This window comes from Perca flavescens, chromosome 23, assembly GCF_004354835.1.
Source record: "Perca flavescens isolate YP-PL-M2 chromosome 23, PFLA_1.0, whole genome shotgun sequence".
Taxonomy (NCBI): Eukaryota; Metazoa; Chordata; class Actinopteri; order Perciformes; family Percidae; genus Perca; species Perca flavescens.
In genome coordinates this window covers 14,491,198-14,611,117 of record NC_041353.1, presented here as the reverse complement: position 1 = coordinate 14,611,117, position 119,920 = coordinate 14,491,198, and the positions used below count along the sequence as shown (strand labels likewise).

The 119,920-nt window shown below is 40.8% G+C and overlaps 3 protein-coding genes across 6 annotated transcripts; 1 reads left to right on the top strand and 2 right to left on the bottom strand.

Annotated features, from left to right (window-relative positions):
* Positions 1-38,782: 38,782 nt before the first annotated feature.
* Positions 38,783-85,003, top strand: ccdc146 (coiled-coil domain containing 146). Of its 3 annotated transcripts, none has more exons than XM_028570078.1 (23): positions 38,783-38,938; positions 39,928-40,109; positions 55,099-55,181; positions 56,046-56,261; positions 60,259-60,316; positions 62,084-62,166; positions 62,432-62,522; positions 62,687-62,760; positions 63,675-63,902; positions 64,022-64,111; positions 64,531-64,627; positions 65,331-65,423; positions 65,935-66,102; positions 66,845-66,933; positions 68,191-68,355; positions 68,497-68,572; positions 69,689-69,837; positions 70,095-70,323; positions 79,318-79,428; positions 79,655-79,792; positions 80,306-80,431; positions 83,018-83,140; positions 84,496-85,003. In XM_028570078.1, coding segments are annotated over exons 1-23 (2,868 nt in total). In that variant the 5' UTR covers positions 38,783-38,937; the 3' UTR covers positions 84,694-85,003. The 3 variants fall into 3 exon arrangements, with proteins under 3 accessions (XP_028425879.1, XP_028425880.1, XP_028425877.1); XM_028570079.1 differs by having other exon boundaries at positions 62,429-62,522; positions 66,848-66,933; XM_028570076.1 differs by having other exon boundaries at positions 62,429-62,522.
* Positions 40,727-50,666, bottom strand: fgl2a (fibrinogen-like 2a). Of its 2 annotated transcripts, XM_028570082.1 has the most exons (6): positions 49,799-50,666; positions 48,752-48,956; positions 43,931-44,150; positions 42,523-42,693; positions 42,090-42,413; positions 40,727-41,849 (listed from the first exon to the last, which is right to left on the bottom strand). In XM_028570082.1, the coding sequence occupies exons 1-5, from the start codon at positions 50,558-50,560 to the stop codon at positions 42,098-42,100; spliced, it is 1,674 nt and encodes a 557-aa protein (XP_028425883.1). In that variant the 5' UTR covers positions 50,561-50,666; the 3' UTR covers positions 40,727-41,849; positions 42,090-42,097. The 2 variants fall into 2 exon arrangements, with proteins under 2 accessions (XP_028425883.1, XP_028425882.1); XM_028570081.1 differs by having other exon boundaries at positions 40,727-42,413.
* A 5,176-nt stretch (positions 85,004-90,179) lies between the features above and the next one.
* On the bottom strand, positions 90,180-119,263 carry gsap (gamma-secretase activating protein). Its single transcript, XM_028570080.1, has 32 exons — positions 118,777-119,263; positions 117,681-117,751; positions 116,810-116,866; positions 116,633-116,702; positions 115,303-115,350; positions 115,075-115,163; positions 114,530-114,599; positions 114,291-114,340; positions 113,822-113,947; positions 113,644-113,700; positions 113,490-113,536; positions 112,936-113,021; positions 112,122-112,199; positions 111,901-111,987; positions 111,634-111,726; positions 111,257-111,422; positions 110,784-110,874; positions 108,445-108,514; positions 106,836-106,915; positions 106,537-106,617; positions 106,015-106,137; positions 105,671-105,726; positions 103,759-103,790; positions 101,654-101,715; positions 99,805-99,900; positions 96,724-96,794; positions 96,444-96,538; positions 95,225-95,344; positions 93,457-93,518; positions 91,422-91,526; positions 90,580-90,676; positions 90,180-90,290 (listed from the first exon to the last, which is right to left on the bottom strand). The coding sequence occupies exons 1-32, from the start codon at positions 118,862-118,864 to the stop codon at positions 90,190-90,192; spliced, it is 2,625 nt and encodes an 874-aa protein (XP_028425881.1). The 5' UTR covers positions 118,865-119,263; the 3' UTR covers positions 90,180-90,189.
* Positions 119,264-119,920: the final 657 nt, after the last annotated feature.

Below are 119,920 nucleotides of genomic sequence, written 5' to 3'. Positions count from 1 at the left end.
GTAAGCATTACACACACACACACACACACACACACACACACACACACACACACACACACACACACACACACACACATGTAAGAGGGCTGAAAGAGAGAGAGAGAGGGAACGAGAGAGTGGGGGGGGGGAACGGAAAATACATGCATCCGGCGGAATGTCCTGCAGCACCGGAGCAATCCCGGAAGTGGAACGTGAAGGATATAGACTACCAGATGATGAATCTTCGTGACCTTGGTTATCCCCCTTGCTTTTCCTCTGGCACCACCATGAGGATATCAGTTTTGTTTTGTAGTGACTTTGGTGGCCATTTTAACATGTTCTAATACTTTGGGTTATGAGCAAATACCCATGTTGCTAGTTCTCCTTGACATTCTGTGATGAATCCTGTTTGAGCTACTGGTGTCTTGTTGGAGGTACATTCTGTGTAATTGTTTTGCACTGCAAGGACGTGTATATTTAGCTCTGAAGCAGTGAAGATTCCCACAGTGGAGCCAGAGTATAGTAATTCCTGCTAATCGGCATAATGCTACTTGCTCTGTCCTTTTCTTTTCCTCTCTGGATCAACACTGAGTGAAACAGCTCCATATTAGGACCACTATTCTGCACTGGCTTAAATGGATTGTTTACTGCCAAACACTTTAAATGGCTTGAGGGTACTTACACCAGAACAACTCTTGTAAGTAAGGAGAAGCTGAAATGGACATGGGGGGCTTTTACTGCAAAGGTTATAAAACAGTCAACTTGTCTGTTTAGCAGCAGACGGCAGACGTACAGTAACCTCCCCCCCCCCCAATGCAAGCCCCTTCTGTACACACACATCTGCAAAAGCAAAATGTATTTTGTAGCAACAAACCAAACCTCATGCATGTACTTGTGTGTGTGTGTGTGTGTGTGTGTGTGTGTGTGTGTGTGTGTGTGTGTGTGTGTGTGTGTGTGTGTGTGTGTGTGTGTGTGTGTACGTTCATGCCCAGGCTGTGTGCCAGGCCAGCTGTGGTCCAAGTGGGGAGATGAGATGATGAGTGCCTTGTTAAAATGCTTCAAATACATTCTTCAAAGAACAAGGTCGACTTTTGAACCCAATGCATCACTTTAAGACATGTTTATAGCCTATAGTGTACTATATAAATGTCTAAATGAAGCTTTGATGAAAGAACAATGTGTGAATGTGTCTAATTTTTTAAAGCAAGGCAGTTTCAAGGCGTGCTTATCCTATGTGCTAAGTTCACTATCTATAGATAAAATCAAAGCAAACAAAGTTTACAGAATTAGAAGCAAGGTTTAAGTTGCTACATTGAAATGAATGGAAACACAATGGCTTCCTGGGAGGTAGAAATCCATCTAAATACCATTATAATGTATTCTAATTGAATGCTTTTGAACTGGGTGGCAGTTATATAATGTAAACATGAAAAACTGCCCTCTAATTAGGATAAAGCTGCATTTCCTCCATTTCCAGCCTTCACCATAGGGAAAACATGTTGTGAATGGTGGCTGCCCCAAGACTGAAAGAACAACTCCCTAAATCATGTTGGAAAAACTGCTCTCTTCATTCCTTTCATTTCATCAAAATAAAGCTCTAAAACACACTAGGCTACCTGCCCATCACTAAACAGTAGTTGTTAAATATAGTGGAGCATTTAGCTGCTAAAAAGCCTGATATTTTCCTCAAGAGTTGATGGAGACCAAGCCAAAGCCAACGAGCGAATATTAGACTTACGTTCATCAACACAACAGCAAATGAATGCAACTGTTGCTCCATGTCCCCTGGATGTGTAAATAGCCACAACAATATTAATTTGAAAGGTGATATAAATGTTTACGACTTGATTCTGTTGCCTCCGATGGGCCAAAAATTCCATTAAAGTTGATTTAAAGCCACATTAAAGTGCTGCTGCATAAAGTTGAATGAAACTTTTTGTGGCTACAGAGAGAGCTGCAGCAAAATCTCATAAATTGTCTCAAGTGATGTCACTTGAGTCAGCATCAGTTGGGGCTGAAGACTACAAGTTTGAAAATCAGAAAAAAACATCTGGAGATGTGGAGTTACAAAGAAGTGACCTTATTACCAGACCTCTGTAGCCCGCTCCTCATGTTTCTTGAGGCTATCAGCTTGAGGCTATATTAGCCGCTACTAGCATAACACACCCAAATCTCTGACCCAACTGTCATCAAGATTTGTAGAAGAACGGATGGAATTTAAAAAAGCCGATATCTCTGGTTCCGCTGCATCAAATTTGATCTTTTTTGTCTATTGTGAGTCCAACAATGCTATAGCAGTGCAATGCTAAATCAATGGAGAACATTTTTCTTTCCCTTTCCTCTTTGTTTGAGCAAGAAAGAGATGCAGACAGACGAGGAGAACAGTCTGTGTCCCATGCTTCTCTACCTGGCCACAATCCATGACAGGCTGGAAACGCATTGGACAACACAACAACGCACAAACGCAGCCGCATGGATGCAACTATTTAGACAAACCAGATGACCCCATATCTCCATCTGCTATGGCTAGAAACGTAAATCCCATTTATTCAAAACACCGTACACTGAATCCCTCCCATAAAAGTCTGCAGCGCTGATTGAGTCCACGCTCTGCAAGTAATTGCTCACTTCAAAGACAACAAGCATTAATAACTCTTTGAATGAGGAAACCATGTCCGTCTTTTTTTTCTCACGATCAGTTTATCTCATTCTTCTCTCTCTCTGTGTGTGTGTGTGTGTGTGTGTGTGTGTGTGTGTGTGTGTGTGCGCACATGTTCTTCCCCCCTCTTTCCACTCTTTTTTGTGATTTATTTGTTTCGCATAATTTCTTTCTGTAACAGTCCCTACCTTCCTCTCTTTCTTTTTCTCTTCTCTGCTTCGCTGCACCAGAAGAATGGCTTGATGCTATGAAAGTGTCATGTTACACTGAATAATCACTGTGTATTACTACTACAAATAATCTTGCAATTATGCATTACCCTGTGGAATATACGTCTGGAAGGTGTCTGTGCATAGACAAATAAAGGATGCAAAAAAGAAAGATAAGAAGAAAAAGCAGAAGAAGAGAAGAGAAAGAAATAAACAAAGACTCAATCACTGAATAGTCTTTGTATCTGCAGGATCTATTATGTATCACTAAACAAACTTGGGTGTATGTTACAAACTGTTTCTGGGTTCTGGGATCACAACATCTGACCACGGGAGACTGCAAAGACTTATGAAGGCTGGGTGTAGAAAGAACTTTAAATACATCTAAATAAGTGTCAAAGAAGAACATAACAATAGTTCATTGTGCTGTAATGACTGTAACAGTGTGTTAAGAGTAATAGCTGCCATTAATCCAGGCTAACAGGAGAGTGGAAGGGAAATAGTTTGGATACATTTTATCATTTGCCGCTGAGAGCCTCAAATTAATCCCATCACACTGTAGTTATGTTGGAGTTGTGCAACAAACTGTAATGTTTAGTTTTATTTTGCCATACGATTAAAGGGAACCGTCAAGAGCATGTAGAATGGGTAATTTAAAAATAATTAAAGAATAGTGATAAGATACTGGCATGATATTTTGTTAAGAGGAATAAGAAATAGACTTATAGACAATGTATATGACATGTATTGCAATGTAGATGACAGGAGAAGTGGCCTTGCAGCCAGAACAATGTTGGTTTGAGTGTGTACAATACATCCAGACAAACATGAACAAAGGCAGTATGTTGCAGCAATCTATACACTGCATAGTTCATGCCAACAGGATTCCCAAGTGAGTTTTTAAGTGGTAAGCTGATTACTGATATATCGACGACGTCTCATTTCTGGGATTGTTCAGGTGCCGCTGGAAATTCTGCCGGGTGTCCCTCATTTCCGCCGGATGTCCGTGACCTTCCGCTTTCTTTGCGTTGGCATTCTAAACTCTGGTCGATTTATGAGGACTATGGTCAACTGCTCTGGCAATGCGAGACTACTGCTGTCTAAACTTAACTTTCTTCAAACATAACTTTAAGCTGCGCTAATCATTTTTTTTATATCTACAATTAATCAAATGACTATATCTAAAGTGAAAGGGGTAATTTTTAGTGATGAACCCACACAAAATGATTACCAAACTGTGTACAGTAGACCAGTTCCCATCAGCTCTACAAACATTTTAGCCTCTTTTACCTTATATTGTTTGGGGTTTACAGCCCCTAAAATAAAAATAAGTAAAGGATATACATTAATGCCAAATGCATTATCATATACAATGGTGTGCCTTATTATAAAATATGTATCCTGCTATAGCTGCTGTTTATCCAGTGGCTGTGCAGCACAAATAAATCAGTGACAAAACTGAACTCCCCTGTATCAGGTTAACACAGCTTGAAATCATATTTGAAATATGGATGCCGTCCCTTTATGTTGCCTGCCAGGGGCGGACTATGACAAAAATTCGGCCCTGGCAATTCCGTCCCTTACCAGCCCAATTTCAGATAGGGACGTTTTTTGCTTTACAATCATGCAAAAATCAGGCTGACGGGAGATTATGGCACTGGCAGCATGAGGTGCATTTACAGGCTATCATAATGAAATAATACACACACTGTAGCAATTCATAAAACATTCAAATAACCTATCTTAGAATAAAATGGAAATGCTTGCATGTTTAAAACATATGATTACCCAAACACCCAAAACACCAAAGTGCAAAGACATAGCGGACCAGACGTGAGCTTTTATTTTTTAAGTAGAAGCCCGACGGCACCAGACAGGAGCTCCAGGCTGCAGCCGTACAGTCTTACGTATTTTTGTCAAACCAGTGTGAAACGCCAGTGTTGCCAATTTTTTTTCTTTTCTTTTTTCCAGCAGCCCAAATCGGCCCAAGAGTGCACTAACCCTTCTGGCATTCGCCAGAACTGCCAGATGGCCAGTCCGCCTACGCCGCGCAGTCCACATTTTTTTTATTATTATTTTATTTTTCTCAATGCCCTCCAGAGTACAGCTTAGTTAATGATGCCGTGTTTATGTTTTGACTCCTCCAAGAGCAGCACCTTGCAAAAATAACAAACAAACCCTCACTCAATGGTACACTTCTAGTCAGTGGTGCTTGTTGGAGGATGCAAAATATGCGATCAAAAATAAGCTATAAAAATGGATAACAGAAAGCGCAAATGCGTTACTGAAAAGCTCTAGTTAAAGTGATGCGGCCAGATGATCTAAACTGAGGAACTTTTTCATTATTAACCAGCGAGAGTGAAATGCCAAATGAGGACTAGCTAAGCTAGTTAGGAGCATTGCAGGATGATAGCGGTCGTGCAAAACATAAAACGTTGCGTGCAAACCAGCGTCCATGTTAATGAGTCAGACTTTGTCTTGTAGCTCTTCAGCAGCAGCCACCAGTCCAGTTTGCTGCTAACAGTGACAATGAAGAGCAAGTAGGATACCAAGCAGCAGCCATGAGCTCCTAACTCCAGGTGGGCAGGTAGGATTGCTTGCTCATTGAGTAAATATTATAAGAAGAAGAATGAATATTAATGGAGAGTATGGTGTAGAAATGCTCTATATGAAAAAGAAAAAGAAAAACACCCTGAGATAATCAATGATGGCAGATGATTCAGCACTACATTAATGAAGCTGACTTGATCAGAAAGCTTTGTAAAAAAGGAGAGAATTATGACAATGTTTAACATTTGATTTAGTGTCAGAACCAGAGCCAGGACCCAGTAGGGTGCAAGGGAGTGATGCTGTTAGTGTGTAAGGCATAGGTACGCTGTTGGACCACGGTGTGGGAACAAGCAAACTTGATCACATTAGTTACAATATAATCATTTCATATGCCCAAATGTCACTAGTGACCCATTTTGCTTTTTATCATCAACATTAGGATAGTAAATGCACAAAGCCCACAATTAAAAGGGAATGATGAAAGTAATATGACACATTATACAAAAGAGATGATGGGTCATTAGAAAATGCAATACATTTAATTGTATTCTTTATTTCTTTTTTTTAATATTTTTATAAAATTCCTTTTATTTCATTTAAGGGTTTGGATATCTGTAAACACTAATTTGCATAGGAAATATATTCTGGTATTGTTGAACATTACATTGTGTTGTTGTAAAGTGTACTGTTGGTAACTTTTCTAATCAATCTACATTGTAAAGCTGCACTTACTGTGTTTGCACTGAATGATAATTTACAAAAAAATAAATTGAATCACAAGGTTGTGGAGAAGAGTGCACTATTGCAGACTTATATACTAAGGTTTTAATTACATAATTTTAATATATCATATCAGTTGTGAACTAAAGTGGGCCGGTCTAAGGCATGAAACTCCAGGGCTGAAAATGAGCCCCACTCCGGCCCTGTAAGCACCAGACAGAAAGTAATGTCTAAAAACTGGCATGTCAATAATTTTATCATCATGCTCTCTCTGGCCCCTAATGACCATATCCAATTTCAGAGTTATCACCATTAATTCATAGCTCTTCTCCTTAATGTGATAAGATAACACGACGTAGAGAGAATATCTTAGAATACGGTCTCCCTGCGGAAAGAGATTCTTCTCTCTGAGGATCCCGAGTGATAAAATAATGCTGAACAAGAACAAAACCACAACTTGAGGGAGTATTTGGGGTAGAGAGGATGAAATGCAAACGCTTTCCTGGGAACTTTCTTTTGCTGTTGCTGAACATTGCCAAGAATGTCACTACAATTACACTAATCCTACTTTTCTAAATGTACCTGCAGACTTGAACCAAAAGCCTCTGGTAAAAATCCTGGCTGGGTAACCCTTAGCAGACAGGTCAAAAGCCTGAAAGCCTAAAGTCAGCCCTGAGGCTGCATAGCTGTAGCTCCCTGAGGAAAGTGCAAACTGGGGTCACCAAGACAAGTTATCCAGCACCGGAAATTTCCCCTGCCAAGCTAACATTAGTCCAAGGAAGCACCATGTTCTCACAGAAAATAGAGATGTATTCATGTTAAACTCATTTGAATAGAAAGTTTGGCCGCTTCTGGGACTTTGTGTTGAGTTGCCAATCTGGAGGAGCTTACTTTTTCTGTTATTGTATCTTCTTCCAATCAGAGATGAAAGCTGATTATCTGAACTTAGGGAGTACAAATCCCATTTAAATTTAAATGCACTTGTAATCACTTGCAAATGTGTTATCTGAAAGTAAACACTGCATTTATTTCCCCTTTTTCTTTAGTGGCTTATAACTGTGGGTTTAAAAGAGTAAAACTAAGAAGTAAAATGCTTATATTGGCTGTGGTCCGTCATTTAATATTCCACATAAAGAAAAAGTAACAATAAATGGCTTTGTCTTTGAGCCATCAAGGCCAATTCCTTAATTGCTTAAATATGCTCAGTGTTGTTTAATGTGACTAAGTAGGAGTAAGTGTTCAAGGATTCAAATGCTCTTTATTGTGTGATAAATATGGAAACATTACTTAACTTGTGTAGGGAATATGTTTTTGGGGATTTTCTATGTATTTTCTGTCCAAAAGAACAGAGAATACATTGTGTGACTAAGAAGTCTACAAAATGTGAACATAAAAGTAAAAGATGAAGGATTGTGAGACATAAAAGAAAATAGATATTTTAGAGACTTTTTGAGAAAGTCTGCAAGTTGAATACAATAAATACACATTTGAACATCCTGTTCTGTGTTGCTACTTTTTCCTTCTGTCCCTTCCCTTCATTACATTCATCTTGTCAAAATAAAATAAAAATGGGGCGACCTCTAGCTCACCAGAAGCCTGTACTACGAAGCAAGATTTGGCGTTAACAAGGTAACTTCAGGTTCAACCCAGGGTTTTGTGTATCACGACAGTGGATCACTTGTTACCGAGTTCAATCGCCATGGTAACTTATGCTGAACACCTAAGTTGGTCGGGAGCAGGTTATGTTGGAGATTAGACCGTGCGTTCAAGGACATCAGAAAAACGTTTTCCCGTGTGAAAACGTCACCATTCATGTAACTTCCTGTGGGAATCAGAGGTGGGAAACTCGGGCTGGATTTTGATAACAGAGTTCCCCAGTTGGTGACGTGTTGTTGACAACTGACGTTTGATGGAGGCGACTTTGGTTCACTGAACATATTTCAATGACAATAAACTGTTTATTGTGGACAAATGCCTCTGCCAAGAAACATGCACAGACATAACATGTTTACAATTATTCATCAATAGGCCCATATATAAAAAAACAACACATTATCCGTGTCCTTTCCCATTGGTTGTCCTGCAGATAACACAATCAAACACCTGGCGATGTGCTGTTTGGATGCTCGCATAAGAAAACAGCAGAAAATCTTTTGTTATTGTGGCCTCCATGTTTTCACACAGCTGATGCTCTCGGCTACGGCCGACCGTTGGTGGCAGTCATGCAAAAAGTTGTTATGCCAAACGGCAATTTAACAGAAGAAGAAGAACACGCATCCCGACCGTGTGAACGCTGCCAGACGGAAAAACAACGTAACCATGGGGGCGGTGCCTGTTATTCCGAGGTGGCAAGAACGCAGCAAGAGATCAATCGGTGTAAAAGCACCGCCTACTGACCAATCAATACTCAGTTGATAATACCGTCACCGTTCTTAGAAGATCCGGTGGAGCTCGGTGCCAGCTTTCCTTCCTGTTTTGGGAAACAGCGACTGTATTGCGTTTTGCCTGTAAAACCGCATCTGTGTTCTTCATATTTATGTAGAATTATAGTTTGCTCTTCTTATTTAAAATATGTGGCTCTGGTAGATGTTTGCGATCGGTCATGCTGTGCAAACACCGCCTCTTTCATGTGACTGTCACTGGACTGGCAAACCCTGGGTTGATTGAAATCTGTTAAAGGGACACGACGACTTATTGGGACTTTAGCTTATTCACCGTATCCTCTAGAGTGATTTGTATAGTCAAATAACAACGTCACATGAGACACAGCCATCTTCTAACCATATACATACTGGGAACTATATTCTCAGAAAGGCAAAGCACTGCTACTTCTGCTACTTGGGCGGAGTGATTTGCTTGCAGCACCTGAGAAGCCCCGTGGTGAGGAGCAGAGAGTAGCAGTGCTTCGCCTTTCTGAGAATATAGTTCCCAGTTTATATACGGTTAGAAGATGGCTGTGTCTCTTGTGACGTTGTTATTTGTACGCGCTGTGACTATACAAATCCCAACATGTAAATAGGAAAATGTTACCGTTATTTTGTCACTTATTGGGAGCAGTAGGCTAGTTGGAACCGGTTACATCCAGGATCTGTGCTAACTAGGCTAGCTGTGGGTGCGTCAGACAGAGTTACGCACGGAGATGAGAAGGGTATGTATGGACTTATCTAACTCTGGGGGATACGGTGAATAAGCTAAATAACAATAAGTCGGCGTGTTCCTTTAACCACCGTCGTGACACAGCTTATGCAGGACTGCGGTTGTTAGGTTAGGTGAAGCCGGGTAACTGAAATAAATCCTGGGCATGTTGATCTTGATTCGTAGTACAGGCCTCAGGTAGAACGTATGCCGAATAATGAATAATAACACTGCAGTTTGATGCTTCAGATTGTTGTTTTGGATTCCCTGTCCAAAATGGTTGCGTCCTATGGCTTTCACTGTCCCATCCATTCCCAATATACTAGATCACACAAATGTAATGTGCAGTGTGAGCCCCATGTGAAAATGGTTGGGAGCTGGTGGTGACGAAAGTGGAGGAGCCCTGAAGCTAATGCCTTTAAGTGCTTCAAATGAAGTGTTGCTGGATCCTAAAACAGCATTTGAAACCCCCTACCCTACACCTTTTCAACGTCAGAATCTGGGGGGCTGCGTCCACCAATTTCAGTAACTTCTCAAAACCGGCAATCTCTCTGTCAATGGCCACTTCCCGCAGCTATTGGCCATGTATGAAGAGGTGAGAAAGTATGCAAGACTTGAACTTCTCTTTTCTGAAGTAGTTGGAGCTTACTCCAGCCGGATATTTGCCAGATTACTGATTTGCACAGCTGTCCAAGTTTTACCTTGCTCCGTCCATTAACATTCTGGTTGTTTCTGCAACTCTGCCTCAAAGACTGTGTGAACCCTAATGTCCTATCACCCCTTATTACTTTATTACACTGCTGCATGAAGAGTAAACCTACATGACAGCATACTGGAAAGAGTGAAAGTAATATCTTGGCAGTTTCTTCCAAGCCTAATTGCTTTGACTGAGGAATCTTTACCCCCTCTGCTCCACTTAAGAAGGATGATGTGTTCTTTAGGAATTGGAGTCTGTATGGAGAATATCAGGAGTGGATTGGTTTAAATTTGAAAAATCTGGAGAAAAAAATTCCAATACCTTTTCATCTTACAACCCATACTGAGTCAATTTAGTGTTCTCCTAAATGTATCCAAAACTGTTTTATTTCTGTATATGTATGTTTTTGTCACATACTGGCTGAATTTGTGTTGTTAATGTGTTCAACGTCCAGAAAATTATGCAAGATTTGACTATATATAACTGTATCTAACCCTGCCATGAGCTACAGGCTACAGTATCCATACAGATGTGTTCTCTGGCTCTGAATTCTCTTATGTTTAAGTTGAAATTGTTTCACTAACCTTCAGGATCCTAAACCTGCTTCAACTTAAGACCCATAATAAGTAGTCCCGTGTGCTAAATATCTGGTTCCAGTGTTTCCACCCTTTTTCTGATGTAATGGCGTTGTCTGTAACAGGAATCAGCCACAAAATGGAAATCCTCAACTTGGCCTCTCGAAAGAGTAAATTTAATTTAGCTAATGACAAAATATCAGTTGTGTTACAGGGAAGATCAAGTTAGAAGAAACGTTGTTGTCTGAGCCTGTGTAGTACATCAGTTGCAAAATCCTAAATCGAAAGTGAATAATACACAAATGTAAAACATTGAATTCTACTGAAAGGATTAGGATTTGTTCGGATGAGAAAAGAGACATCCAAACCCCTCTAAAAGCCTCTTTAGAAGCCTTTAAATCCCAAACACAATCAAACACTTCTGTATGTATGGATGGAAAGCCAGTGAGTGATTGTGTTTTACTTATTGCAATAATGATTCCTATTGGTTGGTCCGGGCGCCTGGAGAATGGTAGCAGGATATGATGGAGATAATGTAAAGTATTATTCAGCCCAGTTTACAATAACATTGGCCAGTCTCCGACATGTTTCAGTAGCTTGTAAATGACAAAAATAATAAAGTCAGATTGTTTAAATGGAATTATCCACACTGTTAGACAGGCAGATTGACATTTTACCAGACTTCTGTAGTGAAGAAGAAGCTGTGCCTGAGGGCAAAGCTTGTCATTTACTATGTTGATATGTTCAAACCATACAGTCTATGGTTCAAACACTCGTCCATGGTCATAGGCTCTGGGAAATGATGGAAAAAAAAATCAGTTTTGAATACAAGCAGCTGAAATACGCTTTGTTTTGTGTTTCTGGGCTCACCATCAAGGACAGGATGACGAGCTAAGATATCTAGAGGGAAGTCAGATTAGAGGTGCTGCAACTTCAGACACCTGGGATACTTAGTCTGCTGATACCTATCGCACAGCCACAGATATAGCACACTATCATTGCTTTCTTCTTTGTAACGTGACAAAAAACAATTACTTGAATTTACTGCTAATATAGATACCAGATGATACAACTTCTCACTTGCTATTTTAAAGCCATGACTAAATAATCACTCAGTGTAAAAGTATAATTCATTGTTGTTGTCAGCCAAGGCTCATAGATAGGACTGAGACCTCTTGCACATCCTGTTGTAGATTGTAATGTGAAGACCAATATTGTTAAAACTGTTCTTCTACCAGTGCATACCACAGCTGCTAATCTGTCCTTCCACATTCCAAGACTTCTCAGAAGCCCTGTCATTGATTGACAAATGGGAGAGGCTGAGGAAAGAAGAATCTTCTGTGATTGTGTGTTGGCTTTGAGCACTGCCAAAGCACGGCTGATCTACACTCAATACTGTGCCTGAACACTAGAGCTGTCAGTCTTCCTCTATAATACCATTTGAATTCCATTGAAAACATGAAAGAATGGACATTTCATGCTGCATGGTTAACCAAAATAAACATACTGTTATTCTGCAACGCAACATCGTCAAAAGATTATTGAACGCTACACAGCATGTTAACATCAGCATGTCAGCCAGGTCACTCTGGGTTAAACCACCTCAGTAGTTACGGTATCAGACCGAGCTGCTTTTACAATTTTTACTATTCGAATTATATTCGACTTTCGGTATTCGTTCCAACAGCCCTATGTCATACTAACATTATTTACGACTGGTCAGACATCATCCTAAAGTGCTCAGCTGTTGCCCAGTTTCAGTGGTTTCTGGAAGGAGACCTGCTGTCTGAAACTGGACCAGAGCTCTGAATGATGAACATTCAGATGAATCAGAGTGGGAACTACAGCTGTCAGGCCTTCAACAACAAAAATCTGAGATGTGAAACATCTCAGCCTGCAGCTGCCTTTGTACTAAGTAAGTTAGAATATGTTTAGTGAGTTAAATGGCTGGCTTTAAGTTGAATATTTGAATACTTGACTTGCTGCAAACCTCTCTTTACTTTTTATCACAGCACTAGTCTCCAATGTGGCGGTGACTTCCAACAACACACACTTAGTTGAGTTCAGCAGCTCTGTCCTGCTACTCCACTGGATCCACTCTCTCTCTTTCCTCCGGATGAACAGCAGCTCTGATGTTACATCCAGTGACAGAGTTCAGCTCACTGATGGAGGCTCCACTCTCACTATAGTTAATGTGACCCACTACGACCAGGGACCATTAAGGTGCAACGTGTTGAATGGTGCCAGTAGTGGAATCAGCCAGCCGGTGAACCTTTTCATCCAACGTGAGTTTATGGCAAAGTAGTCTACGTATATCCTTCACGTTCCACTTCCGGGATTGCTCAGGTGCTGCAGGAAATTCTGCTGGATGCATGTATTGTTGACTGATCCTCAGATCTCTGCATGGTAAATTGAGACAGCTAGCTAGACAATCTGTCCAATCTGAGTTTTCTCTGGCACGACTATTTTGCAGCGGCTCTGTGCGGAGTTTAGCACCGCCCATGACGATTCTGATTGGTTTAAAGAGATTGCCATTAAACCAGAGCACGTTTTCCTACCATCCCCGAATGCTATGTGGAGTAGCCAGACCATCCTTCAGCGCACATTGGAGGAGGGTCTGGCAAAGTGGGACTAATGGCAAAGGGACTTGTGCTACAAACCATCCCTAAAGAAGCAATTACTCCCAGGTTCCATATAAATCCCAGTTGTTCACTTGTCACTAGGAATGGCAAGACAGAAACCACAACTATGGATCTAATGCTCATAATGCAAGGTCTACACAAAACCTTAAGGCCTGAAACGGCACAGACTTAAATAATGTTACCTAGATGATCATCAGCATACATTTGCAAATGAGTGGAAGGAACAGCACAGCACATTATAAAATTAGGTACAGTATCAATGCCACTAAAATACCAAGGTATTCAAAGTTTGAGGCTTATAGCCTACTATATGTTAGAAAAAAAGAATTATCAATTATATTAATCTTACAGTATCTTCATAGACCATATACGACTCAGTGTACATTGCTTGGTACCTGTTAAGTTGTTTTTCTGAGCTCTTTTGATATAAATTGATATAACTATTTTTAAATGTAATTAGGCTATTTTGGATTTATTACACAAGGTGACACAATACAAACACTATCCAAACAGTAATTTAAAAGTCCTTAATTGACTGCTTATAGTCAATTTATAGAAATGTGTACTCACCGGTCAGAAGCTTCGGTGGCCCTTATGGTTGGCCGCTGATGTGAGAGATTTCTACTTTGAAAAACTCTGGGAAAGCATTCCGATATGGCCGCTTTAATCCCATTTTTCTGCCAATATGATGCTTTACGTCGTCAGATGAAGTTCAGCAGACAGATTATTGTCACTTGCACTTACTCCATAATGTTGTGATATTTTTTTGCTTTGCAGTCCACTTCTAACTTCGCTCGTTTTAGCGGAACAACTCGTTGCAACACACAGCACGTTTTTCTTTGGCCAAACGTCTCTATCTGATTGAGCTTTGAGCAACCAATCACAAGACGTGGTCAATTGGGGTCGATTTTGCATGAAATTACTACAACTATTTATATTTTATAATAAATAAATGTTGTTGGATTCACTTTCACACAAACGTTTAATTAAAAAAATTATTTAATGTGGGGGCCATGCCATCACTTCCAGGACTTCTTGTTCTTCTTTACACTGAAGATAGTTCTTAATGACCTTGGCTATATGTTTGGGGTCGTTGTCCTGCTGCAGAATACATTTGGGGCCAATCATACACCTCCCTGATGGTATTGCATGATGGATAAGTATCTGCCTGTATTTCTCAGCATTGAGGACACCATTAATCCGGACCAAATATCCAACTCCATTTTCAGAAATGCAGCCCCAAACTTGCAAGGAACCTCCACCATGCTTCACTGTTGCCTGCAGACACTCATTATTGTACCGCTTTCCAGCCCTTAAGCGAACAACCTGTCTTCTGCTACAGCCAAATATTTAAAAGTCATCAGTCCAGAGCACCTGCTGCCATTTTTCTGCACCCCAGTTCCTAAGTTTTCGTGCATAGTTGAGTCGCTTGGCCTTGTTTCTATGTCGGAGGTATGGCTTTTTGGCTGCAACTCTTCCATGAAGACCACTTCTGGCCAGACTTCTCCGGACAGTAGATGGGTGTACCAGGGTCCCACTGGTTTCCGCCAGTTGTGAGCTGATGGCACTGCTGGACATCTTCCGATTTCGAAGGGAAATAAGCTTGATGTGTTTTTCATCTGCTGCACTAAGTTTCCTTTGGGCGAGCACTGCGTCTACGATCCTCAACGTTCCCGGACTTTTTGCAAGTGTACCTAATAAGAATTGATGCTGGTTTGAAGGCAAAGGGTAGTAACACCAAATATTGATGTGATTTAGATGTTTTTTTGGTCGCTCACTTGACATTTTGTAAATTGATAAAAAATAATAATAATAATAAAATAATTATTTATATTTTTGAAAGCATTCTTAGTTTACAGCATTTTTTTTTCACACCTGCCTAAAACTTTTGCACAGTACTGTATGTATGTATGTATGTATGTTCAATAAAAACTGGATTCCCAATGCCTCCTGTATCACTGCCTCTGAATGCAACTGAAAACATCAAGTGTAACCATCATGAATTCACAAAAACGTTTGGAAGTTTTTAAGCTTTCTGTCTCCCCTGCTTCCCCTGCTTCCTTTCTTTATGCTAAGATAAGATAAATAAATGTGACCATTTTATGAGAAGAATATACGTTTAGAATTATATATCAAACACAAATGTAACATGAAACATTATTTAGATCATGTATGAGGAAGTAAAACTCTCAATATTAGCCAATATTAGGAATAGGAATGCAATGCAAATGTCAGTGTGTATATATATATATACTGTAAAATTCTGTTTAACTCTATGAAAATCTAATTGTTGACAAAGAAACATGAATGAACTTGTTTCCATATCCAAACCCAGAACTTGGGAAATTATCTATTTGCTCATAAATTTGTCATTAAAACAAATGAATACAAGAAGACCAGAATGCAAAGGTTTGATTTCTAATAGAAGAAAAAGGTTTGAATGTCCAAAAGTCTATTATTCTTCATCTCCAGCTTCTCATCCTTCTTCTTCCTTTTCCTCAAACCAACGTGGTGTCTGATTTTTTTTGAAGGTGTCTTTCTTTTCTCCTCAAGAAGTTCTCTTTCAGCAGTTTAATATCCACGAAATGATGATCTTCTGCTCCCTGGTCTTGTCCTTTTCTTTTTCCAGCTTGGCAAGTTCAGTTCGGAGGTTCTGACTGATCTCCCCCTCAGTCTGGAGTTTATTGATCAGATCCTGTTTGGTTGAGGCCTGACTTCTCTCTCTCAGAGGAGTCTTTTTTCAGGCTCTGAATCACCTCCTCCATCTGATGGACCAGAGTGTCCTTCACAGACTTCAGGTCCTCCTACTCTTTGACAAAAAACTTCTCTCTCTCAGAGGCGTTTTCCTTCAGGGTCTGAATCACCTCCTCCATCTGATGGACCAGAGTGTCCTTCACAGACATCAGGTCTTGCTGCTCTTTGAAGAACCTCTCATGCTCAGAGACATCTTTTTTTAGGCTCTGAATCTCTCCCTCCATCTGATGGACCAGTGTCCTTCACAGACTTCAGGTCCTCCAACTCTTTGACAAAAAACTTCTCTCTCTCAGAGGTGTTTTCCGTCAGGGTCTGAATTTTCTCAATATGCCCATGTATGTGAGTTAGAAGATAAAGAGTTCCTAACTCAACGTGAAAGACTTTCTATGATGTTTTTAAGAGATGATGAAGTTTAAAGGTACAATATGTAACATTTCTGCTTTAAAATGTTTAAAAACGACCATACCTATGTTATATATTTTTATGAGTTGTGTTCTTACACTATCCCAAATGTTTCCACCAAATGTCAAACCCAGAGAAATCTGTTATTTTATTTTCAGACATGGGATGTTTCCTTTAGTCGCCCGTCAGTGGCGTCATATAACCTTTCACTGTGTAGTTACTCTAACTTCCGTCAGAACACTGGCACCAAGATGATACGTTCAGGAGTAATTGTAAATCATACAATGTCACAGAAAAAAAATACTTGTAACCGTAATACTGCTTTTTTTGCCATGTCCTCCTTCACAGACCCCGGCCTGCTGTGAGCTAGATGGAGCTCCGTCAGTAGGGCTGCTCGATTATGGAAAAAATTATAATCACGATTATTTAACACGATTACTCATTAACATTTGGATATAATGGATAGTGTCCAGGTTATAATCTGTTAGTGTCCTTTATCTCACAGAAAGAGTCTTTGGATCAGAATAAAATCTGTTTTACTACTGTGAGTCGGTTCAGCTTTACAGATATCACACATAACGTTACACAGCTAATGAACAGTTTTTGCTATTACTATTATTTTGCTAGCTAACCTCCAGAAAAATCCAGCACATAGACGGTACCTTAGAGTAACGTTACGTGAAACAGGTGATTTAACGTCCCTGCTCATTTACATACAGTTTAACAACAAAACTAAATGCTGAGGAAACATTACTATGTTTTTTCATGTTGGTTTTGAGCAGTATGCCTATGCACCCCCACTAAGCAGGAAAAAGTTTTAAACAGTAAGTGAATACAGCGTGTCGGGGGAATACAATACTACAGGTATACTACAGCGGGGGGGCAAAGGCAGAGGGACCGCAGCTAACGTTAGCTGTTCCCAGACAACTGAGTTGGTTCTTTACTCGCGCTGGGTTTTTAAATTCCAGCGGATGATATGCACACGTCTTGCCTCCCACACAAGACACAAGACAAAATAAGAGTGTTTTTGCAAAACAGAACATGGCAAAATAATCGTTTTTTCTTGATTATATTATTTTGGTGATCGTTGGAAGCCAAAATCAAAATTAAAATCGAAATTAAAATAATTGCACAGCCCTAGCCGGCAGCCCGCGGTGCTCAATACCCGCGCAAAGTCACCCTTTCTGGGTTACTGGACAACCAAACGCCACTGCCCTGACAGAGCTCCAGGGCCTGCAGCTCGCTGTTCTTCCTCCCCTCTTCCTGCTAAATGGCCGTTGTGTGACTGAGAGTGTGGTCAGCAAGCTTGTTACGCCCGCAATCTCTTACTACAGGTCCAGTTAATCTTATAATGGATATGTGTGAGTTATTTAAACAAACAATCCGGGAAATTTACCCATTGGATTGAAGGGACACTAGCAGCTAACAAAACCCCTCATATTCACAAAAATGCATTCAATTGAAATCGGACACAATTCTTAGCTTTGTAAGACCTTGGGTTAGCTGTAATATAAGTGGCAGGATGAAATTCAAACTGTAAATATAGGCTACTCTAGTTATGCCGGCAGCCGGGAAGCTCGGCAGAGCCCCGAGCCCTGGTAGTCCACTAACCCAGAAACAGTGACTTTGCCCTCGGCTCATCAGACTGTGTGGAGCTCCTGAAGTCCTCAAATTTGCAATTAGCCGTCAATTTTCGTAAAACAGCCCATATTTGAGCATTATATAGTTGATTTCTCGCATAAAAAAGTCTCAGAAGTGAATTTAATAATATATAATAAATAATTATTATTCTTTAACAAGTTTGCTTGTGGTTTTGTTTAAATATTAAAATATCAAGAACGTTTTAGAATGTGTTTTATAAAGTGCTATGTAAATTAATGTGTGCCTACAGCTTACTACTCAGATAATTGCATACAGTACACAAGCAATTCACAAAAAATGTATCTTGACTTTTTAGACAATGCTCAGTTTAAAAATTTTGCATCACTTTGCCCATGGCCTCGTAATTATTTTTTAACCAATACTATCCAGCAATACAATACATTGAGCTAATCTTTCAAATGTAAGTCAGTTGGGGAAGAGATATGAATTTTTATCATGTTTGTATACGTTTATCAATTAGTGAATTGGTGACGTGTATCCCACCCCACCCCCCTCTGCCAAGTGTAAGTTGGGAAAGGTTCGAGGGAACGAAAAATAACTGACTGGTCTACTTAGTTATTGCGGCATTGAAGAGCAACCAATTTTATAATTCAATAATTGCATTAGTCATAAAAATATATAGTGTAATTAAACTTCTTTCTTAAAACATCTCTGTTGCCTCATCAAGTCGGTTATGGTTCATCTGTGCAGACTTATGCTGGACTAAAATTGAGGAGCACATAAAACAACCAGGTGTCACCATAATAACCGATCACGTACAAACACAACACAAGCACAGCGCTGCTAATAACTAAACTAAGCTTCTGGAAAGAAAGCAGTCATGTCAAACATAATTTTTGGAGTAAAACCTACATTTGATATTTTTGTTTATTGAAAATAAAGCATGAATTTGGAAGATGTTTCTAAGGAATCTAGTGGTGTAAGGCTAATGAGAAAAAGCAAAGAAGAATTTCTGTGATTTTCATTTCTGCAGTTACTTGATGATTTTTGCATAAACATTTTAAGATTTAAGTGTTGTCTATACTCGTGCTACAGTAAGTGCAACACTCAGACCATGGAACAATATTTAGCCTTGAAATGATAAACTGCTAAATTGAGTTCCACCATCTCAAAGCATAGAGCCTGTGTACACAGCTGCATCAGATGATGAGTAAATGTAATATTAAAATGTACGCAGCTGCAGCTGCAAATCTTATTAGAAGTAGAAACTTAATTAAGTCAAGTTTCAGCTTGCAGAGTACGGGGATAAAGACAGTCTGACAAAGGAGGCCAGAGGCCAGGATCACATCTGGGATCAGTGTCTTGTTCTGTAACCCTTAAACATAATGGACATGATACACATTACACAGCATGAAAGAGGGTTGTATTTACTTGAAGTTTGTAGGAGTCTTTCACTTGAAGCTAGTTGTCTATTTAATAGCAGAATGTGTATTCTCAAAGCAACAAATGGAGGCCTTATTTCAGTGACTCATATCTTCTACCTTTAACTTTTATCACAAGAAGAAATCTATCTTTAACCTGTTGTACAAATAGACATCAATCTCACAATGTATCTATGCAGGAGGTGTAGCGTGAGTAGCTTATTAGCAGAGCAGCAGCTTCAGTCCATCATGTCTACACAGGATGCGTTCAGGCACTGTGTTGAGTGTAGGTCACCCGCGTTTAAGACGACTAAAAACCACAGCTGAAACAGTTTCTGTTCAGACAGGCAGAACAGTTGTTAAAGAAACATCTGTTTAACTGCATGTTTCTTTAATTGGATCTTTTATAGAGGTTCTAACTTTCTCTCTATATTTGCAATCTGTGATTTAATAGGACGACGGCACCATAAACCTCAGCTGCTAAAATGGGGGCTGTGTCACAGTGCTCTGATGCTGTGCCACTCTGTGGGCCATTTATTAATGTCGCCAGCTGTTTATAGCAGCTGTCACATAGTAGTGCATAAACACACACACTCTCAAACTTTGGCTGTCTTCTTTAAGGAGTGACCATAACCATGACGACGAACTACCCCTTATAATACATAAGCGGTGTTTGAAACCGTTCCCTCATTCACTCACTCACTATTGCCAAATAGATTTTATTAAATAGTGAACTACATAGGGAATGACCAAACGAGTCCTTCTGCTTCTTCTTGTCCTCCGGGAAAACACGACCACGTTGCATTGTGGTATACAGGAGTAAACTGTAGGGTACACCGTATGTACACTCAAATTAGCTGTGCATTGTGGATATTTTATACTGTACTATAGTGAATGAAATTAACCGCTGCGAAATCGAACACCACTACAAAATGGCGAAAACACTATATAGTGCACTATTTCCGTGATAGGGGACCGTTTCGAAGACACCTATAGTTTAACCTAACCATACCTTAACAAAACTTCAGTTGACATGCTAGGATATGCTGTTGGAATCATTCATTGTAAACCATTGGCAGTGATCCTTGAAAATATTTTCCATTGAATGTAATCATCTGATATCAATGTTCCATTTGGCAAGTGGGTACTTTACACTTTATACAAATCATTCATCACTGCAGTAAATATAAGCGTGAAACAACTTTAATGTACAGCTATACTTGCAACTAAATAATGACTGCGTTGTCAAACTTTGACAGAGTAATTATTGATTTCATTTCCTGTGGGCTTGTCTGTACGAAGCCAAACTGGATGCTTCAGCTCATTCCATGGAAGGCATAAAATAGATCCTCCTCTATTCTGCAGTACTCTTTACTTTTTTGCTTTTCAGACTTCTCCCAAAACCTCCTTATTCAACCCACATCCCATCTGTGCCAACTCTTCCTCTACTCCTTTCCCCAATCTCAATGTTCCATTTGCACAGCACATAATACATACTGTATATTCAACTCAGATCCCTTTTTTTATCCTTGTTGTCAACCTCATCCTTTTTTTGAGCATCTGTCTTGTCCTTCTTGTCCTCCTCTTTTTCCTCTGCTCTTTGCCTCCCACTTTCCCTGTTATTGTAATCATGACAACAAGGCTCCCCTAACCTTAACTAGGCACTCATTTTAACCCAAATCATAAGCTTTCACAAAGATAAACCAAACCTTAATCATAGTGTTTTTACATTATACAAAATAAGGTTTGTTTTTCAGCTGTGATAGTTTTGGACAGTTTTGGAAGTGAAATGATGTCATCCTTTTGATAGGGGCATTCAATCAGAAAATACTTCTATATTTCGTTCTAGAGAGCATGAATTATGTATTTTGTTGTGGAGTTATTGAAAAAAAATCTAACTTTAAATAAATATTGGATCATAAAACATGGTATAAAGCGGCTCCAACTGATTTTAAGCTGCTTTCAGCTCATCTTTGGCTTGCCACTCTTTTGTGTGTGTGTGTGTGTGTGTGTGTGTGTGTGTGTGTGTGTGTGTGTGTGTGTGTGTGTGTGTGTGTGTGTGTGTGTGGGCAAATTCTTTGTAAGTTAGATTTTTGAAGGCTTTGATTGTTGAGATTTGCCAGTGCAGGCCTCTGGGATGAAGTAATTTTTTCATACGCTTGCTCATATTAATTTTATGGTATTGTATGGCCATTTTTATTCCTGCAGTCCAAAAAGAGGAAGGAAAAGGTTTACCAGACAATGGAGGTCAAGAAGTATGTGTGTGATGTAGTTTAAATACTGATAGTTGTATTGAATTGTTGCCCTAATATGGGGACAAAACCATTTAGAGCTCAGATAAAAATAAAATTATATATATATATATATATATATATATATATATATATATATATATATATATGTGTGTGTGTGTGTGTGTGTGTGTGTGTGTGTGTGTGTGTATATGTGTGTAGTCTACTGCTCACACATACATAAATACCGGTACAGAAAGTCCCTTGATAGTTGTTGATCTTTAAATATTTGCATAGTGAAGAAAACAAATCTCTCCATTTGATGTGGACCAAAAAGTGCCCTCTTTGTGCTGTTTTCAAATCTCGCCTTTGTGATTTATGATGAAATGTACAGTGCAAGCGTTTTGTGTGTGTGTGTGTGTGTGTGTGTGTGTGTGTGTGTGTGTGTGTGTGTGTGTGTGTGTGTGTGTGTGTGTGTGTCGGAATGAAATATGTTGATTGAGGTCTAAAGATGATTTACCGTCAAAGGTTAAGTTCTCATTGAAACATCTGCTTTTCAGCACAGACATACTACAGTGTGATAATTGTGTGTGTGTGTGTGTGTGTGTGTGTGTGTGTGTGTGTGTGTGTGTGTGTGTGTGTTCGTGCATGCGTGCGTGTGCGTGTGCGCGACCCTGAAGAGGCGCCAGCTTCAGAGCTTGCCTGCCTGTTTTGTCTTTAAAGGAACATTCCAGTTTTTGTTTACAGTCTCTATGATCGCGTTATTTTCTATGTTATGGCCCACACAACCCTCTCTAGGCCCCTCTAGGTCAGTGGACATAGTCTATTCAAATTTGCACCATTGTTTTATTTACACATAGCTATCCAAATGGTGTTTTTTCACTGCATGTGTAATATAAAAGATACAACTGGTTAACTTATAATAGTTTTCTCAGGTTGGCCAAAGTCCCACTAGAGTTATTATACCGGAACTTCTTCTCATGGTGGAAAGCCCAAACAGCAGGAAGACTGGAAAGAGCTCTTTGGGTCAGAGAAAATTCACAATCCTTTTGACAGTTAAATACATGCCGTCATATTAGTGGTCCATCAAAGACACCACAGGAGAGCAGCTGATTGGTCAAAGGTTGCAATGATGTCACCACACAAGTTTCCATGCTCCTTGATGGACAGTACAAAGAGAAATAAAGAGAGACAGACCGACCTAGAGGACTGAAATGAAGGAAACTACAGTTGGTTTTGTTTTGCAAGCATCATTAAGAAAAAGAAATTATGAACTAGAAGGGCACTCAGAGAGCGCACACCTCCGCTAAGGTCATGCCCTATCTCACAACGTTAACGAAAGTGAAAAATTATTTTTCACAGTATCCGCCCTGTGATTCAGATCTGCTCCAAAATGTAATAGGTTCTTCCTTGGCCCACACCCTTCCACCAAGTTACATGGAAATCGAGCCAGTAGTTTTTCCATAATCCGGCTGACAAACAAACCAAACCGAAAACATAACCTCCTGCCGGAGGGTAATAAACCTCAAACAAGTAAAATTGGACAAAGGCTGGTTTTGCAAAACGGAGCAGTAATTGAACAAACAAACCTCCATAATGAATGTAAGTCATATGTCTCCAGCTCTAAAAGTCTGCGAGCTAACTATATATAAAGTCCATTATCTGGCAATATAGATGTGTACTATTTCAAAGATAATCTACGTGATTTATAGCAAATATCCATGAATCCAGACGTGCTTGTATTTTGTGTGTGTATACATGCATGATGAATTGCAACACTGGCCAACATTCCACACAGCTGAATGGGGGTTCAAAGGTCACTGAAAGAGCCTGTAGCCAAACCCCGGAGCTGCATATCTTCACCATTAGCTCAGTATCTGCTCATCCTTACTCACCTTCACTCATCAACTGAGCACATGTGTTAACTTGTTGACTTGCTCACAAAATAAATGTGTCATTAACAGCGTCCAAAGATGTTAATTTTTGTTCTTTTTTACTGTCTTGCTGCTCACCACTGTAGGTCATCTGGTCCAGTCATCACTTCATTTCACTAAGGAGAGGTTCACTAAACTGGCCATTAATAGTGGAGTCTGGAGGATTTGAGAATGTGTGTAACTACGTGAGGACGGGGCTCACTGTGGGGGGTCGGTTTCGAGGTCTAAACTGTAATGCTTTTACTGAGACCCAGGCAGAGAGACAGAGTGAGTCATGACCTCTTTCAGCACGCCCGGTTACTGTGGTCTCGCTTAAGTAGTCTCTTAGCAGAAATACCTGCACACACATTTCCTAGTTGTTTCTTTTTCTGACACAACAAACATTGGGCCTAATTCACCAACCGTTCTTACGAAGAAATGTGTTCTTAAACCCTTATTACGAACTTTTTACGAAGATTCTGGCATTCACTAATGTTTTCTTAACTTGGATTTGTTCTTAGCTAAGAACAAAATCTACGAACACTGAAAAGCACTCTTACGCACATTTGAGTGATGACAATTTGCTCCAAATGATTGCTTACTGCATTTTATTTAATTCTACAGTCGTTTACAATGATAGTATTGTACTGTAATGTATTTCTGATCATTTGTTGAAAAAGAAATCATATTATGCAAAAAAAACACTAACACTGCAATTTACATCAGCAATTAAACTGATTAAATCCTGCGTTATTTGGTGATCGATCGCTATTTATAGGGCCAAAATGCAGTGGTAACAAAGTACAAATTCGTCCTAACTGTACTTAAGTAAATTTTTCACGTATCTGTACTTTACTTAAGTAGACTCAATAGTGCATAGCCTACTTTTGACTTTTACTTTGTTACATTTTGCAGCAATTATCTATAGGCCTACTATCTACTCCACTACATTTCTGCAATGTTCCGTTACATTTTCTGATCAGTTTCCCCCCTGCCAAAACGTCTTCCTGACCGTTACATGTATGTCTCACCAGTAAAGTATGGTTGCCGTAGATACTGTATATATGGGGCACCACTGATCCAAGCCGGCTCCGGTGCTCCAGAGCCCGGGCGCATCGCTGCTGACCCTCGGTAATACAGCCTCCGGTAAAAGTGAAAATGAAAACGTTTGTTTTTATTATTCCCGTTTTTAAATCAAAGTTGCTATATCTATTTCTCTCCACAGCGTTGTTTACTCCTCCGCCAGGCTGCGTAAAACGCGTTCATATCTTATTTATTTGGCTGGACCTCTTCACATCTGCCAATTTGCGCTGCTTCACACACTTTATTTGCTTACTTGCATGGTTAAAGAAAATAAAAATGTCTTAAAATACATCCATGAATAAAACCAACCGCATTCCGATTCTAACAACACATTTCCGTTTTATGCTGGTTAGGATAGGAACTTTTTTTAAAAGCCTGTTTGTGGTAGTGGACACATTATACTTTCACTAAAGGAAATTATGTCTCTTGTTATTTGTACTTTTATTTAAGTACTGAGATTCAGTACTTCCTCCACCGCGGCTCCGACATCTCCGAAAACCTGTCTCCCAGGAGGTGCACAGGAAGTGTCATGTCCTTATATGGGAATTTGCGGGGCGTTTTTTTATGCTAATTAGGAACAACTGGCACGCGCTTTCAGTTACGAAGACGTGGGATTCATCAATCCTAAGAACACAGGTGCGAACAAATCTGCTGTTTAAAGAAACACGCCGACTTATTGGGAATTTAGCTTATTCACCGTAACACCCAGAGTAAGACAAGTCGATACATACCCTTCTCATCTCCGTGCGTGCTGTAACGCTGTCTGACGGTTCCAGCATTAGCTTAGCCTAGCACAGATCCTGCAGGTAACTGGTTCCAACTAGCCTACTGCTCCGAATTGTGACAAAAGTGACAAAATAACGCCAACATGTTCCTATTTACATGTTGTGATTTGTAGAGTCATGTTGTTTTTTGTACACGCTGTGACTCTATAAATCACAACATGTAAATAGGAACATGTTGGCGTTATTTTGTCACTTATTCGGAGCAGTAGGATTGCTGGAACCATTCACCTGCATGTTCTGTGCTGGCCTGGAGCCGTCAGACAGCATTACAGCACACACGGAGATGAGAAGGGTATGTATCGACTTGTCTAACTCTGGGGGTTACGGTGAATAAGCTAAATTCCCAAGAAGTCAGCGTGTTCCTTTAAGAACACGTCATGAATCCGACGTAGACTTTTCTTAGGAACCTTTTTAAGAACATATTTAAGAGAAAACTTAGGAAGATATTGGTGAATGAGGCCCATTGTCTCTTTTTCTGTGACATTTTTTTCAAGAGATCCCGATTCATTTTTTCTTAATGCATTTGATGTTTAAAGGAGCTTAATTGTCCAATAGACATGCATCTGGCACATTCATTTGCCAGATGCTTTAAAGGCATTTTATATACAATATATCTTTAGTAAAAGACGAGTGCCTTGGTTCCTTTCTTGATGTCTATTGGATTTGTTCATGCCCTCTACCAAAGAGCACCGCCTTTTAATCACTAGTATTAGTTCCAAGAAGCTCTCCAATCTCTTCTTCTTTGAGCTTAATTGTCAGTTTGAAGGTCAGAAGTTTGCATCATTGTAGTTACATATACCCTCCCTCCCCCTCAGTCTGAGCTATCTACTCTGTAATTTTGGTTTTGGGGTGTAGGCTTCTTCCTGAGGACTAAACAGAAAACCCTCCATACTACATAGAAACAGTTTCTGACCACAGAGAGGAAAAAAGCACAAAAATCAGTTGTGGATATGGCAAATGCAATAAAAATGAACTGCGCCTTGTTTAAGATGGCCCTACCATCCATGGAAAATTATAGTCTTTCTCTGTGGATTTGTAGATTTAGTAATATAGAAATGAAACAAAGGAAAGAAGTATTTTCTTTTTTTCGGGGAGAGGGGAGTTGGAAGCTGCTGAAAATAATGTCATACACTGTATTGTAATTTGAAGGTATATGATGATTTAAAGGTGCCCAGCTCTATGGAGCTTTAAAGCCTTTAAGCTCATTGTTTTGGTTTTCTGACCCACTGTTTTGGTTCAGTCTCATGGCTCTCATCAGCTTCACTTTTCAGCCGTAACAGCCAAATGCAAAAAAGATGTTAAAATAAAACCTCTGTACTCTCCCTGCCTAGGAACAAATGGAACAAAATGTTGCAGCAATAGGGTGGCTTTTTGGAATTGTTTTCAATGACAGTAAATCGTCTTGCTTGCTGCTTTTGCGTTGCTGAGCGCCTCGCATTGAAATAACTTCAACCAACATCATTTAACTTCACAGCAAAATAATGGTTGTCTGAGGATGGGTGATCGATATATGCAAGAATAACAATAAGACGCAACTGGGCCTCTTCAACAAAAAAGGCTGTGTGCCTCACTGTTTGCAACCTACAAAGGCGGATCTGTCTGATCTTAGCGACTACATGGTCAACACTGTGTGGTGGTTGGAGTCCGGCTGGCTGTGAGTTCCTGTTTTTCTTTTCCTCATGTTTTGCTGTCAGTTTGTGTTGCCTCTGTTTCTCTCTGTGTTCCCCCCTCCCTTCCTGTCTGTGCCAGCCAGCTGATTGCGCACACCTGCTCGCCTCCTCACTACCGCTCTTCCCACCATACACACCTGCCGGCCATCAACTCCAATCAAGCCCAGTATATAAACCCCGGATTGACTCACCACCTTCGCTTGATCGTTGCTCCTGCCTACGTGACACGCGTCTCAAGCTTCTGCAAATTCCCTGAGTGTTCTTCTGCTTGTATCTTTGTAATCCGTTTTCTGTCTTTTTTGTTTCAGCCATTGCCTTCCTCGTCACTCTGCCTCCAGTCAGCTGGCTCCTCCATCCAGTTCCCCTCACGGTTTCCTGCACCAGCCTGCCTCAGCCCTCGCCTCTCCAGCGCTCCAGTACTTCCCTGTCGAGTTCTCAGACCCGGTCTCCCGTGCCTCTGTTCCCGGTTCCAGCCCCGTGCCTGTGCTCCCCTCTCTGGCATCCACCTCCCCACTTCCCCATTCACTTTCCCACTTTTCCTAATAAAGTGATTTGTGCTGAGTTCTGCATTTGGGTCCGTTCTGTCCTAACCGTAACAGAGCGATCAAGCCATCATGGACCCAGCAGGCTCACAATCCCCTCTGACTCTCCCAACCCCCGCCCCAGGACTTGCTGTTCGCCGTGTCCGCTCAGGGTGCGTTGCTCGGTCAGCATTCCTCGGCTATTCAGGCCATGGCGAGTCCATTCGCACCCTGACCGAAGAGATCCGGCGTCTGAGTGCCCAGTCTCCTTACTCCGACATGTCCAACCCTCCCATTAATGTCTCTCAGCCCGCTTCTGCGTCTCGCCTCCCACTCACGATCCGGTCGCATCCTCCGTCGCTTCTCCGCCTCTCGAGTCCCCAGTTTCCCTCCCGAGAAATTCTCCGGCATACTGGGAACCTGCGAGGGGTTTCTCGTGCAGTGCGACCTGGTGTTTCGGAGGCAGTCACTAACCTACAGCTCAGGCGAGGCCAGGGTGTGTTGCGTCGCCCGGGTTGCTCCGCGACCCGCGCCCTGGAGTGGTACACCTCTGTGAGCAAGGGGCAGCCTCACCTCCTCTCCTCATACTCCTCCTTTTGGGGAAATGAGGAGGGTGTTTGATCACCCTGTGCAAGGGAGGGCTAAGGCTTCCCGGCTCATGGACGCTCCGGCAGGGGGTTCATGGCGTCGCGGAGTACTCCGTTGACTTCCGCATTCTGGCCGCTAGATCGGGTTGGAACAGCCCGGCTCTCCGTTGCGGCGTTCCTGGGCGGCCTTAGTGGCGGATTAAGGACCACTTGGCTGCCAGGGGCGAGCCGCGGAGCCTCGATGGGCTCATTAGCGGCCATCGATTTTGACAATCGTCTCCGGGAGAGGGATAGAGAACGCGGGTCCCGCGGCTCCTCCTCTTCGGTCCTGCCTTCCGCCACCACGGGTCCCTGCTCCCCGCCTTCCCAGTCGCGCTCGGCGGCACCCCGGCTCCTCCCTCTCCTCCTCCACCCGAACCCATGCAATTGGGCGCGCATGCCTCACCCGGAGGAGGGGGAACGCCCGTCGTCTCGCCGGGTGTGTATTTCCTGTGGTCAGCCCGGTCATTATCTGTCCACCTGCCGGTTCGCCTAAAAAAGTCGGCTCGCCAGTAGCCTTGGGAGCTCTGGCGAGCCGACATTCTCCCAATTCCCGCTTCCTGCTGGATGTCTCCCTATCATGGCAGGAGGGATCGCTTCCTCTGGGGGCGTTGGTTGATTCGGTGCCGGCGAAAATCTTTTAGGCGTTGAGATCGCTCGGCAGCTCGCCATCCCCAAATACCCCTAGATACTCCCCTCCATGCCACCGGCCTCAGTGGTCAGCCCCTCACCACAGTTACTCACTGCACTCCCCAGCTCCGCCTCCTCACCTCGGGTAATCACCATGAGTCGATCTCGTTTCACCTCGTCACCTCCCCCGTCAACCCTATCGTTCTGGGTCTCCCCTGGCTCATTCTGCACAACCCCAACGTAGACTGGGCGCAGGGGAAGATCAGGAATTGGAGCGCTCATTGCCATGCATCTTGCCTATTGTCCGCTCGAGCCCCCGGTAAGCCCACCCAAATTCACCCTCCTCCCGTTCCTCCTGATTTAACCCTCGTTCCCTCAGAGTACCATGACCTTGCCACCGTGTTCAGTAAAGAGCAGGCCCTGTCTTTACCCCCCACCGCCCTTATGACTGCTCCATCTCCCTCCTCCCGGACGCCCCGCTCCCGTCTAGCCATCTGTTTAATCTGTCCCGTCCGGAGAGAAGCTATGGAGCAGTATATTAAAGATTCCCTGGCTGCTGGCATCATTCGCCCCTCATCGTCCCCTCTAGGCACTGGCTTTTTCTTTGTCTCCAAGAAAGACAAATCCCTCCGTCCTTATATCGACTACCGGGGCTCAACTCCATCACGGTCAAAAACAAATACCCTCTTCCCCTTATGGACTCTGTTTTTGAGTCCCTCTCCCGGTCTGCCATTTTTACGGTTAGACCTTCGCAGCGCTTATCATCTAGTGCGGATCCGGGAGGGGACGAATGGAAAACTGCATTTAACACCCCACTAGGGCACTACGAGTATCTGGTAATGCCATTCGGCCTCACCAATGCCCCCCGCCGTTTTCCAAGCCCTCATTAACGACGTCCTTCGTGACTTTTTGCACCGGTTTGTGTTTGTTTACTTAGGCGATATCCTGATCTTCTCCCCGACCCAGTCCAACACATTGAGCATGTCCGCCTGGTTCTGCAGCGGCTTCTGGAAAACCGTCTTTTGTAAAAGCTGAAAAGTGTGAATTCCACGTCCCATCCGTACAGTTCCTCGGTTTCATCATTGAGCGTGGGCAGCTTGGCGCTGACCCGGCCAAAATCCGGGCTGTTGTGGGTGGCCCCTCCCACTTCTATCAAACAGCTGCAGCGCTTTTTGGGCTTTGCCAACTTCTATCGGCGCTTTATTCGTAATTACAGTTCCTGGTCGCTCCCCTCACTCGTCTCACCTCCCCTCTGTGCCCCTCGCCTGGTCCCCAGAAGCCGCTGCAGCTTTCTCCCTCCTGAAAACAAAGTTCACCTCCGCCCCCATCCTCACTAACCCTGACCCCTCCCTTCAATTCGTGGTGGAGGTGGATGCCTCAGATGTGGGCGTCGGGCGCTACCCTGTCCCAGCGCTCCCCCGCTGACCACAAGCTCCACCCTTGCGCCTTCTTCTCCCGCCGCCTGACCCCCACTGGCGCAACTACTGCGTGGGAGACCGGGAACTATTGGCAGTGAAACTGGCCCTGGAGGAATGGAGACATTGGCTTGAGGGCTCTGAACACCCCTTCCTGGTTTGGACGGACCACAAAAACCTGTCATACATCCAGAGCGCCCAAAGACTCAACTCCCGCCAGGCTAGGTGGGCCCTGTTCTTCAACCGGTTCAACTTTACCCTGTCTTATCGTCCCGGATCCCGCAACACCAAGCCAGACGCCCTGTCCCGTCTCCATTCTACTGACGACCCGGTTAACCAACCTGATACCATCTTGCCCCGTTCCTGCCTGGTCGCGTCCCTGGTTTGGGACGTGGAGTCCGCCGTCCGCCGGGCCCAGTCCACAGACCCTGACCCTGGTACCGGTCCCCTAACCGCCCCTACGTCCCCAGCGTCCGCTCCCAGGTCCTCCAATGGGCGCACGCCTCAAAGTTCAGCTGCCACCCAGGAATGGCCCGGACCCTGTTCCTGCTCCGACAGAGATTTTGGTGGCCCTCCATGGAAAGGGACTGCCGGGACTTTGTGGCAGCCTGTGAGGTGTGCGCCCGTGCCAAGGCATCCCATCAGCCGCCCGCCGGTCTGCTCCGCCCCCTCCCGGTCCCCGGTCGGCCCTGGTCCCACATCGCCCTGGACTTTGTCACCGGACTGCCCAACTCCAACGGCAACACGGTCATCCTCACCATCGTGGATCGGTTCTCAAAATCAGTCCACTTCATCCCCCTGTCCAAGTTACCTACTTCCCTGGAAACGGCTCGTCTCCTTGTCCACCATGTCTTCAGACTCCATGGCATTCCTCAGGACATTGTCTCCGACCGGGGGCCCCAGTTTTCTTCCCAAGTGTGGAAAGCCTTCTGCCAAGCCCTCGGTGCCACCGCCAGCCTGTCATCTGGCTATCACCCCCCAGACCAACGGGCAAACCGAGCGGGCCAACCAGGACCTGGGGCGGCCCTCCGGTGTGTGGCCTACCGCAATCCCACCTCGTGGAGTTCCTATCTCCCCTGGGTCGAGTACGCCCACAACTCTCTCATCAGCGCTGCCACTGGGATGTCTCCGTTTTATATGCGCCATGGGGTTCCAGCCCCGCTGTTCCCGTCCTTGGAGGAGGAAGTAACGGTTCCGTCGGTCCAGACCCATCTCCGACGTTGTCGTTGAGTGTGGAGGGAGGCTAGGGCTGCTCTCCAACGAACAGCTGCCCGGAACAAACGCCTGGCAGACCGCCATCGCATCCCGCTCCCTCCTACCGGCCGGGCCAGAGGGTGTGGCTCTCCTCCCGGGATCTTCCCCTTCCGTCCACCTCCAAGAAACTTCGCCCCCGGTTCGTGGGTCCCTATACCATTGAGTCGGTTGTGAACCCCACCACGGTCAGGCTAACACTCCCATCGCACATGAAAATCCACCCAGTTTTCCATGTCTCCCATATCAAACCGGTCTCCACAAGTCCTCTCTCCGTCCCAGTGGCAGCACCTCCTCCTCCACGCATCATCGACGGCCACCCGGCCTACACAGTGCGATGCCTCCTGGATGTCTGACGTAGAGGTCGGGGTTATCGGTACCTGGTGGACTGGGCGGATATGGTCCCGAGGAGCGGTCGTGGATTCCCACTAGCCAGATACTTGACAGGACCCTGCTGGGCGACTTCTACAGGGCCCACCCGGACAAGCCTGGCGGTCCGCCTGGGCGTCCGTTGAGGAGGGGTACTGTGGTGGTTGGAGTCCGGCTGGCTGTGAGTTCCTGTTTTCTTTTCCTCATGTTTTGCTGTCAGTTTGTGTTGCCTCTGTTTCTCTCTGTGTTTCCCCCTCCCTTCCTGTCTGTGCCAGCCAGCTGATTGCGCACACCTGCTCGCCTCCTCACTACCGCTCTTCCCACCATACACACCTGCCGCCATCAACTCCAATCAAGCCCAGTATATAAACCCCGGATTGACTCACCACCTTCGCTTGATCGTTGCTCCTGCCTACTTGGTGACACGCGTCTCAAGCTTCTGCAAATTCCCTGAGTGTTCTTCTGCTTGTATCTTTGTAATCCGTTTTCTGTCTTTTTGTTTCAGCCATTGCCTTCCTCGTCACTCTGCCTCCAGTCAGCTGGCTCCTCCATCCAGTTCCCCTCACGGTTTCCTGCACCAGCCTGCCTCAGCCCTCGCCTCTCTCTCCGCTCCAGTACTTCCCTGTCGAGTTCTCAGACCCGGTCTCCCGTGCCTCTGTTCCCGGTTCCAGCCCCGTGCCTGTGCTCCCTCTCTGGCATCCACCTCCCCACTTCCCCATTCACTTTCCCACTTTTCCTAATAAAGTGATTTGTGCTGAGTTCTGCATTTGGGTCCGTTCTGTCCTAACCGTAACACACTGGAGCATTTGGTGGCCAAAAACACAACTCCAAACTAATGCTAATGTTGCTGCTTGTCTGCCAAATGTGTAAATAGGCAGGTAAATAGGCAATGTTTGCTCACAAATTTGCTATACCAACCTAAAAGATGATAATATGTCAATGTGTTTGTGGGTTGTTTCTGCTGCTCCCAGGTGGCCAAAAATCAGTTGTTGCAGCTTTAAAATTGTTAAATCATTGTCCTTGATGTTATTGGTCCAATAGAAATGTGAGGGCTATTTAATGCCGCTCAACTGAAAAACCTCATAACATACCGTATGATTTCATTTAATAAGAGGTATTATTGTAGCACACGTAGACATATTTCCATAATACTAAACACTAGTTTTCCAAAAGGAAACATCAGACAACATGGGTTTTTAATATGAGACAGTCGCTCTAGAAATATGAAAAGCCTGATTTCCCTTAGAGATTTTGCTGATTTAACAAGATGTGTGTGTGTGTGTGTGTTTGTGTGTGTGTGTGTGTGTGTGCGCAAGTGAAAGAAAAAACCCCAAAATAGAACCTTTGGGAAAACAGACCAAAATTGAAGAACAGACAGAAACAGAGAAAGTGGAAGATGATTTAAATCATAGAAGGTACCATTGACTTCACCATCTTAACCAGCGAGGCCGGCGTTTCCAAGGATGTGGCTGTCTGGGGACTGTGGTTGGGATGAAAGGGAAGGAAACCAGGCGTCTCTGGAGGATTCCTTGCTCACACACACACGCACACACACACACACACACACACACACACACACGCAGACACAGGGGAACATGTATGTATGTAAATGAGAGGCTATCCTCTAGATCTGGTGAACAGATGAAGTTAATTGTTACCATCCTTCTCAACAGGCTATGTGCAACTCTCAGAGAAACCAACTTACACATCATAGAGCTTTTCTTTCTTTCTTTCTTTCTTTCTTTTTCTTTCACCAGACATTCCAGTGTTGCCCATAAAAGAGGTTACTACCCTCAAGGATGGGTCAGCTACAGATGTCTGATGTGATGTAACATGCAAGCATGTTTTCCAACCTTCTGTTGTGTTTTCTTTTACTTCTTATATAATACTGTACAGATAGATGCGGAAAAAATGCTACATATGGTCCATTTGCACTAAACGTACAATTATAAACATTAGTGGAATTTAATTGTGTCTATTTACTCAACTACTATACTTAAGTACAATTTTAATCTTTAATTGGAACAGTCAGTTACATTTTTATTTGCACAATGACGTTCTATCTTGAACGCTTTCTATTGTTGTTTTTATGTATATCTTGGATTATCTTATTACCAATAAGCACCGTTGTCCTCCACAACTCCCAAAATTGATATGTGCAAAGGTAAAGTGAGACTTTCTACCATTTTTAAGACCTTTCTACTTCATTAGATTGTATCCAGTGGTATGTGAAATAAATGAAGTAGGAGGAGAGGATAAAGGATGACATGCAGTAAAGGTCTAATATCATCTTCAGCATTTTCAGTGTAGTTTAATGCCATTGTGAAGGAATGGAGGACTTGCATCTGGGAAGTGAATCCTCTTTGTATAGATACATATTGAGGAGAATTCTTTGCAAAGCTGCAGAAATGGCCATAGTAACACCTGGATTAACTTTAAGACCAAACCAAACAAGAAGATGTTTATCTAACTTGAGTGCATCTCCGTGAGAATCAAGTCAAACGGACTCATCACTTGACAGATTGATTTGCTTTTGCTGCAGTGCAGTAAGACAATCTGACCCCGTCTGTTTATTTTCAATTTGAAACTACACTACAGTTAATAAAATCCTTGACCATGAAAGCCATACAGGTTTTTGGGGCATGGTAAAATAGATGCAGGACTCTATGCTTTCCTCAGTGGAAACAGGAAGGTGCCGGTAATTTCATTCTTATCCCCCTGGACATTTGTAGGGTGTCCTTGGATAAATTCCACCTCAAAGGTCCTGGAGGGTCACATACCTGGAATTAATTAACTTTTGGCACTACTCATCCAAACTTTACCTACAAGTTTTCAGTTTTCAGACTTTAAAGATACAAGCATGGATTTATCTGACTTTAATTTAATCTATTTAGTATGTTTCTCTCTTGTTAATAATGTTTGCGACAGTATTTTCTTTACAACTCATTCCTCTAATTTATTTTCCTGATTACAATCCAAAATCATCCATGTGAACAAAGACTGATTCAGTAGGTTCCAGTAAACTATAATAAGACTGGGCGTCTAAGGTGAAAAGCATTAGCTTAAATTTATCCGGCCTTTCATTTAGCATCATGGAGCTAGACTTCTTGTAATTATCTTTAAAAGAATGTTTTTTTCCATAGATTGTCTCCAGGAATTAGGATTTATATACGCTGACTATAAATACAGTCATTGTTTTAAGTGTCAAAAGTCAGGATTAACTTAATTATATCAAATTTGTTTGCAGCATCTATTTTGGAGACGCAATGGAAACAAAACACAAAACTGATGTGAAAAACCACACCGTGAAGATAGTAAGAACAATCTAGTACTGTAAAGTGTATCAGTAAAGTGGCCCTTAGGCTCAAAGTGCATAATAAAAACTACTTGGAGCTAAAAAAAAATTAAAATAAAGCTGAAGTAAGCCTCCATCCACTCAGCGTATACCTGTACAAGTATTCATATGAAGCATATAGTTAGTAATTTGTTTCATTTTATTGGACATCAGCTTAGTGCACAGGCTAGCTACTGATGATTCATTTATTGTTACATGATCAGCAGCCCCTTAGAAGTGTATAAGGCATTGTGAGGAACACGATCCGGCTCTGTAAAATAACAAGAAAGACCTCAAAGAGGAGAAGAGCCCTTTTCACTGTAAATGGTTTGGTCGCCATATTAGGGCAAATAAACTGACTTACACTGATAACATGGAGACGATCAGTCTGTGACCAGTTACTGTAAGAACAATTTATTTTCAATACAACTTCCATCAGTATTTAAACTACATCACACACATACTTCTCGACCTCCATTGTCTGGTAATTCCTTTTCCTTCCTCTTTTAGGACTGCAAGAATAAAAATGGCCATACAATGCCATAAAATTAATATGAGGAAATGTATGAAAACATGACTTCATCCCAGAGGCCTGCACTGGCAAATCTCAACAATCAAAGGCTTCCAAAATCTAACTCACAAAGAATTTGCCCCTACACAAACACACACACACACACACACACACACACACACACACACACACACACACACACACACCATATTTGATTTAATTGATGACATGGCAAAATGAGGTATGATATGATGCCAAATGGCCCAACATGCTGTGATACATTTAGAATACTTGATGCCAAACAAAAGAATATAATTAAATAAAGTCAAATTTGATACATTACAACACAGCATATGCATTGGCTTCAAATCATTGATGATTTAAACACTCTTCAAAGAGCTGGATTTGTTCCAAATGAGTCAAAATGTTCTTTAGAAAATATGTACAGCTGTTTAGTCTTCAATTCTTAGACACATGGATACTGAAAACATAGAAACTGCTGTCTAGTATTTATGATTTCTTTTGTCTTGGAGAAATATGGACCGTGGTGAGTCAGAGGAGTCCAAGCTGGAGGGGGTCTTCCAGTTCTGGGCTCTGGTCTGCACTCTGAAATACTGTGGAACAATGCCGTGGATTCTCCACAGAGATCTGAAGAATGACATCAGACTCACAGATTGCCAACAAGCAGTTCTCGGTTTCTCAGGGATTTATGTTTAAGGTAGTCCACTAAACTTAGATTTGATTGTGCAAATATTTATACAGAAGGTCAAGAGTATGAAGTCTGATCAGAGTCTGATTCAACAATTAGGTGTTGGATCAAGTTCCATGTTTCCATCCCTCTGGTGAAATGACTTACTGTAACAGTAACCATAACATCTTATACCGCTTCATCTCTTGTTTTTTTTACCTTTGAATAATAAGGCAAAGATTACATAACGATAATTAAAGGCTACAAATACTATTTTAGAAATGCACAAAAGATTCAGTCAGCGCTTCAATAAAAAGCTGATTTTAAGGTTTTAAGAGACTTTAAACATCTGTTTATAAACTGTCTCCAGATGTCTTGTCTGAGGGACAAAGTCTTTGACTAGAGAAATTGTAACAGTGCATTTTTTGCATGGAAAAAGAAGTTTGTGTGTGTGTGTGTGTGTGTGTGTGTGTGTGTGTGTGTGTGTGTGTGTGTGTGTGTGTGTGTGTGTGTGTGTGTGTGTGTGTGTTTTAACTGGGACATTTAAAATGGTAAAATCCCAACACCCACAACACCCAACCACACATGAAAGAAAGGAACCTGGAGGTGAAGGGGGGTGTAAAATTGCCCCCCAATCCCCAAGTTGCTTTTGTTGTAACTACAATACAGCAGTAAAACAATGATTTGGACACTTCACTGTGGGAGTACAGTAACTTTTTCCAAAGGTCTAGTTTGTGCACGGGCTAGAGATCAAACAAACACATTTAGGACATGCACCAATGTGACAGCCACGGTTGCTGTGGTTCTTGGTGTGCTCTTACACAGAGTTAAGTTAAGACACAGCAGTTACCCTAAACGGTTCTGTTTGGAGAAAATTCAGCTTCTTGTACCCACCTGCCCATCTTTTGAACACAATGTATAACCCCAGTCTTCAGCCCTGCTAACTGCCTCTGGTGACTGATTCAACATGCATCATCAACATCTGTTGTAGATTGTTAAACTTCACAGCAGTTACTGTTTGAACTTGTGTGTCTCAAGTCAGCAATTTTAGTTGGGTTGACGGAAAGACATGGTGAAACAGAGTTTTATAACCCATATAGTCAGCCGATTTTAACTGTTGACTGAGATGAAAGGGTAAAGCACCATCTGCAAAATATGTATAAGAACTATAGAATGGTAAAGTTTATGTTTACCAATGACTGACTTGGCAACAAACAGTAACCTGAAGCAAAAACTCTTAAACTGTCATGGTTCTTCTATTTCTCCCACATGTTTGCAATTCTAAGTTGCCCTCACCCAAAATAGCTATAAAACTAGCGCTTATGTTTTATAATGCCAAAAATGGTAATAGTAAGGGCACAAGAAGGGGCATATTTTCACCACAAAATGAACTGGAGTCCGGCCGGATTCAGAAGTTAGCATACCCAGACTGTTGGAGAGGATTCAAGGTTAATTTGGAGACCTGGCTTCTGCAAAAAACATTCATCCCAAAGCGCTGGGTGATTAGTTCAGATTTAACAAGGGGTGGTAAAAAAGTATTTTTAAGTATATCTTACATGTACAAGGAGGATGGCTCTAGCCTTCATTTCCTTCATTAATTTGTATATTTATGTAGACAAGAAATAAGTAACGCTTTTGAAGCCTTTGAAGAGGATGGTCATTTGTGCCACAGTCAGTAAATAAGGAACATAACAAGTATGCAAATATACTGTCTTAAACTGTCTCCCACAATTCATCACTGACAGAGATTCAAGACTGACTATACTATTAAGAATAAGGTCCAATTTTTGCTTGGGTGCACCCAGCCTTTTTAAGAGTTAGGCCTATTTCACGTAGATGTCTACCTAATTAATGTTGACTGAAAAACCTAAAGGGATATCTACCTCCTTCGTAGTATATAGCCTATTCTATGCACACAGAGTAGGGCGTATTTAATACCGGGGACAGTATGAAATGGTCTTATACGTAGCCTAGTTTAGTACTGGGATTTAAATAGAACATGTTTTTTTGGCACTTCTCAAACCAAAGAACAGCAATATTGCATCGTCACCATCACTTTTACATTGAATTCAGGTTAGTTGCGTCCAGTTCCATTTTAGTGTGTTCAGTCAGCTGGTCCCTGTTGGCAATGCACGACACATGTTGATAATGTGCTGTAAGACTACCGTAAATTAGCCTACTATTTCACGCCATCTACTGGACAGTCAGTCACTGCAAGTGTAAAGTGACTTAAGATTTTGGATTGTGCACAACTTTTACATCTTTCTATATGATCAAGTGGTAACTTTAAGGAGCAAACGCTTAGTATAGCTTATAGCTAAATAAGCAATGTAAAAATCAATATAAAGAACATAACCTGACTACATTAGGGACGTATGACGTCGTTGCTATGGTAACCACAACACGCCATTCAACCAGAGAGAAATCTGTGATTGAGTTTGGCTAACAATAACTGTTATCGCTAGCTGTAACGCAGTTTAAACTGTTCAAGGCGTATGGTTTTATAGTTCTGTATGACAAAGGGACGAGTCTTGAAGACGTGTGCAAGGAGTCAAGATATTCAAAAGTAAGACTTTTGCATAAATGTTTGTTTCTTCGTTTAGCAGACAACACCGACCCAAACATGCACAAACATTTAGCTACTTGTAGCGAACTCGTTAGCTTCTGTGTAGCTAGGCTTAATGAGTAACGTTAATGTTTTTGGCTAGCTAGCGGTGGTATGAGCACACATCCACCTGTAGAGTTTTTTTTTACAGAAGAACTCTGTATAGTGTTTTTTGACAATTACGTTGATACGCTCAAGAAAGTTAATCGACTTTTACATGTGCGTGACAGTATCGCTGTCAGTGTTTCAAAGACGTGCAAAGCGTTGTTTTGTAACAATACCTTTGTTAAAGGTGATAAATTGCATGTACCTGTTGCTTCTTGAGGCCCATATGCTTTTTAACTATTACCGCATATAATATAATACAATATACTATATTGGCAGACAAGAGGGCAACAGACACATTTTCTATTTCTTTAATTATTAAGATGCCCAAAAATAGCTTCTTGCGGTTTATCCATGAGTTTATAGCTAGTTTTATATACAGTCTATGGTTAGTCATACAAAAAATTATGATGATTTTGATTTCCGCCAGCAGCAACAGAATCCTTCAGAATAAAAGTGAAATTTCACTCGTGTTTATGGAGAACTACTACAATCTTTCAAAGTTACCTATAAATGTACATGTACTCTAGTGTGCTCTGACTAGTTTGTTAGTATCTCCAGGCAGTTGTGTGGCAACACCTTTGGCACCAAAATACCAGTGTGACCACCCTTCTTCTATTCACCTCTGGGGAAATGACAGAGAGAGTGTGCATATTTCAAGACACCCATCCTGCATAGCCTATTGCTGTTGCTGATGTTGTATTCTTCCACTATACATCCTGTTTCATAATTGCATTGCTCTTTCTCCCGTTGCTGTCTCCCTTCCTCCAATCACCTGTCTACAGTATGTATACCTATCAATAGATTGGTTGATCTACTGTATTTATCTTTATGTTTTGCATTAGTGAGTCTATCTGAGAAGCAGCAGGATAGCAGGAATCCCAATAGAGAAGTGGAGGTGGAAGAAATAGAGGAGGAGAAGGGAATGGAGGACTCCCCTCTAGTGGCCCTTGCACCTGATGCAGCACTCCCAGAGGAGCAGCCCTTTGCTAGTACTGCTAGTCCTGCTTTCCAGTGCCTAGATGAGGTAAGACTCATAAATATTGTTAAATGATCATATTTCTTGTAAATGGCATTTTGGAGCTTTCATAGGAAAGACATCACATTTGGCAGTTGCAGTGACAGTATTTGCTCAAATTACTTAAAACATACCAGGAAATATGAGAAATCCCTCACCATTTTATTTCCCAGCTAAATGGATGTTTAGAATATAACTTGGTACTGTAACATGGATTTGTGTGCCTTACGTTTACCTTAAAGCTGAATGTTTAAACAAAAGGGAATACTTGGAACTTGAAATCATCATGTGGATGAACACAATACTTTATTAACTTGATCATCATACAGTAAACAGACATTAAAGTCACAGGCCCACAGTTTGATCATTCATCTTCTGTGAAGTTGATATGAACTCATTCTTTTATTGAGTAGCTTTATTGAGTCCACACCTCATTAACCCATTTATTATGGGGACGCAGCACCATTTTCCCTCCATTTTTACAGGCGTCAAATAGCCCACACTTACTCATGGTTACTCATGCTAAACTTGTATACATTATTGTATACATTCATTAAGATGATTTCATAAAGATGGAGCAGGCATCAATATGATTTCAAACTACCAAACACTGCAATGTACACAACCATGTTGTTAGAACTTTATTCATTTTTTGATATAAAAAGTGCATATCTTTTGGCATGACAGTTGAATATGAATGATAGAAAAGATCAATATTGTACACACACACAAAGCTCCAAATACACATAATTACTATGAATGGTCACAATAATGCACAGTTATCATTGCTCAAATATCAACAATCATTAGACCTTCTACTGTATGACCTATGTATTATATAAAAGCTATCATAACCTCGCAAATAAAATAAATACTGTACACGTCCTTAAAGTGAAACATTTCTTTCCCCGCCCTTCACATTCACAGTGGGTATAGAATGGATTAAATGATGCTATACTTTTTTTTTAACATTAGGCGGCAGTATTGTACAAGTGGTGAGTCAGGGAGGAGTTTTTCTTTACATGTGAAAACTGGTGTATGACATCAAGAGATGTGCAGTAGTTCAGTTCAGAGAGATAATGGTGGAAACACAATTGTTTTTTCTTGCAGCAGTGTCCTGCTCCGTGGTTGCTGTCAAGAAGAATTTACTAGAGCATCAATAATGCAGAATGTATTTGGGAATGATCCAATAGAAATGTATCTCAGGCTGAATATTTATACTGGGATGTTTTATATTGTATAGGCTGATGATACATTAGCAAAGTGTCAGCGAGTGTAATTAAATAAACGACACAGAAGCTATTACTTGTACACTGCTGCTCAAAGCGTGTTGTATATCACTTCCTGCAGTTTGACTCTGACCACGGCATGAAGTCTTTCACAATGAATTTCAGAGCCACTCAAAACTGTATCATCAGCTCTCATATACCTCACTTGAGTGGCTGCTGTTAATTATGAAACCATTTAGAGTGGAGAAAATGACAGCCTCATTAGTTTTTACCACTACTGTGGGCTGTGCGGTGTCTCATCTGGGTTTACAGCGGGAGGCAGCAGGATAGAAAGTGGAGAAATGTCAGAAAAACAGTGAAAAATCTCTCATGGTAACTCTCCATATAACATTATGGCCCCTGTAGAAGGGTGGCCTTTGGTGAACTAAATGTGTGTTTTTTTTTATTAGCCCCTCATCGTTCGTAGTCCATTGTTCTTTAGTATCATCATTTAAATCCAACATTTTGAAGGCAACACTCACTGCAGTCGGAAAAAGTAATAGCACAGTTAAATTCATTCACAATAATTTTTTGCTATTACTGCATTCAAACTGTCTAGGGCATATATTATTTTCCGGTGTACACATATGCATGTGTAAATGTGTGCAAATGCATGATAATGTGCATATGTATGAGTTTCTGAATCTACTTGTTCGTCCATTTTTTGGACTGTCTTTATGTTTTTCCGTCTATCTGTCTGTCAGATTATATGAATATTTACCTGTCCCCTTAAGGAGCATAGTTCTTGGGCCGTATCATCATCTTGACAGTTTTGAAGGCCTGCCTGTAGTTAGTAGGGTAGTACTCTGTCGACATGTTGTGCCATGTTCCCCAGAAGATCCCGTTTCTGACTCCCTTGTACCTCTTGTGATAGTACTTCCCATTGAGATTGGCGGACATGCAGGCATCGAACCACCAGCCAGAGCTGTAGTAGGTGCCGCAGTTTCCGGAGGGATACATATCGTTGTCGCGGTCGGGCGTGGAGAAAAACTTCTGGTCATGGTTGAAGTGCTTGTTGAAACTGATGGCGTTCCCAGCTGTCCCACTACAATGAAACATTGATATATATATATATATATATATATATTATATGTAGTCCTTCTTTATGAATATTTGGTCGCACATGTATGCACGCACAGAATCTAATATTGTACCTGTATCCACTGACGGACAGCCGGTAGCGAAGGAATTCATTGGCCACATAGAACTGGTCGTACTTTGCATACTCCCGAACACCCTCAAAGTCCTCCAGCTCGATGCGCAGGATCATGTCTTTGGCTTTTGTCATCAAGTGGATATGGTCATTGCCCAGCCAGAACTCACCCCTACAGCACAGGAAAAGTTAGAGGAATGAGGAGATAAGACAAAGCAAAATGAGACATTAATACAACAAGCTAATATCCTTGTACCATTGATTAGAAAGTGGATACAGTTACTTAAACTGAATTAACTTATCGCCAGAGGGGAGGAGAGGAAAGGAGGAGATGCAAGGGGAGGGTAGTGTGACAGTAAAAGAAGGATATGAGGAGATTTTCTTTCAGTGGGAGGTTATACTAGATCTGTAGGCATAGTCATCAAGCCAGGTAACTGTGGTTGTTGCCCATAAAAGAAAACTCCTTCTTACAGTAGCAGAGAGGAGAAAAGAGAAAATGAGCTGAAATTTGAATCCAGTTTTAGTAGAGGCACTGCGTTAAAACAAAATATTGTCAGTGTGAAAAGGCTGCTTCCCTGAACAATCAGTGCTAGTGGGAACAGGTGTGCATGGTTAGGTCCTCTAAGCACTGAGTGACTGGGCACTCTCAAGTTGTGGGAGGAAGGGTAAAACTATTTTGTAACAAATTACTTTCTGTTAAAGTTGGTTCACTGATGGGTCAGTGTGGGTTTCTATATGAGAGAGGACTGTTGAACTGATGCTTTGTTTCCTATTGTGTGTTGTTTTAAAGCTGTGTATCAGTCTAGTTCCCCCCTATGGTTACCTGAGCAGATGGTAGGTTCCAGTTAGGTGAGGCTGAGAAGATGATAAAAGGCCAGTTACAGGCCCACACATGTTGGGGAGTAGGTGGCAGCTTGCTGTGGGGTTATGGGTTATGGGTTATGGGTTATGGGTTATGGGTTATGGGTTATGGGTTATGGGTTATGGGTTATGGGTTATGGGTGTTGATTGTCACCCATCATTTAACCCTTGTATCGTCTTCCTGTCAACGTCGACAGAAATACTTATTCTTTCAATGTTTTTGACACCTTTTTTTCACAGTTTGTTTTTGTTTTACCAACGTTTTAAATTGTTAAATTTTTCTTCTACACATTTTCAGCGCTTATTTCTACATCCCGTATTTTCTGATATAAAACAAAAATTTAAAACCTAAATGACGTAAAAACACAAATACCTCAACCTCCGCTATTTTTTTCTTAAAAAATAAGACCTGAAAATGCCAGCTAGATATAACTGGTTGTCTTTTCAAGCCTCTGAGCAACATTGAAGAGTTTACAGGCTTTAGTTAATAGCGTGTTTTCCCCCATCCTAAAATATCTTTTGAGAGAATTGATACGGGAGCCCGTTACCTGAGGTTTCCGAAGCCTTTCTTATACTCAGCCCAGGTGCGGTTGAAGCTGACAGACCCATCGAGACGTTGCTGTATCACGGTCCATCCACCTCCATAGGACTCCATGTCACAGAAGACCTCAAATGTTCCGTTGCGGTGATCAGGGGTCACACGATAAACACCGTTCTTCCTCGTCTCCAACACATTGTAGTCTGAACAGTCCCGAGGGGCTAAGATAACTGCTGGGAGATAGAGAAAAAGGGAGTGGGGGGGGAGAAGAGAGGGCTGTTTTAAGGGGATGTTATTGGATGATATTAAATAATATTTTCACTTTGCTCTGGCATTTTTCTCTGCCCCACCAAGAGACAGTTATAGAAACAGTCCCTGAGGCTAAGGAAGACTGAAGAAAGAAAAAGAAAATGCGATACGTTAGCAAGAAACCAGCTTTAAGCGTTGTGGAAGTTCTCATTCATGCATTAATTTCCGGGGCAGTCTATTCAAACACAAAACAGTTCAGCGATGTTCTTTAGCCAACCCTGTTACCAGGCTATTCCCCAGTTCCTTGTGTGGATCAAACTAAAGTTCAGCAAGTCATTAAGATAAAACCAAGTATTATCTTTCAATAAGCCTGTCCTCTGCTTCTCAACATGATGTCCCATTTCTTAAAATTGCATTCAGTATCAGGACTACAACATGAAAGAAAGTAAGTTAAAGGACAAGGGCCACTGTCGAAGGATAAAAGTCAGTGACCTTCCCCTGTGCTGCACCACAGGCCCATTTCATACAGCTCCACTGCTTTCTAAGATCTCTTCCACCTTTTTTTTTTATATCTACCCACTTATTTAGCTTTCTTCTTTCCCCTGTGTCGCGCTGCAGGCTGCTGACCCCATCCAAAACCAAGGTCCAAAGGCTCCTGTCAGTTAGCATTTGGGAATTGAAAGGAACAGACTTGTCAAAACGTGGGAAAGTGTAAAACTGGATTAGAGAGGCGTACCCCCTCCCTACACATTTGTCACCCGGGGCCTAAATCATCCTGACATTGGGCAGGCAGCATGTGGACCCCTACTGAGTTTATTTGACGCAGTCTATTGCTGATACAGTTTTGTCATACTGTTAAATCTGTTTAGTGGCTTGGTATATTATAATAGAGCAAAGGTAGGGGGGGGACCATACTGATTACATAGAGATCAGGTTTCTTGAATACAGAAAAGTGTTTTGTGGAGCGGAGAAATGTGCAGTCATGCTACTTCCTGGTACCGTTAATGCGGTGTGGGTTCTCTTCTCTCATTATTAAATGCAAAGGCATTTGTAACTAGTACATGGTGCACATACTAGAAGCACAGTTTGTCTTTTAAATTGCTTTGAATCTGGAGCCATCTGTATTTTCTTGTCAAAATACGCAGAATACTTTGTCTGCAAGATGGTAGATCACTCCACATAGAAAGAAATGTATCCTTGTCACGTTAACGGCTCTGTCGGCACTTGGGTATTCAACCGTCCTGTAAAATCTTTCAGTGTCACCTTCCCTTTAAGTGACTGTAGTTTCTCCACTTCACATCTCCCTCTCCTTATTTGTCCCCATCTGTCTCTCAGCAAAGACCAGAGCCATCTCTTCTGACTACCTCTGGCACTGTGCCTCACCTAAATAACTCTAATATCAGCCACTTAACTGATGTCCAAATTAATGTTGGCTGATTGGTTGTCTGGCTGTTGAGGTGGCTGTTGAGTCAATGGAATGGTTAGTTGGGTGGCTGATTGCTTTGACTGCTAGCCTGCTACCTTAAAGGCTGATAACTGACATGCTTTTATAGACGACTTCTTGACCAACCATACCACATTGCCTGTTTGGATGACTGCACACAGATAAATGATTGGCATGAAAAGGAAGACAACTCTGTTATCAAGGAAGCATATTTTGTGACAACTAGTCTATTTTGTCTATAACGACTAAGATTAGCACCTGTAATGTGTATCCAAAGTGATAGTATAATCTTTCCCCACAAAAACAGCTTACATAGAATACCACTGTCTGTTTTGACAGAAAGAGACTCTCATCAAAAAGCTACACCCTTCCTTTAGGAAGTTGTGTGTCACCACAAGCAGTTCCTGACAGAATTCTTTGTTTATAATTGAGTTAATGTAGCTGAACAGTAATAGGAATTGCTATCAGTTCACCTCAAGGCCCTAACATGTCTTACAGGAGTGAAAGTAAAGATTAGTGCTTGCAGCAGTGACGGGAATTGGCAAAGAGGGTGGAAGAAACGCTTACAGCACTGAGCTTCTTTTGCACCGTGAGTGATGAAAAGCATCTTGGCAAAGGTGCTATTAGTCCTGCTTGATGGTGAAACAAATCAGTTTGGATAAATGGGTGAAAATTCATTTTTCAGAGCATTCTTAGATGCCTTTTTGTAAACATACCCTGAGTGTAAATGTTGTTTGAACTGTGTAGTGTAGCCTATTGAGCTGTGCCAGTGTGGCTGGTTTCTAAATCCTTGCGTATGTCTTGAGTGGTTAACATTTGCTTGCCAATCACTAAACCTCCTACAGTATCTAGATAATACAGTATCTAAATAAAACTTCACATTTGTTTTATATGACGTCTCCTAAAAATGTTTTCTTGATATAATCTCCAAGGTTGTCACCTTAGGTCTGCTTGCTTGTCATGCTTTGGATGAACACCAAATTAAAATTTGGTTTGTACAAATCATTATCAATTATTTAAAGATTTAGCTACAATTTGGTAGCTGGATTGTTTATTCGCGAGTCGGGGGAACCATTTAGCCATTAATTGATTCACTAGTAAGCACTTTTGACATTGTAATAAACAACCGTTAAACTCTATTCACGGCAAGTCCTTTTTTTAACTACAGTGTAGTGTTCGTAGCAAGTAGACCTATGAATTCATCGTCTGGTGTTTTTTTAAGATTAAGAGACCTCACACTGGAAATAAAATGGGATTGGTGTGACATAATTACTGTGAGGAAAACCTTCTTTTCCATCTTTAAGATCTAAAATGTTCAGTTCATATCCATTATTAATGTAGTCTTTTGGAATAAGACGTATCACTTGAGTAAAAAACTTATGTTGTGAAACTGCAGAAGTCTTAGAATTCTTTGGACTATTATTGGTAACAACAGCTGTTTCTTGTCTAGATTCACTTTAGACACCATCAGGCACGATTACCCAACCTGCGGCGAAATAATTTGCCAGTTCTTAAGTTTAACATGACAGATTGATGTACAAAGACAAGTGTTACTGACCCTGTGTGCCATCCGTAACTAATGTCAGGAAAGCTGCCTACATTACTTCTTGTGGTGTTGTCAAGAGATAATGAGAGCTAGTTGTTTTATGTAGGAATGAGCACTCAAGAGCATGACCTCCAGAGGAAGAGAGAGGCAGGGGTAAGGCACCGGAAAGGAGATTAGAGAGAGTGAACAGGGAAAGTTATGGCAAGAGAAGAAGTGAAAAAGAGCTGAGATATGAAGGGAAATGGAGAGATGAAGAGCGGATACACTGAGGATCAATGTGTAAGGGAGAGGACAGGATTGAAGGAGAGTTTGAAGGAGAAAGAGGCAAGTTTATGGGGGAAGAAAACACAGAAGAGAGAAAGCTGGGATTCCCTTCACACCACTGTCCCAGCTAATCTACTTAGAAATAAGCTCACATCTGTTTTCCACATAAAAGCCCCAATATAGTGTCACATTCACATTCACGCATGCAATATTGGGGTATTATTCAATTTCAGTCTAAAGAGTCCTGCATTTCGACTGTACCCTTTTCCAGAAAAGCTTTTGCATCAATGTAAAGTGGAAAGTTTGGTATTCTTTGCTAGTTTGCAATCCCTACTGATAACTTTTTACATAGTCTCCATCATTAGGTTCTAATCACATCAATCTCTAGACTTCCTCTTTAAGGAATTGAACCTGAATAGAAACTGTTGCCTTTTTTAAGGTTATTTTTTTAATGTTCACACTATGTAGTAGTCTAGGGGCCAAGTATCTGTCTCTTTTCTCTCCCCTTTTTTAAGTGTCTGCATATGGAGAGTAGAGGAATGCCAAGGCACTTAATTAGTTATATAAGAGGTAATTTGAATTCTCACTCTGACCCCAGTTGTCATATTGCTTCACTCATGTACAGTATGACCTCAACCCAAAGCTATTTTGTGTGGTAATTTTTGTTATGGCTGTACTAAGCCGACTAAGGCTCAACGGTAGTGGTCATGAGAAGCTTTTGCAGACCCTCACTATAGCATAGCATAAAGCTGATGGAAAATTCCTCTTTTCACAATTGTTCATAATGTGTTCATATCGGTAATGGAGAAGGCATGTCGCAACAAACCACTGTGTGTAGTTGTCAATGTCATTGTCAGCCTGGAAGATTTCATTTCCCATTTCCCAGAGACAAAGGCTTCATTGGGTGAAGGTGACCACCCAGAGTTGGGTTGTTTATAGTGATTACAAGTCACCATATCCACTTAGGCATGATTGGATAGATCCTATGCCAGAAAATTTAAGTCACAACAACCTTAAACTGCTGGGTGTGTATGGTGTGTACTGGAGTTTCATTACCATAACAACATCTGTGGGAAATGTTAAGGAAATATAAAATAGAGACAAAAAAGACCACAAATATTGCAAAAAATGAATATATGAGGAGAGGCATCTTTGAAACAGCAAAGATGGAACAGAATGGAATATAACATAATAGAAAACACATAAAAAGGGGTTTTCGGTGTATTTGGATAGACCAAAAAAATGGAAGAAAAAGATTAGAGCATTCAAAATACAAAAAGAAATAAATTAGAATGCTCCTAAAGTAATTTTAGTGAGAGCAGGCTTACACTGAGGGGCGTTCTGTACTGCACACTGGCTAGTGCAGGTGGAGCTGAGTTTGTTGACCACTCCAGTGATGTTCTCCACCCGCCTGTCCACCATAGCCTGCACGTTGTCCATGTTGAGCAGGTTGAGCCCCTCCATACGACCCTGCATAGCTGAGATCTGGCTCCTTGCGTTGCGCAGACTGGCTGACATCCTATTCAGCTTTACCTGGGAAGGGCCAGAGCAGAGGAGAAGGAAATGATTTCTGTGCACAGAATACAAAGCCGGTGAATTCCTGAAGTCACCAGCCTCCTTCATTGTTTTACCAGCCAATTTGAATTTTAGAATAGAAACAAGTCTGCCTGATGGTTGGCCATCTGCCAAAGTGGCTGGGAGAGTCAACAAACTGTCCAGACAGAGCAAAAAAATACCGCCATTTGGCTGGTGTCTAACACTGATTCCCCAACCTGTTTACAGTGCCAAGAATTTTCCCTGGTGGATTGGTGCCAGGTAGGATTTTACAGGTCTTTTAACATCTGGCCAGTTTACATTCCAGCTGGGTACGTTTGACTGGGCAATTTTAGGTGACTTTGTTACGTTTATGTTACGTTTTTAAAGCACATTCTAGTTTAGTTTATGTTACGTCTTTAAAGCACATTCTAGTTTAGTTTGTTTAGATCAGTGTCACTAAAATCTATACAAGGCTGATAATGGCTTATGGAAATTTTAATGGCTTTGGTGGGAATACAGAATTGGTGCAGTGCAACAAATACACTGTTTGTACAGACCTCTAAATAATGTTTATATGGTCAGAATGTGTACTGATTTTACACAGTTTAAATAATGCCAAAACTTGATTATGCTAATTTGGGTTAGACTGACAAAACATATACAAAACTTTTATGACATCAGAAATTCAAAATGATTTTCTAAAATATATAGTATATGTATATGCCCAGGGTCTTTATCTTTGCATTGAACCAAGTGTTTTTGTAGTAGTCTTCATTCATTCATTCCTTAAAATCCTGCATTTTCCAATTAGAAGCGTGAGACTGAACTGTGTCTCTTACCTGCATCTCCTGCATAGTGCTCGCTGGAATTTTCCCCAAAATAGAACCATGCCCCAGTCCAGCAACGTCCACAGTAGCTCCAGGGACCATCCCATCTCTCCTCTCTTCTTGGCTGGACCCACCTTGCACGTCCTGTCCTGTCAGGTCCAGTCTCAATTCTTCCTCCGCATCCCTCTGAATGGGGATCTGCATCTGTCCCTGGTCAGCTTGCTGATGTCCAAAAGCTCCATTGCCCCGTGCCCCACGGCACTCCTGGCATCCGCTCTTTAGCTTGTTGACCACCTCCTTCAGGCTCTGCAGCTCCTTCATCGTCTTCTCCAGCAGCCTGAACTGCTTGGGCAGCTGGATGGTGAGGGGAGGCAGGGTGAGCTGATAAGGGCAGTCCTCCCCCTCCTCTGCCACGGCTCCGGAGCTCCCACACTGGCCCGAGGGTCTCAGTTTAATGGGGCAGGAGGTGGGAGTCCCAGATTCAGATCCCAAAGAAAATTGTCCTTTAGCGTCCCATCTCTGGTGTGAGTTGACAGGGAGGTCTGCTGCCCGGCTGGCGTGTGGCACCAAGGCGGCTGTAAGCAGGAGAGTTGCACAAACGCAAAGCACAATTGTCCTCATTTTTCTGTGTGAATATTGTATAGGAGAAATAAATGTGTGTAAAGTGAAAGTGTCTGCAACTGCCCCTGATATAAACTCAAAGTGTCTGAATGCGTATAGTAGTGTGTGTGTGTGTGTGTGTGTGTGTGTGTGTGTGTGTGTGTGTGTGAGCATATGCCTGTGCCCGCAGCTGCAGATTCTAAGTATGTGTATGTATGTCCAATATCCTATTGGTTTTAAGAGTGTATGTGTGTATGAGCGCAGCTTGCAGGAGGGAGAGCGCTGGGGAACTGCCGCTGCCTCAGATAGCTGTGTCATTAATATCAGAACGAGGGAGGGAGGGAGAGCGAGGGAGAGGGAGGGTGCGGAGTTAGAGAGGATGGGAGGGGCTATGCTGTTGCGTAATGCACAACACCATATCGGCAGCATTGTGTAAAACCACAGAGATTCAGACATGTTTTGGGAGTTGGCGAGAGAGAAAGGGAGGAATGTAAAGAGAGAAGGTGGGTCCTTTGCCTGCATGTTACCGTCCTGCCTCACTCTGAAGTCTGCTCATTTCCCTGAAGAGCCAAATGACTCAGTACACAGGAACTATCCACTCAACTGATAAATTAGGGTGATGATTTTTCCATGCTGTGCTGTTTTGTGATTTTGGATGTTCGTTCGCAGTACAAAATTTAAAGGCCTCATCCTCCGACCCAGTTCAGTTTCCAAAGCCAATTAGGCTCAGCTGGGCACAATGTAAAATCTGTAGTTTGCCAGCAGCAACATTAAAGAGAGTTTGTTTTAATTGGTACAAACAACTCTTTTTTTTTTTTTATTTACAAGGCTTACTCAAGTGTTTCCAAATTAAGCAACGGAATCATCAGACTTCAGAATCAGTTTTTCCTGAATCCTGATGAACAATATTGAGCACCTGTCAGTACTCTGGCTTGATTTGATATTTATTTTTTTCTATGTAATACAGCTGCAGCTTGCACAATTAACTTAGAATAGATAAAACATTAAAATGAGTAAGGCCAAATCAATTTCCATAAGATATCTTTTGATGGATAAAAAGCACTTCAAAAAGAAAATATAGCCCACATCTCATTGTATCTTCAATGGTTTCCTATATCTTTTTTGTTACATTGTCCTTTCCTGATACAATACTTTCCTGTGTTGTTTAAGGAAAGTTTGGACTGCGTTTAACCTCTCTTCATCTCAAGCATGAACAAATATGGAAATTCAAAAGTGATTTCAAGCCAACAGCAGCAGGTTGACCTGCAGCATGTCACTAAAAGAAATGCAAAATAAAACCCACATTTTTAAATCCAAATGGCTCCACTCCCCTCACAGGCTGTCAGTGTGGATATCATTAATTGAAACTGCTGGCTGCTCTGTGCTCTTTATTTATTTTGTGCTGCTTAATGATTCTCTTGCATTTAGCACTGTGTGAAATAGGCACCAGTTTTTGTAATGAAGGGAACTGGGACATTTTGGTAGCGCACATTGTTACAATAAACAAAGCATCAGAAATGTCTTGTTTTGGGACCCCCTTGAAAACGAAATGATACATCTCAAGGCGTTTATACCAATAGCGACATCCCTAAGAACTTTATTGCCCCACATGACAATTCTTATTTCACTTGCCTCCTCCATGAGAAGACCAAATATCAAAAAACAAGAATATTGAATTGTTATTTTACAGAAAGTGCCTCACTCAAATATACGTCAATATGGCAGATATTGGCTGACAGACAAGTTTTGACCCACCCTTCTCGTCCTCATCACTCCATTCTGTGGCGCCAGCTGTTGGCGAAGTTACACAATGACTGACTATAAAATGTATTAGAACTTTAATTGCTGTAATGTCACCAGTGATGGAACAGATAATAACATATTTATGAACAATACACTTGTTTTTGCCTGTAATGATGATGTGGTAATGTGGTCATTTTTGGTGGTTTTTAGATTGAAATTGCACTCATACTCACCCACAGACATTATTTATACATTGGGCAATTTCATGGAGAATCCTATAGAAATGATTAAGCAATGCAAGCTATTAAAACTAATTGTTTATTCTGCAAAGTAAACAATTATTAGCTTTGGATCCTCACCCAGTGACATTTACAGTCTGGATGTTCCCCTACAGCCCTGAGTCCTGATATAAACTCTTATTAAGTTCATTAACTTGGCACTGATTATTTGTTTCTAGGACATGGCTATTGTTCCAGTGTATTACGGGATTTATAACCACAGGTCATGTAATTGGATTTTTTTTTTATGGGGCGTTTGGAGCGTCTCATGGACATGTCATATTTCTTGAGAAGTGACACAGTTTCGGATAATTGATTTCATCAACTGAAGTTGCTCTCAGCCCTGAAAGAGGAACACGCCAGAAAGGGAAATATTACAGCACAAAACTTTTTTCTGAAAAAGTGATTCAATTTAGCTGTAGGCTCAACTCCAGTTCCAACAGTCAATATACGCACATAAAGGCATAGATACACACAAAGAGGGATGGTGGTTCTCTCCATCACACAGTGGAATCCAGCGCTGTGCCTCTGTAGTCATTATTTTTCTCCCTGAGGGTACAGGAGTATTAAAGCCCACAGGTTGTTTTTGTTATACACTTCACATACCTGCTGCCACACACTCTTACTGGAGGGTGTATTGCTGCAGTATAGATCACATGCTTGGGGGGAGAAGATGGACAGGTATGTGTGTCCATATGCCTGCATAAACATCTTCCAGTGATTATCTCTATCGCACTTGAAAAGATGGTCTGCCACATGTGAGCCTTATGCAGCCACCCTATAAAAGCCTCCAATACTCTATACCGCTGAAGATAAGTCTTGGCACCAGAATTAGAGAGGCTGCCCGAAACCGCTTCAGGCTGCTTCCCTCAGATAAATGCCCAGCGTATGGCCAGAATGTCTGTTGCATCACTGCTATGCTAAAAACACAACACTGCCCATATTTGATGGTGTTATTTAGCCTCAAATTCTGTTTTGAATCGTTATTTTGTTTCAGTGCAATAAGATAATTTCGCATGTTCCCGTAATATTCTTTTTTTTAGGAGTTAATCTTAGATTTTGTGTCAAGTTCCACTTAAAAGATCAATCCGGACCAGATAACCCATTTACCATTTCAAGATGTAAGAGTGAGAGATTTAACCAAACATCAAAATGTTTTAAACACAGATCATGTAATACTTGTCAGGTGTTTTGCTTGTAGTGACAAGACCTTGGGGGACTGCTAATGCAAACTGACTGAAAAACATCTGAATAAATCATATTAACCAGAGCCTTAATCTATCGTTCAGAACATTCATATCTCTGTCCTTCAGCCCTTGGAACGTGGTCCGGTACTTGCTAGAACATTTGACAATAGCTAGATAAACAATATAATGGAATGAATCTAAAAACATCATCGACTATACCTAATGTTTGAAGTTGGGCTGTGGGTGTGTGTGTGTGTGTGTGTGTGTGTGTGTGTGTGTGTGTGTGTGTGTGTGTGTGTGTGTGTGTGTGATCAGAGCGTCTGTGTGTGTTCATTGCCATTAGATTACCTGCTACACTGTCTGACCTGAGATATCCTCAATTCTGCGGCTCTTTGATACAGACAAGGCTATCCCTCATTACTCCCCACTCTACCAGCCTGGCTCTGAAGATAAGAGGGAACAACACCGGTCTTCTGTTTCTATCAGTGTTTACACACACACACAACTAAGTTGCCACAGAGAGAAATTTAACAACAACTCTTTGTGATAATTTCCCCTTTTTGCAATGCTGTTGACCTGATATCTTTCTCTTTGCTGTGTTTTGTTTTCTTTTTACCAAGGTTTCACAGCTGTGTATCTTTTTTATCAACTCTCATCCAGAACTAATGGTACCTGTAATCTACCTGTCGTTATGTATGGGCCATTCTCAATGATTTTTCTTCCCATTTTGAGATTGCAGATAGTTAGAGGTTCGTTTTTATACTGATTGTGAACGGGTGTTCTGATAATTGTGATATCTGCTGTGATGATTAAAGTTTAATTCAGCCCAACTTGGGTTAAATCCTCTTTACAGACATCAGGGAGTTGGGCTTTGTTGTGGTCGATCACACTTTGTGTTGGCGAGCTCAGGCAGATATAAAAGAGCTAACAGAACGGTAACAGAAGTTTGAGCATAGAACAGCAAAAATAAAGCAATGTTTTTTTCAACAAAAAAACTTCTGACTATTATGAAATTTGGAACTCTTTTGGAGTCTCAGTGATTTAGTTTTCAAGTTCTGGAACTTAATTATGTCACTAAACAATATTACAAAAATGCATACTGGTCAGAATTGCAGGGTTCAAAGCAATATCATCCTATTGAATATTCTGTCTGGAAAGAATGGCAACAAGAGATTTCCACAGAATGTGATTTTCTATTAATATCTTAGCTTTTATACAGCCAGCTCTGGGTCAGATCAAAGACTTTGAAATGGTGCATCCTGAGCTGGCAAACCCATGCAGGAGGATATGTTGCCAACTTAGCTGAGCGAAGCCAAGTTTAGGACTGCTGTAATGTCTGGCTGTAGCTAGACTCTTCAGATGTGGATGATTGACACATTTGCTGATAGGAGTTTTTAAATCTTAAGAGTTACTAAAAAACATAAATAATCAATTATATTGGGTAGTACCTTCTGTTTTTTCATGTCCATATGATTTGTAATATTTCTGTTTCCATGCTCCTCAGTTGCTATCATTGGGCAAAATCAGCCAGACCAAAGTAGCCAAACTGAAAATCAGCTACAGGCTACTCCATGATACTCTGAAGAGGTATGTATTCCTGTTGAAACACAAGTTCATTTGTCACCCTCATAATTGTGTGTTATATTTTGAAGGTGCATTATGACTGCAAAGATGTTGAGATTACAGCATAGCAGAGAAGTTCTATTCTTGTGACAAACAGAATATGTCCAATGAAAGTGTCCTTGAAGAAAACTCCTCATCAGATCTAGTTGTGCTGCTCGTATATACCGTTGAAAAAGTGTGGAAGTAGCATCTGTGACAAGCCACTGGTTTCTGAAGAGACATTTTGATTGGGGTCACTTCTGACTCAGTTAGTGGAGCCAGGAATCCTAATTTGAGCAAAGAGGTGAAAGCAAGGTTGTAACTGAGGCAGTACTAACCAACACAACGGACTGTAATAGGCTAAGACACATGTCAATCAAAAACGTAATTCTTTTTAAGCTTTATTAAATCCTTAATGGAACACTGATTCTACAAATCGCCACCAAGGCACACACTAGATAGAGTGAAATTATAACTTTTGAGACCCCAGTTTCTTGTGGAAACAACTAATCTCTGTGTAATTTCTTGTAAAAATCAGAAAAAAACCTTTTTATATGATTTGCCATTTAACTAGGGCTTTATGTTATAGCTATTGGTTAGTTTTACAAAAGAGTCATGAGATCCAGTGAATAGTGATGTAATAGAACATGACAGCTTGCAAAAACAAGTAGTTCTTGGAAAGCAGAGGGTACTGTCATGTTTTCATGTGGAAATAATGACGTAACATTGTCAGTCTACAGTTTTACCCTTGTTTTGGACTGTTAGAAAGCATGTAAATGTACCCAGCAGTTAGGAAAAAGTATCTGTCTATTGCATATCACAAACTTAAATCATTGTTTCATCCAATAGTACCCAGGATTCTGAGATCCACCTTTTGGGAGAGGCAAAGAGGTGTCGTGCTGAGCTGGAGAGGCTGCAGGATGAGCTGGAGAGAACAGAGGAGCAGAGCACCTCTGAGGAGCCTGAGTGTGAGGTCAATGAACTGAGGCAAAAGCTCCTCCAGACATACAATGAACTAAAAGCTTCTGAGGACAGAGAGAACAAGACAAAGCACAAACTGAAATGGTGAGCTGTGTATATTTAAATATATATATATATATATATATATATATATATATATATATATATGTGTGTGTACACACTTTATTATTGTAATCACTCATGCAGCACGTTTCATTTTCAGATATTGTATCAAATGAAAATGACATTTTATTCAAAAAAATACATCTATTACAATCTTCTCTCAAATGTGGCTGCAGCTTGGGCTTACAAACACACACACACATATATATACACACACACACACACACACACACACACACACAGAATAAAAGACACACAAATAGTATTGGTTAGTGTGTGTGTGTGTGTGTGTGTCACTGAAACATTTTTATCAGAAGAAAAAGTACCAGGTTTGAGTGGATATTTATGTTTGCTCTGGATTAGGGCTGAACAATTTTTGAAAATAATCGAATTGCTAATTGCGATTTTTTTTTTCACAAATATTGCAATTGTGATTTGATATGCAATTAGCTAACCGCTAATCGTTGCCAACCAAGCCTTCAGTTTTGCGTGCCTGTATCCATTAACTGCATGTATGGACTCGAGCCCGAATAAAACCCTTAATTTTATTAAAATATCTGTTAGAGTTTTAAACTACAACTCAGAGTTGTTTGAATGACGGAAATCAGCTCAAGGTAAAGCGTAGCGTTAGCGTGCCAAGTTGATGCTTTGGGCCCTATTTTAACGATCTGAAACGCAAGTATGAAACGCAAAACGCAAGTATCTTTGTGGGCGGATCTCGGTTGCTATCATACCAGCGGGATAAATGAATCTTGCGCCCGACGCAAATCTAAAATGGGTTGGTCTGAAGTAGCTAGGTGTGGTTTGGGAGTAACATGAAAATAACCAATCAGAGCGTCATCTCACATTCCCTTTAAGAGCAGGCGTGCTTGTTCCATGGCGGATTGCTATTATGACGGCGGATTTGCCTGGCGCACGCCAGCGGGAGCTGTCTGGGATGCGGCAAAGTAATAAATGCCCGTCTTGACCGGGTGGCGATGTCGCTGCGGCCTCTCGGGCGCATCTCCTCAAGACTGGAGAGGATTGCTGCAGCCATGGAGCGTGGGCCTCCAAACGCACCACCTGCTCCTGTTGTGCCCCTTCCTCCTCCCCCCACTCCATCTCCGTCCACCCGCTCCATCAGGAGCGGATCGCGCATTACTCCCGGACCAGATTCCCCCGGAGTGTCCAATCCCACCGTAGTTCAACATCACGTCTCCTTAAGTCCTCTGATATTTCCTCATTTATGTCATCAACACATCCATTGATTCATGGAAATGTTGTCTAAAACACAACAAGCCACAAAGAATGCTGCGACTTTTTGAGGACTGTACTGTAAAGTTCCTCCTGATCAATCCAAACACCTGAAGCGCATTTTCAGTAATATTTTTCTTTGTAATTATGTATGGTTTGCAAAAATGGGAACTGCTGCGTCTGTGTAGATGAGAGAAGTGTATGCGCGTTGTGCCCACGCTACATTATGGCCAAGCATGCGCCCCTAAAATAGCATCTGAATAACGCGCTACTAACTTTAGACTAGCGCCACTGACTTTAGACCAGGTTTTTCTTGGTCAGTGGCGGAATTGTTTTCTGAAACTGCAAAATAGCACCAATAACGTTTGCGCCGGAACACGGCTCCTCTTTTCGCTGAACCGCCCCTGGGAGCGCAAATACATTCCCTATTTTACCGACGTGCGTCTGTGGAGGGAAAAATCCGCCGTGCGTCGGGTGCAAAATAGGAATGATACATGTGTCGGTGTACAAAGGCAATTGCGCTGAGTGCAAGATAGGGCCCTTTCTCTGCAGAATGCAGACTGATTTGCTCTTGCGAGTCGTGACCAAATCGCAGCCTTTGCAATTAGGAAATCGCATTTTAACATATTGCAATATTATTGCAAATGCAATTAATCGTTCAGCCCTACTCTGGATGTAACATGTTTACTTGTCTGAGCTCTTCACACTGGTTAGTTTTTTGGCGTCAGTCCTGTAGTCTGTTGTCTCTTTTCTCATCGCAACCATTTTCCTCTACAGGTTTCTCTTTTCCTTCCCCTAACTCACTCAACACCACTAACAGTGAGTGTGTCCAAAGAGTCAAACACCCACAGAAATGGAAAACTATCTCCCACTTTTCTGTACACACACTTTTCTTTTCTTTCTCTTTTCCTTCGTTGATGTAATACATTTCAGAGGCCTGAGAAAGTAAAATCAACCAGTAATCCACAAGACAAAAAGCAAAAACTAGAAAACTTTTTGAAGAAACTTTTGCAGGTACAAAGATTGTGAACAGGTCAAAATGTCTTAAAATGTCAGTTGGTGTTGTGTGTGTAAGATGTTAAATAGGAGTTGCAAATTGAATCACTTAAAGCAGTCAGTTGAAATGTCATTTAAATAGATGAAAGCAGTTGAAATGCCATTTGAAATGATGAAAGCAACTGAAATTTCAGGTGAAAATAGGTGCCAACATGCAAATGTCTATGTCCTGTAGGCAGTCAAATTGTCAGACTGAGATGAAAGTAGTTGAACTGTAAATTATGAAAGCAGTTGAAATATCAGTTGAAGGTGAAGCACCCAAGATAGTTTCCTGTGTGCAGTGTAAATAGTTCAAGTGTCAGTTGGTGTGTAAGCAATGACAGCAGGTAAACTATCCCTTTGGGTATGTCAGTTAAAGGGTACCTTTTAGTCACTCTCTGTTGATGTGTCTGTTGAGACTGAAAGCAGTTGAACTGTCAGTTGAAGGATAAGCAATACAATCATTTAAATCAGTTTCAGTGTAGCACTTAAAGCAAGCTTTTAAACAGATCTCTTTTGTTATTTTTCCTGCATTGCATTCAACCCGGGATTGCTTCAGCAATATTAAACCACTTACAGCACGTAAACTCACCACTGTATTGCAAATATATGATCTGTAGGATACAGTGATTTTTAGTGCAGAGCACACACAATGAGGCAGAGAGTTGAAGGTCCAGCCGTAATTGAAATATTAAATGGAAACCACTTACATAGCATTCTCAGAGGATGCTGTATTAGACAGGTTTGGACACTGAGTGTGCATATTGTTTGTGACAGCATTTTGGTGGTGAGCTCTCTTGTCCTCAGGCTCTCATCATTTGTTTCTCCTTCATTTTTCTGCCCTTTCTTTCTTCCCCTCCAGCCTCATATTTCCCCCTCTTTCTGTCTTTTATTCTGTTCTTTTTCCCCACTCCTCTCCCAACCAAATTGCCAGCGGTTTGCATGTGATGAGCAGATGCTCACCATGCATTGCCCTTTATCTTTAGCCAAAGAGGTACACAGGAATTCAGCACTTTTTCCAGTCACATATTTTAGCATTCATGCAGCTTTCTCTGTATATCAGTTAATGTCCAATATATCAACTTGTCAGGAAGATTAATATCATTTACTTTGTGAAACGTGTAGCTGTACGCTATGTGCTATTGTAAGGTTTTTCACAATGACAAAGCTGACTCAAAACTATTTCATACAAACTTTAATCAACTGCACAAAAAGCGTCTGCCGCAGATAAAAAATTCATAGAAATTATGTTTTTATATGCACGTTTATACTGTTTTGGGTACTTTATTTATGATTCTGTGTTCTATGTATGAGAAAGCTTGTGTGTACTGGTTCTTTTATACATATGTGTGTCTGCGGTATACTGTAGCATTTAGATCTTTTTATTCACTCACTAATAGTAGAAAGCTTTCATAGCAACCTATGCAAAGCTTTTGACACCCATTGCATCCTTTCATTTTTGGTGTTTTCTCCTTCAAGTAACACGAATTTGGTTTTGGTTACCTGGAAACTGCACACCAGTATATTTAAAAAAAATAAATAAAAAAAATACACATTCCTCTAATGGCATTCCTCTTTCTGTTTAACCAGGAACTGAAACAGGTTATTTATATCTGTTAATAACACATTTTGTTTTGTTGTTCAACTTTTCCCTTCCTCTCTTTTACCCTGCTCTCTTCTTCTCACCTCACCTCGACCCTTACTTATGCAGTCTGCAGGAAGAGAAGCAGTATCTGGAGAAAGAGATTGAGATTCAGCCGAAACCTGCTGTAAGTTCATTATTGCACCATCCGTGTGTAGTTTTAGAGATGTGGATTACTACTGCAACAGCTGTCTTTAGAGAGGATAAATATGAGTTTTACTTTAAGCCTCCATCCAGACTTAATCCCTCAATATTAAGACTTGCCATTGGCTCTTTTTTGGAGCCATTTGAAAACATTTTATATTACAATCTCCCATTCAGATAAAATTATGGCATACAAGTTTAAAAAGCTTTTATCCTTGTTGCAAATGGAGAGAGGTTTTTAACTTTTGTTTAAGAAAAAAGCATATTAAGTTAGTAACGGCTGGTAATCATTCGCAACGGCAACTGATGTCACAAAAAAACGCTTAACAAAGCATTCAAATATATTATTTAAAAGTAAAAACAAATATACCCTTACAATATACAGACATCTGAGCCTATAATAGGCTGTTTTGTTTGTGATAGCACACTCGCTTCCTCTATGAATCTCTGCTCACATTGTATTATAATATACATGATTCTCTGCATGCTATATATAATTAAAGGAACACATTTACAGTGAAAAATAACAATCATATCATACTTTAATCCCAATATCATCTTGATTTCGACACTGCAGTACTAGGATTGGTCATATTAATAATGTATTACGTTCATTATTTACACTGATCAGAAGTCTACCACAATGTAACGCTGTTTGAGCATTTCCAACACTTGGATGACCAGCACTAAAATTCAGAATCTGTTAAATAAAATCAAGAATGTTAACAGAATTAGGGAAGTCTTAAGACGCAATTTATTCACAATAATAAGAATCATCATCAATCAATCAAAATTCAGTCGCCTGGTCTGCTTATGGAAAAGAAGGTTAGATTTTGAGCTACAGTATGTAGAGCTTGTTGAATAAATTAATCAGCTTTAATTAACTTTCCGATTTTGAATACTTTGGGGGTTCTGTTTTGCAACTACCATTTAATTACTGATCGCATTAACACAACATTCCAAATCTACTACAGTTCTGCTTTCAATACCTTTTAGAACAAGTGACACAAGCCGGTTTGCTTCTCTATACTGTAGGGAGCCATGACAACATGAATTATCAAGTATGGCAGTATTCTGGGCACAGCACCAGGACTCATGAACAATTCTTAAAATGTAAAACATCAGAAGTGTATGGTCAAATAATATTCATACAAGCAATTCCTTCTTCTGTTTATTTGAATAGCAGAAGCTGCTGCCTTTACTAAAAAAGTAGCAGACGTAACATAGTGTATGTGTAAAGGGGCCTTTCCATTTGTTATTGAAACAACAAACAAACAATGTGCCTTCTTCTCTATCTGTCACACACAAACACACTTGTCAAATATGATTAATAAGCTATGTGTTTCATTATAGAGTCCTCACATACATTTTTAATTAAACTAGCTTCAGAGTGCATTGCATTTATCAAGTTTAATTGATAACAGCTGGTTTAGTTGCAATTGTTTGCATTCATACTCAGACTAGAACTAGTACCAGCACTGAAAAATGTGTTACCACTTCAACAACTAAAAGACTTTTATTTTTTATTTTTCATCAATGCATTAGAAGACAGTTTATGAGTCTTAAAAAACAAAACTCCATATGCAAAGCAAAGGCTGTCGGAACTGACAGAGTTTGGATGAGACACTAAGAAATGAGAGGAAAAAAACATTGGTATTTTGCTTGTATCCTGAGCTCAATGAAATTGTCATCATAGACCTGCCATGCTTGATATGTGATCTAATGTTCATGCTGCGGGTGTGTCCTCCAGGAGCTGGAGAACAGAACAAAGGCCCTGCAGGACAAATATGAAGATCTGAGGAAAGAGGTTTCCCAGAGACAACTGGAAGTCAGGTATATTATCTAGCTGTTGTTCAGTGAGCAGGGCACACATGCAGTTTGCTCACGTTGCCCTGCAGATTGAAACAAGTGTGTGGAGCTCTTCATGGCGTTGCCTTTTTGTGTTTCTTTATATCTTTTCAGGTTCATTCGGTGTGCTCTCATTGTCCGTTTTAATAAGAAGCGGTGCAGCTGAATCTTTTAAGTGCTGTTAATCAAAATTCTTCTGATAATAAGCGTTCTTTTTGTGCGTATCTTGCCCTCACTCCCTGCACAGAAGTCTGACAGAAGATGTGGAAGCCCATGAAACGCAGATATTGAAAGAACAGAAAGAGCTGGAGGACATGACGGAGCTCATAGAGCATAAAGAGGTGTGTGTGTGTGTGTGTGTGTGTGTGTGTGTGTGTGTGTGTGTGTGTGTGTGTGTGTGTGTGTGTGTGTGTGTGTGTGTGTGTGTGTGTGGCTTACAGCACACCATCAATTAAATAACAAATTTTGTGCTTTCTTACACGTGTGTGTGTGTGCGTCTAACAAGGCTGAGAAAGCTCAGCTCATCAGCATCCCTGACCAGGTTTTAAAGGAGATTGAAAGGAAACGCTCAAAGAAGGAGTAAGTACATGTAACCCTTCAATGTTTGTTATTGGGGAAGAGCAGAAAGTTAATGTTTCAAAGACCAGAAAGAAAAATAGCTAGTAAGGGTGCTTCAGTGAGACCCAAGAAGAAAAGACAACAGAAACATCTTTTGAAAATTAAGTCACTCCCTGTCGGTTGGCTCAAATCATTCCTTCGTCTTGATCTCCTATACACAAAAGAACTGGATGAGCTCTGAGTTATCATACTGTAGTTATCCTAATGAAAAGAGCAATTGTTTTTGCAACCTTTGCAAAACTGAAACTAAATATTAGTTTCTAAATGAATTTCCCTGCAAGAAGCATCACTTCCAGGTTTATTCTTGTTATACGGTTTTCTCTCTGTAACATGTATTTCCAGCCACGTGCTTTTTGCTGCACAGTAGGCTTTGCAACCCAGCAAAAAGGAAATATGAGGAACTGAAAAACTGGGTAACATTTGTAGCAACAGTCAAATTTTTCTCAAGAATTTAAAGGTTTCAATCCCTCTAATTTAATTTAATTAAAAAAGAAACATGGCAAACATGTGCATCGGACATCATTAATCTTTGTATTCAAGTGCAGCTGCAGTCAAAAGCCTCTTCATCATCAGAGAACTGTTCCACTGGCACTGCAATCTCTTTTATGTTTATTTCAAATTAAATTGGGCTTGCAAGTGATGCAGTGGAACTGTCTGTATGAGCCATGTGAGCTGTGACTTGTAATCTGAAATTCACAAAGCTGAGGGGTACTGGGGGGTGTATGTAAAAGATGGATGCACACATGCTGTTATTTCACAAGATGTGCACTCTTACAGTGCAAGTGAAGAGCAATACACAGACACTCTTGGCCTTATACTTACACTTGTTCTTTGTATGTTTCTGATTTTCTATCAACCCCTCCTAAACACATTAGATCTGCAATGAAGAAGATAGAATCATTAAATACAGATATTTCAGAAACGGAGCAGCAAGTGAAGGAGGTGGACGAGCGTAACCACTCCCTGAGGTCGAAGAAGAAGGAGTTGAATGAGGAGCTGGAGGGCCTCAGGGCTCAAGTAGATGCCAGTCAGAAGGAGTGCAGACAGCTTCTAAAAGAGCAGGAGGTCAACAGGGAGGAGGAGGCTGAATTCATGGGGAACAGGTATAAACTTCTTTTACAGTCACAGTCAAAAATGGACATTATGGAGAGAGTGTTTTAGTCTGAGGAGAGGCTTTTGCTGTGTGTTTTCAAGCAGGGCATTGTGTGTTTTTCATCACCAGAGGTATCCTGGAAATGAAGTTGCAGAACATCATGTTCGACAGGAAGCACCTGTATGAGAGCCAATCTGTGCAGCTCAGGGAGAAAAATAGGTACAGCGTGACGTCAAACTGAGCTCCATCACACATGTAAATGAGTCCCCTCATATCAACACACCTCAATAATTACACACTGTGTATAAAGGCTATTGCACTTATACTTGTACACCTAAAATATACAGTAAATATATAGTTCTTTCATATATATTTGACATTCAGTCACAGAGCTTGTGGTTTTAGTTGTCAGCATGTTGCTGTACTTTTCAGTATGCACACGGAATGTTTCTGGGAATAGTTTAAATATATTAGATATTTAACACCCATTTAATTTGTTCAGAGCATTTCTTTAGCTGCATTCTGCTGCTGTATGTTTGACAGGAATTTATATAATGAGCCTAATTTTGAGTTTCCTCATTTTGTGTAGGAGTCACAGCCTTGTGAAAATGATAAATATTTAAAAGGTTTCTCCTCAGGCAGATGCAAGCCCTCAAGAGGATGGAGCATGTGTTGACCATGGCCACTGAGCAGCTAAAGCACACGCAATCTATCTACGATGAGTTACGGGCACAGGTGACATGTAGATTATTACTTTCAATAGTAATAAGTATAGAAGAAACATCTGCTCCAATTTTAGGCAGTTGGAGTATTCATGAGTGGTCTGGTGTTTTTTAGCATGTGAAGGTTTCTGTTATTTTGTATTTATGTAGACTTTTTGTACATCCAGGGCCTCTAATTGCTGCTTTACCAGTAAACCTCACAATGTTCAAACACTCACTCCTCATTGTGTTTTTACTGATATTGGCAATTGGTTTGGAAAACTGGCTTACAAAAAAAGGCTTACACACAGTTATGGGAACATTTTGAGTGTAAATGTCACGGTGCCAGTAATCAGCACATTAAATCGTTAATCTGCTTTACACCAGAAGCACTTTTCTATTCTTGAGCTTCCTGTAATTTTACTGATGTTTATAGTTTTTAAAACGAAAGAAGAGGAGAGCGAGAGTCATGGGAAATGCATCAGCACATCTCACAAGCACATAACTCTATGAAAGGAAATCACAATGACACATCAGGGAATTCACGCATTAAGGAAATATTGAATATATCAATATTATGTATCCTCTTGGTCTTTACTTTCTACAACTAGGAAAAAAAATGATAATACATTTTTACAGCTTTTCAATAAGAATCAGGTCTGACTATACAGCAGATGTAAGATCTGCTTGCACCCTGAAAACTTGAACAGACTTTACATTCCAACTTGAATTTCTAGTTGGATGCTGTTCCCAAACAAGAGGCCGGTATTCAGCAGAGGATGGAGCTTCAGAAAGAGGTGGATGCTCTCAAAGTCGGCTTCGAAAAACAGGTAGGAGCAATGTGCGTGGGTGGACAAATTATCATTAGCAGCTGTAAAATATAATCAGATTCACTGCAGTAGCCCTCTAACAAATAAATATGGAGCCTATATTTTTATTGTTAAAGTAAGGTGTTGATTTAACTATATCTTAGTTTTAATATATGTCTCAGAACTTTTTTCATGACCTTTTCTAAGTAAATGCCATTTTTATGTTTAAGTTCTCTATTTTTCATTTTCTAGCATCTGTATCTAAAGAGTTAGAAGGCAAAGTGAGATTTCCCGTCACATTTTTATCTCATCCTATGTCATATTGTTAGGCAAAACTTTAGTGATCTCTCTGGGGAAAAGTCTCAACATAACACAGAAAGGTTTCAATATCCATCCTCTATCTATCTTCCTGGTATTACAGGACTTTTAGTCCATTTTGCTGTCCCATTCTGCTGTCAGTAACCCTTCCATTTTAGTCAAATTGTGAGATCTTTCAACTGAAAACTGACACTAAATGTGTGTTCCCAATCAGCTATCAGTTTCTGAGGAGGAGAGCCAGAAGATGCAGCAGTATGGGATGATTCAGGAGCTGCTGAGGGAGTCAAACTGCCTCCGAGAAGAACTCCATAACCTCCGATGTCTGACACGGATCAAAGTGGAGGAGAGGGGCCAGAAGCACCATGAACTGCTGAGGGCTGAGGTGCATTACAAACACACACAGATACATGTAAACACATACACAAAAGTACTTTTAAAATAGGTTTTTAATGTCATCATTAGTGCCTTTTTAATAACATCAAAGAGGAACTAAAGCAGGTTCATATTTTAGGCATCTTGAGTGTGACAGGATAGCAACCAAAAATGACAAAAACACAATTTTCAAATAGTGCAAATGTCTTTACTTTTTTCTTTACTGACCTAACAATATTACGTCACCACAATGTTATCATTTTAGAATGATTAGAAAAAATATATATACAGAGACTAGGCCATTTTAGTTCAGCTAAATTGAAGTAAGATCTTTGGCAGACATGACTTTTATAAATGGTTCCCTGGTTTCCCTTTTCATGTTGGCTCCATGCAATTCTTTCTGTCTAATGGAATCAAAAGTTGCTGCTTTTCTAATACAGTATCACTTGCAACTACAGATTCATGCAGTCTCATACCTGATTAGTAAGTAATGACAGTGTCTAGCTCCAAAATTAATCAATGAATTCAAAAAAACTTCAAACTCTGTATGCAAAACCAGGACTGCTTGATCAGCTACTTTATTGTTGCTTTTTTATGCATTCAAATTGTCAGAAGAGAAGCTGCTACAACATTGAAAAATGTACACCCACAAATCTGATTGAAGATTGATGTTTGTGAGCACACACACATATTTACACACCCACACAGAAGTGATGATACTGTAGTTTCCCCTGTGTAACTCATATCCACAGCAGCTGAACCAGCAAATCCAGCACGAGCTGCGAGAAAAAGACCTGATCATCATGGACCACAACAAGCTGAACGCTATGCTACAGCGCAGGTGTCACTGTTTTCTCTTCTAATTTCCTTATCAGCCACCTTTCATTAAATGCAAAGGTGTGTGTGTGTGTCCTGATGAACAGGATTTTGGTTACGGAGAAGCTGCTAAGCAGTTAATATGTAGTATTAGGGGAAGTATAATCACCTATTCTCCGTCTCATTTGTTTCCTGTCTCTCAGTCTTAGTCTCGCTCTCTCTCTCTCTCTCGCTCTCTCTCTCTCTCGCTTTTACCTTTTATTTCTCTTTGTATAATGTGGACATTAAGATTTAATTGCACAACTCAAGATCCCTTTTAAGATAACCCTTTAAGTAAATACACATTGCTTTTTGCATTATATGCAGCGGCAGTTATGGTGTTCCTGCGTCCAGGGTCAAACCAGTACAATAAGTCCTTGGCCTTAATGATCAATCAGTGTGGGCAGCGAATTGAATTTCTCTACATTATATTGATGTGACTGATAATTGAATCCCTGGTTATTTGTTTGGCTCCTCTGATCTGTGTGGATCACAATTAATTCAGACATCTGCACATCTGCACAGAGTAGAAAACCCAAGCTTACTAATTGGTCATACTTCAGTGTTCAGGCACAGACTCATGCATCTGGAACCACCCAGTACGACAGCAGACTCCATCTACATTCAATTAGTTCACGACTACACAGACTACACTCTGATGTTGATCCGCCCAAAAACTGCACCTAGTCGAGCAAAAACTGAGCCGGATGATAATCAAATATCATGTATCCTCTCTGTAATTGAAATACGAAAACTGTTCTCATATTTAGCAGTCACTGTTCACAATTTGCATGTCTTACATGAATGGTAAATTGAAATGTAATGAAATGTCACACTGCATAAGGCTTTAGTTCTGTCATAATTTGATTTACTAAACATTTGTTATGAACACGAATAAGACTTTTTGCTATGTTAACAAGACTTTAGTTCAGATTTCAACCCATTGATATTATGATGATGGTATAATGATTGTGGCAATAACATTTTCCTCCATATTGCCAAATTTTTATAAGCACACTTTGACCTAAAGCCCAAGAGCAGTTGAATCAGTGACAACTTTTATTGGCTATGGATATGAATACTACATTTCATATAAATCCAAGAGCAGCTCGCAAGATGCTAAACAAAGAAAATAAATTCAATGTGTTTTACAGCTATCACTGGCTAAGTAAATGCAGATGATCAAAAGAACAGATAACTGATCAAGAATGGGCTCATTGTAAATCAGTGTTGTCTCTCTTAGAGTTTTACAGTACTGTAAGCTGTGCAACATGATTACGGAAGAGAAGAAAAAGTACGTCAAACTGAAGCAGATCGCCTCACAGACAATCACAGAGCTGACAGAGCAGGTTAAAGTGCTGGAAAATGAGACAGAGATCCAACGTACCATTGTCATCAACAAGGACCGGTGTGTACATTTATGTTTTGTATTGAATGTAGTCCATGCATTCTTTGGCAGTCATCAGTGAAGCTATATCTCCATCTCCTGTATTGTGTATATTATATATAATACTTTTCGTTTGTGTGCGTTTATGTGTGTCCATTCCAGCTCAGTCACAATGGCTCGTATGAAGATTTCTAATAGCTCCAAAATAAGGGACAAACTGCGCAATGACATCTCCAAGGTCCAGGCACACACACACACACACACACACACACACACACACACACACACACAAAAGATAAGACCAGTCAAGACAACTCTGGGTCTTCTTTACTGTAAGCTAGCTAGTATCCGAAATCTCAGACTGATCTCATGAAATGGTGTATGTATGACACGCCAATTTGTATGCCATTATTGGCGTACTCGCTTTTTAGCGTGTTTATCAACGCCGTTTGGCCTCCATTGACTTACATTAAGTTGAATTGACGCCTTAGTGAGTAGTATGAAAGGGCGAAAATCTGCGTACGGAGGTTGGTCGGGGTGGTGGACGGGTAAAACACAGGACTTTCACCCAGGAGACCGGGGATCGTGTCCTGCGTCTCACGTTTCCTAAACTCAACCGTTGCTTTCTTTTTTTACTAAATCTAACCCCGTTATTCTTTTCCTAAACCCAACCGGTTCTTCTTTTCCTAAACCTACGTGTCACGTTTCCTAAACCCAACCGTAGTTTTCTTTTCGCAATAACACGCCAAGTGACGATAACATGCCAAGTGGCGGGTATGTTTACGTCCGCTGTATACAGTGTAGACATACCCTTGCACGCACGCAGCGTAGACATAAGCTCAAAATGCATACAGATAACACACCACTTGGCTTAAGAAAGTGGGCGTGTATGTTTACGCAAAGTCATGATGTCATGTTGGAAATCTAGCAGTTTAAATATGTCATTAAGAATTACATGATTTAGAGGACCTAGGGTTGAACGGAGGCAAAACCCACATCCACTTTCCCCGGTATTTATCTTTGTGTCTTTTAAATAGTAAGCCATGCACTGTTAACAGTTTACAACAGTTTACAGAAGTATGTATGGTCTACTCTAGAAGTCCTACTGTAGTTGTTTAAGCACCATCAAGTGAAAGCATTCCGTTGCAATTAGGACCAAAAACAGGCCTGTTTTTTTTTTTTTTACCAAAATGAAGCTAAACAAATGTTATGTATGTATGAGTGGTGAGTTTGGGTTTGTGCATCTGTATTTAGAGTTGTGCGCAGTACACGTTTAGTTTAAAAGTATACCTACATTTACACTAAGTTCCCCTTTTATGGTTAAAACATGTAACACTCTTTTTATATCTTCTAGGTGGCCTGGAAGCACCATCAGATCACTCAGGAGTATGAGGAAAACAAACTGGAGTTGATGAAACTCACCCAAATGATCAACATCCAGGAACAGGCACTTCTGGAAATAAACAAGAATCACGAAAGGGCCATACAGCGCCGCAATTCTCTGTACGTATTGTATTTGGAGCTTACATAATGTAGCCTGATTTCAAGTATAGGATCTAAACTACATATGTCAAAGTGTGTGTGTGTGTGTGTGTGTGTGTGTGTGTGTGTGTGTGTGTGTGTGTGTGTGTGTGTGTGTGTGTGTGTGTGTGTGTGTGTGTGTGTGTGTGTGTGTGTGTGTGTGTGTGTGTGTGTGTGTGTGTGTGTGTGTGTGTGTGTGTGTGTGTGTGTGCCTGTGCCTGTGCGTGTGTGTCCTACAGTGGCATCCAGCTCCTGGAGCACGAGGAGGTGTTATTCAACTACTATGAAAAGGTGAACATCCAGGAGGCAGCCATTACTAAGGGCAACATGACACTGGAGGCCATGGACAAGGAGATGAGAGACTTTCATTTAGAGATTAATGAGGAGAAGAGACAGATAGACCTGAAGAAGAAGGTACTGCCCCTCAAGAACAAGTTGGAGGGAGAGATCGCCATGCTGCAGATAGAGGTGGGGATGTATACCGGCAACATAAAACCTACTTATACCTACACATCCAAACACAGATATTAGCAGATACACAGCCAAATTCAAACTAAATTAATAAGTCAAGTCACACTCTGTAGTTCCACACAAGAAAAAAAAATAGGTAATTCCACTAAACTCTCAGAACTGCAAACTACTTACAACGAAAAGTTGAGGGTGGAAATATGTGTGTGTTCTACTTATGATATGCGGTTACAGTTGTTGAGGATAGCGATGTTTCATAGAAATAATCATAGAAATCATTCATTAAAATCTTTTCTACTGTGTGAACAGGGATGAAAGTGTCCTGGTGACATTCTCCCAACGCCTACTTCTCCTTTGTCTCATACCTTACTGACAAGAAATGAAAACACTTTTTATATTTTTGATAAACTAGTATCCACTGTAAAAAGAGCCTGCTGTATTGTTACATCAAAGGTGCACTCTAGTATGAAAAGAGTTTTGTTCTACTTATTTTTGCAAGGGCCAATGTTTGGGCCTCCTCCAGATAATTAATTATATTGAACGAGCATTGCACATCGATGCGTGTGTTAATTTCTATAGGGCCTCTACAGTTTGTCTAAAGTGCATTTGCTCATATACAGTATGCTGTACATTAATTTGCGCAGACTTTGCCCTCAGTATACTGCTGTTCAAAAATCCCCCAGTGTCCAATCACAGCTCATCATGATGTGGCCTAGCTCAAAATCCTATCTGCGCAGTCAGCCCTGTCAATTAGTTCCTCCTAGTGGGATCACATGATCCAAGTTGCACTGAAAAGACTGTGTGTGTGTGTGTGTGTGTGTGTGTGTGTGTGTGTGTGTGTGTCTGTGTGTTTGTGTGTGTGTGTGTGTGTCTGCAAGGTTTTCTTTGGAATCTTCTGGCAAATGTGTGTGTGTGTGTGTGTGTGTGTGTGTGTGTGTGTGTGTGTGTGTGTGTGTGTGTGGGGGGGGAACAACAACAATTTAGACACTTAAGTGATTTATGTGGTGTCAGTGGAGAGTCCTCATAGGATCTCAGCAAGTAGATTGTGTGTGTGTGTGTGTGTGAAGTGAGTTGTATGTGTCTCAGGTATTGCAGACTATTGTTCAACTTTATGTGTATCTTTGTCAAGTTAGGGGAACTCCAAAAGTTCAAACTCCAGAAGTCAATTGTCAAACACACTAGGAAATTCACTAATGAGCAGATCTCTGTTTTTAAATACTTTTAAAGCTTCTCCTTATGTTGAGACTTTAGAATTAGTCTAGTAAATGTATTGTGTTGGAGGATTTTCTTTTTAATCTAATGAACATACTCAATGTTCATATAAGTATTTATTTTGACCACATTCCAGATGAATTTGACTTTTGCACTTGAGAAAAAGTCTCTCCAAAGACTCTCTAGAACTAACACAAAACTACTGCGAGCATGCACAGACCCTCCATCACCTCTCCATCTGAGACAAAGTGTTTTAGATAAAGCAACATTATAAGAATTGTGAAAATGTATTGTGTTTTTTCAGTTTGCACACCATTACTGTAGCTGTCTTTGAACACTCATCAAAAGTGGTCAATTTATAGCCTGGTTTTCAGTGCTGATCCTCTCACTTTGTTTTGTTGAGGTACACTGACTGTGTTCAAACATGCTCAGAAGTTTCAACCAAGACAGAAACAGTACTTTTGCTAATTAAACTCCACAGACAGACGTGCAGAAAGAAGATGAAGATCTAAACCAATAGGGACAAACCCAAACAACCAAACACTGCATGAGTTTCACAGAGACAGACTGAGACATGCATGAATAAACCACATAAAAACACAAACCTATTCCAGTAACTTTGCAATACATAGAGAGTGACAGACGCATAGAAGGAGAGATATTTGAGAGAGAGAGACACACACACACACACACACACACACACACACACACACACACACACATACACACACATACACACAGTTTCCCTGCAAGTAGCTGCATCGTGGGATTGGGTGTGTTGCTGCTCTGGATGAGAGTAACTGGTTTTGACTTGCTGCTGGACCAGACTTCTCATCAGAGTATTTTGCGTTTTTGGATGAACGCAGTGTTGGAACAGACTGAAGCCTGTGTGCTGCTTTTTTGAGAAAAAAAATCCCCTTTTCCTTTTCTCCATCTGTTTACTCCTTCTGCTGTTTATCTGCTGTTTGCTACAACAGGCCTTGTCATTGCAATCATTTTGCTTTCATTCTTATTTTCTACTGTTTCTCTCATTGTTAGTTTATTTACTCTTTCACTCCTTACCTTTTTCCGACCATCCTTCCTTTCATTGTTAAGCGGTTCTTGGGGTTTTAGTTTCATTGAAAGTATCTGTATATTTTCCTACAAAGACCCTTCCAACCTCCCTTCCCTTTTCACATATTTTCCCTCTCCCTTTTCTTTTTCTTTTCTTTTCTGACTGACCTTGCACTTGGCTGTAGATACAGTACATTCCTACCTTCTGACCTTTTTAGCCATGCTTGCAGCACGGCTCTATGGATGACAATTTGGTCCCGACTGAAATATCCCAGCAGCCATTAGATGGATTGTAGTCTATATCCTCCACGTTCCACTTATGGGATTGCTCCGGTGCTGCAGGAAATTCCTCCGGACGCATGCCTTTTCGTAGATGTCCGTTTCATTCTGCTTTCTTTGTGTTGGATCTGCTCCTCAGATCTCTGCATGTTAAATTGAGACAGCTAGCTAGACTATCTGTCCAATCTGAGTTATCTCTGGCATGACTAAAACAACTTTTGAAGTTCCTACCCCAGGCTATTTTGTAGTGGCTTGTGCGGCGCTTAGCGCTGCCCATGACGATTGTGATTGCTTTAATAAAATGCCAATAAACCAGAGCAGGTCTGGCAAAAGCGAGACTAGATGGATTGCAATAAACTTTTGCACAGGCATTCATGATCCCCAGAGGATAAATCCTACTGACTTAGACTTTGGCCCTGACTCTTCCTCTAGCTCCACCATGAGGTTGACATTTGTGGTCTTTAAGTGAAATATCTCAACAAATATCAAATGGATTGCTGTGGAATTTGGTACAGACATCCCCCTCAGAGTACATTGTAATAACATTTGTGATCTCTTAACTTCTCATTTAGCACCACCTTCAGGTCAAAAAGTAATGACATTCCCATAAGCTCAGCTGTACGATGACTTTTGTGCTAATTAGCCTATGTTAGCATGCTTACACACTAAACTAAGATGATGAACAAGGTAAACATTATACCCGCTCAACATCAGCATGTTGGCATTCTCTGCAGCTGCTGGCATGGCTGTAGACTCTTAGTCTTGCTTGGATAGACATGCAACTTCTGGAACTTTCTAACAATGAACAGTTACATCTGTCTGTTCATTCATCCATCCACTTATTCCACATCCCCCCGTTCTCCTCTTTGTATAAATAGCTAATCATTTCTAAATCACTGTTTTTCCTCATACAGTCATCTACCTCCCCTGGCTACAAAAAGTGAATCACCAGGGTCTCTCCTATTGCAGGAGGCTGGCCGGCTCAATTCATTCTCCTTGCAAATTCATCCTCTATGTGAATTCAATTTCTGTGCAACTGCCTTGCTGTCAATTTATTATATATATTGTGTATTTGTATTTATCTGTGACCAGTTTATCTGCTCATTGCAGACAGAACCCCCCCTCCCTTTGATGGGAAATGTTGACAAAGATAGATCGGGCCATCTGTGAGACTATTGAAGTTCAATATACTCTGAGGCTTTAATTTGCTCTGAGGAATTTTAATTGCTGCAAAGTAAACAGGGGTTGGAGTTGGATTCTGAATTTACTACTTGTTTATGAATCGCTGCCATGTTGACATCTCATTTGTTATGTAAAATCACATGCACAGTTAATATCAGCAACATACAGACATGCATACATACAAACATGTCACAGTCAGTATTGGAGTAGGATTTATAACCGCATGGGGTTGATGACATTCTGCACTATCCCTACAGTGCTGAGTCATATTGTTTGTCCCTCTCTTGAATCTTTGGCCAACCTGTCTGGAACTTATTACCATAGAGAAACCACCCAGTCAGGCATGTCTTGAGAGGTGTGCAAGTGACTGTGTGTTGTATGTCAGAGACTTAGTGAGACCGCTAGAGAGGAAGCAGGAAAAGCAAAACACAGACACAAAAGAGGCTGATGATACTGTTACGTGACTGATCATTGTGTGGTATACGAAACTCCACTCTGCAACTGTTGAAAGTCATTCGGTAACTCCCTTTAATCTGACTTCCCTGCTCGCTGCTGCCTAAATAGCCAAGAATATTAATATTCAGCTTTCTAACTCAGGCAAGCCTTCAGACAAGTTGTGATGTATTCCGAATGGAGTCACGGTGCTGCCAATGATGTATTTTTGTTGGCCTACCAGTAAGTTAGCTCTGCTCAAGATTCACACCGTAGATTTCTTTGCACTGGATTTTCAGACATAAAGAAAAAGCTTCTTCTTTTTTTGTACCTTGGCTGCTAATATTCATTGTTGGGGTGATATCTCCAAATCACTGATTACTTTAAAGGTCATGCATGTGCTGGCCCCTAGTTATCTTTCTTTTAAAGTTTCTTATGAGCCTTGATGTAGCCCGAGGTCCTCTGCAGGCAGGAACCTTACCATACCTTATAACTATTCCTGTATCCCAGAGTGAAAGTGAGGGCTTTTGTTGTCAGAGGTCTTTAGACTGTGGAGTGATTTGCCTGAGGAATTCAGCCCGGCACAAGCAGTATCATCCTTGGAAACTCTTCCTACCACAAGATATTTATGTTCCTTAACTTTTAATTAGTTATTTCTAGTGGCCTTATCTGACATTGTGTTTACATTGTCTGCTTTCCTTGTTTTAACGTTTTCATGAAGTTCATGAAGCTTGAGTTTTCTTCCATGACTAAACCCAAGAACTGCCTCGCTGCACATCGTACTCCCACTCAGAGAAAAATCAACAGCTGATTTTTCTCCACAGCAACATTACTTCAGTTTGATATTACCGGTGTAAATCAGTTAACTAATATTATGCGTGTTTCTGATATTGTGTGACCTGCTGTTAAATATTTATGTAGAAACCAAGTTAAAATGCACATTTTTATATCTAATTAAAATTTGTTCCTCATTTTGGGGCTTATGAAAGCTTCAGTTAAGCCCTTACATGTCCTGCTAATTAACCTTATTATGATTATAATTTTTCTGCTGTTTTACTTTACTGACCTTTCTGCTTTACTGATCTGTCCCTTTGTCTTGTATCCCTTTTAATTGTGAGGAACGTTGTAACCTAATTTTGAGAAGGGCTATGTAAATAAGGTCATTATTATACTTTGGGCATGCAGTGTGCCATCTATTATGGGGCTCTTTATGCCATCATGCCAACTACTAACTGAGCGGAAATTATGTAAATTCTATGCAAATTGTATTCTGCGTAGATGCTGTCACACATACAATGCTTTACAGCATTCATGAGCCAAGGAAGCAGCAATTCTTTGTGACAGTCTGATGAAGCAAACAGAGAGGCAGGCAGGCAGAAAAGAGACAGAGACAGATGAATACAAAGGGGAAGACAAACATCAGCGCATAAAAACAGAGGGAGGGGGACGCGTATGAAAATGTTAAGAGCGAGGGCACAACACAGGATAAAAAAAAAAAAGATTGATTGAAAAGCAGAGAGGAGAGTGACAGAGAAGAGCAGCTGTATCCTATCCATCATGTAGTGTTTAAATGGTTTAGGGTGCTTACGTATGAGGGTGGGACACCAATCAATCAGACTCAAAAGTGAGGACTGGGCACACGCAGATGGGTAAGATTCTAATGAAAAGTTGTAAATATCAAAAGAGTAGCTGCAGTTTTATATATTCTCTTTCACAAAAAGTGTGAAGAATTTAAAATTCTGTCTGACTTTAATTTGTACGTAGATTAACTATGATCATTCAAAGTTTAGTGCCCTTCATGTGCATGTTTAGCCGGAACATTTTGCCGGCTTTGTTGCTTGATTTTGGGTTTGATATGAATTAATCATGCATTCAACTCCTTGCACAGTGATCTAGGATTTGTTGTCAAAGTCATATTCTCTGTGAAAACTGCAGATAACCCTGGTCCCCGTTGGTCAGCCCCAATTCCTGTTTCTCTGCATCTCCTGTCTCCCTCTGATTCTGTCTTTCTTGTCTGCTTTCACATCCTATCTCTCCCTCCTTTCCTCACTCTGGACTTTATGCTGCCTCTCCTTTGCTCTGCACTTTATCTTCCTCTTTCTGTCAGCCTTTTATCAGTCTCTCCATGTACATCTGCTCCACTCTCATCTCTATCTCTGCCTTTCAGAGATCAGATGCTTACTGTCAGTGTTGTCTGCCTCTCAACTTTTTTTTAATTCCCTCTTTAGCATATGTAACTTTTTGCCTTAAAAATATTTCAGTTGATCACATGACAGTCATACTAATAAATCAAAACTTGAGTCATATGACGTTGAGGGAGCACTGAACACTGAAGTCCGCTTTAATCAGACTCACTGTCTGTTTGCAGAGGCTTTATTAATCTCTTCCGTGAAGGGAGGAAAAATGGGAATCATCACTTTGTTCCATGCTGTCTTTCAAGTCTGACATATAATTTCTCACATTAGATGCAGGCATGTAAACATGCACAGGTGCGTGTGCGCACGCACACACTGTATGGTTGAGTGGAGAGAAGCTGCTGTTTCATAAGCCAGGTCATGGCAGGTCAGACCCCTGTGTACCACATTTTTTTTCCACATCCTGTTTTTCCTCCACACTCCTCTCTTTACTCTCTGCTGCCTATCCACTCTCTTGTCTTCTCCATATTTTCTCTTTTCATCTGCCATCTGATGGGGTTTTTTTTGTCTTCTTTCTATTTTCGTCTATTTTATTTAAGTACCTTTTATGGTCCCTGTCATGGTTCCTTGATCATCTCAGCTTCATATGTTTTTTTATATATAGACTCCCTTTATTTTGCTGTAATGGAGCATTTGCTGTAACTTCCCTGCTGAGATACTGTAACTACTTTAAATGCTCATTTCCATCTGCAGTCCCCACACAGGTTAAGAGGCAGCTTGTCGTCTTATTTGTCTTTATCTCTATAATCTATGTTTAAAAAGTGGTTATTAGAACCAACTGCTTCTTAATGAAATATCCTCTTCAGAAACAAATTCCCAGAGCAGTTTGGAGCAAGTCTTTAAATCTTGGGTTTGGATTGTTGGTCAAAGCAAGCAATTAACCCCTTCACATGGAGTTTATTTCAATTTCCCCTCTACTGTAAGTAGCCTACCTTTAAAGTTGGAAAAACATGATTCCACTTGTATCACAAATATATTCTGTATCAGCCAACTCTCGCTGTATGAAGTGTATATACAAGACTCCAACATTTTCTTTGTTTCCTGTTCCATCAAATGGGAATGTGATTGACGTCTTGGGCAAAGTTTCATACATAGACAGTATATAAACTGGACCAACCGATCCCGTTGCTCTGGACAGAGACCAGTGAAGGATATTAGAAGCACTTTTCCGGTGAGCGCTGAGCGTTACTAAGCAACCTCCAACTGAGAGAGACGACATAAATGTGACGTGAGCAACCTGTCTGAAAGTTGTAAGTCTTCTGGTAGCTGTGCAGAGACGGAGAGCGTAGGTATATGTAAGGAGGTAACATGGACACAGGCTAATTATTGCTAACTAAAATGCTAGTTAACATTAGTAATTAAACTTAAACAGCTAATGTAAGTTGAAACTGCCTGCAAGCTTCTCCTGTACTGTAATGTAAGTAAACTATGCGACAGTAAGTCGCGTGGTTATGACACAATCGTTAGCCTATTTTTATAAAAACGTCTGCTACGGAGCCATAATGTGAGGTACAAGGTAATGGAGCCTTTTATACATTGTCGTGTTCCTTTAGAAATAAACAATGGACAAAAAAAGTCTTTAAACACTTCAGATGTAAAGTTAGTCGCTGTCAAAGTGACGTCAAAATGAATGGCAGTCAATGGAATGCTAACGTTGGGTGATCGTTTGGTAGCATCAAAATGGCGCCATAGGAGGTTCGAGTTCTGAAGCGAAGCTTACCCCCTTGGTTTCGTACGCAGTTTATTCAGCCTCACATATTTGGTATCTTTTGAAACTTTGGGATCTCCACTACAATTTTAACTGTTTGAACAAAGCTTGGACAAACAACATACGTTTGTGCTGACTGTTCTTCCAGGTTTACAATCATTAAAAGACTGGTCCATAGCACTACTAGACTCCACACAAAAAAAAACTCCACAGGGTACCTTTAATTTCATGTATTAGATGTTAATTTCCCGTCATTCATTTAAAGAGTTATTCAATAAATCATGTCAGCACTTCATATTTTACACTCTAAAGCCCTCACTCACTGGTTGCAGCTGTTTCAGAATAAGAGTGTCAGCTAAGGGCTTGAATCTATTATGCCTGCGCTGTCCCCTCACTTTATTTTAATGTCTTCTCTTGTCCTTCTGCCTGGTTTTCTGTGTCTCTCTGCTCTTTTTACTCATCTTCTTTGTGCTTTCCTTACCTCTCCTTCTATTTCTGCTGTCTTAAGGGATGTCAGAATATTAAAACATAAACAGTCCCTCAGAGGGATCTGGTGGCGTTTTTAGATTTTGGTTTCTTTTATCACACTTTGGCAGTGACTTGTCCTCTATTGGGAAGTAGCTTCCATATATGTAGGCACTACATTAAGCTGAGAAATGTCTCAAGCCTTTTTTTAAATCCCCAGTGCAATAGGATCTTAAATGCCTGGAGGACAAGGCCCTTGAAACACTGACAGGAGCTGACTAATTCTAGATTTCTTTTTTTTCACGTTGTTTACGTATTCATTTGTGTGAAGTGAGCTCTTGTGGGAAATGACTGTATTATTATTTATTACTAGACCTCAGTGACTTGATGACAGCAGTTTTGCCTGTATGTGCAGCACATACAGTACTTGTAGTCTTGTTTTGGTCTCTAATTCTTTCTGTCTGTCAGTTGTCAGAAGCCAGGGACGAAACCCTTGAAGGTCTGAATCGAACAGTTGATTACAAAGAGCTAAAAGGCAAAGACCCCTCAACTGTCGAACTGGTCAAGAAGATTGAGCAGGTACACAACAACGTTACAAGGTGTTTATGTGTGCGTTTGTGTGTGCAAACATTGCATATTAGGATGCATTTGCAATCAAGCGCTGTGCATGATATTTACTTAATGAATTTAATTTAATTTCATACGTTCTTTTTCTTTTATGACACAACTATATAGGACCGTTTGTTGATGAACAGTTTCATGAAGAAAAAAAAAGACCATTATCATTGTGTCTCTATGCATGTAGCTGGAGTTGAATCTGGCAGAGAGCGAGAGGCAGTCGCTGGAAAAAGAACTCCTCGTGGACCAGGTGACCCGGCTCTCCAAGCCACTCGCCCAGCAGGCTGAGAACTGCCAACAGGACCGACTCTCACTGGCAAAGAAGGTAGACAGCAAGATCCACTTGCACACAGACAAGAGACGAGGCTTAGCCCATGTACACACACCGATAGAACAATGTAGACAGAAAACCACACTCCCACGTTCGCACACTTGTTATATCATTCACCTGTTACTTCAATCCGTCTGGTATTTTACCTCTCTCTGTGTGTGTCTCTCTCACGAAACACACTCACACTTTGTTTGAGGAGCATGTGCTGTCCATGTGAGGAGCACGCAGAGTGGGCATTAAGGAGTTCACCGAGCATTACAGTTTCCTTGTACTCTCACTTGCTCGGCCTCTGTCTCTCTCTTTGACTCTCTGTATTTCTCTTGCTTACACCAACTATAAATAGGCTCAAACGCAATGTTCATTATATGCAATAACTTGTGGAAATATGCTATAATGACATGAATGAAGACAAATTTGGCATTGTAACGTTCTGTGTTTGTGTGTGTGTGTGTGTGTGTGTGTGTGTTTGTGTGTGTCTGTGTGTGTCTGTGTGTTGTCTGTCTCCAGTTAAACGAGGTGCGAACTCACATAATGGACACCAACCACCGCATTATGGCCGTCTCTGCAGAACTTTCCATGAAGCAAGCTGCTGCTTTGTCTCTCCAACAAGAGATCCGAGAGAGAGAGCTCCAGGTCAGAGGCGTTGACTCACAACACACGCACGCACCTGGCATCAGTGTGATGCTGGAGTTCCACTGTCTTTGCTGTTATTCCTGTCACTCTCCATTGCAAAAAGTGACTCAACAGTAATTTCTCGCTGTGTCCCGTCTTTCACCTCCAACCTGTTTATTTTGCCTATTTGCACAGTAATGCAAATCAAGAGGCAAACACAGAGACAAAATAATATGCAATAATAATAATTTTCATGTAGAAAACTCCAATGTCAATACAATGTCAATACAATAGAAACAATGCAAGAACAAATTAAGTGAGTCAGTGCTAACCCAGTTAATGAAAGCATCCGGGAATCAGGATTAATATTTAGAAATTATGCTGATCAGTCACAGTCAGGTATTTTAATCTATGTTGTTTGACATAAACAAACTGTTCTGGAGCTTTTGGTTGTATCACACGATCTTCTTCAGCAGATGGAGTTGGAGTTGGAGTCGGAGTTGTCATGGAAATGTTTTTCTGAGCGCTTTAAGGACTTCTCGGCCATGTTTGCACAAAAGTTGACATAAGATGGAAAGCTCCAGAAGAGCCACTGTTTGGACCTTGTGGGGACATTGTTGTCCAAGATCAAGAAGAAACTTTTTTTTTGTTTACTTTTAGGCTACATTTACATTGGTTTAAAAACGTATATCTTTTTGCCACGTTTACACTTTGCATTCACACTGCTGTGGCATTTCAGAGCCCCTAAACCGGAGAAATTTGAAAACACTTCTGACCCCGTTTTGGTTTGGAATCTGCGGGGTTGTGTTGCAGTCTCAACGGCCGCAAACGGAGACCTCTGGCAACACCAACACTGACGCCAATGTTTCACCACCTGAATGGTTCTTATCAGTCATGACGTCTCGCTCTCTGAGACTATCCCTACAGTCACATTAGCTTCAAAAGAGAGCGACACGCACTCGCTTGATGGGCACTCCTGGGCGTGCCTAGCCTAATCCTGGTTGCTTGGCAACAGTAAAGAGAAATTCTCCGGTGCTACCTTCAAGCACATCTTAAAGGTCCCTTCAGAGGTATTGTTAAGTCACAAGAACGATGTTTTTGGATTTAAAAGTAGTTATTTCTCGATAGAAGTAACAAAATATGAGATAAAATGCCAAACATATCGGATATATATACAGAAATGCGATGTCCTGAAGCGTTTATCTTGAATTATTTTCTTTGACTCAAGCAACCAACGTACATACGTCACGCTGCCCTCACGCTGCCTTCATTCCGATTGGCAGTCGCTTTGTCACATCGCTCAGCATTTGCATAACGGCCACTCCCATTGAAAATGAATGGCAGCCTGTCGCTTTGTCACTGTCTCTTGTAGCTAATGTAACTGTAGGGTAAGCTACTAACGTTACCATGGCAGCTACCAGCAACAGGCATACATGCTGCTTCCTGTTTACCCCGACACGCTCATGCCCAGTATACGAGAATGTTGATGAGCTATGCGGTTTAGGCGTGTTAGTTTAAACAGAGATTAGTTCTTCTACTGAAGCTAAAAACATTGTAGTGTGCACGGCGTTCGCATTTGGCTCAAAACTTCTACTTAAAAACCCAAGTGAGCAATGTAAATGTAGCCTTAGTTTACTGGAACTGAAAGTAGCATCTGCAGCCAAAATAGCAAATTCCATATCCATAGCAACCAAGAGAAGTTCCATTGTTATTAACATTTAAGCAAAATGCCATTACCTAAAATATTAGCTAATTGACATAGCTGTCTGCTCTTACCCGTGTTGAACAGAACAGTAAGTTAACCTCTTAATAGTCTTACTTGCTTATCAAATGAGAATATTAAATGTAATGTTACAGTAGGTGTGTAACATTCTTCTGTTGTTGTTCAAAGCTAATTGCTGTATTTGTATATTATACTGCTGCTTATCTGCAAGCTAATTACATATCTGCATAGCCACACTACTATAGTGTATTTTCCTTTAGCTAATATATACTCCTGTTTTTTTTTTTCATTTCCTGTCTTTGATCTGTAAACAAAACAACCAGTCAAGCTTAAAAGCAGCATCTATCCAATGAATGCAAGTCCATCCTCCTTTTAGCTGTGTTTGAGGGAAATCGATGCCTCTTTAGCTGCTAAATGCTCCACTGTGTTCACCATCTAGTGGCTAATTGTGTTTGTTCATTGTTTGGTACGCAGAAAGTGTACGGTGGGTTTATCAGAGCGTTTTAGCTGAAAAACGAGGCTGATAATAGAGGTGCGAGGGAACCCAAAACATAAAGTTGCGACCCAAAACAATGAGCTGAAAGATGCTAAAACATTCCAGTGAACTGAGGGGAACTGCAGATTTCCCCAAGGGCCTTGTAAATGTTTCAAGAGGCGCGTGTTGATAACCTGAAGAACCCCTGCAGCTGATGTATGCCTGCAGCGCGCCACAGACACTAGTAGATGTAGAAAATGCAGAGGCATAACTTTGCCCAAATTCTGACAGTAATACGACCATCTGTTTTCAGGCACAGTTAGAATTGAATTGAGCCAGGAGATTGTAGAGTGGACGGAGTGATAGGAATACAAAGTGATTGTTTCTCGCACTGCCCCTGTGTTCCCAGATGGACAGGTGCCAGCGGCTGCTGGAACAGGGCCTGCCACCATACCCAGAGATAGAGAAGGAGTGGAGGAGGATGCTCCGATACAAGAAGAGGAGACAGCGGGACAAAGAGGAGAGAGAGAGGGTAAAGAAACACACACAGACACACAAAGATCACTGGTCAAGAAGTGATTAAATCACTAAGGGGCATGAAAAGAAGATAGAGTGACAAATAAAAGAAGAAATGAAGCAGGGACGCGACGCTGGGACGCGACGTGGGCCAGGAATCGATTAAGGCTCTGAGGGACAAAAGGGCTGCTGTATACCTGAACATGCCCAGACTTAGACAGAGAAGTGTGTGTAGAAACTCTCCACACACAGACATTAGACAGGATATAGGGTAGTTTTTGCCACATGCACAAACACAGGGCGAGAAGGGCAGATTGGTAAACAAACAGAAGTAGAGGCTGTCTGCACAAGAAAGGCACACAAACAGGGATTTGTGTCTGAAAGGTGTCTGCAGCCTGTCTGTTGTTATACCAATCTATTTTTTTACCCAGCTTATTCCTACTGATAGCCACTAGTCCAAAAAGACACCACAACACTAAGCTTTTTTCTACTTTTGTAGTCATCATTAATCATACATTTTATAATTTTCTTGAAATATAAATGAGTTTCATGAACCTGATAAGAGTATGCTTTTTCCTATTTTATTTATTGGCAGTTCCTGCTATTTGTTTTGCATTCATAGCCATTATTCCTTGTTTTGTGTGCAACTCCTTGGATCACATGCCAGCGGATAAACTGTTCATATGCATGAGAAAATCGCCGTCTCTTTGAAGTCTCAGCGCGTTTAGCCACAGTTCATTTGCATGCGGTTGTGGGGTGAAAGTCAAAGGGAGGACTGTTTGTGTCATGAGGATGCGTGCACAGTGAAAGAGTTTCTTTTTTTGTCTGAGCAGGAGTCTGCCGTGGTTACAATTGATCCATCATACTTCAAAATGTGATGATGATTTATCGATGTTGTTCTGCACGTCACATCCTGTTGGTGTGTCAAAGTGGTCTGTGCATCATAACCTCTCAGTCAGATAGACGAACGTATGCAGCTTACTGTGTCTCGGTATTGTTTTTATTCCAAAAAAAGACAAAATTCTGTATAACAAACCCAGAGCATCTCTAGTATCCCTAATCTCTGTAATATGTATTTTCAATTATTAAAGCTAATATGAAAAAAGAACTTTAATCAGCCTTGTGATTCTTGGCTCATGCACTCAACTGTTCATTGGTGACCTTGCATTTGTCATGAGATGTTAAAAAAATAAATACATTGCAAAATTAGTTATTCCATTTTCATGATTAAAATCTAGGGAAAACGATTTACTCCAAGGGCATGCAGTCTTGCATCAAATATTAAAACTGTGTGTGTGTGTGTGTGTGTGTGTGTGTGTGTGTGTGTGTGTGTGTGTGTGTGTGTGTGTGTGTGTGTGTGTGTGCGTGCAGCTGGCTGAAGAAGAGTGGAACCAGTTGCCTAATGGAGAGTACACCTCAGCTGAAACCCGTCCCAACGCATACATCCCCCAGTCCGGCTCGCTCCCTCTGCCTAAACCATACGGCGCCCAGGCCCCCTTTAAACCCTCCCAACCAGGAGCCAACATGAGACACATCCGCAAACCAACACTCAAACCCTTAGAGATATAAAAACAACACACATGTATTCATAAACCAAATTTCTATCACACACTTGTTGATCCGTTTGCTTCCTCCCTGCTTCTTGTGTATGTTTGTGTCCAGTATACCACTGCTGTTTTGTCATGTGGAAGTGTACTTGTGGACTGCATCTGGATGTAGTTTTCTTTTTCTTTTTTTTTTAAGTTACTGGCAAGACCTTGTTTACACTCTTGTTTGCAGGAACACCAAATACTGTAGGAGAGTGGAAGGGAAGACATTTGGGAGATGAGATGTGTGTGTATTGTTACATCATGTCCACAAGTAAAAACATTTGTATGTACTTCTGTCTTTGGCAACATGTAATTTTCTTCATTCCTTTCTCTTAAAGGTCCCATGACATGGTGCTCTTTGGATGCTTTTATATAGACCTTAGTGGTCCCCTAATACTGTATCTGAAGTCTCTTTCCAGAAATTCAGCCTTGGTGCAGAATTACAGCCACTTTGGGCAGACCAAATTCTCTGGGCGGGCAAAGCAGAGAAAGGGGAGGTAATCTTGCTCCTTATGACCTCATAAGGAGCAAGATTCCAGATCGGCCCATCGGGGCTTTCATTTTCTCAAAGGCAGAGCAGGATACCCAGGGCTCGGTTTACGCCTATCGCCATTTCAAGACACTGGGGGACCATAGGCAGGCTGGGGGAAACACATATTAATGTTAAAAAAACCTCATAAAGTGACATTTTCATGCCATGGCACCTTTAAAGATACTGTAAATTCATATTTCAGGGACGCTGGATTATTTCTGCATATCCTTCTCTTGTAATCTTGCAGCTGATGAATACATTGCAATGGGTGCAAAGCTCTAAGCCAGGCTAAGAGTGCCTGCTTAATGCCTGAAATTATGAATGTAAATATAGACCGGAAGATCAGGCAATGAAAGTGCATAAAGAATGACGAAGAGAGGAGATGAAGAGGATCGAGAGATTGCAGTCGGAAAAAGTCAAAGGATAACATAAATAAAAGTGGAGCCCTTAATGGGATGGAGAGTTGCTTACTAGTGACCAAAAACAAAGGAGTTTGCCTTTGATGCTTCTACAAATTTACTGGAAGTTGTTCTATCTGCTGATCTTGGTTTGAGGGGAAAGTAGTTTTAGTGTCAATGAGCGTATTATGCAGCTTGTGTGTGTGTGTTGTGAACCGAGCAGGGCGATTACTGTGTACATCAGTGATTCACAACTACTTCTGTACTCCTGCAGTTCATAGAGTAGCCCAACTAATGTGGAAAAATATAAATCATATTGTGGTTATGAGGGGGAAAAAAACAATCAAATAGATTTACATTTCTTGCCCCAATAAACAGTAAGCTACCTGCTGCAATAGGCTGACCACATTAATTAGTTGTAACATTGTATTGACATCAGCTGGCAAACAATAACAGTCAAAATAGTTAGTTTAACAGTTTAAATAGTTAGCTGCAAGTTCATGGAGAAGCAGCTGAAACAGCTTAAAGTAATGGAAAAACAAAAGCAATGGATAAACAATTAAAGTAAACTAATCTGATAGGAATGTGGGGCTTGGTAACCACTAGTGTAAGCCTAGAATGCAATACTGGCTGTGTTAGCCAACATCTTAAAAGGTTCAACAAGGGAACAGGTTTATTTTATCTTTGAGGCAGCCCTGTCCACTCTCTGATGTGTGTGTGTGTGTGTGTGTGTGTGTGTGTGTGTGTGTGTGTGTGTGTGTGTGTGTGTGTGTGTGATGGTGGAAGCTGTCAGCTTAGCCCCTAACTGTTTGTGCTTATTAACCGTCTACATAACACTGGCTTCGTAACAGAGTGTGGAGGAGGCAATAGGGCGGGGAATGAGTGATTTATGCACATTTAAAAGACAAATTCCCCAGAAGAGAATTATTTGACATGATGTAACCAAGGTGGTGAAGCTCAAAGTAAAAACAGAAAACAGTGTAATTTGGAACTAATGTAGGTATTGCGAAACAAGCCTGTATAAAAGCGTGATTGGTACTACATCTCGTTAAATGTGACTCAGTGTGCATGATGACTGATGCTGAGATTATTTCCTGACTTCAGTGGAACTCAGCTGAGTCTGTCCAAAACACTCAGAGTTCAAATGCAATCCACTAGAAACAAAGTAAGCTATTAAGGCCTAGTATAGGCTCGCTATTGCCACAAAGTTCTTCAAAAGGCTGGCAGTAAAACAAGAAAAATACAGTAAACTTGAAAAAAGATCTCTTTATTTACAATCCATCTTACAAAACATTTTGTGTAAACATAAGAAACACCAGTGCAGTGATGTGCGTTCAGGGTAGGCTGGGTCGGCAGTGCCTTACCAAAGCTAAAAGGAAGTGTTGAGATTATGATATTTTTTCATTTTCATAATTTTATTTATTTATATTATTTTCATTATTAATCATTTAATTTCATGATTTGTCAAGGTTACACATACTCCAGTAAAATAGTCAGAAAAGTTGTTTTAAAATTATAGTATGCTCCTTTTACCACAGGTTGATCCTAAAAACTACCGTTCCTGAATGCATCAAGTTTAATGCAATGGGCGGGCCGCGTGTTGAGCGAAGAACTGAGGCAGAGGCGTGCGGCCCATGGAAGAGGTTTGGCGAACAGGCCAACATTAAAGTAGATTTGAGCATGCGTAGTCGGTTCTCCCGCTGTGTTGAATCAAAGATCCTCTAAACCGTCTCTGGTTGAATGATCAACGATCGGCAAATGGACCAGCCTCATGTCACGTGAAAAATCCACACCATCTCGCTCGGCCCCGCGCCCTGAACTGCCCTTAGCGGTAGCAGAGAGTGTAGTATAGAGGATCTTCGGCTGTAGCACCCATAAGGTGACGACGTTAGCACATAGCAGCGGATAGCTACACCGGCGGTCAGCACGGAATTTCCATACTTAAAAAATATATTCAACATTGGCTCATGAAGAACAAATAGGTGTGATTACTAATGGGAAACCAACACCTGACCTAGAATTTTACTCAGAAGCAGAAGGGGCAAAATATTAAGTTACTCTGACTTTTCATAGAGTGGCAAAGTTACCAAAAGAAGGACCGAGTGGCTGCCGCTAAACTAGCAAGCTTTTTGTGTTTTCCGTGCCTACTCTTTTTGCCCAGCAGCGACAGAGTGTGGCTGAAAGTCCGAGACTATGTTAGACTTGAACAATTTGCCAAGAGCTCTGCTCAAGCAGGAGAAGTCCACAACCCAAGTCTACTCTCAGACATATATGTTATATATGATATGTGGCCCTACATGAGCAGCCCAGGCTGCATACCAGCCTGCACAACGCAAAGGTAATGGAAAACAGCTGTTCTACTGTACTACTACTGATCGGTGCGCTGACACCAACATTTAGACTGGTTCTGTTTTCTCATCCTGGTGCGCCGTCACCAAAACCTGTGTGGTCGTAGCCTAGGAGTAGGCCTATCAGCCGTGTTAGTGCGCTGACACCAAGCTCTCTCTCTCTCTCTCTCTCTCTCTCTCTCTCTCTCTCTCTCTCTCTCTCTCTCTCTCTCTCTCTCTGCGTGTGTTCCGACTTCCGAGATAAAGGCATGTATATTGTGTTGCTACTAGTTAAAGGTCCCATATTGTATACTGCGTTATTATATAGGCTATAGGGGGCCAATATTCCACATTAAAGGTCACTGCCTACCCACACAAATAATCCACTGCACATCACTGCACGAGTCATTATAAAATCCTTTACTATCAGAGGAATGTAAGAGTCATTTCTCAGATCAAAGCACGACATCAGATGTAAATAAACTCCGGTATTTAGTCTCAGACGGTGCCAACATTCAGACACTATAAAAGTTATTATGAACACATGCCACACACACAAACACAATACCGAAGAATTTCTCGATTTACAGTAAGAGCTCAGTCATGATTACGGAGACACAGGCACCTTATTTAAACCAGACTCTGTGTGTGTGTGTGTGTGGACAGAATTTGATGTCAGTGTTTTCTTTTTTTATAGTTTCTATTCTTTATGCCTTATTATTAACCCTTTACTGTCTTGCTCGATTTGATGATTTGTAAAGCATTTTGTTGACAGATTTTGCAATGTGCTATATATAAATACAGTTTCTATAAAGTTATTGTAGTCAGCTGTTTTCCCTTCATGTCCAGTTAATTATAGTAGGGCTTAATTTAGTAGGGCTGGATGTAGCAAAATATCGAAAACTAATTTGCCCATCATAAGCTACAGGTCATACAGACCAAGTAAGGAGTGTGCTTTATTGCTTATGAATTCAACTTCTGATTTGTATTAGTAAGAATGTGTTATTTCTGTCTAGGTTAAGCAGTCTCACCTTAAATTAAAATCGGGCAGTTTTAGACTAGTTAGCCAAAGTTCTTGTACCACCCACTTGGGTCTAGACAATGTTTTTTCTACAAGGGTTTTGTAGAAAAACATATCTCAAAATGTAAGTTATCAGAAACATAGGCATCTTAGCAGCACTAGTAACAAAACATTTGAGATGATACCCTGCCCATTTGATCCATATGGCAGCCAGCAACAAACATATTTCAGACGTGTTCCTGATTTAGCCACTTGTGTTTAATCCACATCTCAGTTGTCTCAAAATCAGCGGTGTTGGTATAAAGTAACATTCAGTGTATTATTTCCCATGAAGAGTAAGGGTATATGTTGATTCATACATTCAGTTTACAAAACCTGTATCTGGTTGGTGGTTGTCATTTTAAATCGCCCAAGTAGTCTTACTGAGTTATACCGAAGCCCCTTTCAGCTGCGAAGACTGTTTATAACTGCGAGTTAATATCAGATTGAATGCACAGCAGCCGCTGCCTGACTGATCATATCAAGCTACTGTGTCCGCAAAGCGTTTGTCAGCATGTAATCAAGTTGATGGACGGGGGGGCAGCGGCGGCATTACAGGACACACCGGAGAATAAAACAAGTGTGTTTGATTTATAAATACCGTATGCGGTATTTGACATCAATGTTCATAAATTGTATGAGAGAAAATGGAGAAGTTATGGAGAGAACTGTTGCTGCTCCAGATCATATAAATAGCTGCCTGCAGTTATCGATTTTCAATAAAAAAAATTAGAAAACCATGTTTTCCCCAAATTGAATTAAACCCCTACCTGAAGTTCCCTATTGTTTTTTTTTTTTTTTTTTTTTTTAAGTTTTGGTTCATATTGTCCATTGCACACTTTCATATTTAATAGGGGGAAAAAAGTGTGACTTCATCCACTCTGCCCCTCCATCTTTCCTTTCTGGGTGTCTCCATCCATCTTTCCTTCTGCCCCACCCTAATCTGTCATCAAACAGATGAGAGCTTGTTTATGAGCGCTCCTGCCTTTCAATCTGCCCATTCATCTTTCACTTCTCGCCCTCCGTCTCTCCATCATCCATTCATCTGTTACTTATCCTCAAGGCCCAGTTAATGATTACTGTTCTCTCAAACACATTTCCCCCCTCGATCCATCCATCCCCCAGCCCCTCTCCGCCCCGGCGCTCCCCTCCACATGCTTCATTTTTCCTCAAAGCCCAGCAGTATTAGTGTCTGTTTCAGAGCTGTCTCCTCCACAAACCTGGCATCCACGTTCTCCTGCTCCTCGAAAGGGTTCAGAGCTGCAAACACAGGAAGAGGAGTTAGAGGGAGATGCAGGATATAACGCCAGACACAACCATGCACTTCCTTCCTGGCTCCTTCATGATGGAGCTACATTTGGACCAAGCATGCACATAAACGCACATATTCTGTCTTGATGCTCCAAAGGCCTCTGTGTCTAAACCAGGCAGGATACACACACACACACACACACACACACACACACACACACACACACACACACACACACACACACACACACACACACACACACACACACACACACACACACACACACACATACACTACCTTGTTCCTCTGTATCAGAGAGAATTTTTGCCAGGTAGGTAAGAGGCAGAAATTCAGGTCTGAAGCCTGGCTTGTCTCTGCCAGTGAATGCAAATCCCTGAGGAGGAAGAAAAAAACAGAAACACTACTGTGGATTCTGCAGGTTTTCCAGGATACACACAGTCAAAACTAATCTGCAGCAAATTACAAAAGAAGTCACCTTAACTCATTTTCTTCCTCTTTTGGATAAAGTTAGTTGCAGTTTAACTTTTTAGGCAGCCATACATTCTTATCTTGTCATTGCACGAAATGCCACTGGCTTTGCTTGCCAATTAGCTGACTGAAACTGGCCAATAGCAACATGAAGTGGATAGATGTATGGTCACTGTTTAAAGACTTAATAAAGAAGCCCGAGGCAGACATTTTTTTCTGCCAGTGTGTAACACTGGCTGAAAAAGAGTTTCTGAAGTTAACATGTTTTAGGGCTGCAATGATTCCTTGTCAGAAAATTGTGATAATAGCCAAGCGCAAGTTTCCAGAGCCAAAGAAGATGTCTTCAGAAAGCTTGTCTCGTCTGAAAAACAGTCCAAAACCAAAACATTTTGAATTTACAAAGATAGAACACTGAGAAAAGCTCTACATCCTCACATTTGGGGAGCTTGAACCAGCAACTCTTTTAGCATTGTTAGCTAATTTGTCCAATACAGTGGTTTATGATCAAATACCTGCAAAACTAATGACATTCCATTCAGCCTCTGCTGTACTTTTGTGTTTATTGCTAATGAGCACATTGTGTGTTTGCTAGTCGGCAGTGTATCAGCATGTGCTCTCTGCAGCATGGGTGACACACTGTGCTGTGTTACCTTGTTTTTGTTGAGCTTCTCTAGCAGCGTCCTGGTATAATCTCTGGAGATGGAAGCTGAACTGATAGGATGGTCCCACATATGGTAGATCCTCTGCTCCATAGGCTACACACACACACACACACACACACACACACACACACACACACACACACACAAAATAGTTTACATTTTAGGCATGTAGCTTATGTTATAATAAACATAATCCCTGAGGCAAATGAACATCTGTCCCTTTCTATTTTGCCAACTGGAACTCCAAACCATTATTAATGAGTTGACTGCTAATGAAGGGAACCAAGAGAAATCATATTTTTCAGTACGGTTTCAACGGTAATAAATAACTTAAGCGAAATAGAGACTACAGGTGTGACTGGCACTAAGAAAGAATGCAGCTTTTCCTCAAGACTGCTTTCTGTCGAGCTACAAACACACAGCCGAGTTACAAAGCTGCTCAATCACTTCGAGCATTGTGTTATTATCAGACGTGAGAAGAAACAACACAACCTCAGTGTCTCAACTCGTGAGATAATGTCAGGGCCAGTGATTCCCAACATTGGGGTCAGGCTCCCCTACAGGCATCGTGAGATAAATCAGAGGGGTTGTCAAAAAGGGGTTGATTGTCAAAGAAATCAGCAGGGGAACATATTTCTGCAAAAAGAAATTGCTTATTTTCAAACCTCTCACTCAGTTTTACTTTATTCCGTGAAATTAACACTTTAAAATATTCTAATCTTAGAGGAAATAATCACATTTAGTTTGAACCCATAACCTGTTGGTATATGCAACATGAGACGAGGTGAACTAAACTTTTATTTAATGAGCTAAAAGCTCAGGAAAAAAGGGAAATGTAGGGGACCTTGTGATAAGAGCTACTAGTTAAAGGTCCCATATTGTAAAATGTGACATTTACATATCTTTTTTTGATTATAAAGCAGTACAGATGCTATATAAATACTATGAAACCATACGGTTGTGATATCACAACTATACTATATATAGGTAGAAAGTGATGCCACAGTGCCGTTACAGTCATTCCCCAGTTGCAATGACGGTGCAGAGACTCTGAAAGCGCAGATGCCCAAGACCTGGAAATGCTGATCAATCAGAGCAGACCGGGCTTTTTTTAGAGGGGGCATTTATGGCAGTTATTGGGTGTAAATATTTGTAAATAAACAAGTTATCTTGACTAGTTTATGTATATACACTATAACAAGGCTTTGAAGATGACAATTAAGGGGATGCTGGGTTTAGCAAGGATTTAATTCCCTACAGTTTGCCAACATCTCCTGTTTTCTTGCTGTGTGTGTGTGTGTGTGTGTGTGTGTGTGTGTGTGTGTGTGTGTGTGTGTGTGTGTGTGTGTGTGTGTGTGTGTGTGTGTGTGTGTGTGTGTGTGTGTGTGGTGTACCTGCTAAATCTCTCCTGCCTGCCAAACTCACCCAACAAAAGTCTGATGGGCAGGAAACCGAACAGAGACACTAAACACTCAACATTCCTCTGACCACAATGCGGACGGAACACACACACACACAGCTACAGAAGCGATATACTGTACCATCCACATGGGAACACGTGGACGTTACACAAGACTTGGGGATACACATAAACACACACACACACACACACACACACACACACACACACACACACACACACACACTATACAACTACCTACACTACCCCCTCCCCAACACACACACACACACACACACCAGCCAGTTACACAAGAGCTTTGTGATTGGCTTGAGGGGGGCTTGAGGGAGATGAGACCTAAAATAACTTCCAACTCTTAATTGGACCAGAATGGGAAGTTTGGGGAGAGAGAACCATTCGAGAAAAGATCAAACGTCGCCTTCACTAACAGATGGGATCATAGTAGCATCACGCATTGTGTTACTAGCTGAACCACGGACTGCTACGTTTCAGCTCTGCCCTCCAAGTTGGTACACTCAACGTGTCATCATTTGGATGGCAGACTCCTCTGAACTACTCCTGGCCCTGCATTAAAACCTCATGTTTGGTCGCACACAAAAGTACCTCAGGGAGTCTCTTAAGTATGCTGAACTTCAGTCTCTCGTTGGCATCACTGTTGTCCAAATCTAAACACAAAAAGGAAAGAGAGGAGACATGGTGCTAATTACTTTTCTGAAGACAAATCTCACAGGGTAGGAGAAATAATGCAATGTCACACCTTCTCTCTAGATTTATACCAAAATGAATTGCTTAGAATCCTTTGAAAGCAAACATAGGATTACAGTGTTATTATTTTCTTTATCTGGAGACACTTCATGTAAAATAAATGCAAATAAAATCCACAAAATCCCAGATCGCTATAACTCCTTTCTACCCATATGCTAATTTCCATGGATTAAAAAAACATTAGTGGGATATTCCGCTTTTATAAAAAAGATAACAGACAATGTTTTGACAAGCAAGGCTTCACAAATGAACCCCCCAAGCAAAGACGATCCTGAGCCAGCACCACTTTCTTATTTTGGCTTGAAGACACATCCCAGAAGGTGTATTGTTTACGTGTTGCAGTGAGAGCCATCTGTTCAAAAAGGGAAACAGAGCAAAGACCCTCTGACATCCTTTGACCCGGCAACTTGCTTCAGCAGCTCCAGGATTTCTCCCAGGTGTTAAGAAGCATTCTGGGAGATGCATTTTATTTACTGTAGGATGTCCTGGGCATCCAACCTGTCTCAGGGGTGGGTTGTTGTTAGGAGAAAAAAACTGCCTCATCTGACTTCTCAAAATGTGACTGAGCAGATGATAGACTCAGAGTTCTTCCCAGACTATTTAACTCCTTTCTTAAACTTCTTCACCAATACAGTCCAAAACACTGGCATCGTTACTGCAGCTGCTGCTCCTGATTATCTTTTTGTCCTTCAAGTTTCTGAGCTCCTCCACTAGCAGAGATTATTAGCCAAGCTATCGGCGCGGCTCTAAGGATGGTGATGCCATTCGGTTGGACTCAGTACACCTATAATGTCCAGACTTATTTTATTTTATAAACTGGTTAGATTATTTTAACATGAAGTGGCACCACATTTGTGTATTTTTTAGTAGTTTTCGTGATTTATGTAAATTGCAAAACAATCTGAGATATGGGCAGCAGTGCAGAAGTCTGGAACCAAGCTAAATTAGACTAGGTTATATTTGTAAATTCTGGATGAAAATATATGTCTGTGTGTGTGTTTGTAATGAGGCAGAAACAGCAAACCTGTGCAACCAGTTGTCCAGAATAGAATAGTGAAATCTAAATAGATATATATACTTATTTGATTAATCCCTGGGGAGAAGTGACGCAGGAACCCTCTTACTTCAAAGTCCCAAAACATCCTTTTCTCTCACTTTGAAGTTTAACAACCATTTGGACTTAGCCCTTTAAATAATCTTTTCATCTTTGTGTATCTTTGTTTGTTCTCTCCATGAGAAATATCCATGTAAACTACAACAAGATCAAGAGTGAGGATATTTTAGGGATATTTTAGTTCTGTTGATCTCAGTGCCAAGTCACAATGTTTGGCCTTTGAACAATGTACTTTCCATGGTATGAAATCCACACAGACATACAAAATAAACAATATCAATTTTTTTGAGTGAGGCACTGAATCCCCATGGTACCTAATCTCAACCTCTGACCTCTCTGTACATACAATGAAAAAAGTATACAAAGAAAAGGAGCAATGCTGCGTATTTAGTGTGTGTGTGTGTGTGTTTGTGTGTGTGTGTGTGTGTGTGTGTGTGTGTGTGTGTGTGTGTGTGTGTGTGTGTGTGTGTGTGTGTGTGTGTGTGTGTGTACCTGTCATGAGCCGAGACACAAAGGTCTCAGTTAGCTGCAGGAAGCCGTGGTCAATGTACTGTAGGAAGGTGTGATGAGGGAGGCAACGCACAGCAAACACTGCTAACAGAGTGTGATAGCCTGGAGAGAACAGTGGGGCAGATGATGAAAAAGAAGAAGAAGAGATTTTAGCTTTTGATGTTCCTGAAAACAACAAAGGAGAAAAAAAAAGGAACACCAAAGATTCTACAGGCATGCTAGCAGCTCTGTGAGGTTGTATTTAGACACAGCGGTGCTTTGAGCTTAATGCTAACGTCAGCATACTAACATGCTCACATTGACAATGCTAAAGTTGATTTTTATTGGTATATAGTGTCTTAGTTTAGCGTGTTAGCGTGCTAACATTTGCTAATTAGTACTAAACACAGTTCGGCCAAGACTGATGGGAATGTCATTACTGTAGTTTAAAAAGTATTGGACAGAGAGCTGTGCTGCTAGCATGGCTAAAAACACCTCCTACCTGTGTAATTGCTTTGTTTTTTTTTTACTTTGATTCACCATAAGGAACCCATGCTCACTACGCCTGTTGTTTTACAGCTGTTATACAGCCAGTATACACACATTTACACCAGCAGCGTCAGTGTTAGGGTGTGCTGCCTTGCTTCAAGGCATTTCTCGTTTCCTCTCTCGTTCGTTGCCAGACGGTTTGGGATTCTATCCCACAAGCCTTTCCTGTGTAAGCTATGACTAAAGTCATGGGACTGCATAACAGGGGGATTTATACCGCAAACACTGGAAAATGAATTCAAATTATTGAAAATGTATTCACACTCTGCTTTACCCATGTCTGCGCTATGCTAATGTTAAACATATTTTTGGTTACATTAGTGCTGAAAAGAGCTGGTTTGTTGTCCCTCAGTGCAAACACACATTGTTATTCTTGGTGAGACAGAGACAGACTGGATTATAACGTGTGTGTGCGTGCGCTGCAGTTGTTTTAAGTAAGTGGACCATGCTCCAGCTTGGTTACTTACAGATACATTATTTTATACTTGCATACACAAATTACACACATTATCATGTGATCACTTTTACACACATGCAAGAAGCTGGCCTTTTTGATGTTACAGCGTAAAACAGTAAGAGCTCAGTCATGATTATGGACACACAGGCAGGGGTAGGCAGAGAGACCCCTTGTGGCGTGTGTGTGTGTGTGTGTGTGTGTGTGGGGGGGGTGTACCAGGTGGGAGGGGCAGGCAGAGACCCCTCGTGGCTTCCAGGATCCGAAACATGAAGTGAAACACGGACCACTCAGCTGGACTGCCCTGTTGTGTACTGTAATACACAGAAAATACGGACAGGAATGTTACATAACGGGAGCGCACACAAGAAGAGGGGTCATCTACTGTTTTCACATGTGGACATGCACACACAAACACACACATTCTGTCAGCCCTTTACACTTCACATTAGTGACAAACTTTAAAGGAGAAACACACTCATGAGGGAGGGCTACTCACAAGCACAAAACACGAGGGCCAAGTTTGTACTTCAGCCAGACTGACTCCAGCATGTGTCTGATGAGCTCCAGCTAAACACACACAGAAACACACACGTGAGTGCTTAGAGAAGGAGATGCTCGATTAGATTCAAATGCAACATCTTCATCTGAAAACAAGACATTTTTCTTCTATGACGATGTTTTCTTCGTGGAAATGTACACTTGATCGGTTTACTCGCTTCCCTCTTTTTTTCTTTCCTACTTCCCGTTTTCATTTCCAGTGAACAAGAGCAACACAGTGGATCAGGATGTGAACATAGGTTTCACAGTCGCCCACATCATTTCACCACACATCTGTCAGCATATTGGATCATTTCAATGAACTTGACTCATCTGAAACATGCTGGAACACACACATTACACACTCCTTTCCACAAATGACCACTCTCTCATCTCCTGTCGAATAACAGGAAGACGATCTGCCACACTCACATCTTGCACACCAGACGGAAACTCTCCACAAGCCCTAGCCGGTAACGTCCTCCATTGACCACGGGGTGGGAATTTCAATTAGTTTCACTTATGTAATGGACTTGCCCAAAAATAAAAAATAAAGTGTCAAGACAAATGGAATAATAAGCTACTCTGGGTTTTGTTTTGTTTTGACTTTTGCTTTGCTTTTTAAACATCCTTCATTAAGTTTATCACAATGGAAAAATCAAAAAAAAAGATCCATCTAACATATTTTCTATGCAAAATGTCTAATATTGTCTGTTCACAAGAGAGGAAATGGATTCCCAAAAAAATCAAGGAACACTGGTTAAATTAAAAGTCCCATGGCATGAAAAATTCAGTTTATGAGGTTTTTCAACATTAATGTTGGCACATATGGGTACTTCGCTAAAGGTCAAGGCCGCGCCCTCTTTTGGGGGATAGAAAACAGACGATCCCATAGAAGTCAATGCAATTTGATGTGTTTTTAGATAATTTTTACAAATTTTTACAAAGTTTAGACAAATTTGTGTGGATTTTTTTCTTGTTAAACAGATGGTTTGTTTTATACACATGTCTAATGTTTATTGTGTGACTTTGACTTTGACAAGTGGCATGTTATCTGTACGCATTTTAAGCACCGTATACAGCGGACGGGTTGGGATTAGGAAAAGAAGAACCGGTTGGGTTTAGTAAAAGAAGAAAGCAATGGTTGAGTTTAGGAAATGTGACACGCAGGACATGAAGGAAACGTGACACGTTCACACGCAATCGCAAAGTAATGTAAGTCAATGGAGGCCAAACGGCGTTGATAAACCAAGCTAAAAAAGCGAGTATGCGTCTTGATAACACGCCATGAGATCAGTCTGAACAAAAGCCAAACATTGATTTTAAGACACAGACTCATACGCAGTATCCCCTATGTGACTTTCTAAAATCTGGAATCAGCGATTTGTCTTCATGAGCCTTAGCCCGACAAAGAGACTTTACTTTTTACTCAGTGTGGCTCCCCTGCTGTGAAAAAGGTTTAATAACCTTGGGTATAGAATACATTTTCTGCATAATTAAAAAAATATTGCAGCCTATTTCAATTAATTCCGTAATATGTATTAGTGCTTTTAGTAATTCACATTAAGCTATTTGTGGGTTGTTCTTTGCTCCGACGTTGGCTATGTATAAAAAGCTATGTATCTTCGTTGTGTGTAGCAACAGGGATAGGAAATATACTATGACTATGACTATAATGTGCAGTGGTGCTGTAATTTATCATAGCAGAAGTTCCCTGGCTTTTAAAAGCTGTAATCTATTTCACCCCCCAACTTCTCCCGTGTCAGCGCAGCCATTAGTCTCAATAAGCACTGACAATAGTGGGAGATGTTCTTTATTTGTGAGGGGAATTCAGCCTTCTTTGAAACACTACCTCCCTGAGTTTTTAAAGCATGAGTCAACTTGATATGTAAGCACATCACCCAGCTGTTGAGTTACTTGACTGCTCTTTAAGTAAAATGTCCCTGAAGGATGATTCTTATGGGTCCTTTTGTGATAATAAGTCCAGCTCCCAGGATGAGAAACTTTTTCACTTTCACTGCGCTGAATAAAAATTAAATAATGTCCTTGTTTGCCTGTTGCAGAGCGATGCCAAAGCGATTACAGACACGCCTATTTCCATTACTTCCATTTGGAGTCTGAAGGCGCAGGTTAAAACTCATGAGCCTGTCGCACTGAGCTGAGCCATCGACCGATCAGCTGAGAGCAGGGAGGATTTCTTTGGTCTTTTTTACTCTGTCATTTGCAATTCCATAAAGTCCCGAAACGTGGTGCTTCCTGCTTCCTATTCAATTCCAGCCTTACCCTTGGCCTGATTTAATACTGTTGTGTTGATATATGCTGTATGTCTTTTCATTCAGAAGCTCCTAGCTGTGAAGGGATTTACCTCCCAGGAATACTAAAGACTGACTTTACAGAACCAAGTACCTCTGTAGGGTACTGAGAATGAGACTGGTTACGTCTTTCCACTTGGTTATGCAGATGCCCCCGCCGCTCTTCGAGTGGGCGTAGGGTTGGTTTCTGAAGGAAGCATTAATTAATATTTATATACATGTGCATTCATATACATTTGAATCCTTCTGTATTGTTAAAGGATACACTTTGTGCCTCCCCCCTCCCCCCCACATCCTCATATAAAAAGTCACTGAGTGGTTGAGGATACATGTCTTAACAAGAGAACTGCTGTTTGTTTTAGGGGACTGAAGCAGCGACCGGATAGCTTGCAGCAACCTCTCTTATCTAAAGAGCACACATCCATCTGTGAGCTCTGTCAAACCATTTAACTAAAGTGGAAAACTTGCTGCCTTTTGGGCCGAGCGATGCTCGCTGAGTATCACTTAACCTTCCCAAAAAAGAGTAAGGGCAAACATTAAATAAACATAACGTGAAGAACGATGTACCTTGAAAAAAAAAAAAAAAAAGAGATCACAGGAGTATGCACAGCAACCTCCATTTATCTCACACACACACACACACACACACACACACACACACACACACACACACACACACACACACACACACACACACACACACACACACACACACACAGTGTACCAACCAGTTTGGCTACATAGTTGACAACCAGCAAGTCAATCTTCTTCTTCCCCAGTCGAGGCAGGTGTCTGTTGAGATGCTCTCGGAGTTTGTCAACCGTCTGCAATGTAAAAAAACACACTGATTATTTTCTGTGTGTAGCTTGAAGTACAACTTAACTTTGTGTTTATGTGTTTTAAGAACACTTCACTGTGTACTCTGCAGGGTCAAATCAAGTTCAGCTAGACTTTTCCCTAGACTACAGTGTCCCAAAATTGATTTAACCATGGAGAGGAGAGGAGAGGAGAGGAGAGGAGAGGAGAGGAGAGAGAGGAGAGGAGAGGAGAGGAGAGGAGAGGATCAGTGAAGGTCTAAAAACAGTTGACAGCATGACCTGATATCCTTCTGGGAGGATAAGGGAATGAGGAGAAGAACGAAGGAGAGAGGGAAGGAAGTGAGTGCAGAAAGAAGGAATGACAGGGAAGAAGAGGAGAGAGGTGAATAATGAAATAATTGATGGAGTGAATAAAGAGAGAAAGACGGGAGCACTGGGTCTTTCTAAGAATAGCTGAGAGACTGGTAGCATCTAGCCTGAACTCCATTAAATTGAAGCTATCTGCTCTTTAAAAAACTATGCTGAGCACAGGGAAAACTGGAGGATATGAACTTGTCCATCAAACAGCATACAGTAAAAAAAAAAAAGTGCAGGACAGGGACCTTAAGATACCCTTTTTTTAAAGTGTCGACTCATCTAAAGCGTAACAGGACTTTTCACCTAAAAGATGACTATGGAGGGAAATGATCGGCCGTCAGCATTTCACGATGGATCTTTAGTGGTCTATATATCAACCCATGCTAGAGGAAGAATCTAACCCCGGGGGCTGTTAAACTGTTAAACGTCAACAATCTGGGATTCTCAATGCATCTAAGGAGGGATTTAAGAAGTGCTTTACTATGCACCCACTTTTTTCACTTTGCCCCATCTACTACAGTGAGTGACAGTGGAGAGGAAATACACAACAACCATTATTTTCTATTCTGCTCCTGCTTTTTGATGTTGAGTGGCAGGATATTAACTACTGTAAAGGACTTTTCTGCTTTTAAAATATCTGCAGGTTTTGTCATGACTGACTGAAGGACTGGTCCTTTAACTGAATGATTCATTTGGCTGACAGCATTTCAGTAGTGATGCTTTTAAAAAACAGGCAAGTTAAAACCAAAATCCTTTCGAAATCTTCTGAGTCATTTTTTACTTCAAACCAGAGGATTCTGATGCTACATTATGGCGAAATCTATGTGAATGCAGAGCTGTTTCACCTTCAAGAAGGGTGAAAACATTAATGCCAATGAACACGGTTGTATAGCCTATTCTATGCTTATGTATAAATTAGATAAAAGGTACAGAAATTAAACAGTTTTGATACATCCAATTTAATGCTTAATAATACCGAAAAGCCTAAAAGCTAAACAAACTTTGGTGCCTCATATCAACCCAAAGTTTGTCATTTGGCATAATAAAAACACAAATTGAATGCTACATTCTCAAGGCATGGTATTTTAACACAATCTCAGTAGTAACACAATCGTCTTCTTGAGTTGTTACGTGAGCGTTAGGGAATCTTTCCTATCTCTACCATCTATACTAAATGTCAATGCAACAATAAAGGCCAGTCAAGTTCTTCTTCTTATATTGAGTCCAAACTCAATATAAAGAAGTCCATGTCTTTATCGGCCTGACTTTAACTTCACAATGACCAGCATTATGATTTCCCTTTTTATAGGAACTAAACAGCAGTGTGTATATGTCTGTGTGTGTGCATGTGTTGCAGCAATTGACTGGTTTCAGCTTCTCTCTTTCTCTCTCTCTCTCTCACCAGGCCTATGAGCGCCCTCTGTTGATGATCCTCCTCCTGGAAAAGTGGCACCAGCTTCTTATCTAGAAGAGACCAGGCAATAGTGGGCACTTGCACATAAAAGAGACGTTTGAAGAAACCTTTGATGCTGCATCCTCGCTAGACTGAACACTACAGGTAGCAGCAGGTGTGTCGGTGCAGTAACTTTATTAAACAGGCCATCAGTAGAGATGGAGAAACCCAAACTCTCACTATTTATGGCTTTGATAAAAAAGAGGAAAGAAGCTAAAGAAATTAATGGATTCTTTTGCGGTGAGTTTTTGCTTTAAAAATTGGGGGTTATGGCTGCAATCCTCTGTGTGTGTGTGTGTGTGTGCGTGCGTGCGTGTGTGCGTGCGTGCGTGCGTGCATGTGTGCGCGCACATGCGCATGCTGCCATTGTTTCAAGTAAGTGGACCATGCTAATACTAATTATTTTACACTTGCATACATAATTACACACATTATCATTTGATCACTTGTACACACATGCAAGAAGCTGGCCTTTTTGATGTTGCAGTGTAATATGTTACAGATGTTACGGATATGAATAACACTTTCAGGGCACAGCAGCTAGCTGAGAGGCTACACTGTGAGATTTGCTGTATGCCTGTTAGAAGTTCAAAGTTATCAACCGTTTTAACTTTCAATATTTTAGACAATTAGCTGATGTTCTTATTCTGAGCGAACAGGTATGAGTTCAGTGTGTTTTGCGTCTCTGCCTTTGACACCAGTGGACAAGGTCTCTTCACATTTATTGACCATAAGGTGGTCTCCTTAATCAAACTTGAAGCATTGTTGTATAATAAATTACTAGATCGACAAGAGTCATTTATCAAGGATAATGCCAACTATTTGCTGGTGCCAGTTACTCAAATATGAGGATTCTTGAGGAGTTTTTCTCTATTTTATTTTTCTTCAATTGAATCTCTTTGATTTTGCACCTACAGTAGGTTGGATAAAACAAGTCATTTGAAGATGTCACCGTGGGCTTTTGACCATTGTGATGGCCATTTCTAGCTATGCTAGTGGCGTGGGTCTAGGGATGGCTGTCACTAGATGGCTGTCATTTAGTCAGTCCACCACTTAGGTACTGTACTATCTCAACAACTATGGGATGGATTGCTATAACATTTGGTGAAGACATCCATGGTGCTCAGAAGGTGAATCCTAATCACTTTGTTGATCCTCTGACTTTTAATCGAGCGCCACCAGGAGGTCAAGGTTTTTACTAATCCAGTTAAATATCTCAGCAGAATGAGAAGATCAGAATGATCAAAAAGTGCATGGACTGGATACTGTTTGATTGGTATACTGTAGGAAATTATTGAGGCAGCTTCCTATTTGAGTGCTATCATCTGTGTATAAGTGATGGAGGAGAAGTGATCAAAATGCAGATTGTGGGTTTTACAAGTGAATCTACGAGAGGCTGTGGGTGTATGATCATCCATGTGAATTAACTGAGGTAAGGAAATAGCCCGTGTATTAGTTGACACAAAACATCTGCACTGGAATAATGAGAGAGAGAGAGACAGGCACAAAGAGAAAAGGGGTGAGAGGTGAAGGATGTAACAAAATCCCCACTCAACTTTGCTCTTTTTAAATTCTCTTTCACTCTATGCTTCTTCCACTTCTCCCTTTCTCCCCCCCCCTATCCCTTTTCTTCTCAACCTCCCTCCAAGATAAATTAGTGTGGTGGTTCTGTTTAGCTGAATTCTCCAGTGGGCATGAAGAATGCGACCTCAGAAGAACACACAAACACACAACCCCAAACACACTCAAAGACAGTTTTGAGCTCCATAATAAGCCAAGGTCTTGTTATTTATGGCATTCACACTCCCTGTATTGTGTGTGTGTGTGTGTGTGTGTGTGTGTGTGTGTGTGTGTGTGTGTGTGTGTGTGTGTGTGTGTGTGTGTGTGTGTGTGTGTGTGTGTCTGTGTGTCTGTGTGTCTGTGTGTCTGTGTGTCTGTGTGCCTGTCCCGGTCTGTCTGCCTGTCTACCTGTATGTATGTCTGTCCGTCTGTTGTATCTCTGGATTTATGTTTGTGAGTGTATGTGTGTGTTCAGTGTGCATTTGCCGTCTTACCAAGACACCAGGTGTCCACCATTGATAGAACTCTACAAAATAAGAAGAAAAACATTGTGTGAAAACAATCCCTCAAGCTAGCATTATAATAAGAGTCTTACTTTTTGCGCTGTAAGCCGAGGCAGTATAAGCTTCACTGCTGCAGTCCACAGCAAAAATATATCAAAACTATAAAAGCACAACGTTTGTAGGCAGGTGCTGGAGTTTAGCCTGGAGGAAGAGAAGCTAAGGCTTTTGATTTGATCCATAGTACAAGCAGTGCAGAGTTATATTTAATTCAAGGCAGGTATTACATCAGTGGTGCATACAAGTACATGCCCATCATCAAGTCACTTAATCATAAACTGTTGGAGGCCTTTAGTTATAATCTCATTTCTAAGATTTTAATTGAAAGGGGATATTTCATAGTCAAAAAGTAACCTGCTAAAAGGTTACAAAAAGGGTTCCCACAGGGCATCCATGTGCAAAATGAGAGTGAGCACTGGGTTTTGTGTAATTTTGAGGTTTTGGGAGTTTGTGTAGCAAGTTAAAACCAAAAAAAACGTGTGAAGAAAGTTCATTTCAAAGAGAGCTCAAGTAACTAAGATGTGACATTTACATGGTGAGCAGACAGAGGACAGACATTTTTGTTCTCTGTAGTCAGTGTTTTCAGCAGGGCTTTACACTGACTTTGGTTATGGAAATTTTCATCCACAATCCTGTTGCACATTAATATTCATACTGCGAAGAGTGTGTAAAAACATATCTATCAAGGTTGCCAAGAGGGCATGAAAATTAGGGAATTAATTTTATTTAGGTTCCAGATAGGAGGCATCAAATAATCTTATAGTATTATAAGGCAAATCAGGGAGTTTTACTAATGTGTTTCGAGTATAGACCTAAAAGTACTTTTAAACCTGCAACATGTTTATTGTATTAGACTATGTTTTACACTTAAACTGATTGATTATACTTTAGAATGTATGTGAGTTGAGAAACAACTTAACAATTTAAACACATTTTTTGGTGTGAATGCAGTCCAGCAGAGTTTAAGGGCAAGGCTGTTGGTTTTCTGTATTTTTGTTATTGAAAAGGAAAAATCCCATGAAATGTCCAGAACAAATAATGAATTCATTCAACTAACATATTAACACATAGATGTATTCTCTGTGTAGCCAAAGCTTGATGTTTCTAATTCATCTGCGCCATAGAACCTCCCCTGTGGTCAAAAAACTATTAAAAACACATCAATGAGCTACAGCGTTGCACTGGGCGACATGTTCCTTCATTATGATGAACATGGTCACTGTAGTTAGTCCATCCCACATACACTGTCCTTCTGCTATAAATATTCTCTTCAGCATCAAATATATATTTATCCATAACTGAAAATAGTCCCCTACAAAGTTCCTCCTGTATGAGTAAGATTTGCTAAAACACTACAGTGCCCAGGTTGTTGAATTAATTTAGGCTTTAAAGAGATGAAACCCCTTCATAAAGATTTAAATCTTTGGTAGGAACCAGTGGGCTGAGTGCCACAGAGGCTGGGGAAGTCAGAATGTATTGAGTAGCAGAGTAAAGCATTGTTGGTTTCATTCTTTTTATGCAGTCAATTGACAATAAGAAACTTAGAATAACACAAGCCACATAATTAAAGGATGGATACAGCTCAATGTATTGTTCACATTCAGCTTTTGTCAGACAAAATCAATGTAACTTGCGAGGATAGCTGAACTTGAGTAGCAGTTTTGCAGCTACTGTTGGTTTAAAGGTGCACAAATTGAATACCTTTCCAAACCCAATTTTGAGAAAACAGTGTAGCAAAACGTAAGCACAGTGCAGAGGTGCAGTCGTGCATTTCCTCACTCCAGTTTTAGAACTGTGTTTGTTAATGCACTTTTCTTAACAAAGCTCCAGTGGGAGGCAGACCTACTTCTTTGTGTTCTCCTCCATGTGATTCATGTGGCTGGATTGTCTCCTCTCGGACCTCTGAAACAAGCAACAGCATCATGGGAGGGCTGAAAATATGCTCTCATTGTTTAACAAAGACCCTGACATACACAGAGAAAAATGCACACACACACATTCTCTAAGCAATCACAATAATATAATATATTTCAAAACATTTGTAATAATATGTTCAAACAATTACCATCAATCAGTTTAACTTCCAGTGTGGGAATTTTGACTTGTCGTGTTAATTAGTATGCATTAGAGGTTTTTGTTGAAGTGCACACACACACACACACACACACACACACACTCATTCACACTCACCAGTTTATCCCAGTCGGCTTGTATGTGTGAGGTTCTGTATCTGGGGTTGGGAACAGCATCCAGATATTTTGTCCTCTCTGTGTTCCACTGCAGCTCTGCCCAGAAACCCTGGAGACTTCTGGCCTGGACATGCACAAACAACACCACAGTGACACAGCAAGGACATTGCTGCAAAGCTATTGAGGATAATTGCGTCTGAATTGCATACCAGCAGACACAGTTTATATAAAATCACACTGTTTTACATCTTCGAATCTCTGAATGAAGTGGGTTACAGTCATTTCCCAACATTGCATCACATATGCAACTACAGTATGTATAACATGTTATGTAACAAACACACATTGTCTCCATTTAATCACTAACCTAAAAGTAAGGCCACGTTTTATTAACTGGTTCTCAAAATAGAGCAGGAAACAGAGTAGAAAGAAGACTCTATACTATGATGATAACTTTATCCTACATATCGTTCAATAATAACTTAAAAGCAGTTTTTTTTATGTGTTTAAAAAGTGATGTTACCTTGCCTTTGAACACAGATTCAATATGCAGCTCAGTGGTACACAACACACCAGGGACCTCCAACAGACACGCTAGTATCTCCTAGAACACACAAAGACAGACTAAAATGGGTGTGCGTGCGTGTGTGTGTGTACACATATAAAGAAATAGAACTGCATCAGCGTCCTTATTTCAAATTCATATCCACATATATGGTTGCCATTTTATTTTCTATGCCTTTATGCATTCTGAATTGTATTTACAAGTGTGTGTGTGTGTGTGTGTGTGTGTGTGTGTGTGTGTGTGTGTGTGTGTGGTACCTTCTTGTCAAGTACAGAGGAGTAAGGCAGGACTTTATCCAAGCTGAGAGACTTCTCATAGCTTATTCTGTACAAAGAGGCTGTTTGTGTGTGCGACAGAGAGAGAGAGTCCGACTTTTATTTGATATATATCACAGTTGTGCAGAATTCTTATCTCAAAATAACTACAAGGCAAACGAGGCACTGGAACCAATGTCCCGCCCTATAGTGGGTTTTATTGAGGCCCACTGCATGATATCAAATTAAAGATTTAATCATGCAGTGGGCTATGCATCTGCTGTTTCCCTGTACCGCTCTTTTCTGCTACCATTGTGGTATATCCCTTGATGAGACCCTTCTTTGTTTAAACAAAAAAAAGCTTAATTTTTTAACTTAAATGAGTAGTTTACATAAATTACAGAATACTGTATATTCGAGGTTTTGAATAAGTGCCGGCAGGGTTTCAGGGATGGGGTGCTACAGTTCAGAGACTGTGCGTCTTTCCATTCATTATATGTCATTATCTTGGAGTTGAACCAAGTTTGTTTATTGACAAACTCAGATTTGTGGCGTGCACTCTCCTTGGTACTGAAGTGATATTGATGTTGTTGTTCTCTTGGCAGATGGTTTTGTGGATTACAGCCTTGCATGGCTTGTTTCTCTGTGGTAAACAAGTATTAAAGGACATTAACACTGGGCTGGGTGTGCTGCAGCAGCACCTGTGACTGACAGCCAAATCTCTTCCTCGTTTTCAGGAGGGACTCTGGACAGTCATTATCATATAATATTATATTGATATCATTTGAGAAAAATATCAAACTCACTGTTGAGTAGTTGATAAAGCCAAGAGGTATAAATACAAGAGAGCAAAATCAAATGACATGCTAGAATGTGTTTTTTTTAGGATTCAGTAGGCATACTTATGGCAATTTCTATATTGTGTTTGTCACAATATAACTGATTATATTATTCAGTGACTGGAGAAGAGTGCCGACAAACAAGGCTCTGTCCCCATTCCGTCAGTTGGCCTGTCCCTGGTCCCGCCACAATCACTATGAAATATTAGTGAGCACAGGTTACTAATGTTTTATTTATTAGGTCATCATAATTGTCTTCATACACTGTGCAGTAACACCTGTATTAATATGAACTGTGTATCTTAGAGCAAGTTAAAGTAGTTCCAGCAATAATATGCAAATGTATGCGGCAAGGTGCTCCAACATCTAATGTGATCATCTACTCTCTAGTCTAGGTGATGACTGTTTCCATAAACATGAAATTAATAACGTGCTCTGTTCTATTTTCCTTCAGACAGTGAGACATTCAAATGCCGTGTGTCTACTAGGACTTAACCATATTTCTCCAAACTGCTCTGTGCAAGCTACAAGTCTCTAAGGTCTTTAATTCAGACTCTCCAGACCTGCGTTGGACGCCTGGCTCAAGTCTGAAGAGAAAAGAGATTTCAGAGCCAATCAGAGTTAATAAATGAATTCAGTTGTGTGTAGACAAGATGTAAGCAGTCTAGTAACCACAAGCAAAAGAAAACATAAAAAAGGAAAGGGAGCAGCTAGACTCTAAAGGAAGAAGTAAAACTCAGGAGACTTGTGTTGTGTCCCCATGCTTCACTGACCTAGAATGAACTCCTGGATCTGATCAAAGGACTCAAAGGCATACACGTTGTCACACAGCCATTCAATGATCTAAGAGGCAGGATGGAAACACACAGGGGACAAGAGTCAATGTGGTGGGTACAACAGTCATCTTTTAATACCCTTAGTATATCCTCTATCCTTTGAAGGAATAGTTTGACATTTTGGGAAATATCCACTTTCTCACTGAAGTGTTAGATGATAAGATACTGCTCTCATGTCTGTGTGTTATTTCCGAATGTCCCCGCTGGGGATCAATAAAGGTGTATCTTATCTTATCTTGATATAAAGCTACAGCCAGCAGCCGATTAGCTTAGCTTAGCTTAGCTTAGCACAAAGACTGGAAGCTGGGGCAAACAGCGAGTCTGACTGTCCAAAGCAGATTAAGCAGTTCCACCTCCCAGCAATTCTAAAGCGGAGTCATTGGGACATCTTATCTCATTTGTTTAATCATAACCGAGACTGAAGCGTAAAAACAACAAGTTGCAATTTTACGAGGGATTATGTACTTATTTATTTCTTGACTGAGCACGGTGACTTCCTGAAGTCTCTGCTGGTTTACCGGAAACCTCATGGTAAGAGAACCGTATGGGTTAAACAAACAAACTTGGTAGTTAGAAAGCTATTAAAGTGCTAGTTACGTTAGGGGGATTTAGTTACCTATGGACAGAGCCATGCTAGCTGCTTCCAGGCTTTCAAGCTAAGCTAAAATCTCCTAGCTGTAGCTTCATATTAAGCACACAGACATGAGAGCAGTATTGATAATTTCCATCTAAATATTGGCAAGAAAGTTAACAAGTATTATTATGTGGAAATATGCCTTTAATAACCCTGCTTTGTTTTATTTTAGCCATGCTAGCTAACATGGCTTTAGGAATGGCAAAGTCGGTGGGTTGGTCCACTGCTTTAGTAACAGTTAGAGAGTTACAGAGTAGAATAAATAAAATATCTCAAAAATAACTCTTTCTCTAATATTAGATGGATTATTGGATGAAATTTGGTACTATGCCCTTGGAGATCCACTGACTTTTTCATCTGGCGCCAACAGCAGGGCAATGCTAGCATGCTACTGTAACACATGAACTAATATGGTGAATATGTTAAATATACATGCTGCATTTTAGTTTTGTCATTGAGAGAATGCTGATATTAAACGCTGTTCAAACAGTGGGTATCTTGTTTGGTTATAAAACATTTTTTGTTACTGATTTGTGGGATGATGGGTATAGTGGTGTTTACATTACAGAAACATGAAAAATAAATGATGTCCTCAAAGATAGCTCCTGCCAATCTCACAGCCACAGTGCATCAGAGTGAAAACTCATTTTCTGTTGCCCATTTCCCTGCTGTTTGAACAAATATCTCTTTACCAAAGACAGTATGAGTCCAGAAACAAAAATACTATATAACAATTGTGTGAAGAGGAAGTAAAAAAAAGAAGCAAACGTAGGAGGAGATGAACTCAATTTGCACAGCATTCTTTTAAGGTAACAAACAAAAAATTGTGAACAAGCAATCACCTTTATTAAAGCCACTACCTTTTGTGCTGCTGGCACTAGTAACAGAGTCCACCAAGAATACAAAAGTTATGTGTGGTGTCTAATTTCTCATTGCTAGCTAATGAAGTTGGTGACTCATTTAACCTCTAAAGAAAGAATTTATAACAATCTATCAGCTAGAACATCTTAATTTAGGTGTACTACTTATAGAGTCTGAGTCATTGTCAGCGCTGTGCCCAAACAAAATATCTGCCCCTTTCTTTCCTTCTTTGTTTGACTCTGTTTGAGCTCTGTCCACTTGTCTTCTCTCCTCTCATGTTTAATTACAACATACATTTGTCTGTTTCTTTCTCTGTCTTCTTCCCTCCATCTGCTCACCTCCTACTCAAGGTTGACACCTACCGAATCCACACGGAAGTGCAGAAAAGCAGCCATCTCTACCTACTGTATATCTACTTATTTTTAATTAGCTGTTCTTTTTCCTTGAGGGAAAATCACCTTTCAGTGGCATTAACATGTAGATTTGCACTCTATCTCTCTCTCCACATTCAGTCTCTCCCTGACTCCTTGCCTAGTTACTAGACTAGTGACTCATTAATCACTGGTAATAACTGACATTTTTAATGATTTTATGTTCTATAAAATAAATAATGACATTGTGTTGTATAAAAATGCAATTCTGGATAAAAGTGTACGTTCTGTGGGTAAGATTATGTCTTACATCTTTGTATTAAAACATTTATTTAAGAGAAAAAACACAAACTCAGTAAATTTGCCTTAAATGTCAATACTTTTGTCCTTTTCTGCCTTTTTTTTTGTACCTTCAGCTCCAGGTTTGGGTCGTTTCCCATGTAAACCAGGAGCCAGTGAAGGGCGGCCAGGCGCTGAGGGTCAGCCTTACTGCTGGGACACCTTGGACGGAGGTGACATACAGCAAATTTACTTTTATACAACATAAGCATATTCAAACACAAGAGACACAAAAAGGCAGAAGCACAGGCAGACAGCCAACATTCAGGGACCAGACTAAAATATTGTCCAAAAACAAAATTGAGCAAGTGGCCTATGATGCATCTTTATCTAGCAGGATGGTGAATCCAATCTGCTGTGCACAAATTAAGCTAAAGCTGTTTTAACATCTATTCAAAATAAGACTCTGCAGGTGTATGAGCACAAAATAACTTTCCACCTGTCTGCATACTGCCTACCTATACTCTCATCTGCTCTCAAGTGCTTCCTCTATGTGTAGAACATAATTACCCCACTTCCACAAGAATTTCTGAATCATGCTCACCTGGGAGTGTCTGATCGCAGTATCTGCAGCAGGAAGGCAGGGCTAAGCTCAGTGGTGTGGATCCTCCCGCTGGCCAGGTCCAACAAGCTACCACTGGACTCTTCCTCTGCATGCAACACTGTGATGTTAGCGGACTGACACTGCAGGCCCAAGTCCACGTCAAGACCTTAAGGTTGTTGAGACATACAGACAGAGAATAAGAATCTTTCTACAATGAGATTACACATGAAAGCTCTACGTTTGTACAGGTTCATGTTGTTTTTAAAACCTATCAGGAAGAAATATGAACAAGTACTGTAGCTGAGAAATGAGGTAAACAAACTGCTCCACAGCCATCACTAAGTTTAGACATGGTTTGTACAAAAGCCTCATCTTACCTGAGAGAAAGAGGGAGTGACAGAGCATCTCCTGCTGTCTGGTGTTGACACAATGGAGGAAATAGTCCTGAAGATACACCAGGATATGGTAACCTATATACAAAAATAACACAGCATCCCTACTATATAATATTTGTATTCTGTATGCACACCAGACATTTATCCGGCTGCATGAGGATACATGCACTCATTTGTCTTTGTGTGTCGGTGTTGCTGCTTTGAATTCAAAAGTAAGGAATGCATGTTTGGCAGTGTGTGTGCAATGACCTATAGGAATGAAGAGCGGATGGAGGTATGCAGCTTTCTCTGGCGACTGGTCGCTGCCCAGAGATACTCTGAACGTCTTTCTGCAGTCTGCAAGAGGTGAGAAAATCCAAATGTGTCACCATGTGCTCAAGATAAAAACAGTAACATAGGAAAAAGAGACAGAAAAAAGAACTTAGGTATTATATGTTCTTTGAATGGAGAACATTAGACAGCATACTCACCTTTATGGACTAAAACCACAGTGTAGATCAGTTCCTGTTTATCTTTAAGAGGTTGGCTGTAGCACACACACATGCTTCCTAAAAACAAACCAGCGACAGAGCAGTGATGGATCACACAAAAGGTGATATCAATAAAAGATCACGTACATCCATGACAATATTGATGATAATTAATGAGAAATTAAATCAGTTGTGATACGTTTTGATGAACAGTCAATTCACATATTAATACCTAGCATTAATACATTTTCAAAGGTGTATTAATCTGTAATCAATAAAAGGGGTGAGTTATTGAGATTTTGTTTTTGGTTCAGATATCAAAGATTATTAAGATCAAGCAACAATTTCATGAATGAAACTAATTAATACAAATGACTCATTCCTTGTTAGAGGTTTGACTTCTAATCTGATAACACTATCATGCAATAATTTCACCAATTTTAATTTTGAAAACTCTAATTTCAATGCACAATACATTACATTTGCTGACAACAAAATTAACCTGATATTTATTGATCAGCACCTCATTTCCAAATGAAACTCTTCAAACAATCCTTTGATCATCGTAGTGTATCATCACTGAGATTGTGAATTATGTGCTGCAGATTATAACCTTGCTTTTGAGTTATAACAGCGACTTACTTTCTTGTTTTCACAAAGAGAAATGCAAAACACACACACAAGTATATAGAATTAGTCATGTTCTGTAACTGTAACGTCAGTTTGTTTACATCTGTTGAGAGAATATGTAAACAGAATATGTGTGAAAGCATTGCATTATTCATGCAACAATTTATGTGTGTGAATGTGTTACCTATTCTGTCTGTGAACACTTCCAACCTAACAAGCTCCTGCTCTGGTCTCTCCGTGTGATAATGGTCAAAACCCAGATTTACAAATCTGTTGGACACACAGAGACATACACAAAGTAAATACAATCATAATATTTGGGGACCTAGGAAGGTGTACAGCAAACTAATAACTTGCAACAGGAAGTGAACAGGAATTAATTGTGGTGTCTTTGATTGCAGGTACATCAGTTATTATGGAACCAAGGCAACTTCTAGGCAAGACCTGCCCTTCAATAGCATTCACACACTACTATTGGCAAGGCGTCCATGCTTACGCAAGGTAACGTAACCCGATTTGTTCAGGTCCTATCTCCTGATCAATTGGCTATCCTAACCTTAACCACTCAAGGTCAATGCCTAACCCCAACCAATCGAGCTGCGTAGGGCGGGACTTGCCTAAAAGTTACGTGGGATCCATAATAACTCGTCAGTACCATTCAAACAATGCAGAATATATAGTGAACATTCTGCTGAGAAAAGATATTTATTTATACTGTATTCGTAGTTGTTGCCTTACTTGACTGTGTGGAAAAGATTAGCAGGCAACTCTAATGGGAGTTCCAACTGTGGGACAGTTATATAAAGCAAGACAACTATATGTTATTATCAAGTCAAAGCAGAAATAGCAATATATGGTTAAAACATGTGCAAAAGACATTGAGATGACCTACCACAGTTTCGCAGTTATGGTTGGGGTAAAACTGAACACATCGCATCAGGAACTTGTCCTGTAAAAGACATGTAATGCAGATTTTCTGTTATTCAGTGTACCTAGTCTAAAGAAAAACAGTTTTGTGCTTTTTATGGATGAATTCAATGCAATGTCCTCACAAGTACAGTTGTACATGCCTGTGTATGTGTCACGTTTGGAGTGAGATAGTAGACTCTTTGTGTGTGTCCGTCCCACTGGACCCAGCAGAAGTCCTCCACTATTCTCTCTGCTGTTTTGGACAAACGCTCGGGATTCGCCATCACCTGGTTCACACAAACACTTTAATATTCAGCTTTGTAGACACACTGAATTCTTAATGCAAAGCTCCCCAGGAGGGAACGATACACCATACAGTTTATGGTTTGAGATTGAATGAGGTCGAAACCATATATTCTTTGCACTGGGTTATGCAATTACTTCCCCATCTTTTTGCTTATTAATTACATATGTGCAGAATTTATACGCTTTAAAAAACTGCACAGAACCCTTCAGCCAGAAACTTCCTCCATGCAATTTATTATTAAGCTAAGGTCACTATCCACTTCCTTCAAAAAGAAAAAGAGCTGGCTAAAGGGAGAAATGTGGTGAATGTAGTGTCCAACTTACCACTCTATAACCCTCCTGCCTTGTAAGCAGAACATGGTAGAGATCTGCATCTGAAACACACAGAAGGATCTGCATAAATATAACTATATCCAAATAATGTGGGTCCGGAGATTGCTGTTTTTTCCTCTCCAAATGTAGAAAGACAGATTATGCCTCTCTAAATTTGATGATCTGTTTTGTCACAGATTAAAGAAATATAGCCCACATAGAAAGATGAGCATAAGGGCACACAGACTCACATCCGTCCTCAGTCAGCAGCAGCAGGTGGCTCTCCAGCACTGATCTCCTGTCAGTTTCTGAATAGAGGAACTAGGGACAGCCACAGAAAACATGAGTCAGCATCTTATGGTTTACAGCACTTGCCAGATGGAAAAATCTATTTGCTGATTTTCATATTTTAATGCAGGCCTTAAACATTCTTGGCATATATTTAAGTTTGTGGTTTGGCAATATGAAAAGCAACCAACTGTAAGGTATACAAGTGTTACAGCCACAGTGGCTTGATAACATGTACATACGTAATATTCCTTAATCACATATCATTATCAAATATGATAAAGGGAACAAGAGAAAGAATGGAAACTACAGGCCAGAGCACTTTCAGCAAGCTAGCACAATACACAATACACAAGCTGGCACTCATACACTGTTAGATGCACCATAGGCTGCAACATCAGCTCATGGCTGCAGTAAATCCTGCATGAAAGTGATGGCCAAAACAACACACACACACACACACACACACACACACACACACACACACACACAAAACCACAAACTCTACCTGCACTTTGACCCTGCAGTCCACTGCCTTGAGGACTTTAGTGTTGTTGATTGGATGGATCTCAATCAGGAGAGTTAGACACTTGGATACTACAGAGACAAGGCAGAATGAAAACCAGAAAACAAATAAATTGAAAAATGCAAACAGAAAGATAAAAAAAAATGCATTATGAATGGTTGGTGTCATGGTCTGTAAATGAAATAGAGAGAAAAAGATCTTGGATGTTACTTGGTTTGAGGTGCTCCTCTCCTCTGGTGTTTTGTGCCAAGCTGACAGCTGAGAAGGAAAAAGTACAGCCCCAGGTGTGACTTCCTTTACATATATTTTCCACAGAGACTACACCAAATCAGTGTTTCTTTAAGTATGATTTCGCACCATTAAAGTAAATAATATGCAACCAAACTGTGTCTGCGTCCGGTGGCTTGGATCAAGCTAAAGCTTCTCACTTAATTGTTGATTTGGGGTATTTTAAAGGTATGCTAATTGAATATTCAATTCAATTCAATTTTATTTATAGTATCAAATCATAACAAAAGTTATCTCAAGACACTTTACAGATATAGTAGGTCTAGACCACACTCTATAAATTCCAAAACCCCAACAATTACAGTAATTCCCACAAGAGCAAGCATTAGCAGTGGCTATTGCAACAGTGGCAAGAAAAAACTCCCTTTTAGGAAGAAACCTCGGCAGACCAAGACTCTTGGTAGGCGGTGTCTGACGGGCCGGTTGGGGGTGTGATGAACAGTGGTGATAATAGTCACATTAGAAGTCACAGTGACTTCGAAGGTTATCGTGGAAGTTCATGTCATAGCAGGGCACATCATGTCATACTGAGTAGTGCAATCTCCTATACCGGATCCTGGCTACTCTGTGCATAGGAACATCACAGCAGGGCGTTGCGGGATATAACGTGGCACTGCAGAGCATTTCCCTAAAAAATAATCCCTTGCAATCATCACTTATGACCCACTAGAAGTGTGTGGTGGTGTCTGTATCTGCAGAGACCCTGCTGCCTGCCTGTATTTTCTCTTTTCTTTTTCTGTGTGGGACTTTCTGGGCGTCATCAAAGAGCCTTTGGGCCCTACGTGGGTGTGTTTCCCCCAGCCAATTACAGTGTGTGTTTGACCAAGACACACACACACACACACACACACACACACACACACACACACATGCAGCGACAGGATGGAGCTCTGCATTTACACAAATCTTGAGGTGTGGGTGTGTTTATTTGTGCTTTACGTAAGGTAACTTCCATGAAACAATCAGAAAATAACGTTTTATCCCTCCAATTCACGACTTTGTTTCTTCCTCTCTTCATTCACTCCCTAGCTTGCTTGACCACTGCTGCTCTCTCTCTCTCTCTCTCTCTCTCTCTCTCTCTCTCTCTCTCTCTCTCTCTCTCTCTCTCTCTCTCTCTCTCTCTCTCTCTCTCTCTCTCTGGCTCATTGAACCAGAGAGAACTTTGAACGCTGTGTTTGCAAACACCAACTGACAAATCCTTCCAAGTCTACTGTTGCTGGTAATTTGTTATCTGTACATTACAGAGGCTTACCTAACAGGGTCTCTTCCTTGTTCAGGGAACAGCTGCTGACACACACCTGCTTGTCGAATGTGTACAGGAGCTATTGGAGAGAATATACAGACACATGGGAATGGGTCGTGCAGGAACACACGTGCACAAAAGCGAAATCTGCAGCACTAAAGGGAAAGAGACATTGACACACAGTACCTTGTTCTGTTTGGTGTTGGAGTCATATTTCCCAATTCTGGTGGTCCCTGTTGCCCCCTATCAAAATAACATGGTCATTAAATAAATCATACTACAGAGATAGAAAATCTGTCCTGACCGAGCAAACCTTTTTTCCCCACTGGTGTCTTCCACCACATTGGTATGTGTGTAACAAAAATCCAAGGCACAGCGAGGAATACATAAAGCTGTGAACCATGCACAAAAAAGAGATTATTTCCTCTATGCAGGCTGCACACTATCTTTAACCTACTAAACCCAAAGACTCTTTTGCGGGTCTATCATTAAAAAGGTATGTTGTGCAGAGAAGCACGGTTCAGCACACAGAACTTTATTTTAAATTCTAACAAGGCTCCCAAGGTTTCTTAAAATATGTTAAGCAGATTTACAGAGAAATCTGTATAAAAGAATATTGTTGTTGTTTTTTCGTTTGGTGGTGTAAATTTGATGATCAATGGTGGAGAAAATGGCATCTGGGATTTTAATATTTCACTCCCCATGACTTCAGTGGACTGGTACAAGCTGACACAGAATAGTTGGCAAACAGCATGCATACTGTATAATGTTATATCTAATATACACTAAGCTACTTAAGCCCCTCCCTCAAGATAAAAAACTTCTATAAAAAAAAGTATAAAAAATACGTGGCTTAAGTGCAACAAAAAAGACAAGACAATGCACACGACATGGCAATGACAGTAAAAAGAAGTAAGACCAATGCAGGTTGTACCATAACTAAACTGTAAAGATCACTGGATTGATAAGGATTAGAATAATAACACTCACTTAATGAGTACATTTCAGTAATAGGAAATGCTTAATAGGCAATGCCGTCATTATGGACTTACAGTACCTTCCAGGAGTAAAGGATGCCCCCATCTCTTTCAATGTTGAGGATACAAGTGTCCACTGCTCCAGAGTATTCTGCAGACACAGCATCATTATTTTGAACCATACATCTAATTATGTTTAAACAACAGTGTGCACTATCAAACACGTTTTAGTATCTCTGCCACTGCTCATGCTGAAACATATTCCATGGTATGCTAAATGAGAATATAGTGTGTTTCCACTGTATAATAACATATTATTACACATGTAAAGTGCCCCAGATGTGTAGGTGAAATATTTGCCCAGAATCTGTAAATGTGCTGCTTAATGAGACATGTTGTATTGTATAACCACGTACTGTCAACCATTTTTTCTTATGTTACAGTAAAATTTTGATTGCTTAGTAGCTAACAGCATGGTATTTGAAAGTATTGCCGTAATATTTGGATCGTGCAAAGATAATTAAAGTATTTATTTTCAGTCTTAACCAAATACTTGTACTAAGATTGTATACACTGGAAATAAATTTTAAAAAAATCTGCATTCCATTTTATCCAATTTAATATAGACTGTTAGGTGCTGGAATCATGCAAATCAAGATATTTTAGGATATTCATTGAATAAATTGTATTTTCTATAGCTATATTCTATATTTTAATTTTAAATTTAGTCTTTTATTTTAAAATTGGGACGTTTGGTTTTAAAGCATGCCGACCTAGTTTTTATACAGTCTATGATGCCGACCAAAGGTATTTTTAGAGAGGTAATGTGAAGAGTAAATAGCTCCATCTACTGGTATATACCATAAACTGTATATAAAGAGATATTAACCTTAAACCTCAGCGATTCAGATTTTTCTATTTTTGAAGCTAAAACTATCTAGGACAGTCATATGTCTCCAGTAAATTGATTTTGTGTGGGATATCATGCAATTTCATACTATTACACAAATGTATAATACAGTTACATTCACTTTAGACTATGTATAACAGTGACAGGCTGAACTTAAAACCTGACACTTTTAGCTAGCACTGTTGGTCAAAGAATTTAAATGATGTACGTTATCAATAGTTCGACACTAAAAAAAGCAGCTGCCCGTGGACACCTGAACGCCTCACCTTTCACCCTGCAGACCGACGCCTCCTTCCTGAGGATGTCACACACCACATCTCTGTGCAGGTCAAATTTGGGGTTTAATTTCAGCATGTTTAGACCTTTGTCTGCTCCTTGGCTTTCGGTTCAAAATCCCTGCTTTTAAAATACTCCGGAGTGAGTTTGTTTCCTTGAGAAGAAAAAGAAGAGGCGGCGGGCGGCACCTGCCATATGTTTCTTCAGGACAGGCATGTGACCGAAACTACATGCTAACTTTGGGCACTTGTAAAACTGAAATCAGTAGAGCATACACGCACATATTCACATGAACTATCTACTTCTTCCTCGGCCTATTGTTTTCAGAAACGTACTTTTATTGGCATGCGGAAATGTTACGTTGTCCTGTAGGTAGCTCCTCCCTTCTCAGGGAGCAGCGAGCCGGGAGATTCTCTGCCATAGGCCGAGGAAAGCATCGGTCCAGCGGGTTGGAATTTCTCACCGTCCCGCTGAATGAGTGCGCCATGGGCTCAGCCGGGCACTTCACATTGGTGTCACAAATAGTTGCTATCAGGCGGGTGACTGTCAACTTGCTAAATGTATTTAACTGGAAGCTTGACATAATAGCTTGAGCTTTACAATAGCGATGTGTTTTTGGTTTTAGGTTAAAAGCTTTACGTGCATTCATTTATCGACAAACAATATTGCCTATTTACCCTATAGTTCTTATAAAGCCAATTTCACTGTATGTTTATCCCGACAATATGTAGGCTATCATTATAAATTGAAGGGCTGTTGATCAAAGAAAATGCATTTAAAGCTGTCGCATTGGACAATGATGAAGTGATGGGCAATTTTTCTCACTTAAAAACAAAATAGTCTAGGCTAGGCCTACTTTTCATACATATACCGACATGATAAGTCAAGATAAATAAAGTGTATCAATCAATAATGAAAAAAAGAATTACTACCCTATAGCACATTTCGAGAATAAAGAAGTTTAGTCGCAGCATGATATAAATTTTGTATTCCACAGCCATGTGGTCAATGCAGGAGACGCCAACATTTTGAGCTTGATTTCTTGGTGCCAGTCTGGCACCTTGCAGTAACTTCTCAAAGACATTGACCATCTTCTCAAAAATAGTAAAAAAAATAAAGTAACAACAACAACTT

Bases quoted from the DNA above. Each gene is read 5' to 3' on its own strand.
- ccdc146 (XM_028570076.1), top strand. The intron at 69,838-70,094 runs GTACGTATTGTA...TGTGTCCTACAG, and splicing joins ATACAGCGCCGCAATTCTCT to TGGCATCCAGCTCCTGGAGC. The intron at 80,432-83,017 runs GTCAGAGGCGTT...CTGTGTTCCCAG, and splicing joins TCCGAGAGAGAGAGCTCCAG to ATGGACAGGTGCCAGCGGCT.
- gsap (XM_028570080.1), bottom strand. From the start codon at position 118,864: ATGCTGAAATTAAACCCCAAATTTGACCTGCACAGAGATGTGGTGTGT. The intron at 115,351-116,632 runs GTAAGCCTCTGT...TTTCCTTCTCAG, and splicing joins CAAGGAAGAGACCCTGTTAG to CTGTCAGCTTGGCACAAAAC. The intron at 103,791-105,670 runs GTAGGTCTGCCT...CTTATTTTGTAG, and splicing joins ATGGAGGAGAACACAAAGAA to AGTTCTATCAATGGTGGACA.
- fgl2a (XM_028570081.1), bottom strand. From the start codon at position 50,560: ATGCTCACACACACACACACACACACACACACACACACACACACACAC. The intron at 42,694-43,930 runs GTAACGGGCTCC...CCTGTGCTGTAG, and splicing joins AAAGGCTTCGGAAACCTCAG to GGGTGAGTTCTGGCTGGGCA. The intron at 42,414-42,522 runs GTACAATATTAG...GTTTCATTGTAG, and splicing joins CTGTCCGTCAGTGGATACAG to TGGGACAGCTGGGAACGCCA.